We start from the raw sequence: 144,179 nt of genomic DNA on the forward strand, positions 1-144,179 counted from the left end.
GACTTATTGTTGGAAAAAGTTAAAATAATGGTTTACTGGTGTAATATAAAGCCTGTTGTACCACTCACCATAGAACGTATAAGTTTTGTTTACACATAATCTACTTTCAGAAATGAGTATCTCTGTAGAGTATATGGAAGGGCTCCTACATGAAGGTGCCCACCCTTCATGTAAAACTGCCTCACTGCACCAATTTCGGGGAGGATTGCACCCCCACCTACCAACCGCACCCCAATTGCCAACTTGTCACATTGCAGGAAGATAATGTGAGATCCAAGAGTTAATGATCTTTGTTCAGCCAGCCATCCAGGAACTAATATGACCGTGTTTACCCTGTCCAGTTGAGGGTAAGCTGTTCCCAAAAAGAAAGTCTTCTATCACTTACAAGGCAAGGATGGATATTCCCTTTCCTTCCTTGTCACTGATCCCTACCTCAAATGACCTGTTTATATGATGGAAGGACACCTCACCGCCCCTCCCTTAACTCTATATCTGCAATTATATACGAGGTATGTCCACAAAGTAAGTTTCGCTTGGTTATATAAAACAAACGTGTACAAATACAGAAAAAAATATTTATTGTACAAAAATCTACAATTGTTAAACTACTTTTCTACATAGCTTCCGAAATTTTGTAGACACTTGTCATAGTGTGGCACAAGTTTTTGTATGCCTTCTTCATAGCCTGTCTGGCTGGTAACATGTCCTTTCAGCTCGTCATCATCGTTGTGTTGACCACCAAGGACATACTTTAGGTGTAGTAAGAGATGCAAGTCGCTAGGAGCAAGATCCGGGCTGTGCGAAGGATGATCAAACGCGTCCCAGTGAAATTACTGTAAGAGTTGTTTGGTCACACTCATCGTGTGAAGTTGGGTATTAGCGTGGAAAAACCACCTTTTGACAGTAATCCTTGGTGCTAGTTCTGTATGGCGCAATTTCTTAATGGTCTCGCAGTAACCATGTGCATTGATTGTTTGGCCTCACGGTAAGAAATGAGCTGCTCGGGGGAACAAAATGGTAAGCGCCAAAATCACAGTTTCGAGATGCAGCGCATCTAATGTTTCAATTGGTCTGCAAATCTGAATAATTTTTTTTGAACAGTCCCTTTATTCTGTAGTGATTCTAACATCTATCTTCTACTATACAGACATAAATGAAACTCAGAACTGACTAAAACTAATGAAATATACAAAAATTATTACATTACCATACACCATTAACAACACACAGCGATGGAACATTACATATTAAATTTTACAGTAAGTCTTCAACACTTTACTGAAACTGCAAAATCACTCATTACTAATGTCTTTTTCATCCAAAACTGTTGGCTTTAGTGACAGGATAAATCCATGGTGGACAGGAGGTATGTAATTTAGGAGCGACAGGACGTCAGCAACTTTCTTCTTTTCAATAAGCCTTGGCCCATTGTATTTAAGTCGAAGCATAGGAACTCTAACATACTTTCCTTAGGTTGACATCACCACCATCAACTGTCTTCTTTCTGAAGACAAACGCTTCTTTAGAGTATCGTATTTGATAGAAATCCTCCCTTTTCATATTATATACAAGCAATGGATTCTTCTTAGCCAATTTCTTGATGATCTCGCACCACTGATCTGGACTGTACACATCTTGTACTTGTCGGCGAACGTAATTTTCAATTGTCGCGAAATCTCTATCGGATGGCAAAATTTTGTACCCGCTCACGGGGAAGTGGTTTTCAATCACACTAAATCTACCAGTTGAAATTACATATTTCCAAAATAGTACCATGTTCCCATTCTTATTTTGGCCACAGCAGCACCTTTTCCAAGACGACCTCTTTGTCTGTTCCTGAATGGTTTCTGCAGGAACGATACACTGTTCGTTGTTTTGGGCAATATGATCTGATTCGCTATTAACCTGTATAACAACGAAAACTACTATTAGTTACCATTATTATTATTATTATTATTATTATTATTACATGTAACAATATAAATGAGAAATGCGCACTCATACAACTACTTAACCCAAAAAATGTAGCCTTTCTAAAATAACCTCAAAATTAATGTACTTCAGGAACATAATGGTATGTACATGCACTTACCATTATGTTCATGAAACATATTAAAGGTAGTATATTTACAAAATAACATAACCTCTGAGTCACATGAATCGTTAGGAATGCATTCTGGATCCCTCTCGAAGATGATAGTATCATTGGAAGTATATTCCTCGTCTTTTGCCATGTTCACTGTTGCCATAATCTCGGAGATGTTTTTACTTGCCGCCATTCTCTCTGTCACTTACCATTATGTTTCCGCAACAGACGGACAGTGGCGCTTACCATTAAGCTCGGCCCTGACATCTGTTGAGTGAATTTGGAACTACTAGTAAGTTTACTGCATTCTGCATCCCACAGGTGGTGTCATTAGCCATCTACCGCAACATACACTGCAATGGCGCTTACCATTGTGTTCCCCCGAGCAGCTCAAATCAATTGGCAAAATGCCTTGTGTGTTCCAAAAAAAGGGTGCACGTTACTTTTCGAGGTGTCAAGATTTGCTTAGGCTTAACCTTCGTTGGTGGGTGAAGTGTGCCTCCATTCCATTGATTGCCATTTTGTTTCAGGGGTGTCGTACGATACCCAAGTGTCATCCCCCGTGACTATCCGAGAAAGAAAACCATCACCTTCATTGTAGCATGTCAAAAACTGAAGTGCTCTGCCCATCTGTTGTTTTTTGTGTTGTTCAGTAATAGTTTTGGATACCCAGCATGAGCAAAGTATTCGAAATTTCAGTTTTTCAGTGACAATTTCGTGAATTAGTGAGCACGAGATTTGCAGAACCTCCTATAGCAACGGCACTAAGTGTAAACTTACGGTTGTGCTTAATCGTATCTTCAGTTGTGTGAACCAGTTCCTCAGTGACCACAGATGGGCATCCACTTCGTCCTTCATTGAACAGTCTGACCCATCTCCTAACCATTGAATCACTCATAGCATTTTGTCCATAAACCTTGCAGATTTGCCAATGAATTTCCTTTGGTTTAACTTTCTTTGCATTTAGAAAGTGAATCACATATCTGATTTCACACACGATGGCATTTTCAATTACGACAGACATTATAAAGAAGAACTACAAACCACGTGTCGGCAGCATCAATCTGGAAATGGCGTACATTTCTTCTCCTCTAGTCAGAGTAACTGCCGCACATGCTCGGAACTGCGATCGTAATGCTGCCACAAATGGAAATAGAAATGGAACTTACTTTGTGGATGACCCTCGTAATAAAGGTCTCTACCCAACTGACACCTCCAAGTGAATAGTTCTTTCTTCCTGATCCTGTTACCAGTAACTACCACACCCCTGTGCCCTTATTGCAGTAAGCAGCTGCAAGAGCCACAAAACAGTGCACTCCTTATCTGCACCAGATGTGTTTCTGGGTACTACGATTGAATCCTAATCTCAGAAGGAGAAACCAAAAATAAAGGCTGATCTGAAGGCCCTGTATCTGTCCCTCTTTCACCACTATGTTAGTTGTTCAGGTAGGTGACAAATCGCCCAAACCAAATTGTGAAGAGTTTGGCAGAAGATAGTGCCAACCCTCAATATATAGTAAGGCATAGTCTGATTATGTTATCTGATGTGTTGTTGAATGTATCACATGCTGAGAACAAAAATTTATATATGGGCTGTTAGAAAGTGAGGTCTTCTATATAAATTGTTTTGTCATATTGTATTTATATTCTTGTCTTTGGAACTGAAACACAGGTACCGAAAAGAGGGGATGGAAAGGATTAGTTTGTTATAGTGTGTGTCTAATTAAGAGGTGCTGGAAGAAGACTGTTGGAAGTCAGAAGTAAAGGAAAGAATTGGCATACAAGAAGACCATATAGCAATCTGATTTTTATATTTTCTGATACTTATGCTACGTGAAGTTCAGAACTCAAATAACCAAAGCAGTTTGATACAACTTTAAAAAATTCCCCAGAAAATTGATTTTGAAGTTTTCCATGCATCTTAAATAACTAAAGTAAGGACGTTTCTTCAACAGGCAGTGCAGCTCTGTGGTAGGGTACTCGCCTGTCGTAGGCAATGTTAGATTCCCAACTGGTGCAAATTTTTTAGCAAAGATGCATGTTCTAGCAGCATTTCCAAGAAAGGTAAAGTACATAAAATTAATTTGCAATTTTTTTGTTTAAAACAATTCAAATAATCCTAACAATCATTTATAAAAGATGGGTAACTAAGAATTTACATGCACAATGAAAATTATTTTTTTGTGCGATATGTAATTACAAATAAGACAACATGCATTTTTCATAATAATAAGGTAATTAGCACATGCTTGATGAAATTTGTTTTTAAATGATGTAGGTAATTGAACTTACTGAGAAATAAATGGAAAAAATGACTGAAATGTGACTCGAACCAGCAATCAGTCTGGAGCACTGCCATGGACTTTTTCTTTCTTTCTTTTCCTCAAAATATTTGCACTAGGCAATTGAAATCAGGCGGGCTCACATGGAAGGCGAATACTGTACCACAAAGCAACACAGCCAGTCAAAAACTGGATCTTACTTTCATGTATTAAAGACTTGCAGAAAACTTCAAAACTCTATTTTCTCAGAAATTGTTCTTGAGTTGCATGAACACCTCTTGGGAATTGATATTTAAGTTCTGATAGTCTTGAGGAGAGGTTGGTGGATGCTGACGTGATACAACCCATCCTCTGTAGGGATCCCAGACATGCTCTGTGGGATTCAAATCAGAAGAGCAAGCAAGCCTCATCATGCATGCAATATCTTTTGTTTCTGAGAAAACATCAACCATGCGTATTCTGAGGGTGAGTATTATTGTCCTTCAATATGAAGTCTGGGCCGACGGCAACTCACAACAACTGCACATGAAGTGTTGAGATACTGTCAATATACATGACAGCATTAAACGTTGGCAGTTTTCATGAAGAGCTGTTCGAGTGGTCAGCATAATACCTCCCCACACCGTTAGGGATGTTCCTCAAGATCAGTCTCTCTCCGCAATGTTTGAGTCCTGAAATCATGTGAATCTGCTGAGACTTGCTCCCCAGACCAATTTGTGGCTCATCTGTGAGAATAATACTGGCCCACGGTTCATGATCTAGGTGACATGTTGACTCCACTCTAGATGTTTCCTTGTGTAAAGACGCATCAGAGGTATACATATAGCAAGTCTCCGACGGCAAATGCCACTCTGCTGAAGCTGTCTGTATACCGTTTGCCTCAATGCAACACATCCAGTGGATACTATTAGGTCAGATGCCAGTTGCTGTGCAGGACTAAGGCGGTTCTGTTGTGCCCTTACTGCCAAATAATGGTCTCCTGATTTCACACATGGTCGGCCCTGCCCCGGTATTTGAGATACAGTTTTGGTCTGTACGAACTGTTGCCACAGCCGAGAAACAATGATTCACTCTAAGCCATCGTGTCACATCAGTTTGCAACTGTCCTGCATCTGTTTTTACTTTGGCTCTTCATTGCAGTGTCTGATAGTTGTCTTCTGTGTACCATATTGCATCTGTGACTGTGTACACAGCAAGTGTGGATGTGGGACTACCTGACAAATATTAGCTCTTTTGATGGGTGTCGTGACGTAATCACTGGCTTGGTTATCCTTTAACCAGAATGCCACCTTCTGTGTGAAACACGATCGTATGGACATCTGTTGACAGTTTATATGAATATTTCGGTACTTAGACACAGGATGAGAAAATAGCGGTTTGTTGCTTTAATTATGGACGCCAGAGTAATTCTAAATACACTCTTGTATGTTAGCCCTTCCTTCTGCTGCTCCCTTCAGTTCCTTCCCTTTCACACTGACACTGGACTAAATGTAATCTGTATTTTCATTACCTTGCTGGTCAGTATGTGCTCACACTTTACTCACTGGCTTGCCTTGCGTAGCTCCTCAGGAAACCTAATTCCCTACAACATACCGATATTAATCCATTTTCCTTGGTTATTAAGCTAATTAGAAGAACCAAATTGACCTCAAAAGAGTCTGGAGGTGAGAACATCAGTCATCAGGACCACGTCTAGTCATGAAATACCAGATTGGAAATTATGGCAGCATGCATCCAAACAAATAGAGATTCGCCCTTTGCGACATCTCTCCCCTTGTTGAGAAAGAGATGACATTTTGAGATATCATCAGTTGGACCTCCCAGTAACCTCCACCCTTCCTCTTACTGGGAGACTTTAATGCTCAGAACCCTTTATGGGACAGTCTAAGGCTAAGCACATGGTAACTTCTTGAATTAAGTGTTCTTAATCTTGATTCTGTATAGTGAGTAATGGCTGTCACACTCACATAATTACAGCACAGGTATCCTTTTCAGATATCAACCTAATGATTTGTAGCCCTAGTTTTTACCCTTTTATTCAATGGAGGGTTCACTACCTGGTTGTTTTAGCCTTCCCATGTCAGTACTCATATAGATGTGTCGCCCCCCCCCCCTCCCCCCCCTCCTCCTCCTCCTCCTCCTCCATGTACTATTCTTAAGAGAGCTGACTGGTGCATTTTGAGCACTTCTCCAACACTTGGTACAGCTCCCCTGGCACTACTGAAGAGACTTTCAGATACACAACCACCAAAATCTTATACACTCACTAGAACAAATAATGCCACTGATCATACAATCAAAGGTCAGTTCCATGGCGGGTGCCATGGTCATTAAATGCCACAGGATGGATTTTTATCCATCATAACAACTTCTACCTCTTTCTTCACCCAATGTTTGAAAGTCTATAACACCTTCTTTCTGAGCAGGAACTTCTCAGCACACTGACAATGTGTCGTCTGGCCCTGATTGAAGACATAATCAAGTGTTACACTGTCTGTCTGTAAAATGCAAGTGCAAAGAAGAGTCCCCCTTTCCCCCAAAAAAGGGAAAGTAGAGATGTAGAGGCTTACTGAAGTTATCTGACAACTTGTCTGTGCTCTTGAAGCCCGACTATGGGCTGTTATCCTTGTTGATATTATATTGTTGCTATTTTTAAGTGTGTGTCAGAGAGAGAGAGAGAGAGAGAGAGCACTAGGTAGCTCTGACCAGACTGTAACTGGTAAAGACATGTCACTTGAATCATTAAATATACTTTACTCCCATTTGAATAGGATAGAAAGTTTTGTCAGATAAGAGCGTTAAAAATTCATTAAATAGGAGTTTGGAAAAGGAGATTTTTTTCCCCATCAGCATTCTATATGGCAGACTAGGAGATGAGGGATAAGTACAGTACACGGTTAACACTGAAAAGTCTGAGAAGCAAGTAGTATGCTATAAAAGTAGTACAGGAAAGACATGACAACTAAAGATCTGAAAGTATTTTGAGTATTACATGAGACAAATAGTGTACGGGAATTTGGTTACCCTGGTAACAGTCATTAATCCATACATATTATAGAAATGGAAGTATGTTAGCTCCACACCTCCTGAACCCTATCAGAGGGGTGAGGGTGAAAAATCAGTGTAGCCCATGACACGTGAATACCATTATTTTATTCCTCCAGTATTTGAGAATGAGAGCACTTTGCAACAAACTTTACACGTAATTTCAAACCTTCATGAAATTTTTTTTCTTGGTGACAACAATCACAAAATGATGAAAGGAAGAATAGTGTATCCCATTTTTTATGTTCATGCAGTAAAAGTGCCACATGAAGCCTGACATTTTAATTTGTTACTTCTTTACTACAAATTGTATTCATATATATCACTGAATGTAATAGTAAAATTATATCATTGTATGACATGTTGTTCAGGAGATTGAGTTCATAAATACGGAGATGCAAGAAAAACTGCATGATGTTTAAATTTATTATTTCTTTGCTATAAACTCTGTTTGCAGCACATTTCGCAGGCAATGCCCATGTATCTGCTGAATGTACCTACAATAATATATGATTGTGTGATATACAGTTCAGGAAATATGTCATAAACATTGAGTAGCTAGGGACAGTGGTGGATACATATGGGGGGCGCCCCCCACCAGTCAGCCTGCACACTATTCGCTTGTTTCTTTCGTCAGTCAACTCAACTGAATCGAGTTACTGAGTAGTAGTACTTCCCTATGCAGCACACATATTTTAGATGTTTCTGTCTGGCACATAGCTAGCTAACACATACCTATGAGAAAAGTTCGCAGCCATTCTAGTGATCTCGATATGTTATTCTGTCTGGCATTTGTTCGAGAAAAGTTTCGAATATTCTACTGTTTATTGTACAGAGAACCTTCGATACATAGCATCATAAATATGGACTATCATATTACAGGAAGCTAGTTTACATTCAGAAGCAGAAAGATTAAGACTGAAGAATGAATAAGTAAAAAGTCCTAGTTGTAGCAAATGCAAGTGTGAAGATTAGTCAAGAATGAGACTCGATGATGTAATAATCAATTTGCCAGAAAGTATAGGTGCATAGAATTCATCATTTAAGAAAGAGAACCACAATTGTAAATTTTTTATATCATAAGAAGCCAATGTCTTGTATATCTGTATAATCAGTTTAAATAAAATTTTCTTAAACTTTGTATGTGACTTGATTGTTTTTTATTACTGTAAAATAAAAGGTAGCTCAAGATATCTTTAGTGCCCCCTCCTTGAGGTTTTTCTGTATCTGCCACTGGCTAAAGGTACAGATGAAACATATGTAACATGTTCATTTATGGCCAAAACTGTGGGTAAAAATCTGCTTCTAAACCCATCAATTGATTTCAGTTGAACATGGTACATTATTACTTACTATCTGGAAGGAAATACTGTAAGGGTAATAACCAACAACCTCATATTGGGAAGGGGATGATAACATGCCTAGAGAATGGGAGAGGAAGAGGTGGTCAGATGGAGGGGGGTGGGGGAAGGGATGGATATGGATATGGGATAGTGTGAATATCCAGGGTAACGAGGGACAGTTACAACATTTGTGGATCAGGAGAGGATGCAACATCTCTATTACATCCTTCCCCCACCAAGTCAGTGCATACATCGAGGTGAGAAGGAGTGCAACATCATACTAATAAGCGCACTCATACTCCCAAGATCTTTGTAAATTTGACTCAGTTTTGTAATCACTGAAATAACATCACACCCCCTCGGAACTTGCAAAATAGTTTCTCTCCTCCTCTTCCTCCTCCTGCCCCCACCCCTACCCCTACCCCTACCCCTCCCCTTCTGAGTGCTTCACATCTTTTTCAGCCAGTAGAGTTGGTTACTGTAGCTAATCTTATACATACACGCGGGATAGGCAAAATAATGTGAAAAATGGTAGTATTTGGATAATTGTGTTTGACAGTCAATAATGTAGATAAGTCACGTGTTGCACTGGACTGTGTGTGTTCAGTGCAACTAGGCATCAGCACAGGTTGTTTACGAGTAGTGCACACTTCGTATTTCCATTCAGAGGCCGAGGTCGACGTTCAATGAAAGACGTAACAGAGTTCAAAAAAGAGCAGAATGTGGTGGCACTGTTCACCAAAGACTCCATAAAGGGAATATTCATGGACGAGCTACTCTACTGAAACCATCAGTGATGACAACCAATGCAAAGATGTGTAAATCATAGTGTCAGGAGCATAAATCCGGTACTGCTGGTCAGTGGAAATGCGCCATATGGTCCAACAAGTCAACATTTTCGTTATTTCCAACATTGGGCTGGATTTACGTCTGGAGAACTCCAAAATAAGCCTACAATCCTGATTGTTTGATTCTAATGATTAAGCATGGAGGTGTAAGTGTGATAGTGTGGGCAGCCATATCATGGTATTATGCTGGTCCCATCATTACTTTCAAAGGCCTTGTTACAGCCAACGATTGTGTGAACATTTTAGATGATCAAGTGCACCCCATGATTCAAATGTTGTTCCCCAACAATGATGCCATATTTCAGGACAATAAAGCACCCATTCATATAGCCAGGACTGTACAATCGTGGTATGAAGAGCATGCAACTGAGCTGCTGCGTCTTCCATGGCCATTACTGTCCCAGGACTTGAAAATTATCGAACCATTGTGGGTGGGATTGGAGTGCAGACCCTGGAGCAGATTTCCACCTCCCTCGTCACTGCAGGAGTTAGAAGAGATTCTAGTCGAAGAGTAGCAAAACATTCCACTGGAGACTATACAGTCATTATATACCAGTATTCCACGAAGAATTGCAGCTGTATATTGTGCAAATGAGGTCCAATGCCTTATTAATAAACCATTCCCAAGTGAGTACAGGTGTTCATTTTATTCTGCCTTTCCCATGTATATGGTGCACAGGTCTGATGCTAAAGCCAGTGATTGTACTCAGGTATGCTATCAGATGAGAGTTTAAAATGGATGTTCAAGTACTTCTGAGTTATTTTTCAGAAAGAGGTTTCTCCAGGTTTGCTACTGAGTAGAAAACTGTATTGCAGAATAGGTCAGTGGAGCAGTATACATAAGAAATGCTATGGCAGTTGCACAGCTATAGCTGACTAGGCCCACAAGAACTATGGACCTTGCCGAGATTGTATGGAAGCTTCAATTGTTAGAGAAAAATTCTTCCTTTCAGGTTGGGTGGCTTGCAACTCTCAGTTACACAGCATAATTTTAAGTGCAACCACAATGGAGGGGTACTTGTGAAGAGGTGAGGTTAACATGTGATTTCTGAAAAGAGACAGCAGCCTTTCAAAGCAGTTCTAGGGGCAACAGTCTAGATAACTGATTGACCTAGCATTATAACATTAGCTGACATGGCCTTGCTATGTTGGTACTGTGAATAACTGACACCAAAAGGAGACTACAGCCATTATTTTGCATGAGGACATGCTACACTATGGTTTGGGTAAAATATTCCAGAGGCAGAATACGCCCCCAATACTGATCTCCAGGTGGGGCTACTCAGAAGAATATTGTCATCAGGAAAAACAAAACTGGCATTCCACCTGTTGGGGTGTGGAACATTGGACCCCTTCACTGGCTAAATAAATTAAGAGAATTTAAAAAAGGAAATGAATGAGTTCGAAGTAGGTATGGTGGAATTAGTGGAGTTCTCTGGCAGGAAGAATAGAACCTCTGGTCAGGTGAGTACAGCATTATAGCTACGAAGTCAAATAGAGGTAACACGAGTAGGTTGAATAATAAATAAGTAAATAGGAAGAGGGGTAAGCTGCTATGTCAGGCATAGTGCATGTATTATTGTAGCAGAGATAAACATGAAGTGAACACCTGTCACACTGTTACAAGCTTATATGCCTACTAGCTCCACACATGATGAAGTGATTGAAAGAATGAATGACAAGATAAAGAAGTTACTCTGATAGGTAAGGCAGACAAGTATTAAATCAGAACTAGGTGTACTCATCACTATGGTTTGTCTGTGATCCTTATTTATATGACATTGGCCAAGTACGCTGAAACTGGACAGTTTTGTACAATTATTACATATTTGATTGTACGGGGACTGGAATTTGATAGTAGGAAGGAAAACAGCAGGAGAACATGAACGGGGGGAAAAGAATGTGAGAGGAAGTTGCCTGTAGAATTTTCCAGATAGTGCTATTTGATCATAAAAGACAGTTGCAAACATGGAAGACATCTGAAGACACAAGATTTCAGACATCATATTATGTTGAGACTGAGACTTCAAAAACCATAATTTTAAAGTGTAAAACATTTCCAGATGCAGATGTTGTCTCTGCCCATAATTTATTGGTTATGAACTGAGATTAAAACTGAAGAAATTGCATAAAGACAAGAAATTATGACAATGGACTCTGGACAAACTGAAAGATTTGGGCAACAATTTGTGAAATGCGAAAGAAGACAATAGAAGATGAACGGATAGCTTCGGGTGATGAAATATTGAAGGCAACAGAGGATGAATGAGGCGAAAAAAGGCACTTTAGAAATCCTTGGATAATATGGGAGATAATGAATTGACAAAAGCAGTAAATGTGTGAAATGAAGCAGGCAATAGGAAATAAATACGTCTAAAATATGAAACTGACAAAGTGCAAACAAGGTTGTTGAAGCACGCGTGACTAGGGGGACAGGTAGATACCACCTACAGGAAAATTAAAGGTACCTTATGAGAAAAGGTAATTAGCTGTATGAATGTAAATAGTTGTGGTGGAAAGGCAGAAATAAACAAAGAAAGGAGAGGTTTGAGGAATATATAGAAGGGGAAAAAGATTGAAAAAAATACTATAGAAAGTGAAGAGGAAGTGGATGAGATGGGATACATGATACTGCAAGAAGATTTTACAGACCACAAACACCTGAGATGAAACAAAGTCACTGTAGTAGACAACATTCCCTCATAATTGTGAGATTTTTCAAAGAGCCAGCCATGACAATACTATTCTATCTAATGTGCCAGATATAAAGAATGGCAATGTATCTTTACAGCCTTCTGCATGCCAGGAATGTCTCTTAACCACTACATTATGCCACCGCTCTGCATAGCACTATTATATTGTATGCTCCAGTACAGTGCTCTATAACCTTTTATTACTCAGTAAGCCCAGATGGGCCTAGACTTAACACCACACACCAAATGTCTGCCCCCTCAAAATCATGTGAATCTTAGTATATTTAAAAATTATTACATCATTATGTAAGACACATGCTTCTATTAACAGCTTATTAATTTTAATTCGCTGTAGAAAAGAGAGATATCCGATATGAATTTTAAGGTAAATAACTCCTCTTGTACTTTTAATGCGATAACTGAGCCTGCTTAGCTGCAAACGGTTGATTTGTGGCAGAATCATTGACAAAAGAAGCTTCATTTCTTCAACAATGGATTTGAGTGTCTCTCTCTCTCTCTCTCTCTCTCTCTCTCTCTCTCTCTCTCTCTCTCTCTGATGCTTTAATTTCAGGAAATGTCAAGAAGCCCAGTTCACACAATTGTGTAGCTGAAAATGGTAATAACACATTAATTGCCATCTCTCAGATAGATGGGTATCTGCTGCTTATTGACAACCAAAATGTATCCAAAGATTTCATTTTTTTTTTCAAATACGCCAGTTTCTCTTGTAAGACTAAACCTAAATTATTTGGTAGATGCTTCAAATCAATGAATGGATCATGAACACGTCAAAATCTTCAACACACTTCCCAGAACATATTTAGAAAGTCTACTGCAAGAGCACTAATTCTTCTTTAATTAAGTCCATTAACACCTTATTACCATCAGTAAGTGGCCATATAGTTGGGAACATCTTGCAAGATCCATTTTCAATTGTCTGTATCCACAAAATTAACTTATTAATAAATCCTTGAATATTATCAATATTACTCAGAATATCTTCATTTCTGTCTTGCATTTTTCTGTTTAGTTCATTTATGTGTACAAAAACATTGGAAATATATACTAACTATACATAGTATATACATATATACTATGGTACCAAACTGCTAGGGTTATCAGTCCCTAGGCTAACACACTACTTAATCTAACTTGAACTAACTTAGGCTAGAGACCCGCCCCCCCCCCCCCGCCCCCCCCCCCCCCCACACACACACACACAACGAACTGTGGCAAGGCGCAATAGACCACACGGCTACCCCGTGTGGCTGGAAAAATGTCAGGACCTTTCACAATTTACCAAAACATTAAAATATGATTATAAACAACTTAATTAATTAAAAACGCTTGATATGATTCCCTTCTTTAAAAAAGAAGGAAACTTTATTTTTAATAACAAGGCTTTTCAGTTTCGTTGTCTCATTTCAGGTAAATTGTGCTAAACAGTGTGAGTCTTACTTTGTGTATCTTCATCTCATTACTTCACATCCTGTGTGATGTAAGACATTGTCCTGTAATGACCAGTATTTCTATATAGCAAGATATCCCTTTATTATATATGTTCACTGTGATCCAACTTAAATAAACTTCAACTTACTTGTGGTTTTTATATTTATTTATTTAATGATGCTTTGCTTTGCCTGCAGACTCAAAAGTTTCTTGTTTACTTCTCGTATATGTACACAATTAGTTACTATTTACTCTTTCCCACATTATTACTATCTGAGGAATTGCTTGGCACGTATATGCTTGCTATTCAGTCTCTAGAGTCAAATCTTAGTACAGCCTCCAGTCAATGAGTGTGGAACATTCCTGCTCCAACCATTGTTGTCTCTACTACCAGGTAAGTCTATTCTATTATAGAACTAGTTTGGAGAAAACTTTCATATCATGACCACCAGACATTATACAGCTTCATACTTCTGTATTCCTGGAATTTCACTCCTCCTAAGGGCAGTAACTGTGTCAAACCTTTATACCATGATACATGTGGGGTGAACCTTTATTTCCCTAAATAATAAAAAAAAAAAAAAAAAAAAAAAAAAAAAAAAAAAAAAAAAAAAAAGGTACAGGTCACTCCTTCAATAGATTCACCTGAGCATGATATAGATTACGACTTCTGGGGGGTCTGTCTAATCGGATCCACCTACCCTTTTCCTCTCCTACACATCATCCGCTATTTGGATATGCGTCATCTTAACTTCATTGGAAAATGGAGCTACTAGTCCCCTCTTACCGTCTTTTATCACTCTGAAAGATAAGTTTTTCCCATAATTACTTTTTGCTGTCATTACCTGATTCTTCTTTATCTAATTACCACAAGTTCATCAAGACACTGTTGGTCCTGATTGTCCAACTCCTCAACGACACTTCAGTGTAGATCCCTCAGAGTGGTTGGTGGGCCACGTCATCCATAAACAGCCCTTTCCAATCTATTCCAGGCATGTTCAATAGGGTTCCTGCCTGAAGAACTTCCTGGCCACTCTAGTCCATCAATGTCATTATCCTGAAGGAAGTCATTCACAATGTGGGCACAAATTGTCATCCATGAAGACAAATGCCTTGCCAATATGTTGCCATTATGGTTGCACTGTAAGTCAGAGGATGGGATTCATGTATCATACAGACATTATAGCGCATTTCATAACCACCAGTGGCATACATATGACCCCACATAATGCCACCCCAAAACAGCAGGGAACGTCCACTTTGCTGCACTCGCTGGACAGAGTGTCTAAGGAATTCAGCCTGGCCGCGTTGCTTCCAAACATGTCTCCGAAGATTCTCTGGTTGAAGGCATATGCGACACTCATTGGTGAAGAGAACGTGATGCCAGTCCTGAGCTGTTAATTCGGCATGTCGTTGGGCCCATCTGTAGCATGCTGCATGGTGTCGTGGTTGCAAAGATGGACCTCACTGTGGATGTCGGGAGTGAAGTTGTGCATCACTCAGCCTATTGTGCACAGTTTGAGTCTTTAACACAACGTCCTGTGGCTGCACGAAAAGCATTCAACATGGTGGCATTGCTGTCATGGTTCCTCCGAGCCATAATCCGTAGATAGCAGTCATCCACTGCAATAGTAGACCTTGGGCAGCCTGAGCGAGGCATGTCATTGACAGTTTTGTCTCTCTGTATCTCCTCCCATGTTCGAACAACATCGCTTTGGTTCACTCCAAGATGCCCGGTCACTTCCCTTGTTGAGAGTCCTTCCTGGCACAAAGTAACAATGCGGACACGATCAAACTGCGGTGTTGACCATCTAGGCATGGTTGAACTACAGACAATACAAGCTGTGTACCTTCTTCCCGGTGGAATGACTGGAACTGATTGGCTTTTAGACTCCCTCTGTCTAATAGGCACTGCTCATGCATGGTTATTTACATCTTTGGGTGGGCTTAGTGAAATCTCTTAACAGTCAAAGGGACTGTCTCTTTGATACAGTATCCACAGCCAGCGTCTATCTTCAGGAATTCTGGGAGCTGGGGTGATGCACAACTTTTTTTTATGTTTGTAATTACTAGGTTTGTTGTTGTTGCTGTTGTTGTTGTCTTCAGTCCTGAGACTGGTTTGATGCAGCTCTCCATGCTAATCTATCCTGTGCAAGCTCCTTCATCTCCCAGTACCTACTGCAACCTACATCCTTCTGAACCTGCTTAGTGTATTTGTGATCCCTTGATGCCTCAGGACATGTCCTACCAGCCGATCCCTTCTTCTAGTCAAGTTGTGCCACAAACTTCTCTTCTCCCCAGTCCCATTCAATACCTCCTCATTAGTTACGTGATCTACCCACCTAATCTTCAACATTCTTCTGTAGCACCACTTTTCGAAAGCTTCTATTCTCTTCTTGTCCAAACTATTTATCGTCCATGTTTCACTTCCAAACATGGCTACACTCCATACAAATGCTTTCAGAGACAACTTCCTGACACTTCAATCTATACTCGATGTTAACAAATTTCTCTTTTTCAGAAACGCTTTCCTTGCCATTGCCAGTCTACATTTTACATCCTCTCTACTTCGATCATCATCAGTTATTTTGCTCCCCAAATAGCAAAACTCCTTTACTACTTTAAGCCTCTCATTTTCTAATCTAATTCCCTCAGCATCACCCGACTTAATTTGACTGCATTCCATTATCCTTGTTTTGCTTTTGCTGATGTTCATCTTATATCCTCCTTTCAAGACACTGTCCATTCCATTTAACGGCTCTTCCAAGTCCTTTGCTGTCTCTGACAGAATTACAATGTCATCGGCGAACCTCAAAGTTTTTATTTCTTCTCCCTGGATTTTAATACCCACTCCAAATTTTTCTTTTGTTTCATTTAGTGCTTGCTCAATATTCAGATTGAATAACATCGGGGAGAGGCTACAACCCTGTCTCACTCCTTTCCCAACCACTGCTTCCATTTCATGCCTCTCTACTCTTATAACTGACATCTGGTTTCTGTACAAATTGTAAACAGCCTTTCGCTCCCTGTATTTTACCCCTGCCACCTTTAGAATTTGAAAGAGAGTATTCCAGTCAACACTGTCAAAAGCTTTCTCTAAGTCTACAAATTCTATAAACGTAGGTTTGCCTTTCCTTCATCTTTCTTCTAAGATAAGTCGTAAGGTCAGTATCGCCTCACGTGTTCCAACATTTCTACGGAATCCAAACTGATGTTCCCCGAGGTCGGCTTCTATCAGTTTTTCCATTCGTCTGTAAAGAATTCGTGGTAGTAGTTTGCAGCTGTGACTTATTAAACTGATAGTTCGGTAATTTTCACATCTGTCAACACCTGCTTTCTTTGGGATTGGAATTATTATATTCTTCTTGAAGTCTGAGGGTATTTCGCCTGTCTCGTACATCTTGCTCACCAGATGGAAGAGTTTTGTCAGGACTGGCTCTCCCAAGGCTGTCAGTAGTTCTAATGGAATGTTGTCTACTCCTGGGGCCTTGTTTCGACTCAGGTCTTTCAGTGCTCTGTCAAACTCTTCACGCAGTATTGTATCTCCCATTTCATCTTCATCTACATCCTCTTCCATTTCCATAATATTGTCCTCAAGTACATCGCCCTTGTATGGACCCTCTATATACTCCTTCCACCTTTCTGCTTTTCCCTCTTTGCTTAGAACTGGGTTTCAATCTGAGCTCTTGATGTTCATACAAGTAGCTCTCTTTTCTCCAAAGGTCTCTTTAATTTTCCTGTAGGCTGTATCTATCAGACCCCTAGTGAGATAAGCCTCTACAACCTTTGTCCTCTAGCCATCCCTGCTTAGCCATTTTGCACTTCCTGTCGATCTTATTTTTGAGTGTTTGTAATCCTTTTGGCCTGCTTCATTTACTGCATTTTTATATTTTCTCCTTTCATCAATTAAATTTAATATTTCTTCTGTTACCCAAGGATTTCTACTAGCCCTCGTCTTTTTACCTACTTGATTCTCTGCTGCCCTCACTACTTCATCTCTCAGAGCTACCCATTCATCTTCTACTGTATTTCTTTCCCCCATTCCTGTCAATTGTTCCCTCATGCTTTCCCTGAAACTCTGTACAACCTCTGGTTCTTCCAGTTTATCCAGGTCCCATCTCCTTAAATTCCCACCTTTTTGCAGTTTCTTCAGTTTTAATCTACAGTTCATAACCAATAGATTGTGGTCAGAGTCCACATCTGCCCCTGGAAATGTCCTACAATTTAAAACCTGGTTCCTAAATCTCTGTCTTACCATGATATAATCTATCTGATACCTTTTAGTATCTCCAGGATTCTTCCATGTATACAACCTTCTTTCATGATTCTTAAACCAAGTGTTAGCTATGACTAAGTTATGCTCTGTGCAAAATTCTACCAGGTGGCTTCCTCTTTCATTTCTTAGCCCCAATCCATATCCACCTACTACATTTTCTTCTCTCCCTTTTCCTACACTCGAATTCCAGTCACCCATGACTATTAAATTTTCATCTCCCTTCACTATCTGAATAATTTCTTTTATTTCATCATACATTTCTTCCATTTCTTCGTCATCTGCAGAGCTAGTTGGCATATAAACTTGTACTACTGTAGTAGGCATGGGCTTTGTATATATCTTGACCACAATAATGCATTCACTATGCTGTTTGTAGTAGCTTACCCGCATTCCTGTTTTCCTATTCATTATTAAACCTACTCCTGCATTACCCCTATTTGATTTTGTGTTTATAACCCTGTAGTCACCTGACCAGAAGTCTTGTTCCTCCTGCCACCGCACTTCACTAATTCCCACTACATCTAACTTTAACCTATCCATTTCCCTTTTTAAATTTTCTAACCTACCTGCCCGATTAAGGGATCTGACATTCCACGCTCCGATCCGTAGAACGCCAGCTTTCTTTCTACTGATAACGACATCCTCTTGAGTAGTCCCCGCCTGGAGATCCGAATGGGGGACTATTTTACCTCCGGAATATTTTACCCAAGAGGACGCCATCATTTAACCATACAGTAAAGCTGCATGCCCTCGGGAAAAATTACGGTCGTAGTTTCCCCTTGCTTTCAGCCGTTCGCAGTACCAGCACGGCAAGGCCGTTTTGGTTATTGTCACAACGCCAGATCAGTCAATCATCCAGACTGTTGCCCTTCTTCAGGAACCACACATTTGTCTGGCCTCTCAACAGATTCCCCTCCATTGTGGTTGCACCTACGGTACAGCTATCTGTATCGTTGAGGCACGTAAGCCTCCCCACCAATGGCAAGGTCCATGGTTCATGGTGGGCTTCTAGGTTTAGACAATACAAAATATTTTATTCCTAGTATTTCTTGTTAGCTCTTTGTATCTTGTTATTAAAATTTATTCCTCATGGAGCTACTCCTTGTTAGATTCTAATTAGCAAACCCTCTCATTCGCTTGTTAACTCTTAACATCTTGCCTCTTATTTGACTACACATGTTAGCATGCCATCAATTTGTCTTGCCTTCGATCTCCTACCTGGACTCTTCTCCCCTACAGCGTGTGGCACGATTAATATGTTTCACTTACCTAACATAACAAAAATCCTGTTTACCTATTGCCATTGTCATTCAAAAAATACTCACCACTGCAATCCCACCATTGTAGGTTGTAAAGTCTTCTGTATACAATATAAAAAGAAGAGATCCTGTGATCCAAACTTAGCATGTGGCCAAAGGAAAGACAGATTTGGTACACCCAACGGAGAAGTAAGAAAGGAAAGAGAGAGACAGGTGTGTTAGGATTGAAGAAGAAAAGAAGACAGTACCCCACAGACAGTTTCCCTTACCACCCCATACCCCAGGGACCACATCTGCTGAGGTACTTTGGCACTGTTGTTCAGCATTTCCTACAGAACTGACTTGCCGTGGCTTCCCCATTGCAGAGACCCTGAAAGCTGATCCTAACAAACCTGTATAAAATGCCATGGAATGGGCAAGCATATGCACATAAGTCATTGTCTATGATCAGTATAATTTCTGTGGTTGTTCCATTTGTCAGTAAATATTTGGTAGTGGTGCTATCACTACCTATGATTAATCTCCCCTAAAGAAAAAATTCAAATGTAACTCCAACCAGTCTATTCTTCTTTCTTTTAAGTTTGAAAATGTACAAAACTAGTAACTTATTATTCTAAACTCCAGAATATTTAACTTATTGTATTTGTAGCCTATGCAAAGACCTAGTCAGTTAAAGCTTTCTCCACAAGTGTCATAGTGATATAACGTTCACATGATAATAAAGCTAAAATTTTTCTTATTCTTATCTTCAGAATTTTCCTTAAAATGTTAATCTATATTTAAGTTTATTAACTAAGCTCATGGCTGTCTTCATGAACATACCAATGCAATTATTATTGAATAAACATTAGACACTATGCGTACAGGTGTTGGGGTATTTAATTCTGTTTCTGGAAGAAGCGGTAGTAGAAGGTATAATATCAATAAAAGATAATGGAAGAGTCCCCAGTTGTCATCAATCCACCAAACATGCAAAGGATGCAAACACTCCTGGGGCCTCAAATCTTTCAGTCATATCTATATTATATAATCCTTTATCTTTCCCTGTATAAGGGTCTTTTAGATATACTGCTTTTGGGTTTGGTATATTCTAAAATTTACGACAACCACCATAGCAGTGAAAAAAATTTGCTCCTTTCCTTCTTTAAGCTCAAGCTACAATGAAAGTAATGCGCTAATATCAAATCATTTATTTCAAAGTTTGGTACAACAGTAACATCATTTAAAGTTCTGACTTTTTTTGGCTATGTAATCAGATTCACTTGTACCTTCTCTTGCAACTTTTCCAAGTCAATCTCTGGGGAATTTGGCCACGTAAGCAATTTTAACAAGGGCTCTCCTATACAGGTTTTATTCACAATTTCTACAGGAGCTAATCCTGTTGACATATGCAATTGTGCCAAGATAGCGTGCCTCCTAGAACAGCACATTTTACACAATTGTCCTAATCTCTTTATAAAATGTTCACAAAGATTAGTTTGTAGACTATTTTTGGACAAAGTGACGTGCCATCCACTTTCTAAGCCAAGAATTTCTTAAAATTGTGGCTAATAAAGTATGAATGATTATCAATTAATAGATGATGTGATTTACCCACATCTTGAAAAGGTCTCATTAATTTTTTTTTTCGGTTTCTTCAGAAACAGAGTTAGTGTTAAGTGAGTGTACTTTCTTTTGTATGGTAGAATTTACAAATTCATGTAATCATTCCTCCAAATTAGATAGCATTTCAGGTGTGTTAACTATTTCTCTAAGTATTTTACATTATTCTAAAACAGTTAACGTGCTCTTTCATCTCCAGATTTGTTCTTTAACTTGTTTGAACTCTCTAATGGTAAATTGACCTACTTTGTTACAATTACCATGTAATTCTTGGAATTGCTCTTTCACTTCCTCATGAACTAAATTGCATTGGTTATTGATCTCAACCTTCAACTCCTGAGGCAACTGTGTCAAAGTATTTGCACTATTAGTTACTTTCACTTCTATTTCCTGTTTGACATGTTCTGTTATCTCTAATTTTAGTTGTTCTTTTGTATTTTCTACCATGACAGACAGCTCATTACTTTTAGACTCAACTTTGTCAGGTAGTTCCTTCCTAGTGCCAGATAACTCATACCTAGTATCACACAGTTTCTTATTTGTTGAATCCACTTTGTCAGACAATTTCTTAAAATTAGAATTCATTTCATCAGACATCTCTTGTAATAAACCATTAAACAATTCTGGAGCCTCTGCGACCATTTTTCTACTAATGACTGCCAAAGAGCACAAATATTCTCTATTTGTGACGCGTATTACACTAATAAATGTTTACTGTAGTTTTCTTAAAATGTGATAACACTGACATGCTGTGTCACTGTCTAGACAAAATAGGTTCCAAAATGGATTTCTGTATTTTCTGAACATCTCATCCTTTCCAATGAACTGCACACTCTTGTCACATAGCGCACGCAACTGTGTGTACATGGTGACATACCACGATGATCTGCCCTGCTAGGCACAGCTGATGTCTCGAACATAACAATAGGTGGACTGCAATGTGTCGTACATCAGCAACCCTGCAGTGTTGATCAGCTACTACTGCATCCCAGCCGATGTCAGGATTCGAAATCTTCTCCAGACCCCCTGTGAAAATACTGTCATATTTAAAATAATCTTTTATTTTTATGTCAACAAACATAAACTTAATTGAAGTTGCCGTAATACTTATACAACTGTATGTGTATGGTTTTTCTTCAGATTTCATGACTTTTTCTGATACTTCCTTTTGCTTTCTTCTTAACGTATTGGTAGTGAGGTAAGACAATATAGTTATGTCTGTATTCTTATAGTTTCTCCTTTTCTTTAATCCTTGTTCCTCTTCATTTAATTTCAGGATTTTGTAAATTTATAGCTCTTTATGTTCTTCATTTTGCTCCAATGATCCACATCCTGTCGCTGTCGCCAAATGAAGTGTTTTTCTTGTTGGTTTAGGGTTTTATGTAGCTGCTGGCTCGCTCCTTGTAGTTGAAGCTGAGTCAGAACACTTCTTGAGATGTGTCACCTGACATAATATCCGACGTATTTATCTTTTTCTTTTAATCCGGTCACCTTAGTTGATTCTCTTGAAGTAGAGGTCCTGTTAATCAGTGCCTCTGAAATCCAGTGTGTAGCCAAGGAAAAGGATTGATGTCTTCACATTCTGCAGCAGAGAAAAACGAGATAACTTCTTATATCACAAAAAAATGCATCCACCAATTTCGTTTTACACACACATATTTCCTTGAATGGGTGTAGAGATCATTAGAGTGACTCATGAATTAGAACAGAACACAACTTCTCATACTACACACACCCCGAAGGCTCAACATGATATTCCAGATTACAATATATTTTATCTATCACAAAACCATCTTGTCTTTTGTTTTCATTCTTGAAGAGTGTGGTTGCTCTTTGATGGCCGAGCCACCACCAAAACATAAAAGACCTCACCAACAGCAAGTGAAGCTATTTATTTGTTATCACACCTTGTCTTTTCCTAGTACTCCACACCTCCCATTTAATGTCCACACACACACACACACACACACACACACACACACAAAAAAACACCTGTGCACAGCATATGTTCTGCATCTTACTCCCTAGTTAATATTATTCTGTCATGGTCATCTTTTGATGTACTAAAGAAAAAGTGTGGAATGTTGTTTGCCTGAAGTAGGTACATGTAGACCACATCGAAGATAAGTTTATGTTTTGGAGAAATGTCTGAAATCTCAAAGCAATAATGTCCTTACATGTTAGACTGCAGAAAGGCAAACCTACATCTATAGCATTTGTAGATTGAGAGAAAGCTTTTGATGAAGCTTACTGAAATAATTTATTCAAAATTCTGAATGTATAACGGGTAAAATAACGAGATCGAAAGGTTATCTACACCTTGCGCAGAAACCAAACTGCAGTTATAAGAGCCGATGTACATGAAAACGAAGCAGTAACTGAAAAAGGAGTGGAACAGGCTTGTAGCCTATCCTCAATGTTACCCAGTCTATATTAGAATAGATACTAAATTTTAGGGAGAAGTAGTAAAAACTGAGGTTTGCTTAAGTCATTGTAATTCTGTCAGCGATGGAAAGGTCTCGGAAATGCAGATGAATGAAATGCACTGTTCTTAAAAAGAGTTTATAAGATGAATAACAATAAGATTAAAACAAGGATATTGGAATGTAGTCAAATCTGGCAATCCTGAGTAAATTTGATTAGGAAATATGACAGTAAAAGTAGTAAGCGAGTTTTACTGTTTGTCCAACAATGAGACTGGATGTGGGTTTTAGGCAGTTCCCCACACATGGCTCTAGTAGTGGTGGTGGTGGTGGTAGTAGTAGTAGTAGTAGTAGTAGGAGGAGGAGGAGGAGGAGATTAGTGTTTAACATCTCGTTGACAACAAGGTCATTAGAGACAGAGCACAAGCTCAAATTAGGGAAGGAAATCTGCCATGCCTTTTTAAAAGACCCATCCCAGAATTTTCCAGGTGTAATTTAAGGAAATCATGGAAAACCTAAATCAGGATGGCCAGAGACAGGTTTGAACAATCGTCATCCCGAATGCAAGTCCAGTCTGATAACCACTGCGCCACCTCGCTTGGTTACGATTAGGCGAGTACTGGGTTGCTACTCAAATCCCCCCTTAGTTACGGGATATGATTCCACAATGGAGGGAAGGAAATTGGGGTCTGGAAGCCATCATCCAGTGGATACTAACATTGCCAAATCCAATACAGGTTGACAAATTTTGTCTTTTTGTCTGGGGTTTGCATGAAAATATGAAGTTCTGACTAAATAGACTCCATTGATCACGAATCTGAAGCCTGCTTCTCTACAGCACATCAGTTTTTTGCCCCCGCCCCCCCCCCCTTCCTGCCGCTACTGTCATTGTCAAAAAATGTACCCAGTGAAATTGGAAAGCACTTACAGGACAGTGGAGGCAAAATAAAACAGCAAAATGGTCAAAAAAAGAATTGTGAAAGGCATATGAATTACAAGAAGCAAATATTATGGTGGTCACTTTCCAGGTATTACTTCTGTTGACATTTGCCCGTGAGTGAACACTTGATATCTGTTCCTTTGTGTGTCACTACAGGCAGTAGTCAGACATCATGTTTATTCCCTGCTGACCTTGATAAGAATGCTTCAGAGTTTTAAGTTCCTCTGATGTGTGTGTCAGCCAAATTTTCTTGGAAACTGTTTAAGTGTGACATTCAAATATGTAGTTTTAGAGAGACCTTGCATCCTAACTGTTTAAATAGCGGTAGCAAATCTTCCACTATTTCCTTGTAATTAGGCTGCTTATCCCGGCCAAGGGAATGATTAACAACATTTTTTAATCTTCTCCAAAGTTACTGTTCTATTTCTGTCACTGTATTTGCAAAGTGCTCATCAGACATCAACTTACATATATCTGATCCAACAAATATCTCTTCTTTACATTTTGCAGCCAACAGCTTTGGGAGTCAGCTATGCAGGTACTGGAAACAGTTTCCTGTATTATCCTGTGCTTTCACACACTGCTTCAACAATCCCAGTTTGATGTGCAGTGGAGGCAGTAAAATGTGATCTGGATTTACCATCCCCAAACTGAAAGTTAGATACTGGCATATTCCAACAACAACAACAACAACAACAACAACTCAGGCTAGTTGCAATGATCAGAAGTCAACAACATTAAGTTTTGACAGGTACACCAGTTAAGTATAAACTAAGAATGCGACATTACTAATTCCCATAATAGTAACATCAATTGCAACATACTTCTTACAGAAGCCGAAGCAAACACAGTGTACAAAAATTGAAAATTTCGGATTTAAATAATTTATTACCACAACATGTTTAAGAACAGGGTATGTTACAGTGGTAAAGACAATTAAATTTTTTCTAGGAATTTAAAACATGGGCAGCAAATAGAGTTGCTGTGTACATTAAGCTATTAGACTAGATACTGGCACCGAGCATTAGATTTGTGTGTCCTATAGTCCAGAACAGAATGACACAGTGGAAAGGACTAATGTATCAGTTTGCGAGACGGTACAGTGCACATTTGGTGTACCTGAGCAGTACTGAGCAGAGGCATGCAGTACAGCCATTTATATAAATAATCATGTTACTGACACTGACTCCACAGGAGCTTCGGAAGGCTAAAGTATTGTTTTCAAACCATTTTAAAGTGTTTGGTTGTTAAGGCTTTGTCCATATACCAGATCAAAATAGAACAAAGTGAGATTCCAAAGATAAGGAACTTATTTGTGGGTTACAATAAAATGACAAAAGGTTGCTGACTAATTGATTCACAAAACTCAAGAAAATTTTTAAAGGCAGGAATCTTATTTCTGGAGGATGAGTGCATGCAGGACTGACAATATCAGAACACCGCCTGTAACTGTAGATTACTGTGTGTTCTGACCAAGTGAACAGCATGCTGGATGGGACAAGGCAGCGGAAGTAGTGGTTGTCAACAGTGCTATGAGCGACAGTGCAGGCATAGATCAAGACACAGACTGCATCCTGTATGCTGAGTCGGTGGTAAACATGAAAAGCTTCTGATGGACACTTGTGCTCTAGAAGATAACCAGTCAGTAAGGAGGTCAGCATGTGTACCCAAACCCAAGAAGTACCTGCATTATGTCATCTATTTGGTAAGCGATTTTTTTTTTGTTTTGTTTTGTTTTGGAGAAGATAATATGAACCTGGAGGATGCCATGATGAATAGTGAGAGAAGACCGGATAATGGCAACTAAAGGTGAAATAAAGTCTTTCCAGAAGAATGGTGTATGGGAACTTGTCGACTCGCCAGAGAGCAAAAGCATCATAGTTTACAAAATGAGTATTTAAAAGGATGGTGCAGCACCCTATCATGTTAGACTTATTGCTATGGTATTCACTTTTATGTCTTTCATAATTACAGTGTAATGAAAGACAAGTTATATCTATTTTTTATTTATTTTGGTCTCAAGAATTTTATGTTATTCTATGTACAAGAGATGTAGGACAAGAAATATACATAGACATTCAAAACTGTGACACAAAATATGGTAGGGTAATAATAATAAAATTAAATAGCAAAGCTCAACAAAAATTATGTAACTTACGTGTCAGGCTTATATATTACAATTTAGTACCACTGTCACATTCAAAGTAATATAAATTGTAATACTAACAATAAGTGAAATAAATTTGAGCACATCTTGGATACTAAATGTTACCATAGATTTACATCTCTTTTTCATAATTTACATGCTTAATTTAGTAATGGACAAAATGTTTCTTAAAATTAATGTGAATGGTAATAATAATATAACTTGTTGCTCATTTCTAGCTTTTCTCAATGTTCCCTCAAATCTGCAAATGCAAATGAATTTCTGGTTTTTCAAATGTAGTGTTTAAAATGTTTCACAGATGAATGTAGACAGTGAGGTACTGTCTGAGCATCTTGAAGTTAAATATCTAGGAGAAACAAAGTCATGTCTAGGCATGTGTATAACTATAAGTGGCGTTCAAAAAGAAACGAGACGGAGTCTGGAATGTGCAAACCAGTGACAGGAGAGTAATATCGCGGTGTGTGTAATGAGGTGTGGTTCCAACCAGAACGTTGAAGTTCACAGCCCATCGCTAGAGGGCATACGTGCGCTTCACTTGACTATACACAGCTAGCAGCAGCATGCATCAATCGTCCAACGCTGCCAGTCACATTGCAAAAAGTGACATGGAGGCGTCAAAGAGCAAATGGGTGGTGTTCGTTTTCTGACAGCCAAGGGTCAAGGTGTGGCACAAGCACTTCTGGGAACGGAGGGTGTTGTTAGCCGATGATGCATGGTCTGGAGCACCAAACTGAATTACCAATGACATTGTTCAGCTGGTAGATGCATTCATTACCCAGGACCGCCGAGTGACAGTGAAAGCCACAGCCACTGTGGTCTGATTGAGTGTCAGAAGCGTTCACACCATCATGAAGAAACGATTGCACATGCGCAAAGTGTGTGCCCAATGGGTACCTCACTGTCTTCAACTACACCAGCACCAGGAAGCATGTCAAATGGCCCAATGTCTTGCTCATCTGCGGCGCTATGCTCAGGAAGGGAATGCGTTCCTAGGAATCAAAACGACAAAGTCTCTAGTGGAAGCATCCAGGGTCACCAGTGCCAAAAATAGCCAAGGCCATCGACACGAGTGCAAGGAATGTCATGCTGACATCATCCTTTGACCAAGATGGGCCCCTTGTGATTCACTTCCTGCACAACAGTGAATGCCCAACATTACTCGCAAACCTTGACCACCCATCACCTAGCGATCAAATCAAAGTGACCAGGCAGTCAGACTCGTGGGGTCATTCTGCGCCATGACAATGCAAAGCCTCATGCGGCCAACACAGTCATGGCACTCCTGCAAAAATTCAAATGGGAGTGTCTCGATCACCCTCCAGGCAGTATGGACCTCTCTTCCTGTGATTACACCACTTTTGGTCCCCTTAAAAAGGCTACGAAGGACAAGCAATTCACCTCTGACGACGACGTCCAGCTGTACGTGCGTAACTAAACTATTTAACATTGCAGCCCTGTGAATTTGATGAGACAGCCATTCACTGCCTTGTGTCACAATGGGACAACGGTCAATACTTCTAACATATGGGTACTGGTTTCTGTAATTATGCCTCCGGCTCGTTTCTTTTTTAACACCCCTTGTACAAACTGGGAGGGAAATAACAAAACTCTACCAAAATAGTTATATTTCAGATGTGCTGAATGCTTTAACATGTTTGACTGTACTCCTGTAGGAAAATCAGTGGAGACTGGATTAGAGCTGTGGGATGTGCGGTGTGATTAGGCTCAAGTGGCATAGAAATGACTTGTGGGATGTTCACCATCTATCACTGCTAACACAAAACTACACATAAATTAAGCAGCAAGTATTTTAAGCCAATATAATGGCAAGACCCACCCTATGCAAACCAGGAACCTTGACAAAGTGGTATGGCTTATATGCCCCAAGGATACATATAGCCATAACACAGGCATGGCCACGATAGAGGGTTAACTGTGGAGAAGTCAGACTAACCTATGATTCCTGAAGAGAGTCAGCTATCTTTTCAGTAGTTGTAATGGTAGGGTTGTAAAACTACAATAGACTATCATAAGTAAGCATAGACTACAGTAGTTTCTCTAGTAGCTTCGGTCACTTTATGTGCTACTCGCATTGCCTGTACATTAGATATGTTTCATTCTAATCGGGCATTAATTCATAATGATCACTTTCTTTATGTGTGCGAGCAATAGCTTACTAAAGCCCCTAGAAACCAAAAGTGATGAACCATTTAGAAACTGAGTGAGGACATATAAAGGGCTGTGTAACTCAGTTGTCCTCCAACAATGGAAATTATCCAGGATGGAATGTAACAATACGAGAGAAAGAAAGTTGCTACTCACCATAGAGCGGAGATGCCAAGCAGCGATAGGCACAATAAAAAGATTCACACAGTGATAGCTTTCAGCCATTACGGCCTTCGTCAGCAGTACACACACACACACACACACACACACACACACACACACACACACACTCTCTGCAAGTGCAACTTTCACACACATCTGCAGTATCAGAGAGCTGAAACTGCACAGAGAGAGAGAGAGAGAGAGAGAGAGAGAGAGAGAGAGAGAGAGAGAGAGAGAGAGAGAGAGAGAGTGTGTGTGTGTGTGTGTGTGTGTGTGTGTGTGTGTGTGTGTGTGTGTGTGTGTGTCTACTGCTGACAAAGGCCTTAATGGCCTATGATTGTGTGAATCTTTTTATTGTGACTATTGCAGCTCAGCGTCTCTGCTATATGGTGAGTAGCAACTTTCCTTCTCTCGTATTTTTAGTTATCCTCCAGTCTGTTATATAAAAATAAACAGTGTTTGGAGCAAGATCAAAACTGCTGTTGTTTAGTTCAGGTTTTATTTGAAATGGTTGATTTGTAAAGTGCAGCAGAGGGATGTTGTACCAAGAATAAAGAAATCAATACAGATTGATCATATACCGCTAGAAAATACAATTTCCTCAAAAATAGGTAAAACAGAAAAAATGCAAAATTTATCAAACATCACTTCAGAACTTTTTTGAAGGATCTAAAAATACACAGTGAACTAACACTGAATGACATGCAGCTCTAATTACGCGCAAAAAAAAAAAAAAAGAGAAGAAGAAGATTGGTGAGGAAAGAAACGTAAATGTACGTGTAAAAGAGAAACTAGGAGCTGATAACTCACCAGCACTACCAGTAATCTTACCACTCACTACATCATTTATGTACTGTACCAAAACCACCAAACCATAGTTTTGGTAGAGCGAGACTCTATATGGGGTCAATAATCCAGATAATTGACCCGTGTGGCCTTGTAGCATCAGCCAAACATGGCCTTGTTGTGCTGGTACTGTGAACAGTTGAAAGCAAGAGGAAACAACAAAGGCCTTACTGGCCAAAAGCATTATTTGTGATAGTCTTTTTGTTGTGTACCTGCGACTCGGCATCTCCACTATATGGTGAGTAGCAACTCTTGTTTTCATAATATCGTTACATTCCATCCTGGATTTTCCATTTTTTAATATAGTGTGGATGATTTGAGTTTCTTAAGCTAAGGTGCCACAAGAAATACAAGGTTTCTGACTGTGATACTTGCCATACTGTGCAAACCTTTAACTGAAAATAATAGCTCTTAATGAGTAGATTATAAGGGCATTTTAATTTGTTTGATTTAGTTAATTACATGAATTATTCAAAATCAAATTATTGTTGCCCCTGGAAAGCAGTACATACATAATCTGCAACTAATGCTGGTTGACTGTGTCCCGGTTAAACATTAAAGTAATCTACATCATTTGGTATGAAAGTACATTTTCGACCGGTTTTGTTAACAAAAAATGGAACTTCACAACCACGTCCTGCAAAGCAAATAAATCTCTATTGACAATATGGTGGCACTAATGTTTAGATATGCACATAAAATCAGATCGTGGGCAGCGGTGCAAGGGAGTGGGTGGAGTGGCAAATTCATAATTTTTAACACCAAAAGAGACTTGAAGAATTCAGTCACGATGCTACTACTACACTGTGTTCCAAAGTTCCTGCAGTTTTATGTCAATGATCTTTTATTGCCAGTACTTTAAAAAACTGTACTCTACCATGTCAATATAATCTTAAACATAATAATTATTATTTTTATTAAAATTGCTGACAGTTAACACACAAAAAAGATTAAAAAATGGGCAGTGAATCTGCTTGGCAGGACAGGGCCTAGACCATAGCAGGTGCTACTTGAGTAAACTTCTACCACTTTATACCGTGAAAGGAAAATTTGTGGCACCGATGATTGTTTAAAAAGGTCCAAAAGCATAATTACTGAAAGCTATAGCAACATTATTTCATTACAGTATCAGCACAAAGCACAATGCAAGTGCCAAGTTCTGCACCCTAATGATTAAATAACTATAATAATTGAGCAGTTCTCAAAGTTTAAGACTCAATGCTTCTACACTTTAGTGAATTATCTCCTTTACTCGTAATTATTTAAAATTTCATTTCATTTTTCTGTAGCTTCGAATCCAAGTTTTCACAATAACTACAACTAATGTAACAAGAATGAAATAAGTAACATACACTGATCAGCCAGAACATTAATACCATTGATATTGTATCAATATAAATCCGTCCAGGCAACAGCAATGTCAACTCACGAGGAATGACTGCTAGTCAAACAAGTGCATTGCACATATATTGTCAGTGTGCATGCTGCCCATGTGTAGAATGGGGAAGGTGTGTGGGTATCTGAATTTGATCGAGAGCAAACTGTGATGACCTGGAGGCTCGGCATGAGCTTTTCGGAAGCTGCATGACTTTTCAGGTGTTCGAGGATTGCTGTAGTGAGTGTCTTCAACACATGGTAAAATCATGTCCAGATGATGATGATGTTGGATTGGTTGGTCAGCCATTATTACAGATGTCAGACATCCTAGGCTGGGCAGACTGGTAAAACACGTCAGGCAGCAAACTATGGTGGCTAACACCAGTTTAATGCTGGGAAGAGTAAAAGGATGTGTGAACAAACACTGCACTTAACATTCCTAATGATGGCCCCCACAGCCAATGAACCATGCATTTGCCAATGTTAACACCACTACATTGTCAACTATGACAAATGGGCACATGACCATTAGCAGTGGACATTGGCACAGTGTTTGAGCACTGCATGGTCTGATAAATCCCAATACCTTCTTTATCACGTTGATGGGTAAGAGGAATCCGTCTTCCAGGGGAATAGCTCCTTGACAACTGTACTGTGGGACAGATGCAAGCTGGCAGTAGCTCCATTACACTCAGGGGAACATTCACATGGGCATTCCTGGATCCAGAGGAGGTTGTGCAAGGTACCAGGATGTCCGAGGACTATTGTACACTGGTAGCAGACTACACACACCTCTTTATGATGATCATGTTTCCTAAAGGCAGTGGCATCTTCAGCAAGATAATGCACCATGTCACAAGGCCACAAGAGTGATCGAGTGGTTAGAGGAACACAGTGGTGAGTTCCAATCGATGTGCTTGCCCCCACCCAACTTGCCCAATCGAACACATCTGTGACGCAATTGAGCATGGTTTCAGGAGCTCATCGCCTTCCCCCCGCCCTCCCCTCCTGATTTTACAGGAATTAGCTGACTTGCATGTGCAGATGTGGGGTGGCCTCTGCTTCTGTTTCCATACTACAATGCGTTATCACTGTTATCCGTGTCAAAATTGGACATAACAACTGTTATGAAGGTGGTCATAATGTTCTGGCAGATCAGTGTATTTTATTGCTTTCACAAGAAGAGTGTCCATAGTTCTACATATCTTGGAAAATATAAAATTGTTAAATGGAATAACAATTAAAGCCAATACTTACCTAAGCACTCCATGCAGGCATGATGAAGATATACTGCATACCTTTTAATTCACTGAATGTTCAAAAATGTACATTTTCACATCTCTCAAAAAAAATTAACAAATGAAAACAATAAATAAATAAATAAATGTTAATTTAAGCAACCATGGTTTTACTTATTCCCTGGTAAAGCAAAAATAAGTTTGAGAAAGGAAAAGGTGAAATATTTCTGGAAAGTTTCACATTTTCATTTTTAAAATTATTCATTTTATTACAAATTACATGTTATTTTTATGGCATGTTTTCTTTCTCTCAGGGTACATTAACAGACTATTAATCACTTTGACATTCAGTTTTACAATCTGCTCTTCTTATTTACAACTCAGTTACACATGAAATAAAACTTTTTGCACTCAGTTTTTGTACATTTATACACAGGCCGACCAGAAGTTATCGCACCCATTTGGCATTGTTAAGATAAATAATGAGATACAAATAAATTTTAACTGACCTTACAAAAATGCCTCTGGTTTCTACCTGGGCAAACCATGATACATAGTTTTTTATAATAAAAAAATAAACAAAAATAAAAAACTAGGAAGACTGATTCCATACTAAATTACACTGGTCTTCCCTCTATTAAAGGAATTATAACCAAACAAACTTTCCATCATTTGCTGCAAGGGACACACTCCAATTCATATATAAAAATAATCAAATTAAAGCTCTTGCACCATATGCAAAAATAACAGGACTAATTTGTTTCCTATATTAACCCTCTACTGCACAGTGTTGCCATATGGCAACGAACTATAAATTTACGTATAATGTTACAGAAACTGCTTGTATATGTATGGCGTTGCCTTATAGCAGCACACAGTCTGACTGAGTCAAAGTAGACTGTGTTTAGCAGTGTTATATTGGCAGAAAATGCTGATGGTCTATAGTCATTGCTGGAGGTCCACTATATGTAAACACATGCTACAACAGCAGAAAAAGTAAATTATTTCTGCCATTTAGATAACACTTAAAAAAATTATATTTTTAAGGTATGTAAAATGACGCTTAATAATAGCACAGATAATGATTCAATGCCTATTTAACTGAATGATAAATAATTACTCAATATTTTCAGTTTGTTGCAATATGTGAGCACTATTATCTTGCCAATGTAAACATAACCTTTTTCAACATGGGTGGATTCAGTACAATGCTGTTAATTACTTTTATTTTGTAGACATGGCATCAATTCCAGCTTCATGCTTTTACGGTGGCAGACATTCAGCGGCAATTAGGAATATTCCTGAAGAAAGTGACGATTCAAAATTGGGTAACACCAACAGTGAAGAAGTATTTGCAGATGATTCAGAGGATGAAAGTGCTGGACGTGGTATAGCCATTTCTGAGACTATGACAGTGAAGGAGAACAAGAGTAAGAGGAAACGGAACAAGAAGAGGAAGAACATGACGAAAACAATGTGCTACATCAAAACGACATTGTAGCAGCAGAAGAAAATAGTGCTCCAAAAGCAAAGGCCTAAACATGAAAATAGTGCTCCAAAAGCAAAGGCCTAAACATGTGTGTAGTTGGAAGAAATGCCGGAAAGTACTAGTCATGCTAGAATGGACTGGTACACTTGACATCCCCTTTCATATATGCAGCACAAAAGAATAGTTTCATATTTCTTGGAAGCAAAATGTTGGACATTATTGTTGAGGAGTCACTATCCACCAAAAATAAAAAAAATAAAATATGCAGAAGGGCTGAAACATGACACACAAAAATTAGAAATTTGGATAGGAATAGTGTTCTCTATGTCTGTGATTAGACTCCCTTCTACTAGAAATTACTGGAATCCTGAGACTAGAGTTCCCATTGTTGCTGACAATGCGTATAACTCACTTTGAGCAAATAAAAAGTGACATACATTTTGCTAATAATTTGAGTACAATACCTAAAGGAGAGCCTTATTGACCATACTCTTTCTTAGTGTAAAGTGCTACTGAAACTGGAAAAATTCAGCCTTGACGGGCAGATTATGCCATTCAAAGGGCATCATTCAATGAAACAGTACAATCCAAAAAATCCAAAGAAATGGGGCTACAAAATGTTTGTACTACCTGGTGTGAATGGTTTAGTATACAACTTTGAACTGTATACTGGCAGAACAAACCAAAATGAATATCTTCCTGTTACAGGAGCCAGCTGAAATGTTGTGCTAAGGCTAGCTAGTGTAATACCTGAACACAAAAATTGTATTTTTTTTTTTTTTTTTTTTTTTTTTTTTTTTTTTGACATCTGGTTCTGTAGATGTGTAAGTGAAACTGGCAGAAAGAGGAATCTACAGCCTAGGCACCGTTTGTTCCAATCGTCTAAAAAGATGTGTGTTCAACTCTGATAAGAAAATGAAGAGACCTGGAAGAAATGCAATGGATGAAAGCAGTGTTCCATAGGAAATATGCAGTATTCTGCTGCAAAGAAGTGGCATGACAACAGATTTGTGACATTACTCAGCAATTTTGTGGGAGCAAATCCAATGATTGAAGAAGAAAAATTTGACAAGAAGTTGAAGAAGTCAGTCTAGGTGCCTTGCCCCAGGGCAGTAGTAGAGTATAATCAGATCATGTGGATTCACTTCTAGCATTGTACAGGATCCAGATACATTCCAAAAAATGGTACCACAGAATATTTTTTCATATTCTAGACCTGATGGTAGAGAATGCTTGGTTTCTTTACAGAAGAAGTGAACTATCAAGTGGATTGCATTGAAAAAGCAAACTCACTTTAGCAGATTTCAAGAAGGCCATAGATAGAGGTTTGTTGTTCCGTGGAAAAAGTGAGGCAAGAAGGCAAGGAAGACCTGTAAGTAATTCCATTGAGAGAGCCTACAAGGCAAAGAAGAAGAAGAAAGGACCAACAGCTGCGCTGCCTGAAAAAGATATGGGACTAGGTGGCATAGGACTTTTGCTTATTATAGATATCAAAGCAAGGTACAAAGTTCCATCTTGCAATGGAATTGTTAAAGTGAAGTGTTTGAATTCCGAGATGCATTTATATTTCACTGCAAATAAGAACTGTTTTTTAAAATTTCACTCTGAGTGATGAAATGAGTTATCAAACTGTTGAATACGTGACAAAATATTTTTTTAAAAAACAGGAAAGTAACAGTTTTTCACCAAAAAATATTCATAAATGTACATAGAAGCACATTTGTGTACCTTTCCTAAGTAATTTTACACATATATGTAAATAACAGTGTTGAGAGTCTTCTGGGAAGTGTGTTGACATAAGCATGGTGTTGCCATATGGCAACAATCATAAAATATTGAATAAATCAAAATTTCTCTGTTTTACCTGTTACGCAGTATTTTGTGTGTCAGACCCTACCCCCAGATATGGTTTTCATTGAAATTGGATCCCTAAAAAAAAGTCATGCAATAGAGGGTTAACAACACTTGATTTTCCATATCACCACAGATGTACCAAGCCAGATACATTGCTCTATTTTTAAATGGCATGTTTCCAGTAGGCAATAAACTATATGAAAAACACACACACACACACACACACACACACACACACACACTAACTAGCTCTGACAGTACGTGTGATCAAAACCAACATGCACAGTCTTAACTTCACTATTTGGTTTCTCCTTCACAATTACACTATTTGGCTTCTCAATATGGGCCGGAACCACAAAAATGCTCCTTGGAAATGTCTTAGGCTTGATAGGTATTGGTAGGACTTCCAGCTTTTCTTTGTTGAAGCAGTGTGGAACTTTCCTATGGATGTTGGGCTTATCTGGTGTCTGTAACACTTTCAACTTTTCGTTTCTGAGGGAATGCGGAACTTCACTGTTGATATTAGACTTCTCAGATATTCGTAGCACTTTCAATTTTTTACTATTGTGGGAATGCGGAACTTCCCTGCTGAAGTCCGACTGAGTAAGTGAAAGCAAACGATCGACTTCTTTTTCCACTTTACACTTTGTTTCTCTGGACATCATACCTGAGCTGATACGGCGTCTCAAAAGCTGTAATTTGTATTCCAGTCTCCTCAACTGAGAAGAATTTGTGTCCGGTCTTTCATTTTGTCCATTCACTTCATCAATGTCCTGTTGCCGAGTGCCACCAATCCCAAAATCTCTCTTTATGTTATGGAGGTCGCGACGAGTAATAAGGTGCAGCCTCTCCGGTTCTCCGGAATGGATGGAGCTCTTCACATCATCCAAAATTTTTTCGAAATGCACGCCCTTAGCAATTTGACCTGCAACAAATTTTAACTATTAATCCAAATACAAACCTATCATACAAAACAAATACTAATGTGTTATGAAGCCTTAGTACAACTGTATCATAATATAATGATGGAGAATATGACAATAGTTGCTCAGACATCTGATTAATTTAAAAAAAACACAATCCCATTATCAAGTTCTTAAAACCTTTATGCCATTAGGCACAGTCAAAAATAAGAAAGGAGTAAATAAGGATTTTCAAACTTAAGATTCTCAACTATCCTTTTAATGGTACAACACATGAATTACCATTGGCACTTAACACTTGTCACAGGCCTCCGTTTACTGTTCTTTAAATTAAATAGATCACAAATCTTAATAATTTGTGTGTCATTTTCTCTGCTCTGAAATATTACAAACTACTCTGATATTTCACTGTTTATTCTGAGTGACAGGAATGGCCTGAACTGTTAATATAGGGTATCACAGGTACTAAATGTAAGGACTCTTAAATTTCAGTGAAGCAAAGACAATGAAAACAGACACATTTGGCTTAATTTAAACATAATGAATGAAATCTTTAAACAACAGTTAAAAGTGACTAACAACTGAAGAACTGACCTATATGAATGGGGTGTTAGGTTACTTGCATTGAATTTTTACTTTACATTTTTGTAACAGAAGAGGACAGGACATCGGTAGTCTGTGAATATATGAAAAGTTCCATATGGCTTGGGATGATATACAGAGCCAAACCATAATGCTGTGATGTACTGGATGGAGTAAATCAAAATGACATTAGACTGGAGCAATATACTTAGAACTGATTGTATTATGTAGTGCACCTTAGTTTAACACAGAAAATAAACTTTCAAACCTGTTGTATAAATGTTAATCTCAGATTACATTGTTGAGAACTAGGGTCATTTTGACTGCCAAAATTTCACAAATCTAGTCAAATACAGTTCACGACCTGCAGACATTACAAAACTGTGTTTCTGCTTTGCAAAAATATGAGTTAAAAAAAAAGTAAATAATAAAGAAGTTATTAAGTGAAGAAGATATTAGGTAAATATGTGAATATGCCATTCCCCATTGCTGAAGCTCAAAATATTTTTTTCAGATTGTAAGGGTAAGTTATGGGAAGTTCGGCTTCATAGGAAATGAGTGCAGTTAGTGTATCTCATAACAGTTTGTGGAGACAACTTTTAATTAATGTGATTAGCTTATAGCAGCATAGTTAGAAAGGGAAATTCAAAATTTTTGCACAGAATGTTAAATATACAAAGTTCAACAGCAGAAAATCATTTTGGTGGCACAGTGGTTGCATTCTGGAGTACTGTCCAGAGTGTCTCAGTTTCAATCTGAGTCAGTTCTTGGATTTTCTCCACTTTCCTACAAAGAAGATTCTATTCAATTTTTTCTCTAGGGTAAATAGTTTCTGCTTTGCAGGGGATGGAAAAATTGCAGATTATTAAAATTAATGTTTCAGTGGTATAAAACTATTGTTTCCTGTGTTCTAGGGGTGCAACAGCATGGAGGGGTGGGGATGGAGGGTAGAAGCATGAGCAAAGTTAGGTCACCTTCTTCGTAGGACTGCAAACTGAAGGACGAGCAGATGATGACCCCTGCTATCTCATATCATCACAAGAATCAACTACAGGATGTTCCACAAATTTATACATTATACTGATCCTCCCCAATACACCTTATGAATCACTGGCAATGCAGCGTGCATACACGCAAGGAACTGTCTACAGGGTGAAAAGTATTTAAAATGACAAACTCTGGGAGATTGTAGGGGACATCAAAACAAATATTTTTCCCTAATGTCATTTTTTCCTAATAGGAGCATTTAAACCGGTAGATGAAGATTTCTCTGGCAGCAAATTAATTAAACCAACAAACACTTTTCCATTTTTTTTTTTATTACCAAGAGACAACACATCAATACGACCCAATTTCAATTACAGTAGATTTTCAAAAATGCCTCCATTGACATGTAAACAAAGGTTACATTGTCGAATCATGTTCTGTCTGACACGGGCAAAAACCCCAGGAGTATCCTGAATTGTTCCTGCTGCTGCTGCTACTATCTGGGCAACCAGATCCTCTTCTGATGCAACAGTGGTTGAGTGAACAAGGTCGCGCAACTCACCCCCACACAAAAACGTCAAGTCCAGAGGGGACATATCTGGGTATCGAGCAGGCCGTGGTACAGGACCAATTCTGCCAATCCATGTTTCTGGGAAACATCGGTCCAGGAATCAATGATCACAATGACTGACATGTGCCGGCACCCTGTCATGTTGGAACCACATGCGTTGTCTTGTAGGCAGAGGGAAGTCTTCTAGCAATTCAGGCAACGCTCTGGTGAGAAAATTGTAATAGTGCCTGCCATTTAATGGCCTAGGTAGTAGATACAGCCCAACTAAACAGTCCCCAACACCACCGATCCACACATTAACGAAGAACTGCACTTGATGAGCACTAATAACTGTGGCATGTGGGTTATCCTCACTCCAAACATGCGAATTGTGCATGTTGAAGACTCCACCATGTCTGAACGTTGTTTCATCGGTAAACAACACAGAGGATGGAAATGTAGGATGCATTTCACACTGTTCCAGGTACCACTCCTAAAACTGTGCTCTGGGTGGATAATCAACTGGTTCCACGTTGTGGACACACTATAAGTGAAATGGACGTAACAATTGCTCTCAAAGGACTGTTCTTAAATTCGTCCCCATGTTACGTGCAATTGCACAAGTGCTGACCGAAGGAGCCCGCTCCACATGCTGCAAGACAACTTCCTCAAATTGCAGCGTTCTTACCGTGCGACAGCACATCCCTGTCCAGGTAATCTGCTAAATGACCTGGTCTCACTCAGACATTGGTACACAGCAGCAAAGGTCGTATGATGCGGGATACGGCGATTAGGATATTATTGTTGATAAACCTGCTGTGCACCTCGCCCGTTGTGGTGCACTATGTAGTACACGCCAACTATATCAGTGTATTCACTCCAGGTGTATCACTCTATTACAGGGTGTATACATGGACAAGGAAAAATAATTCCCAGATTTCCCGGTTGAAAATACACTTTTTCCGTGTTAAGTGACAGTATTCATTTCCTTGGCACTGTAAAACTTATCAATACTTTGATTGTTTATGGTTTTATATACTGACATAGAATTATCCGGCACTTCAGAAGATGAAACTCGAGGGAAAAAACACATTTCGTAAAGATCTTTGATGTGCACCAACATGTACGCCGCATATTTTCGTGTTACGAAAGTATAAATTCGAATTCCACCAAACACCACATGTTACTTTCCGAAACATTGAAATCGAGATTGCGACGCGCTTTCGTAAGCCAGTCACAGTTCATGTCACGTGATCTTGCCAGCTGCTGACAGCATAGGACATATGATGTAGTCAGCCAATAGCAACATCACTTTTAAGTAGCGCGAACACACAAATAAAGAAAGTTAATGGTTTAAATTAATATACATATTGTTGCTACAAGAAAAGCAAAGCTTTCACATATAATATTGATCTAAGCTAAGCTTCCACATATAATGTTGATCTCTTTACCGTGTGTACACTTTAAGATACATCACATAAAAGTGCCAGTAAAATTTTTAATAACAACGTAAATGTCTGATCTTCTGGTATAGAAATTCTTCTAGATGGTCATCCCCAAAGAGTTGATTTTTAAATTAGAGTCAAACACTCTGTGATTTAAGAAGTTCGCCATACATTGTTGCACACAGTTCATCTTGCATAAAAGGAAATTAACTTTCGAAGAAACGCTTTTCAAACCACCATTCGCAATATTTTCCTGTGACCTATTAGAAATAGGTTCGGTTCAGCAGTTGCCAGAGAGCGCCAGATAATAGGTGTCACTGCACTTGCGCAGCTACGATGACGCAGGAAGGCCGTATTTTCGTACGTGTAAAACATTAAAAGATCTTGCATTAAAACGAATCTAATGTAAACAGCAGTCACGTCACGCTCATCGGAGGCAATTTTTTGTGTTAAGAAGTATTACATAGTCTTCCTACACACTTTGACAAACTTTACTGTTGGCAGAGGCTTGTATGATCATGGTGTTCTGTTGTATACAGCGCATTTCCTTTGCGGCTTAAGTTTTATTTCCGTTTTCTTTTTTTTTTCTTCTTCCCCTCTCATTCATTTTTTGTTCCTGCAGATACAGTACTATTCTTTGTTAGAGTATTGGTTCTTACCAGTCAAAATCCCTAAAATTTAACTGAAAAATAAAAACAATAAAAAATCCCCGGAATTCCAAAAGAATTCCCAGGTTTCTCCCGGTTTTCTGATGGATGAAAAAATTCCCGGATCTCCCGGGTTGTATACACCCTGTATTACTAAACAGAGACAATGCACTACTACACTGGTGGACAGCAGTTGCCTACAACTGAAGAGCGTAATACGCCATCTAACAACTGAAGATCGTAATACGGCCTCTAACAACTGAAGAGCATAATACAATCTCCACCAATTTAAGTAATCCTCATAGGAAAAAATGACATTAGGGAAAAATATTAGTTTTGATGTCCCCTACAACCTCCCAGAGTTTGTCTGTTTAAATACTCTTCACCCTGTATATTCCACACAGCGCGTTAACAATAAATGGAGCATACATGAGTTACTAGTCATACTAACACAAGAAAATGCATTTGAACAAAATCTACGTAAGTCTCTGCACTCTGTTTTAGACAGCTGGAGGAGAAATTGATTTTTAGTCGCCCTTTATGGAAGATGTAGTGTTTATCTTTGAATGGGAAGTTCCCCCCACCACAAGTGCTGATCATCTTTAATTTTGCACACAAGTATACCTCCTCGCATTTCCTGTCCAGTTCTCTCCTGTGAATAAACAAACTAACCTCAAGGAGCTCTTGTTTATATAGTGGAGTTATTTTCAGTTAACTGAGTGTTTATTTGCAGTTTTTAAGAGAGCTAATGTATAAAAAAAAAGTTCAACATCTGGAGCTGTCAACCATCTACCACAATGGAGAGCTTGTCACAAGTGTAACATGCTGTCAATACATATTCAACAATGTTGATTTCATTGTCTCCACTAACATTACCTGGAATACTTTTCACAATGTGAGTTACTCATTTTTAAAGAAGAACCATCACCCTATCCTCAGCTCTCTGAATATCTGTAGGAGCCCAGATGCTTAAACTGTCTCTCTCTACAGCAGAAGCAGCTCACCTAGGTGTTACGTGATAGTAAAATTGCAAACTGGTTAGAAAGAATTTTTGGCAATGACACAAGAGCATCTAGTGGATTTTGTTGTAGTGCTTTGTAAGCATCTTATGCCAACTTACAAGCCATAGTGGGACAAAAAACACAAGATAGCTGCAGCACCCTAAACGAAAATACCTTTCAGAGCCATGAAAGAATATTTAGACGTGAATCAAACTAAAGGTTCCCTTGCATTTTTTGCCATTGAGCAATCATATGTGACTACTTAAATGAGTTGTATGTGAGTAAATTCAGACAATGATGTTGCTAGAAAAGTTTAGATACATAGAACGAAGTGTAGTGGAATTATAAAACATGTACTAAGGCCCTATTTTGCAGAAAATTTGCGGCAAGGTATCAACAGACATTAACGTGATCAAATTTTTAGAAATAACAATAATATATTACAATGCTGCAACCAGTGCAATAATTTGATTTTTGAAATCAGCCGATCTCAAACATCTCCGCAATATCATTTCTTTCAGGAGTGCTAGTTCTGCAAGGTTCGCAGGAGAGCTTCTGTAAAGTTTGGAAGGTAGGAGACGAGGTACTGGCAGAAGTAAAGCTGTGAGGACGGGGCATGAGTCGTGCTTGGGTAGCTCAGTTGGTAGAGCACTTGCCCGTGAAAGGCAAAGGTCCCAAGTTCGAGTCTCAGTCCAGCACACAGTTTTAATCTGCCAGGAAGTTTCATTTTCATTCTGTTTCCCTGGGGCAATATTGCAACTATTTCCATGCATTACTATGTCAAGGAAAGATCCATTGTTTACATTTTGTAATTTTTATCTACATGACTAGCATGCAATTCACACTTAGATGCCTGGCAGAGGATTCATGGCACCATTTGCAGATTATTTTTTTACCGTTCGGCCTTGAATAGTGCACAGGAAAAATGAACACTAAATCTATACAAAACGAGCTGCCTTCTTTGAACTTTTTCAATGTCCTCCATCAATCCTATCTGGTAAGAGTCCCATACCATGCAGCAGTAGGCAGTCTCTAGTGGATTTGCTGCATCTTCTAAGTGTTCTGCCAACAAAGTGCTGTCTTTGCTTTGCCTCCCCCCCCCCACATCACAACATCACACATTATCTATATGATCTTTTCAATTAAAGTAGTTCGTAATTGTAATTCCTAGATATTTAGCTGAATTGACAGCCTTGAGATTCATGCAATTTATCTTCTAACCAAAATTTGATGGCTTTCTTTTAGTACTCGTGTGGATGACCATACTTTCCTTTATTTAGGGTCAATTGCCACTTTTCGCACGAGAAAGATATCTTGCCTTTGCTAATGTGACATTTGTGTATTACATGGGGTAAAAACAGATTTTTCGAATTACAGAGAAAATGTTAAATGTTAGAATGTTGGTGTTAGAATTACTTACATCATTATTTACCTCATTTACAATTTGCCGATTAACTGCACCAACCTCATACCACAGTTGAAATATGCTACAAATAACAGGTATGGAATTGATGCTTTGGTTAGTTCCAGTATTTTTATAGCCATCAGATAGTTTTTTGACATCACAAGCAAAGGCTCAGATCATTTGTCTCAGAACTGGGAGCTGTGAGTTTTGATCATTCGTACCTCCTGATTTTTTAAAAACTGCATCTCCTGATGTTTGGATTTTAGAAGTTGACAGGTAAATAGTATCACACCAGTCATGTCATCATCTTATTTAGGTATTTGATTGTTTTCAGGGTGCTAATACTTCCAGATCATATCCCGTCATATGGCAAGACAACTAGGCATATGGAGATGCTCTGTTGACACTTGATAAGATCATGGTAACTGGTGAACTCAGAAGCTTGCAGTTGATGGTCGGTTTGTCAACATCCCAGCTATTGCAGCCCAACCTCACCTCCACCACTGCCACTAACGCTGCACCAACTAACAGTTGTATTTCGAAGTACCTGAGTCAGCCTGATGATACAAGAGTGGAAATATAACAGACTTTGCAGGCTGCTTTGTTTCCAAACGTTTCCTAACGATAGCGTAGCTAGTAAGATGTAGCTTTGGTGAACCAAGACAATGTACAGTATTGTTGATGGGTTAGTTCCGTACTTTAGGAAAAATATTCTTGAATATCTTGAAGAGGGTGTTACTTTTGTAATCTTATTTGATGAAAGCCTTAACAGGATGGCTCGGTTGCAACAAATGGATATTGCCACAAAGATAACAATCAAGTTGAAATGCACTATTTTTCACCTGCACTTTTAGGCCGTACCACTGTTACTGATACACTGGATGATTTTAAGACAGAAATAAACTGTCCTCTTGGAGTTTTACTGCGATGATTTTTTCCACCTCGATAAGAACACTGAAGACGCCTCTCGATGGGTATCTTTCCTGTAGAAGAGCCATAATCTCTAATAGACATCAGTAAAGAGAGTGGCATGTTAAACAAATTCTTATTTAGAAGGCAAACACCTTGGGCATTTTGTGAATCTTCTTGCTTGATGTACCACATAACATGTCTAATGATAAACTAAATCTTTGGCCGAGGAGCTTCCAGGAATCTCCTGCATGTGTTGTAGATTACATTAAGCCTGTCTCAAGTTATGTTGAACACATGGCGTGTTTTTAATTATGTCTTCCAGTTCTAGAACTGTGCCTCTGTTCTTCGGCTGCAATTCTCTAGCTAACGTCTACATCTGGCTTATATATGATGTCAGGGAAAATTCGCATTTATGTTCAGTTTCCACCAACAGATATGAAAGTTTAGCAGGAATGTATACATGCTGTAACATGTGCAAGCCCAGGAAGTCTTTTACTGACAGATGATCATTACAACTTTGAGATCTTACGATACAGAAATGACGTTCAAGTGGATCCTGATTAAATTTTGCTGTCAAGACACAGCTGAAACCTCTTTGCCACAAGAATTCAGATATTTGCAAGATTTTTTCAATTGTTGCTCTTGGAGACTGGAGAGTTCTTTTGGAAGCAAAGCTGTTAATTCTATTGGTGAGAATGCTTTTCAGTTTCATTAATGTTTTGTGAGCCTCCAAATTGTTGTACAAGGCATCCTTAGAAAACAGAGTTAAGTGTGTCCACTAAGTTGTTCATACACGTAGTGAATGATTCCGTTGATTCACTGCCTTTGAATACTGCCCCTTCAATTTCCTTGAAGAATTTTATTCCATTGGCTGTTGAGTTACTGAATAACTGTGGAACTAATAATAATTTCCTTCATTGACATGGCAACGGATCAAAGTGTGTGAAAGTTAACTTGTGGCAAACTTTGTCCTGCAAATTCTGGGGTATTATCTTGTTCACAAACACTTCCATAAAAATTGTAGTTGATTATCTCATCATTGAAAAGTACCTTGGATTTATCAAAAAAAAATTATTCCTTGCACATTTTATTACACAAATAGCATCTGAAAATGCATAAATTCTTCTCATTTAATCTGCTAGATTTTATAAAGAGCAGGTAACTTTATTTTTTATGCTCTAATTCCTAGGACTGGTGCACCTTTTTATTCGGTTGATTGTCATCAGCAGTGAATCCAATAATTGTTGTTTCGGCTTGCTCTTGCTGGATAATTATTTGAGTCTAATATCTGTGAGATGACGTCACGAGGAGTTGCACTGGGTCTAGCATACACAGCAACAGGATGGATCCAGTAATGCAGTAGAGGTACAAATATAAACACCAGAGCATGATTTGCAAGTTTATTCTTACAGTGTTCTGAAGTATATGCCCCTAAATTGACCGACTCATCAACTTTGAACAAAGTGCTATTGAAATGCAGTTCTTCATGGAGCTTAACTACATCAAAAAACGGCACACCTAAACATTCGTTTTCACCTCATCCTTCCCAAAACTAATTCTGAATTGATTCCACAGCATGCGTATGGATTCTTTATGAGCATTTGAGACCCTTTACTAAATTTTGTAGATGTATTTCAGAAGGAAGTGGCAACAGTCAGTGATGCCTGTGTTCTTTGGGCGACTTAATTTTTAAGAGCACACTGTCCAGAAGAAACTCATTATCGTACCATATACCCTTATTGTTTCCCAACTATCTTTTGTTTATCTTAGTGTCTACTACAATTTTCTGTTTCTTACTTAAAAGGGGAGGGCACAATGTTGGCATCTTGGATTTACTTCAGGCATTGTACACCCTTAGTAGGCCATTAAAGCATCATAATGTGAAAGTAGTAAGGTGCACTACTCTAAAAATTTGAGAAAATTGCAAGAGAAATTTTATGCATCTTTTACGTATATCATGTTATTTGCACAAATTTGCTGGACGGATGAATTAATTGTGGTTAGTGTTCCGCGTGGCAAGGTCGTCATGAATGAGGCGACAGTTCGAATCCAGCTTGTACTTGCTGTTTAATCTTCATTTCTTCATCACTGGTCTCATTATTTAATTTATATGTCATTTGAGAGGTAATATAACGAAAAACACTCACATGCATTTTCATGAAACTTTAGTGAATTTCTTATGTTATTTGACTATTTACTATTTGTAATTAAATTTTCAATGATGAGGAACAGGCTTGGAAAGCCCAAGTGAAACCTCCAGAAATAATGATGTGAATGATGTTATTCACAATCAGTAACAGAAGTCACTGTGTGCCAGAGTAATGTAGAATTACTTGTCGGATGTGCTCCCAACATCACACATTGTAGGATGTTATTTGTCGTACAGACACTTCCGTGACATGATGGAGGGGACTGAAAATGTTTAGTTTCCACAATGCATATGAACACTACACTGAATACAGGTGATGTTGTTGTGGTCTTCAGTCCAGAGAAAGGTTTGATGCAGCTCTCCATGCTACTCTATCCTGTTCAAGCTGCTTCATCTCCCAGTACCTACTGCAACCTACATCCTTCTGAATCTGCTTATTGTATTCACCTCTTGGTCTCTCTCTACGATTTTTACCCTCCATGCTGTCCTCCAATACTAAATTGGTGATCCCTTGACACCTCAGAATATGCCCTACCAACCGATCCCTTCTTCTAGTCAAGTTGTGCCACAAACTCCTCCCCAATTCTATTCAATTCAATACCTCCTCATTAGTTATGTGATCTGCCCATCTAATCTTCAGCATTCTTCTGTAGAACCACATTTCGAAAGCTTCTACTCTCTTCTTGTCCAAACAATTTATTGTCGATGTTTCACTTTCATATATTGCTACACTTGATACAAATACTTTCAGAAATGACTTCCTGACATTTAAATCTATACTCGATGTAAACAAAATCCTATTATTCAGTAACACTTTCCTTGCCATTCCCAGTCTACATTTTATATCCTCTCTACTTCAACCATTATGAGTTATTTTGGTCCCCAAATAACAAAACTCATTTACTACTTTAAGTGGTTCATTTCCTAATCTAATTCCCACAGTATCACCTGATTTAATTTGACTACATTTCATTATCCTCGTTTTGCTTTTGTTGATGTTCATCTTATACCCTCTTTTCAAGATACTGTCCATTCTGTTCATTTGCTCTTCCAGGTCCTGTGCTGTCTCTGACAGAATTACAATGTCATAACCTCAAAGTTTTTATTTCTTCTCCATGGATTTTAATACCTACTCCGAATTTTTCCTTTGTTTTCTTTACTGCTTGCTCAATATACAGATTGAATACCATAGGGGATATGCTACAACCCTTTCTCACTCCCTTCCCAACCACTGCCTCCCTTTCATGTCCCTCGACTCTTACAACTGCCATCTGGTTTCTGTACAAATTGAAAATAGCCTTTTGCTCCCTGTATTTTAACCCTGCCACCTACAGAATTTGAAAGAGAGTATTCCCTTTAATCTATTTTCTAAGATAAGTCACAGAATCAGTACTGCCTCATGTGTTCCAACATTTCTACGGAAACCAAACTGATCTTCCCCGAGGTCAGTTTCTACTAGTTTTTCCATTCGTCTGTTAAGAATTTGTGTTAGTATTTTGCAACCGTGGCTTATTAAACTGATAGTTTGATAATTTTCACATCTGTCAAAACCTGCTTTCTTTGGGATTGGAATAATTATATTCTTTTTGAAGTCTGAGGGTATTTCGCCTGTCTCATACATCTTGCTCACCAGATGGTAGAGTTTTGTCAGGGCTGGGTCTCACAAGGCTATTAGTAGTTCTAATGGAATGTTGCCTACTCCCGGGGCCTTGTTTCGACTTAGATCTTTCAGTGATCTGTCAAACTCTTCACACAGTATCATGTCTCCTATTTCATCTTCATCTACATTCTGTTCCATTTCTATAATATTGTCCTCAAGAACATCACCCTTGTATAGCCCCTCTATATACCCCTTCCACCTTTCTGCTGTCCTTTCTTTACTTAGAACTGGGTTTCCATCTGAACTCTTGATATTTATGTAAATGGTTCTCTTTTCTCCAAAGGTCTCTCTAATTTTCCTGTATACAGTATATCTTACCCCTAGTGATATGCGCCTCTACATCCTTACATGTCCTCTAGCCATCCCTGCTTAGCCATTTTGCAGTTCATGTCGACCTCATTTTTGAGACATTTGTATTCCTTTTTGTCTGGTTCATTTACTGCATTTTTATATTTTCTCCTTTCATAAATTAAATTCAATCTCTCTTCTGTTACCCAAGGATTTCTATTAGCCCTCCTCTTTTTACCTACTCTATCCTCTGCTACCTTCACTATTTCATCTCTCAAAGCTACCCATTCTTCTTCTACTGCATTTCTTTCCCCCATTTTTGTCAATCGTTCCCTAATGCTATCCCTGAAGCTCTCTACAACCTCTGGTTCTTTCAGTTTATTCAGGTCCCATCTCCTTAAATTCCCACATTTTTGCAGTTTCTTCAGTTTTAATCTACAGTTCATAACCAACAAATTGTCGTCAGAGTCCACATCTGCCCCTGGAAATGTCTTACAATTTAAAACATGGTTCCTGAACCATTATATAATCTATCTGATACAGATATGAGTTACTAATAATACAAGTTAATGACGTCTTTGCACACTATTCTAAATGGCTAGAGGGAAATTTAGTCACATTGCACGGCAGTTTTAGTATTCTTCTAGGAAAGGCAACTTCCTTCACCACAAGTACTGCTTGCTTTTTAGTTTACATACAGATTGTACATCCCCAGCAAATCCTGTCCAGTTCTCTGATGTGAATAGATAAAATAACTTCACTGAGCTCGTGTTCATAGAGTGGAGTTATTTTTGGTTAACTGAGTATTTATTTGCAGTTGTTGATGAGCTATTAGGTAAAAAAGCTTAACAGCTGGAGCTGTCAACTGTCTACCACACTGAGGAGCCCATCAAGTGTAACATGTGGTCAATATGTATTCAACAATGTCTATTTTACTGTCTTCACTATCAATGGATGGAATATTTTTCACAACTTGAGGATATTAAATTATGCATCACCCCGGCCTAAGCTTTCCAAACATCTGAAGATGCTTAGAGGCTGAAATTGGCTCCCACTGCAAAACAAGTAGGTCACCTAAGTGTTACAGAACTTCACGTATTTCAATGTTAAGACAAACAATGCATTATAGAAGATTACTATTCTAGACTTAAATATAATCAATCCTATTCCACTGGACCTACTGACACCCACACAAGATGCTGTGTACGTGTGATAAGCAGCTCCACCTAACGCAGCCCACTCTGCAACTACCAGTAATTCCTTAATGGAAGAGATTTATGCAGCCTACAAGGAAGGCAGTTAATGATCAGAAGTTCGGTAACTTTCTGGTCATTCATCATCAAGTGCCTACACCAAGGTTTCATGGCACATTTACCAGTCCAATCCCTTATAAATTAAGCACTTCTCAATCTTTGTTTATAAGAATGTATTTTACATAAAAGCTCACTTAATGACTGCAAATGAGTACTCTTCCGATAAAGTGAAAATAACTCATCCCATTCCATTATCACAAATACAGCAACAGTAGATAAATTATCCAAATGAGTGAACAGTCTCTGCTGCAATTATGTAATTGTCTTATTAATTCAAATTACAAAGTTCATGTGGTTAGTGCAGCCCCATACTGGAACAATATAGAAACAATTACAGCTCAAGCACATGGAACTAGCCAGCAGCTGATCTAATATTGCTAAAACGTGAGTGAATTTAATAAAACTGTAAAAACTTACTTGGTTGCAAGTGAAAAGAGTTAAGTATGGGTCCTGGCTGTCATATAAAATAGTGGTGGAAACACCTGTCTTTAACTACGAGTTAATACTGGAAAACCCTAAGTACAGTTAAAAAGATGTGTGTGTGTGTGTGAGGGGGGGATGTTATATAAACGTAATAAGAAAGAACTGTCACATAATTAAACGAACCACAGCAGAAGGAAGAGCCAGAGCACTGGTAGGTACGCATTTACAACCATTAAAATGAAAGAGGTGGAACTGCAGTGCACTCGCCAACTGTAAACAATAGAACAGGTGCAGCGAATTTGCGGACTGCGTGAGCTGCCGGCCAGCTAGCTGGCGGCACTGGAGCAGTGGGAATACAGAGGAGGTGATCAGAGATGGAGGACGGAAAAGCCGGGAGGTCAAATAAATAGGGAATCTTGATCATTAATATGAATAGGACAAGGTATTCATGTAAGACAGAGGGTAATGTTAAGATAAAGAGAAACTTGGTGTGCTGGTATAGGAATATCTTGATCTGGAAACGAGTGGGGAAAAAGGTGCCATAAATGTTGAAAAGAAAGACACAGAGGGAAGAAATTTGTTTAATAAGGAAATAGGATAAGAGGGAAAGGGATGGTAGTGGAACAGGGACAGAAAGATTTCACTTTGAAAGAAATACAAAGTACTTTGTGATTGAGACAGTACTCTGCAAGACTATCTTACAAACTTGGAAATTTCGAATTCTTCCAAAAGTGAAAGGTGTTTTTTATTTATTTATTTATTTTTGATTTTTTTTTGGGGGGGGGGGGGGGGGTTGGGAGGATAGTGGAAGATTTGCAGCTTATCTAGAGGAGGCTGGTCCTCCTGAGATGACTGGAAGTGGCTGAACTGTTTTGATGGCATCCTTCTAGTTAAAAGGGTTGTTGAACTCTATTCGGGCTCTTCCAGTTTGGCCAATGTGCAATATTGAGCCCCGTAGCACACGATTTTGTAGATCCTGGAGCTGGAATGTGTGTCTTTCAACAATTGTTTGCTGTGATAGCTACCTTCATGTGATGGTAAGGAGACATAGACGGAATGAGGAGAAATTTTGTTATTGTATGTTTGGTCTACAGACTAGAATGGTATCCACTGGTTCTAGCAATGTGTCAGGTTGGCATGTTCTGTTGAACAGTTTCTGAATCTAAGGGGATGTCGCATAAACAGTCAACGATACAAGAAAAGAAGCTTATTTTGGGAATGAAAGAAAAAAAAATGCAGAATGTCGAGTGGATGACGACGACAATGGCTGTGGGGTTTCTATAAATCCCAAACATTACATAACTATTGCAGAAAGCAAGTGTTAGCCCAGATGTCTATGAGGTGTACATCATCCATGGATGCATTAATTATAATAAAATGTCACCCATATAACTGCAACAAAAAAGGTTTTTCTTGCAAAAGGCACAGACTTGCACAAAATAACAGTTTTCAATGGCGTTAAGATATATGTCTGCTAAACATCTCATGAGGCAGTTGCCAATTGCAATGCTGTCTACTTGTTTATACATGCCGCTATTGAAAGAAAAATAACTGTATGAGGTAATGAGGCAGAGGAGACACAGAGAGAGAGAGAGAGAGAGAGAGAGAGAGAGAGAGAGAGAGAGAGAGAGAGAGACACTCATCAATATCATCTGGATTTACTTTGCCACTTTTGGACATGTTGTCAAAAATAGATGTTAATTGCTTGAATGGGAACATTCGTATATAGATTTTATTATGTCGGGGGAAGCCAAATAAGAAGAGGATGGGAAAAAGTTCCCTTGTAGTTGCTCATCTAATACTTTCCAGTTAATGATATAGTAGGAGGTTTTAAAGATATAAAATTCTTTAAACATTTTTAATATGAATTAGCAACAGATTCAGGAGCAAAAGTTTGGGATCCTTGGATTCACAGCGTTTTGTTTGTAGTGGTTATCAAGCGAAATTATATTAATATAGTCACAAATGCAAGCTCGTATCTCTGTAACATAAATCTGTGTTTGATCATGATCAATGGAGTGGGTGGCATTCTCATAAAAAAAGTTAACTTTTTCTAATATAATCAGCCCTATACACGGCAACAGCTGTGTTGCCTTTTTATGTGATGATGGCATCATGTTCTCCGAGTTTCTTACTTGCAAATACTACTGTGCTATGATCACTGGAAACAGTTTTAGACCTTTGTTAAGCAGATCGCACTGTAGTACCAAACTGAATAGAGCTGAGGTTGATCACTCTTTATGCAAATGAGAAAACCCTTGGTATTTATGGCTCTGATTTAGACCATAACCTGATGCACAGTGTGTTTTCATTAGCTGGGAGATCTTTTAAAATTGCCAATCCTTAACAGGTATGCTGATTTCCTGTATGAGGGAGGTAACGTCTTTCATAAATTTGTCTAGTTCAGAATGGTCAAGCTCATAAACAAGAGAAAAATATGCATCATATATGACAAGATTAAACTTTTCTTTATGGGAGTACAGGCGATCAATTTCAGAATTTCTTTGAGATACAAAAAATGCTTCCTCTGCTAAAGCATTTCTTAAATGTGCCAAAATTCTGTTAAATTTTGAGATCAAGCACCTCAAAGAGTGCACATGATTACTAAATATCAAACTTTTTATGATACTATTTTATCTACCTTCTGCCTAAAATGAAATCCCCCGTTATCACCCATCCCCCTTCTCTTCCTTCTTACCCTCTTTCCTTATTAAAATCAATTCCCCCCTCCCTTTCAACATTTACGGCACCAAGTTCAAAATTTTCCTGTAACAGCACAAGTTTCCCTTTCCTTTGTCATTACATTTCTTGACTTGGTGCTTCTCACAGTACTACTCAAGTCCGAGAGAATGGGGTCCCGCAGGCCTCTGTTTTAAATGTCCCTCTTATTAGTGGCCATCAGTGGTCTAGCAGCAGCTGTAGAGTCTTCAATATCACCCTCTTTGCATGGCAACGATTTTTACTTTTACTGTTGCTACTCTAGTGTGTATGTTGCTGAACACCAACTGCAGGGTGCCATTTAAAAGTGGCAGTCATGGACCTTCACTCACAGCTTTCAATTTTGCACCGCAAAGACTCATGTCGTGCAGTTCTGTCACCATCGTACTGTTCATTCACTACCAGAACCTTACCTCCATGGACAAAATACTCAATGTAGTGGAGACTTACTACTTTTTGGGACTGGTCTTTGATGCCCGGCTGAACTGGCTTCCCCACGTTTGCCAGTTTGAGCAGAGCTACTGGGCTACCATTTAATGCACTTCGCTGCCTCAGTAACACCAGCTAGGTGCAACCACACTACCCTTCTGCAGTTTTATGAAGTCTTGTCCGGTCTTGATTATGAGAGTCTGGCATATCTTTAGGTGTGGCCCTCAGCATTGCGGTCACTGGACCTGTACCATCACTGCGAGGCCCAACAGGAGCCTTTCAAACGAGCCCTTTGAACAGCCTACTCACAGAGACTGGGATCCCGCCACTATGGATGAGGCACCAAAGCAGCTACTCAATTATGCTATACACATTCGCATCTTCCCTAAGCATCTAAACTAACATGTCCTTTTTCCTAGTAGGGAGGTCCCCCTCCCACAACTGAGACCCAGAACTGGGTCACAATTAGTGATCTGAGCCAGTCAAATGCCCAGTGGGCAAGACGTTTATAAATGGGCATTTCCCTGAGAATTTGTGCAAAGCAATTTTAAATGTCCAGAAACTGAGCATTATATAAAAAAAATTCTTTAAATGTTTTACTTCTACAATGTATAATTTACCAACTAAAATAAAGGATGGGATGATAATCCCAATATTAGAAGCAGATAAATGTTTACACTTAAACATACATGTTATTCATTACCTTTATTACTAAGAATGCTGCCCCCCCCCCCCCCCAACACACACACACACACACACACACACACACACACACACACACACACACACACACACACACACACACCACAACCCCAAACCACACAAAACGATCACATAAAAAACACAAAATTCTCCACATACACCCACAATATCTAAGGGAATCAGTCACTTCCCTTCACCTACATAACTCAATCGTAATTGTCGCTACCACAAAATAAAAACCAACACCCAAAAATTATACTCAAACCGCAACTATCGATACCACAAAACAAACACTGAAAACAACAAAAATTGGACTCTGACACTTCCCATGACCTATGTAGGTCAACTACGGAAGTATGGAAGCGTCCGATCCCGCCCGTCTGCTTTGACCCATGACGTCACAAATATGGCAGAAACGACCATAAACCACGATTCCAATATGGCGAATATAAAGTCGGTATGTACATATTATGAGGACGAAAATATATCCAAAAACAAACATGCACACTTTCCACAAAAAGGCTAATGACATTAACGGGATCAGACACTTCCCTTGACCTATATAGCTCAACAGCAGCTCCTGATCCCATAAATTAGGATCTAACACTTCCCTTGGCCTACATAGCACAAAAACATCTCCCGATACCAATGTCAACCTACACAGCCACACATTGGGATCGAACACTTCCCTTGACTTGCATACTGTTAATTTTATCCGTCATATCCATTCCTCAACAAAAACAACAACCGACTAATTTTACTCACACAATCTACAGTGAACACTAAATTAACCTTCACACAAAATCATTAACTCACTGAAATGAATTGCAATACAAACACTCTCGAACAATTCTGAATAATGAGCAAAAGCAAACTGAGCCCATTACACCACACAAACGAAAACCCTGAACATACCATCAGAGAGCACAACAAACCACAACACGACATCTACAAACACGCCGCACTCACAAGCCAAACTCGACGCCGTCATGACGTCACACATGACAACACCTGTACATCACGGATCAAAGCCGACACGTGGGATCAGACGCTTCTGTCGACCCTCAACTACAACTGACGATCTTGAAACCCATTGAGCAACAACACATTGGAATCTGACACTTCTCTAGACCTATATAGGACAATTACAACTGATGATACCAAAAACATACAGAGCTATGATGACACATTGGATCGGATGCCTCCGTTGACCCTTTCTTGAGTATTTTTCAAAACAAATGTGAAAACTTTCTGAAATAATGTTTTACTGATCACTCAGTGCATGCATAACAATTACTAAATAGCCCAGAACCTGTGCTCACCACCAAGTAAAAAAAACTATCACTATAAATTTGCATATCTCTTAATACAACCTAACAAGAAAACACTTAGTAGTTACTCAGGAACTTGAAAACAACTTCAGATTTCTCTTCCACCTAAACCACAGCTCCCCACACACAATTAACCACAACTTCTTTACTGATTTCATAGTTGACTCATTCAAACTGACTTGTCTACAGCCACATGAGCACTCCAATCTTCCCACTTACATAAAGACTATTTTATAAAGTTAATTCAAAACTTACGTGCAATGGCTTCCCTATCAGATCTACTAAGCTGCAGTAAGCCTATATGCTGTTCATGGCCAAAGTGCGTTTTGAAATAAACAACAGTACAATCACCACTTTCTTCTCTGTGGAGCTCAATAGCAGCAGTACAGTGGCTTCCTAACTTGATACTGCCTTGTGATTTCAGCAACCTTTTGCCTGTGGATGAAGACTGAAACTTCCCACTTCTGTGACAAACAAAAGTGATCCTTTCAGTGCCACCTTTTGTGCGCTTAGCACCACAGTGTTGTACAAAGCTGCTTTTGGTTTCCTTCTCTTCTTTGGTCTTCCACTCCTGAAACTCTGAGACAACCAATACACAAAGAGGTTAACAGGAGTCTCTCATACCCTATAATGTCATTAGTCAAAGTGAATAGGTGGTATTAAAGGCTATAGTTTACTCAAAAGAGACTAGAGTTACTGTTATTTTAAGCTCTGTAAGTATGGTTTTAATCACTGTAAATCATATTTCACATACGGAAATCAACATTCATAGACGGATTGTACAATCTGATAGCCAAATTACTGATACCAAACTGTTACTGAACTCCCACAGCCTCTGCTGGAATGTTTCTGAAAGCAAATGTTAGTGTTAAGTACATTTGGTTGGAGTAAGATCAGTTTCCATGTCAGTTAATGACACTTGGTTCCTTATTAACATATCTCCTTATCAATACCAATGGACATGCTAAATAACAGATTTACTGCAAATCAAACTGTAAATGGTTTCGAAAGATAACACAACTACCCTAAAAGCGTTCACCATTAAGACGTCAACATATAACTCTGAACGGGAATGATGCTGTCAATAACAACGTCAAAACATTAGGAGCCGCAATCAAATGAAGGCTCCTAGCATGTTTCAACGCAGCTTTCTGTCGTGTGATTTTTACAGATTACTGGTAATGGCTAGACTGCCAAAACCACTAAAGCCAATACATAATTTTCTCAACATTGACACACTTTATAAAAGTTTACTAACGCTTTCAGCCAACAGCATGGCAAATATGAACAAAATTAAAAAGTTGACTACGACTATCAACTTGCAAATACTCCGCACAACGATTTCACTACACTGGGTTGCAAACTAATTACAATACAAAGTTGTGTATGCAAGAGAAAGCTTACCTTCCGGTGATTCGAACAGAAGTACTTCTTTCACCATCGGAGTATTGTGCTCTTGCTCTACATGTATTCTCAAATTAGCCAAAAAGTTACAGGAAAACCTGCAGCCTTCCTTGGGACATCGAATCGTAGCCCTCGTATGTGGCTGTAATTTATGTACCCCTCTATAGTGTGCAAACAAATTCTTTCTAGCTGTAAATTTTCTGCCACACAGTATACACAAATTTGAATCTGCCATCATATCTCAACAACAATCCACCCACATATCTTCGCTGCTTCACGTCAAGACTCCGCTGCGATCGTGATTGGCTGAAGAAAGAGACGCCATCAAACGCAATTTTATCCAATCAGACACGCACCCAGTCTGTCGTGAACAGTCTGTCACCCGCATTTATGTAGGGCTCAAATCTGGCGCGAAACAGCTGTTTGTTCAGTCTAGTGTTTGTACTTGTGCGCAGAGGGCATTAAAATGGCTGATACTCGTCAGTGTTCTCGAGAGTTTGTAAGTGACCCATGTTTGTGGAAGATTAAAGTAAAGAATATAGTGACTGAGACAAAAAGACAGCAGCATACAATGCTCTAATTGAAAAATTGCGGGTATTACTTCACTCAACTCTTGTTTCGATATTTCAGTTGAAAATTCCAAAGCCTTGTAGCTCCTTCCTGTTGCTAGGAATCTTAATGTTACCGCCAGCCGTTCATGAGGAGAAATTGCCCTTCTCTATACAAGTATTTTTTCTCATAATATGAGGGGTTATAAGCTTTAAGAGATAATTATAAGTTTCGACATCCATCCGCAAATAATTTCGCCAGCCGTTAGGTTCGCCCTGCAACTCTCGCAGTAAATTTACGTGAGAAAACTGCTTTCGCTTTAGCAGCCACTGTCTACACCATTTTGACCGCTTTCTCTGTTTCCTGCGGTTGGTCTGAATGTTTTTTGCAACACAAGTTGCGAATACAGACCACAACAGAACTTCCTCCATTTATATATTTCAAAATAACTGAATTAAATTTTTGACGTTTACGGGGAGCGTAGTCGCTTGCTGCTGATTTCTTTTCTACACCGACAGATGGCGGGCGAGTAGTCGATTGGGGTTTGTGTCGTGTGAACACACCACATTTGCAGAGATCTTTTGCATGTACAGACATCTGCGCCGATGCCTGTGCAGACAGAACGTTGCGTGTGGACCGGGCTTAAACCGATTTCCCAAAACCGCTTCTGGGTGGTCATGAAAAACATTTTGAAATCGGTTCTGGAAACCCGCTTCTGGTTGCTGGTTTTCCATTTCCGCAATCGATTTTCGATACCATGTAAACACAGCCGGTTTTAAAAAGTGCTTGGGCTGTCAGGTTTGTGTTGGTGTTTTTTTTTTCAAAATTTCCAGCTAATAAACATGGAGTGCCTTTATGTACGGTGAAAGATAAGAAGAAATATTACACTGGAGCTGTCTACACCTCGTCTAATTTCAGATAAATAGCGATTGTGGTGACGAAATCATAAACTCTATCAGCTGTTTTCCAGGCACCATATTTAACTGGGCTAGCAAATGTGATGCAGACCTTCACGTGTAAACACGACATAACGGTTTCCGAAACTCAGTTTTCGTGTTTCGGAAGATGTGACGCATGTAAAGCTACACCCGTTCTGTAGAGATTAGACTGCGGGAGGAACATGGACATAGAACGTAAATAATATCTATGGTCTACGAACACGAAGGAATTAATTTTTTATTCCAGAGATAGTTAGACGCTAATGTCTTTAATTGTGGAATGTATATCTTTGGACTTATGGGCGTGTTGTTGTTCTTCGTAACCGCAATTATTGTCGCAATCATTAATAAACACAGTGCGGAGTGCAATTTTCTTTTTAATCGCTTTGCTTGTACAGTGGCAACATTCACCAGATAATTCACTTTATGATTTAAATCGGCTAAATGTTCTTCAGTGGCTAATTATTTACTGGATTGGATTGTTTATTTGGTTTTCTGAATTAGGCATTGTATTGACGTTTGTTTGAGTGCAGGCTTATTTGCAAACAACAAACGTAAGTATTTATGGGACAAGTTGTATTTTAAACACTGAGCAATGAGTGAAACTTGTTTCGAATAAATTATTTGTTGTCAGTTAGTTGATTAATCTACGATCCAAATTTTGTGCATTATTCATATTTTTGTGCCGTATCCTTGTTGTCATTTATTGCCGGCAGATGCTATTAACTGACAATTTTCACTCGTATGTGTGCCCTCAGTTATAGCCCATTTAAGAATAAGAATACAGCCTAATAACCAACTAAGAAAAAAATGCCCTCCCAATCTTCTGTTTCTTGTAGTTTATGTGTGATATATGTACATAATATACAGCAAAATACATAGAGGCTTGTCCATTATCGAACGAAGGTTTCCTGAATCTACCTTGTAGTTTTAGTTTTTATAAATGAAAAAAATGTGTTAAATGTGGCATGAATGTAGATATCGTGCTACACTACAGATTAATATCTTACCACAACCTTATTTCAGATACACTAACTTCTCCAACTGTCAACCAGATTGGCAGCTTCGAACCTAACACAGACCTTTGGCTATGCTACAAATTGGTCTGTGGGCCCCAACAGTGTTTTTAATTTGAGGGTGGTGGGAGCAGTCCCGTCACATACTAGCCTCCTGAACCTTCATGTTAATGGATACTATGTTAAGCAGCTGTTTGAATGCTGTGCCACAATAATGGATATGGAAACACCCAAGCTTATAATACTGACAGTTTACAGTTCATCAGCATGAAAATCCTAAGCTACGTAAACGCACTTACTTACCAAGATGTACATAGACAGTCATTGTTTGTGGAGACTTCATCTTTATTTTGTTGTCAGATGGTATTGATAGAAGGCTCCTAGAGTTGACAATGTCGAGATTTTTGGTTATTTTTCAAAGCAGAATACTGTACGAGGACATCTGGATATAGTCCAGTCTGATTCCAGCTCTCTGCTGTGATACAAGTGCGTCTTCAGAGCGGCAAGTTAAATGTTTATCCTTTTCTGTGTTTTTCACGTACTATAGTTATTAAATTTTGTGGGTGTTTCTCTAAGAGGGTTAATATTGCATTTTTGTAAATGTAAATTCATTCAGTCTGTAGCGCATTTGTTGCTCATTTGTTTCGTTTTGAAAGCAACTGTCCAATCATTTAGTAAGCCAGCCAGTCAGGCTCCAGCTCTTGACAGTGATAAGAGTGCATGTACAGAGCGACAGGTTAAGTGTTCATCCTTTCCTTTGTTTTCCATGTAGTACATTTATTAAATTTCGTGCACATTTCTCTATTTGAGAGTACTAATCTTGTTTTTGTAAGTGTAAATTCATTTAATCTTTAGTGAAACAGTTACTGAACAGCTCACTACATAGTTCTTTAATACATCATGTCTATTGGTGATACATCAGGAGGTTAGCAAGTTGCATATCGAGCATTGTCTGCTTTTATAGTCCACTTATTCAGTTAGTTTTGCTCAAATGGATAGGATGTGTGCTTGCTATGTGCACACACAAGAGCAGCTGGCTGCAGTTCGCAAACAGCTGAACATGCTATTGGTTGTGGTCAGTCATTCTACAAGCTGCTGTCTCGGGGTGTAGTGGTGGTGGAGAATCTGACACGTCGCTTGGGACAACTCAGATGTCACTTGTTTTATCTATGGGCTCTGCCTCCAAGGCACCACAAATTGTACATGACGCAGTGGATCCGCCCTCGCAGCAGGATGAGTGGTGGGTAGTAATGCGTTCGTGTCACTTGAGGTGGAGGCCCAATGTGGAGACTGGCCTCCTAGCCTTGCCCATTCGTCCTGTGAGTAGTCAGATGGTCGCTCCTTCAGCAGGGTCCAAGCAGACACACGGGGAGAGCAGTTCACTGGTTATTGGGAGTTCCAGTGTTAAGCGCGTTATGCAGCACCTTAGCCAGATAGCATTTGGGGCTGGATTGCTTGGTATGTCTGCCGGAGCTGGGGGGGGGGGGGGGAGGCTATCCGATATATGGAGGCATCCTTGCTGGTGGCTATCAAACATGCTGGCCTCGCTCGAGGGGTGCAAGCAGAGTGGGAAGAGGAGTGGCTGGCAGTCGGTGAAAATAAGCTGCGCCTGGTCAAGGCCACCATGCGGCCATGGCGTACGTCCCACCAGTCATGCAGGCGGGATGTGGTTCTCCTGACTCGTCTCCGCATCGGGCAGAGTCCCTTAACGTATGGTTTTTTACTCCGGCGGGAGGACCCCCCAATCTGCAGTGTTTGTGGCGTCCAGATTACTGTCCGCCACGTTTTACTTGACTGTCTTTTACTCTCTGACCAGAGGGCGGTGGTTTTTTTGCCACCAGATTTGCCATCTATTTTGCAAGACGACGCAACGACTGTGGTTAAGGTCTTACGGTTTTGTGTCCTGTCCAATTTCTTGCCTCGTATTTTAGGGAGAGGGTTTTAATGTGCTGCTGTGTGACTGGCTCACCCAGGTTTTAGGTAAGAGGTCCGTCAGTCGCGATTACCTCCTTGTTTCCCTTCGATTTCTGTTCTCCTTTCCTTGTGTTTCCTTTCCTTTTTAGGTGTGTTCCTTCTCCTCTTGTTTTGCCTGCGTATGTGAGGATTTGGAACTGTGTCAGGTCTGTGTCTTTTAGCTGTTCTCTTTGTTCGCTGTTCGTCTTAGTCCTTTCAAAGCATGTGTTCCTGTTTTTATGCGTTTGGGCGCTGATGACCAATACAGTAAATTGGATGTAGAGGAATTATTGGCAAACTTTAAGCAGATTGTAAATAGTAGTCTTGATAGTTATATGCCTAGTAAGTGAATAAAGGACCGAAAAGATCCACCATGGTTTAATAACGAAATTCGTAAGATGCTGAGGAAGCAGAGGCTATTGCACTCTAGGTTCAAAAAGGGACACACAAACAACGGCAAGTGAATGTCAGTAGAGATTCGTGCATTTGTGAAAAGATCTATGCACGAAGCATACAAAAACTGCCACCATCACACCTTAGCAAAATATCTAGCAGAGAACCCAAGAAAATTCTGGTTGTATGTAAAATCTCTAAGTGGATCTAAGGCTTCCATTCAGGCCCTTTTTGGCCAGTCTGGTGTGCCGGTTGAAGGTAGCAAAACAAAAGCCAAAGTTTTAAATTTCACATTCAAGAAATTGTTCACACTGGAGAATCATATAAACATACCGTCTTTTGACCATCGGACAGACTCCCATGTGGATAGCATAGACGTAAGCATACCTGGCATGGAGAAGCAACTTGAAGATTTGAAAACAAATAAATCACCAGGTCTGGATGGAATCTCTGTTGAATTTTACAAAGAATACTCTACAACACTGGCCCCTTATCTAGCTTGCAGTTATCGTTAATCTCTCACCCAGCACAAAGTCCCAAGAAAAACAGTGCAGGCAAAAGAATGGAATCACAAAATTACAGACCAATATCTCTAAATTCTCTTTGCTACAGAATCCTTGATGACATTCTCAGTTTGAATATAATAAACTTGAAACTTCCTGGCAGATTAAAACTGTGTGCCAGACTGAGTCTCGAACTTGGCACCTTCAGCTTTCCTGGGCAAGTGCTCTACTCTGAGCTACCCAAGCATGACTGAAAACCTATCCTCTCACCTTCAATTCTGCCAGTACCTCGTCTCCATTGTTCCAGACTTCACAGAAGCTCTCCTGCGATTTACGGAACTAGCACCCCAGGAGGAAAGGATATTGTGGAGACATGGCTCAGCCACAGCCTGGGGATGTTTCCAGAACGAAATTTTCACTCTGCAGCGGAGTGTGCATTGATATGAAACTTTGTGGCAGATTAAAACTGTGTGCCTGACCATAATTTGAGCTTGGGACCTTTGCCTTTGGCAGGCAAGTCCTCTGCCGACTGAGCTATGCGAGCACAATTCATGACCCATCCTCACAGCTTCAATTTTGCCAGAATATTCTTGCTTCTAGTAGTTCTGTGAGGTTTGCAGGCGAGCTTCTGTGAAGTTTGGAAGGTAGGAGATGAGATACTGGCAGAATGAAGCTGTTTGGACAGGTCGTGAGTTGTGCCTGCATAACTCAAGTCAGTAGAGTTGTTGCCCTCGAAAGGCAAAGGTCCTGAGTTCGTGTCTTGATCGGGCACACAGTTTTAATCTACAAGGAAGTTTCATATCAGTGCACACTCCGCTGCAGAGTGAGAATTTCATTCTGGTATAATAAACTTTCCTGAGGCTAAGTAGCTTGTGTCCACGAATCGGCATGTTCTTAGAAAGCGTCGTTCATGCAACACTCGGCTTACCCTTTTTTCACATGTTATTATGAGAACTTTGGATGAAGGCATATTCCATATTTCTAGATTTCCAGAAAGCATTTAACACGCTGCCCCATGCAGGTTTTTAACGAAGGTACAAGCATATGCAATAAGTTCACAGATATGTGGGTGGCTCGAAGACTTCTTAAATAATAGAACCCAGTATGTTGTCTGTGATGGTGAGTGTTCATCAGAGACAAGGGTATTGTCAGGAGTGCACCAGGAAAGTGTGATAGGACCTCTGTTGCTCTCTATGTACATAAATGATTTGGCAGACAGGAAGAGCAGCAGACTGCGGTTGTTTGCTGATCATGCCATGGTGTACAGTAAGGTGTCAAAGTTGAGTGATTGTAGGAAGATACAAGATGACTTAAACAAAATTTCCAGTTGGTGTGATGAATGGCAGCTATGTAGATGTAGATAGTGCAACAGCCTTTGTAAAGGAACATTAGAAAATTGAGTTCTGCATTTGCGTTTGGGAGAATGACTGTTCAGAACCACAGCCAGCCATCCAGATTTAGGTTTTCTGTGATTTCCTTAAACCACTTCAGGCAAATGCCAGTACAGTTCTTTTAAAGGGCACAGCCTATTTCCTTCCCCATCCTTCCCTAATCCGAGCTTGCGCTCCATCTCTAATGACCTCATTGTTGATGGGTCGTTAAACACTAATCTCCTCCTCCTCCTCCTTTCTCCTCCTCTGCATTTGCTTTGTTATCCCTCATTTTGGTTCCTCTTGTCATATTTGAATGTCTGGACTTTCACTTTGATGTCAGTGATAGTCTTCACGTAAGACTTCAGTTGCTTTTGATTTTGCAAGGGGTCTTTTTATACGATCCAGCCACAGTAATAGTTAAAGGTTCCAGGCATTGTTCTTTGAACCACTAAATGCGTTTCATTCAGTACCTTTGTATGTGTACCCACATGCTTTATTTTACACCTACTGTTTAGTAGCTGCTGTTTCTTTGCAGTGGCTGTATACCATTTAGAGTTTCTTCCTCCATGAATTGTTCTGATATACTGAGGAGGAAAATGGCACAGTGGTTAGCACACTAGACTTGCATTCGGGAAGGCATCAATTCAAATCATTGTCTGGGCATCGAGATTTAGGTTTTCAGTGGTTTCTCGTAGTTGGTCCAGGCAAATGTCAGAATAATTCCTTTGGAAGGGTACAACTGATTTCCATCCTCATCCTTGAAATATTCTGATCTGTTGCTACGTCTCTAATGACCTGGATGTGGACAGGATGTTAAATGCTAATCTGTTTTAATAAATACATATGTATCCAGAGTTTGATCAACTTGCACAGCTGTTCTCTTCATGCTCCAGCATAACGTTAAAACATTTTCTGCTCCTTTATATGATTCACTGAAGATGTAAGCCTTGCTACTTGCTTTAGTTAGTTTGCTTGGACATGTGAAGCTGTCTACAGTAAGATTCTGTTGCTGCCAGTGTACAATTTCCATTAGGACCTTGGAGATAATGTAAGAAAAGTTAGGGCTCATATGGAGATTTATACACAGTCATTTTATCCCCGCTCTATTTGCAAGTGCAACAGGAAATGAAATGACAAGTAATGGTACAAGGTACCCCTCACCATGCACTGTATGTATTTAGATGTAGTTCAACATTTTTATTCAGCAATAATTGCTGCTACAACTGTCTTATGGCCACCGACACCAGTTTCAGTGTGGACATACCTCGAAAGGTCAATTCTATTTTGTTTATCTCCATTTTTTGTGAGATATGTTTTATGGGCATTAGGCCGTGGTGCAAGGTGTAATACTCTGCCTAACATTTTGTCGCCGGAGACATTGTGAGATACTGTGACAACCCAGAAAGCAGTTACAGTCTCAACAAGCCTAAGTTTTTGTATGTATCCACATAACAGTTGGTTCATGATGATATCAGACCACTGTCTAAAATCGCAGACCAACATGTGTTATGAAGCTTTATTAAGTACTAAGGCCCATAACTTACCCAATTTCAATCCTTCTACTTTTCTGTTAAAGCTGTTTTTGTGTTTTTAAATGTGTGGCCCCTTTGTACATGCTAGCATAATACTGATTAGATCTTGATAAAACCTTGTTATCAGAAAAAGAATTTAGTGTTTCCTGGTTCCAGTGCAGGGTTTGCTGCTGCCAGTAAATGTGTTGACCAGATGACAGTTATTATTGTGTTCTTCAAGATGAGTGTTAATGCTTATTTTTGTAGTTCCTCTGTACACTTGACTGCATATGCAAGGGATTTTATATAATCCTGCTGTGGCAAGCAACAGGTGTAGTCCTTTACATTTTTTAAGTATTCACATACCTTTGTTGTTGGTTAAACATCTTGTCAGTATGTGTGCTCTGAGTATTCTGCTGATGCAATCTGTGACCATTTTTATGGATGAGAGGAAAACTTTGCCCTTAGTTGGTTCTTTTTCATTAGAAGCTGCATATCTTGTAGGGTGTAGTGCCCTATTTGTCTAGTTGCCAGAGTATTTTTCTATGCCAGGATGTACAGAAAGACGATAGAAAGTCAAAAACACAGGAACAACCTTAGCAGAAAAGTAGAAGTATTAAAATTAGACAAGTTGTGAGTGTTACTACTAAATAAAGCTCCATAACACATGTCAGTGCTATTCCACAATCTTGGGGAGCAGTCTGAGAATGTCATGAGCTAAGCATTGCATGGATACATTTGAGCATTTCAACTTGCTGAGCTTATTTGAAATTTTAACTGCTTTGTGCCTTGTTATGGCCCCAACATAAGAAGGTGAAACATTATCGAGAGAAATATGCCTTGGATCATTGCCTAATGCCAGTAAAACGAACATCACCAAAAACAGAAGTATCTGCCATGAAGGTAAAAAACAGAAGTATCTGCCATGAAGGTACGCTGTCTTTGTGTATCAGTTCTAACATTTCCTCAGAGGAAGCATTTAGTATTGTTTCATGTGATTTCTTGGCATGCCCACCATTTACAAAATTGTAATTAACACAGTCACTTGGACAATTTGAGTCTTTTTCCAGTGCTGACTATATGATTTCGAAACAAATTTTAGCAAGCTGAGGTTTTCTGTAAAGTGTTGGTTCACATCTATGTGCAAATATATCGCACTAAATGTATGTCAGAGCACTGCAGAATGAAGTATTCAATTTGGGAACAATCATCTTGGCTTTGGCTGAGGTATTTCTTCGCAGTCTCTTTGTTCCAAGGATGCTATTCCAGCAAGGCATGCAGGAGAGCTTATAAGGCAACTCGTGTGTTGTGCCTGGATAACTCAATTGGTAACAGCATTGCCTGCGAAAGGCAAGGTTCTGGGTTCAAATCCCAGTCCAGCGTCCAGTTTGCTCTCACAGAAAGTTTCAAATCGGTGCACATGAAATGTATAAAAGAATAGCAGAAATAATCAAAACTACTGTTATGGGAAAAAACTCACACAGTTCCATTTGAAGAAACAAATTTGATATCTTCCATTTTCCTCTATTACTCTTCCCAAGCACTTGACACTTTCCACCTCGCTCAGTTGTTCATCTCCAATCCTTATCTTCCTTTGTAGTTGTAACTATGATCTCACATTTGTTTACATTAAATTTCATTCCTTACTCCCAGTTTCTTCCCAAGCACCCAGCTGTTCCTGAATCTCCTCCATGTTCACCCATATCGTCAAGTCATCCCCGAACACTATTGCTTTCATCTTGTCTTCTCCATTTTTTTCTGCCTCCTTAGTCATTATCTCAACCACGGCCATGATGTAGAGGAGAGTGACAATGCAATGCCCTGATTCACACTGCTAGTTTCTGGAAGTAATTTGTCCTTCTATTTTCCACTTTCACACACTCGGTTTTCCACACTACAATTCTTCCACTTTGCTTGTTGTCTCTTTTTCTACTCCCTTTTTTTTTTCTAGCATTTCCTATGCCTTTTCTAGATTGAGGAAGCCCATCACAAGTTCCTTCCCCAATTCATTGTGGTGCTCGTGGAGCTGCCTCACTTCAAATAAGGGGTCAAAATTTGACCTTGCAGGTCTGTTCCTCTCTCGAGTTGTTCTTGGCTCTTGTTTGGCTTCTGCTCTCCAGGATATTTACATACATGCTATGTCATCAAAAGTATCTGGACAGCCCCAAAAACATAAGTTTTTCATATTAGGTACATTGTGCTGCCACCTACTGCAGGTACTCCATATTAGTAACCTCAGTAGTCATTAGACATCATGAGAGAGCAGAATGGGGCACTCCACGGAAGTCACAAACTTCGAAGCGAAGCGAAATGTAGTGTGAGGAGGGCTATGCGAGAGGCTTTCACTGAATTCAAAAGTAAAGTTCTATGTACTGACTTGGCGGAAAATCGTAAGAAATTTTGGTCTTATGTCAAAGCGGTAGGTGGATCAAAACAAAATGTGCAGACACTCTGTGACCAAAATGGTACTGAAACAGAGGATGACAGACTAAAGGCCGAAATACTAAATGTCTTCTTCCAAAGCTGTTTCACAGAGGAAGACTGCACTGTAGTTCCTTCTCTAGATTGTCGCACAGATGACAAAATGGTAGATATCAAAATAGATCACAGAGGGATAGAGAAACAATTAAAATCACTCAAAAGAGGAAAAGCCGCTGGACCTGATGTATACCAGTTCGATTTTACACAGAGTACGCGAAGGAACTTGCCCCCTTCTTGCAGCGGTGTACCGTAGGTCTCTAGAAGAGCGAAGCGTTCCAAAGGATTGGAAAAGGGCACAGGTCATCCCCGTTTTCAAGAAGGGAAATCGAACAGATGTGCAGAACTATAGACCTATATCTCTAACGTCGATCAGTTGTAGAATTTTGGAACACGTATTATGTTAGAGTATAATGACTTTTCTGGAGACTAGAAATCTACTCTGTAGGAATTGGCATGGGTTTCGAAAAAGATTGTCGTGTGAAACCCAGCTCGCGCTATTCGTCCACGAGACTCAGAGGGCCATAGACACGGGTTCACAGGTAGATGCCGTGTTTCTCGACTTCCGCAAGGCCCGTGTTTCTCGACTTCTGCAAGGCGTTTGATACAATTCCCCACAGTCGTTTAATGAACAAAGTAAGAGCATATGGACTATCAGACCAATTGTGTGATTGGATTGAGGAGTCCCTAGATAACAGTCATGTCATTCTCAATGGACAGAAGTCTTCCGAAGTAAGAGTGATTTCAGGTGTGCCGCAGGGGAGTGTCATAGGACTGTTGCTATTCACAATATACATAAATGACCTGGTGGATGACATCGGAAGTTCACTGAGGCTTTTTGCAGATGATGCTGTGGTGTATCGAGAGGTTGTAACAATGGAAAATTGTAATGAAATGCAGGAGGATCTGCAGCGAATTGACACATGGTGCAGGGAATGGCAATTGAATCTCAATGTAGACAAGTGTAATGTGCTGCGAATACGTAGAAAGATTTGTCGGTAAAGCAGATGCCAGACTGAGATTCATTGGAAGAATCCTAAGGAAATGCAATCCGAAAACAAAGGAAGTAGGTTACAGTACGAAACTTCCTGGCAGATTAAAACTGTGTGCCCGACCGAGACTCGAACTCGGGACCTTGGCCTTTCGCGGGCAAGTGCTCTACCAACTGAGCTACCGAAGCACGACTCACGACCGGTACTCACATCTTTACTTCTGCCAGTATCCGTCTCCTACCTTCCAAACTTGGTAGAGCACTTGCCCGCGAAAGGCAAAGGTCCCGAGTTCGAGTCTCGGTCGGGCACACAGTTTTAATCTGCCAGGAAGTTTCATATCAGCGCACACTCCGCCGCAGAGTGAAAATCTCATTCTGGAGGTTACAGTACGTTTGTTCGTCCACTGCTTGAATACTGCTGAGCAGTGTGGGATCCCTACCAGATAAGGTTGATAGAAGAGATAGAGAAGATCCCACGGAGAGCAGCGCGCTTCGTTACAGGATCATTTAGTAATCGCGAAAGCGTTACGGAGATGATAGATAAACTCCAGTGGAAGACTCTGCAGGAGAGACGCTCAGTAGCAGTATATTGCTCCCTCCTACATATATCTCACGAAGAGACCATGAGGATAAAATCAGAGAGATTAGAGCCCACACAGAATCATACCGACAATCCTTCTTTTCACGAACAATACGAGACTGGAATAGAAGGGAGAACCGATAGAGGTACTCAGGGTACCCTCCGCCACACACCGTCAGGTGGCTTGCAGAGTATGGATGTAGATGTAGATGTAGAACGTCATCAGGTGATTAGGGGTCACTTGTGTCGTTCGTCTGTATGCGAGATTTCCACCCTCCTAAACATCCCTAGGTCCACTTTTTCCAATGTGATTGTGAAGTGAAAACATGAAAGGACATGTACAGCACAAAAGCGTATGGGCCGCCCTCGTCTTTTGGCTGACAGAGACCGCCGACAATTTAAGGGGTCGTAATTTGTAATAAGCCATCCAGACCAGCACACAGGAATTCCAAACTGCATCAGGATCCACTGAAAATACTATGACAGTTAGGCGGGAGGTGAGAAAACTTGGATTTCATGGTTGAGCGGCTGCTCATAAGCCACACATCACGCTGGTAAATGCCAAACAACACCTCGGTGTAAGGAGCATAAATGTCGGACGGTTGAACAGTGGAAAAATGTTGTGTGGAGTGACGAATCTAGGTACACAATGCAGTGATCTGATAACAGGGCGTGGGTATGGCGAATGCCCGGTGAACATCATCTGCCAGCGTGTGTAGTGCCAATAGTTAAGTTCGGAGGTGGTGATGTTATGGTGTGGTTGCATTTTTTGTGGAGGTGGGCTTGCACCCCATGTTGTTTTGCATGGCACTATCACAGGACAGGCCTACATGGGTGTTTTAAGGCCTTCTTGCTTCCCACTGTTGAAGAGCAATTCGGGGATGGTGATTGCATCTTTCAACATGATCGAGCACCTGTTCTGTGGCGGAATGGTTACATGACAATAACATCCCTGTAATGGACTGGCCTGCACAGAGTCCTGACATATCTGGATGTTTTGGAACACCAACTTAGTGCCAGCCTTCACTGTGCAGCACTGTGTGAAGAATGGGCTACCATTCCCCAAGAAACCCTCCAGCACCTGATTGAACATTTGCCTGTGAGAGTGGAAGCTGTCACCAAGGCTAAGGGAGGGCCAATACCATATTGAATTACAGCATTACCGATGGAGGGTGCCACAAACTTGTAAGTCATTTTCAGCCAGGTGTCCGGATACTTTTTATCACATAGTGTATCTTGGCACATTGCAGTACCAGTGTGACTCACCTGCAGTTTCTGCAGTCCTTCCTACTCCCTGTCTGAATATAGGGGCAATTTGTGCCCTCTTCCAGTCTTCTGATACCTTCGTCTCACTTCACACCATCCTCATCATTCGATATGGCCGCTCTTTCCGAACTTCCCCTCCTGTCTTCACCATTTTGACATTTACTTTGCCCATACCCCTGCCTTTCCTCCTTTCAATCTTGTCGAGTGCCATTTCAATTTCTTTCCATGACAGAGTTTTTAATTCTACCTCCTTCAGTCTATCATCCTTACCTCCTAGTCCATTCACCTGCAGCCCCCCCCCCCCCCAACCCCACCCCTAGAGTTTTTGCTTCTATCTCCTTTAGTCTGTCATCTTCATCTCAAAGTCCATTCAGATTTAGATTTATCAAATGCTCACAGTACTCCTTCCACACCATATTCAGTATCTTTTTGTTGTTAACTTCTCTCCCCATTTCTGTCATTATTGCATCCTCTCGCAAACCTCTCCTCTTACTTTTGACAATTCCACGTAGTACTTTCTTATTTCCTCTGCTCTCTTCCTGCATAATATTTGTTCATTCTTCCATCTAGTTTCTTCTCTCCTCAGTCACTTTTGAATTTTGCTCTTTCTTCTTTTCCTTATACCTCTCTCTTGCTCATTCAGTCTTTTCTTGGAACCATAGTCTGAAGGCCTTGTTCTCCCTTCCCACTAACTCCTTGACACTTTTATTCCACCATAGTGTCTCCTTCTACCATTTTCTGCGATTTGTCCTTACACATACACCTACTGCAGCTTCTACTATATCACTTTTAAATTGCCCCAATTCCTCTTCTCCTGTTTTTTGTGCATACTTTGATAACTTTTCCTTATAATATCTTGTTATTCTTTCTTGACTTCCTTGTTGTTCAGTTTTCATACACTAATTCTCATTTCCTTGTTGTCTGTCTTCCATTCTGTCATGAGTCTCATTGTCCATCATAAGAAGCCAGTGGTCATTATCCATTGCCGCAGATAGTAGTACCTTTATATCTGTTAATTCCTCTTTGTTTCCCAGTCAGAGAGCATGTAATCCACCAAAGATTTATGCACTAGATTCCTGCCATACCACATTATTTTGTGGCTCTCTTTCTTCTGAAACCAGAAGTTACCTACCACAAAGCCATTTCTCATGCAAAATTCCAGCAATCTCTTTCCATTTCTACTTTTCCCACCCTTCTGCTCCCAATACATTTTCGTACTCCTATCTTTCTTTACATATGTGCATGTTCAAGCCGCTCATGACTATTACCTTGTATCTATTCAATTGCTTTTGTAGTTCTTCCTTAAACTCTTTCTCTTGAGATGAGCAGCCCATGTGAGGGGCTTACACCTGAACCTGAACCATCTTCATATTTCTTCTCTTTGTTCTTATTCTGACCTTCATTATTCAGTTGCTTATCCTCTGTACCTCTTCTTTCACACTATCCATCACAACCACCACTCCCTTTTTTCTTCCTTCATTTCCACTCCAGTACAATCTGTAACATTTCCTTGATTGCAGTAATGATTTAAATGCAGGTTACACTATTTTCTGTTTTGCAACCCTTTCTATAAATGAGTTCTTGACTAGCAATAAATAGTGGTTTGTGAACTTACAAATTGCCAAAATGTATCCATACACATATAGTGTTTCACAATTGTATTTAATTCAAAAATGGTTCAAATGGCTCGAAGCACTATGGGACTTAATATCTGAGGTCATCAGTCCGCTAGACTTAGAAACTACTTAAAGCTAACTAACCTAAGGACATCACACACACCCATGCCCGAGGCAGTATTCGAACCTGCGACCGCATCAGCAGGGCGGTTCCGGACTGAAGTGCCTAGAACCGCTCAACCACAACGGCCAGCGTATGTAATTCATGTTTGTATGAGACATCATAGCATCTACCATAAATGTGATGTATGGTACATATAACTTACCAATTACAGCAGAGACTCACTAGTCTGTTGTTAAACTCTTTGACTAGTTTTTCAATGTGCATGTCTTCCCTTCATTCAAATTTGTGTGTACTATCCTGTCTAGAAATAATTTTTCTGTCTAATATATTCTTTGAGCATTGCATTACACACACTGATAATGTATCTTTTAATTTAATATATCAAAACATGAGCTGCTTGTTGCAGGTTCCACAATGAACTATGGACGGAAGACCCCAAGTATGGGGACACCATCTGTCTATTCTCATATGACAAACAGGTCCTCTGCAGGTTTAAAATCTTCTCGGTCACTTCGATCATTAAAAACACCATGGTATCAGAAACCAATATTACAAGATGCCATTATCCTTGATTTACAAAGAGGAGCTCTTGTGGTAGCTGTTTATTCACTGGTAAGCGTATACTTTAATTGTTGGGCTCACACTTAGAATTTGTGTTACTATGCACGTGTTTTTCAATAATATTGATGTGAAACTATAGTCTTTGTCACAACTTGTGAAGTACTGCATAAGGCTTACTAGTATAAGACAAGTTTATTATTATTGACATCTGATTAATTTTAATTCCACAGGTTCTCAGTCTGTTTACAATCAGCACGGCTGTATTTGATATTTACTGCCTTGCAATGGCAACTCCTGGATCGACTCATTACGGATATTACATTATCAGCTTTGAATTTGTTTATGTTGGCAGTTTGCATGGTAAGATTCAACTAGTCACACAGTAACTTTCAAAATCTTATTATTCTGCAGCTTAGATGCGTGTAAAGCTATAGGTTTCCATAAATGAGGCAAATATTGGTAACAAAATAAGAAGACAAATAGAGAAGCTATACTCACCAATTGGAGACACTGCAATAAGACAAAACTCTAATGAAGGATGTGGTATCGTTTACATAAACTTAACTGGACCACTAGGTCCAACTTCCTTTGAAATTGATTTGGTCCCATGTTCAAATGAGTTAAACCATCTGCACTGTTGCAGTAGGTGATACTGATTGTGAGTATGTCTCACTCACAGGTGGGAACAGACTGCCAACATTGAAATTTGTATGGTGTGTTTGTTACACAAAAAGCTGACAGGAGACCATAATATTTCATTCTAGTGTGAGAAATTATGACCATAAAAAATTATGATCATTCATTATTGAATGACGTTCTTCTGTTGCATGTATCAGTATACTTTAGGATGCTGTCGAACATGAAACATAAACAATATATGTCAGCTTGTTGCACAACAGTTGAAATTAATAATGATAAACACTATTCTGTGATATAAAAAATAACAGTTAAACTATTATTTGAACCAGTTTTGTGTATGTCTAATGCCACAATATTTCCATACTCTGATTAGTTACTTGTTAGTTGATACTTCATACCTCAAATCTGAGTTCCTCTGTTCAGAACTCTTAGTGTCCTGAGCAAATTGTGCACAGTTGTCTTTGTGCCACAACAAAGCATCAGTTAGTTTGCTGTGTTTGAATAGTGTTGTGTACATGTTAAGTCTGCTAACAGTACGAGTTACTATTGTGACATAGTGGATATCACTTGATATGCCCGTTTTGGCAGCCAACTTTCTTTTCTCACACCTTAACCTAGGTGCAGCTGACAGTTGTTGTCAGCATTGTAACAGCATGTGGCACAAATCAGTTATCAAGTAATTGTAATTAGGCTGTGGTATTGTTACTTTCAGTAGAGTAATTAATGATGTTTCTAATAATACTATTTGTTAAGACTCACAGTAGTAAAACATACAGAGATAGAATGGTATTGTGCTCCTTAATTACTATGTTGTCTTGAAATGTTTCATTCGTTTTGAGAATTGTTAAGTTCACTCACATGGTTTTCTTATTTTATTTTAAGCAAATACTGTGTTTTTATATCAATAAAAATTTCAAAGACCAATTTTTTTCTAATCACTGTTTGATTTTTTTTTCCAGTTCGAAACGCACTTGTTGTGTTTGCATTGTTTTCATTAATTGGAGGAATGGCTCTATTCGTGACAAGCATCATGCTAATTATTGCTCTTCGAAAGGTGACTTGAACTTATTATTTGTAATTATGAAGTTCCAAATGTTAAGCAGCAGTACATGGTTGTCATTCTGTTGTTATCTTGTCTTGAAAAGCTATTATTTGTTTAAATAGTTTAAGAAGTATTTCTGTTCTTTGCTCGATGAAGGGGATTATATATTATATTGGATTATTTCATATTTACACAGTATTGCATTCATTTCATTCCCTACAATTTATAATCATAACTCGTCCATATGCAGTATAATTTAGTGTGTAATTTAGATGAAAGATAGGAAATATAAGGCTATGCTGAATGATGGAAAATCGAAAGGGAGAATTTTATGCTTTTATAATGTAAACATGATCATAAAAAAATGTGCTAAAGTGCTCAACATCATAAATAGTGAGGGAAAAGGACATTTAGTATCTTAAAATAGAAAGGAAAGATAGGGCACACTCATAAATATTCAAGTCACAGGAAATTATAGTGAATATATTGAGTTGGCATTTCAGCTTGTTGCATGTAAGACTGAACCTTTATCTTCTCGAAATTTATTTCTTGTCATTAATCTATTGAATTTTCTTGCTTTGGAGTTGTATTAGCCCTTGAAATGTGACATTGTGTGTGTATACCAATATGAAGTAGATAAGTTGAATTAAAAGAATGGTGCTCGAAGGTTGTGCTGTTGTGGAGCTTCTAAAAACTAAAAAATATCCCATTAATAATCCATGCCTTAGCAGTATAACAGTATATTGCTGATATTATGTGGTGGAAGATGAACAAAAGTGCTGTAAAATTTGTCTTTCAGGTTTTGTGGCTTTTTAGGTTATATGAAGGAAAACTAATACCAAATAGTTCTCCAAGCCTAATTATTATTATTATTTTCCTTTGTTGACAGATGTAATGTGATTATTTGGATCGCGTTTTGAACTTTTAAATAGCCTGAAGCTTACATATTGGGGTAAATGATGCTGGTTGATACAGTCTGTGATAATGAACTCTGTTTAGAACATTGGTTCGAACCTTTCTGAGACCATGTGCCATTGTTGTAATCAAATGTTTGCTAGTACTCCTCCCAACCCCCATCATCGTCGTCAGCATCTAACTAAACTGAAACTAATTTTCTTTGAACACTTTCATGTTTAACGTGACAAAAGATAAATGATATTAATTTGTTGTAGATGTTTTACTAACTCTGATAATAATAATAATAATAATAATAATAATAATAATAATAATAATACAGTTCTTGCAGCAGTGTAATGCCCTTTACATAGTTAACTGTTGTTTTGCTGTCCATTAGTTTATTGGTGTGAAGTGAATAATGATGCATTCTGGTCTGTTGCGGGAACTATGTACATCTTGGAGAAGGCACCTTCATGAGATATTAAAGCACATGTTATGTGTATGTCTCGATTTTACTGTGTTAAATGCATGGTGTAAAGTAGAAATTATGTGTGTAGGGGGTGAACTGTATGAGGAAGATGTTGCTCTTACATCTGTTTCACAAACCGTAGCCCCCACCACATTGTGTCAGTGTTAATGCTATCATTTGGAAAGAAAATTAATTATTGGTAACTTTTGTAATGTGTGATAATCTTTTGCTTTTTGCATGCAGTTTTGTCCTGCTTGTTTCATCATCACTATATGATCACTTTGTCTCAACTTTGGTTTTGTAGTAGTCACTATCACATCCTCAACTCCTGCCCTTTATCCATCTGTTTATTTTTCTATCCAATATGTACCTTTCTATTGCTTGTTACATAACATGCAGTTTTTGAACTGTTTGCACATTTTAACATCCATGTTGAAAAATGTTATCTGTGATATGACACCATTCATTGTGGGCTATCATTCTGTTGTTTCTCAAGTCATTCTGTTGTTTGTTGCAGGAATATGAGAAGAAGATGGTACCATGGATTTATTGCTTTGCAGCATTTACACTGTTCCGATTATTTGCCTTCGTATTTGCATCTATTGTGAATGACATGATATTTTCGTACAATATTGCCATGTGCTTTTTGTGGATTATGTTTTCGGCTGCTAATGTGTATGGCTTTCTCTTGGTATATTCCCTGTACCTGGAACTTTGTGATTTGACAAAGCTAGAAGATCTGGCACATTTAAGAGTAAGTGTGAAAATCATGTGTGGCAACTTTTATACCTATAGTTAGCATAGTCTAGTTACACTTCTTTGCATGATGTAAATAGTAAAATAGTGCTTTCTGCAATTGTGCTATTCATTTTTGCAGAGTGAGTGTATGTATATATATATATATTGGCATTTAGTTTATAAACAAGTATTACATATCATTGATTACTTCTTTTGGGAGGACGACGGTTCAATCCCGTCTCCGGCCATCCTGATTTAGGTTTTCCATGATTTCCCTAAATCATTTCAGGCAAATGCCGGGATGGTTCCTTTGAAAGGGCACGGCCGATATCCTTCCCTAACCCGAGCTTCTGCTCCGTCTCTAATGACCTCGTTGTCGGCGGGACGTTAAACACTAACCACCACCACCACTTCTTTTGGCTGCACTCAGTTAATGCAGTTAGCAGTGGCAGTTGTTTTTGTGGTTTATCGTTTATAAATTACTTAGGTCGTATTTTTTGGTAATTGCTTTTTATGTAGTATAATATATGAAAGTGTTTCAAGATTTTGGCTTACTTTTCTTTCAGTGACCATTGAAATTATTTAAGGTACAAAAGTTATTTGATGTAGTACCTTTTCTTTCAAATAAGCATAAGTATTTGTGAGAAAATATTTGCCCAAATAGGTGCTAATGGAGCAGGAGAGAAACACAATTTCAAAAGTGTTGTTAAATCTCACTTTCAAATTTTACGTAAATTCCTTCTTCAAGATTAAAACGGGAGCTGGAAAGGGCATGTGCTCAAATGCTTGAGGGAAGGGAAGTCAATATAAACTATGCAGGAGAACACACACAACACAAGATATCTTTCAGCAATTACTTCTCTGTAAGAATGTGTGCATGTCTCTTTTTTTTTTCTTATTCCCAGTCTTCAAATCGATGAAAAAATATTCAGAAAATTCGTGAGCTGGATGAATCAGAACAGAACCGACAAACGCGCTGAGGCACATCTTCTGAGTAGTGTGGTATGAGGGGCCTGTTACAGAGTTATTGCGTTTTGTTTGATTTCTTGCCCCAGTTAGCTTTGTATCTGTATTGTACTGCAAATAGTGCAGAACTGTGCATATGAGAATGTTAAGCACTGTATGTTTGGCTTGGAAGCGAACTTGTTTCATTCATTGTACTTGCTGTTGACAGTAGTAATGCCCACTATAGATTTCATCCTTAATTTTGCGTTCAGTACTGCTCAGTTGTATCTTGGCAGTTATGCACTGACAGTGATACACAGCAGTATGGATAAGTTTACTGAGTTAGGTGATTTGCACTTCATATGTGACTTCACTGAATGATACAACACTAAGCCGTTCCTGCTGCCAATGTATCATAGGATTAAATTTTTGCTGGGGATATTGCACTACTCTGTTTTGTGTGGTACATTCTAAATGTAGTGTATTCCAGCTTTTATCACTGTTGTGATATCTTTTCATGGGAACAAAGTTGACCACAGTAAAAAATCAAATAAATTATAATTACATTATTTCTCTGTAACGAGACACTGGAGAGAGTGGGCGCATTATGCCAAAATACCTTGAAGGTAACCCTGAATGAACTCTGAAATTTTGCCAATGAAGTTTTGGTTCACCCTGAATATTTTTAAAGATGTACATTTGTCAACTTTGCTCACTTTCATTTCTGTTTCGGTAATTGGCAAGTTGACACTCCCCTTGCTTAATATTGCTAGTATTTGTCCTTCGCATTCATTTTGCTTACAAAATGAGGGTATTGGTAATGGGTTGCAAATAATGTCTATTTCATAATGTTGTTGAACATTTACAATATATTTGACACCATTTATGAAAATGAAAACCTCAATTTGTTATACTTGATGTTTACTGTCATTATTATGCAGACTGAAGTCCAGCCAACCTTTCGCACTTTTCCTTATTTGTTGTGTTTCTTTTTTCCATTACTGGAAGTCTGTTCTAAAATCATATATTTCATCTGAAATTGAGACTCATTGTTTTACATTATTGGCTTAATGTTTTCTTGACTTGGAATCACAGGCAGAATATGTGTTTATGGGTTGCATCCAATCATTATGGCATACGTTGTAACAGCGATCAGAATGGTTGCGGGGTGGAAGTGACGGAAAACCCAGCGGGATCCGCGGAGCAGCCCGTGAACAACACCACGATGGAAGAGGACACACACGACCATGAAGGATAAAACGAACAATAACAAGATGAACAACGGAGTCACAAGAAAACCTAACAACCACGTCCACTCCTAACACAGAACAAGAAAGTAAATAAGGTTTCTAAGATGAGGCGATGTGTCCAGAGACTTACGCAAGGTTAGACTGGCTGGCTGAGCGAGAGACAGGCACTAAAGTACTCTGTCGGGGAGTGCCACTATTGGCCGCCGGAACCATGTGTTCCACTGTGGCCCCCTCACACTAAATGCGGGCCAGCAGGTGCACACCACCACAGCTTGAGGCGCGATGGTGCAGAGACCTCTAGGGATCTTTGACATCCATGACGTCAGGTGGGGATTCAAATTCCGCGGTGCACGGTACCAGATCACTCCCCTCTGAAACTTGCGCATAGGGGCGGAAGCGCCCCGGACTGTGCCGAGATGGGTGGCAGTGGGAAGAGGAGCCAGGCTCATCAATCGCTATTGGTGGGGAGGAAGGAATGCCTGAGGCATATATGACAACCGATCCAGAGTCCAGGGCAGGGGAAGGAGCCGTCGATCCACCCGGAGGCGGAGAGGGCCAGTGGCAGGCCCGTGGGGAGACGGCAATCGGGGATAGGGACAATGACTCGAGGACCACGTCCGTACCTGATGGAGGTAGGGAAAGAGGCGACAGTGCGAGTCCTGTGGTGGCATGCGGGCGGAACTGATTATGATGGCGGCGCTCTAACCCTTTTGACGTCGGCACCGACATCACACACCGCACATGGGCCACGACGACCGTGGCGGGTGTCCAACCCACCTTGCGCCCATACTTGCGGGCCCACATGACCATGCCAGGGGCATATTGCTGTGATGGGGGAGGAGGAGGAGGATGCCATCAGCAAATGGAGCAGGGTCGGCCCATGAAGGAGCTCTGCCGGACTGCATATGTGAATTAGTGCAGTGCGATAGGTGCTCAAAAACAGGGTGAGGGCCGACGTGGTTGGAGATTTGTCGACCGCGTTAGTCAACTGGTGTTTAAAAGTGCTCTCCACTGTGCCATTGGACAAATGGTGGAAAGGGGGACTACGAATATGTTTGATACTGTTGGTCTCACAGAAGTCGTGGAAGGAGGAGACCGTGAATTGGGAACCATTATCGGAGACCAACTTGTGTGACAGGCCTCAGTGGTGAGAACCTGGGCCAGGGATGTGAGTGTAGCCTCCGTGGTGGTGGATGCCATGCGGACAACATATGGGTATTTAGAGTAGGCATCAACAATGAGTAACCACACGGACCCCAAAAACGGGCCCGCAAAATCGATATGGATGTGATCCCAGGGCCGGCGAGGCACAGGCCAGGGTGCAAATGACTGAGGGGGGTGGCTCACCTGGTGATGCATGCGCACAGACAGTGCACCCACAGACCAGGCGCTCAATATTACCATCGATGCCACATGCCGGCGAGCCAAAACTTTCATACGGGACGTACCCCAGTGCCTGCGGTGTAACAAACCAACCACCCAATGGGCATCCAACTCTGTGGCCAACAGAAGGACATCATTGACCACAGAGAGCCTGTGGGACAGGTGGTGCCAGGGGCTGAAATCGGACTGCATCCAATGAGTAACATAGGATGGCCACCTGTGGACCACGTAGTTGAGAACCTGCCGAAAGATAGGGTCGCGGCGGGTAGCCGCAGCAATGTGAGCAGCCATAAGAGGCAGACCATCCAGCGCATCCCGGTGGGCGGAATCAGTGTGAAAGAAGAGGACCTTCTCTTGGTCAAAGGCAGGATTGGGGCCTGCTGGGAGACATGACAGTGTCTGCGGTAGCATGGTGGGCGGTGGGCTTACACTGAATGGTGTAAGCGTAATTACGTAAAAACAATGCCCAGCGCTGGAGACATTGATCCATCCACTCTGGAAGGTGAGAGTAGGGTCTGAAAAGTGTGACCAAGGGTTTATGGTCTGTCAGGAGGCTGAACTTTGCCCCAAACAGATAGGTGTGAAATTTTTGGATAGCGAACATGATCGCCAGAGTCTCATTTTCAATCTGGGAGTAGTTCCATTGTGCTGGGGTCAACATCTTAGAGGTATAAGCAATAGGCTGTTCGGAGCCATCGGCATCCTGGTGGCAAGGATGGCCCCAATGTCGTATGCTGACACATCAGCTGCCATAACCAATGGGCGGTCCAGGGAAAAGGGAGTAAGGCAAGGGGTAGACTTTAAAGAGAGAAAAGCGTGGTCACAGGCAGGAGTCCAATCAAAAGGTACCCCTTTGAGATGCAAGTGATTGAGGGATTGAGCAACGGAGGCAGCTTGGGGCAAGAACTTTAAGTAATAAGTCACCTTGCCCAAAAACACCTGGAGTTCAGATAAGTCCTTGGGACGAGGAAGGGCCTCCATGGCCGCGACATCATTACCCAAAGGGCGAATGCCATCTCTGCTGCGCCAGTGGCCTAAGTATTCCACTTCCAGTTGAAAAAAAACAACACTTGCCCAGCCAACAGCATGAACCAGCAGACTGTAGAGTGTGAAATAAGGCGCTGAGGTTTTGGAAATGTTCCTGGCGGGAACGCCCGGTGACCAAGATGTCATTCAGATAATTCTCACAGACAGGGATAGGCTGTGTAAGATGCTCCAGGAATCACTGGAAAATGGCCAGTGCCGAAGTGACACCAAAGGGAAGGCGCTTGTACTTACACAATCCAAAAGACGTGTTGAGAACCAAGATGTTCTGAGATTCAGTATCCAAGGGCAATGTGGTATGTTTCAGCCAGGTCGATCTTGGAAAAATACTCTCCCCTGGCAAGCTTCACAAGGTCTTTGGGTAAGTGTCAACGAGGAACTGAGCATTGACTGTAGCGCTGAAGTCCCCACACAGCCGAAGGGACCCATTGGGTTTTCGTATGACCACCAGTGATGTTGCCCACGCACTGTAAGTTACAGGCTCCAGCATGCCAGTGGCCTGGATCCGATCAGGTTCCTGCTTGACCACTGGCCGTAAGGCCACTGGAAGGGACCGGGCCCGGAAAAAGCGAGACTGTGCATCCGGCTGTAGGGTAATGTGCGCCTGAACGCTGGAAGCATATCCGAGATCTGATGCAAACAACGACGCAAAAGCAGAGCACAGATCTTCCAAGTCCTGAAAGGGAACAGCCATGGAAATGACCTTAACTTCATCGGAAATTGAAAAGTCAAACAACTGAAACGCATCCAGGCCAAAAATATTCGAAGCCAATGGATGGTCGACAAAGAGGGTTAGGAGCCGGGGAACGCTTGTATGTCGCCTAGACGATGAACTGCCCACGAAGGGGAATGGAACCATCTCCGTAGGTGACCAGATGGCAAGAGGAAGGTGAAACACAGGAGAGCCAAATGCAGGAGTGCCCAGCCGGGTATATGTCACCATATTAATAAGGGAGACGGTGGCCCCTTTGTTGTCCTGAAAACTGACATCCTCAATGAAAATGCGGAGCATGAGGAAAAGCTTCCGCACTGTCATCCTGTGGGACGACCGATTGCAGAGCATGGACTGTATCTTGAGGGGGCTGGAAAGAGCGAGTTGAGCAACTACGACAAACCGATCAGATGTGGCCCTTCTTGTTACATGGCGTCCACGTTTTCCAGCGGTGGGGACAGTCAGCCCGCGAATGGGCAGTAAAGCACTGTGGACAAGATGGAAGTGGACCGGCGACTAGGGGCGACCGAAGCCGCCGATGCCATAGAGACGTCGAACAACGAGGAGTCCCGATGGCATTGACCTCCGTCGGCCGGGCAATGTCGCCGCTGCGAGGGTGGAACCCGCCGCGATCGCCGCCACCTGTGCACACGCCATAAGAAGCTCGTTAGCTGCTTGAGCAATTTCAAAGGAGTGGGCAATGCGGAGAATCTCTTCCAAGGAGGGGTTTTAGAGTTTCAATGCTGCAGTACAGACCTCAGGATTGGGACCCAGCTGAACCACCACATCCCGGATCAGGGAGTCCGCATATGAAGCCTTACCCTGCTGATTGGTGCACGAAAAATTGCATCGACGGCTGACACCCTGCAAGTCCGTGACCCAGGAACGATAAGATTGACTAGGCTGTTTATGGTACTATTGGAACTCCAGCCAAGAGGCGACAACATTGTAACATTGGGAATAATAGTTTGTCAACAAAAGCCAGATCTCCTGGAAAAAGAGAGCCACAGGATTGGACAACAGTGCCAACTTGCGGAGAACAAAGAACGTGTCCGGGGAGGCCCAAGACAAAACAGCGACCGCTGCAAGGAGTCTTCCATGACCTAGAAAGCTGTGAAATGTTGTTTCAGCCAATGTAAGTAGGTTTCCCAGTCCTCTTTAGCGTCATTAAAGGGTGGAAATGACGGCAGACGCGGGAAAGCATCAGACACCCGAGGACTCTGAAGCTGTTGTGGTAACGTGTCCCGAGCATCGACTTTGTCCGTTAGCAACTGCAGCGACTTTTGTAAGATGTCTATTTGGAGCTGCTGCTTCTGCATGAGCTGCTGCTGTTGCTCCAGCAGGTAGACCAACTTTGCCTCCATACCAACAACGACCGCCGTTTACCTCGTCGCCAAAAAGTTGTAATGCCGACTGGAATATTCGGGGGGGGGGGGGGGGGGGGGATTGAAGTGACGGAAAATGTGGCAGGACCCGCGGAGCGGCCCATGAACAACAACACAATGGAAGAGGATGGACACGACCAACAAAGGACAGAACGAACAACAAGATCGAAACAACGGAGTTACAAGAAAACCTAACAACCACGTCCACCCGTAACACAGAACAAGAAAGTAAATAAGCTGTCTAAGGTGAGGCGATGTGTCCAGAGACGTACGCAAGGTTAGACTGGCTGTCTGAACGAGAGACAGGCACTTAAGTACTCTATCAGGAGCGCCACTATTGGCCGCCGGAACCACGTGTTCCACTGTGGCGCCCTCACACTAAATGCGGGCCAGGAGGCGCGCGCCGCCACAGCTTATGGTGCGATGGTGCAGAGACCTCTAGGAGTCTTTGACGTCCATGACGTCTGGTGGGGATTAAAATTCCATGGCACGCGGCACTTTATCATTATTGATGTCATTAGGTGTGTATACTTCAACTCCAGTACTTGTATAATGACTGCATATGTCAGCTGTAACTTCTTTACCGTTAGGAAAAAGTTATAGTTCTTTATCGTGCTTCTTGGTTTTTGTTGCTACGGAGATTATTATGTCAAGAACAGTGACCAAATTTAACTTTGGCATTCCAGATGAAACATATCACTTAACAGACATCGATTTTACAGGTGAAAATATCATAACATGATAAATGGAAGTATATCTCCATAAAATGGCTGCAAACTTGGATAGAAAGATCTGGAAAGTTTATTTATGTGTAGTATGTGTAAGTGCTGAAAAGTTCAAGTTCCTGGAGATTGGAAGTACATGCTGTATCAATTTGTCGCTTTCTGTAGAGGACCTGAGTAAAATGTCACCTGTGAAATTGGAATGGCAGCAACCCCATTTCAGTAATGACCTCTATTTTTTCAACAGTGGGTATGATTATCTCCACAAAAATTAACTTTTCAATAAAATTTTATGCCACCACATGTATTTGGAATCCCCAAATTCACAGCTAAAGTGATGATAGTTTTGCGTTAATATAATCCCTACAAGACAGGGTACAGATCACTAGATGCTTTGTATGTGTAAAAGAATACCAATTTGCAAGTCAATCTATATTGGATGGCACTTGATTAGGAAGGAAAATAACTAATCAATAAAATAGCATAATTCACCTATAATCTCAATAAATGTTGATATCTGATGGGTTGAAGCGGATGCTGAGAGTAACAGAATGGGGTGACGACTTGCTGATTTTGACACTGAGATGCAACATGTATATCAAAGAAACCTGAAAACCTATAATCAGCTCTGAAAATGTGGTCAGCTAGCTCAGAATTGGGAAGGGGGGGAATAACTACAGATCGGTAGACCAAAAAATGAAAACAAATGAAATACTGATTAACAAAGCAGCTCTTAGGTGGTAACAGATAGAATGTTGCTTAAATTAGAGTTCTCAGGAGTTATTGAAATGGTTGTTCTTGTGTAAAGTCAATGCACTGTGTTAGCCTCCAGATTACACTGCAGAAGTATAATGATGTTGGTGTGGTGTCAGATAATGTAGTGAAAGATATTACTAGTTGTCTCTTTCCACACTTAAAAAAGATTTATGTGAATGAATGCTTCTAGTGACAGCCACACAATTTAGCTTCTTGACTAACATTCTAGTTAGTTGCATCTGATTGTTTATTTCAAAATTTGGGATTTCGGCTGTGGTCCATTTCAAGCAAAATTTCTTCTGCTTGCTACAATGGATATTAAATGTTAATCATTTGTTATTCTTCTTGTATTCTCTCTGTTGCCATTTCAAAATTCAAAGTCAACATTATACTTACAAAATGGAATTCTGTGAAAGACGGGACGGACGATGTATTCGTTGAATTAATGAAAGCATTCACATTGTAGCAAAATAATTTGAACCATTGAGTGATGTCGCTGATACATCTCATCACCAGTCTACCAATGGCCTTGCAGTGCTACATCCTTTGGTGAGAAAAGTGTGATTAGTGTATTTTGGAGTGAGGAGATGTGCTCTACTTGGGATGAATCTTTTTTATTTATATTGTTATGGTTGTTTGACAGTCACTTAGAAGTCCTACATATCTTGATTTCACATCAAAAAATGCCACCATCTTTGCACATCTGCTTTTCATGGCTGCTTCATAGTTACAGCACCAAGGCATACAGCTTAGCATGTGACTTAGAGTTCATCAATGAACTGCATAAACTGTGGGAGCACTTGTTATTCTTAAGTGACTACATGAAACCTGCAATGCATGTCCTGTTTATCCAGAGAAACCAACAGAGAAATTTTCAATTGTCTATTCTCTTTTCCATATTAATATGTGTGTTTTATGAAAAGAGCTTAAAAAATTCCAGTTCATTATTTTACGATTATTATGAGAGAAGTTTGAGATGTGAATTACTGTTTGTACTATTGTGATGTGCCAACCTGTGGTATAAGTTATTAAAGCATGCAATAAAATCAGTTTCCTGGCATTTTGACAGGTCAGTTGAACAGTGTTTGGCCACTCTCTCACCGTCAAGGGGCACCATACAAAAAGAAATAAAAATCACTGCTAAACAGATTTAGGTAACACATGACAAATTAATCTCCAATAAGACAGCCTATTTCCACAAAACAAAAAAGTGCACCATTACCGATAGCACTTTATTATGGGCTCAGTGACCAATAATTTCTAGTTTGATTGCATGGTTAGGCAGAAGTTATGCTCCTAAACATACCATCACAATTGCCAAGTTAACAGTTAATTTTCTCCTTTTTTGGGTCCGCAGCTGCAAAATCAGAAAAATAGAGACCTTACATGTGATATAATAGAAACTTCATGTACAACTTTCTTTTTTCTTTTGTAATACAACAATTCTCGAAATACACATATTCTCATCTGGATAGCCGAACATATTATTGCACCACTTCTGGGATTCAGATAGGCAAACCTACATCCAATTGAATCGACCTCATGTATTAGTAATGAGGGCTGGTGAGCTGATCAGCTTGTACAGGGTGTTTCAAAAATGACCGGTATATTTGAAACGGCAATAAAAACTAAACGAGCAGCGATAGAAATACACCGTTTGTTGCAATATGCTTGGGACAACAGTACATTTTCAGGCAGACAAACTTTCGAAATTACAGTACTTACAATTTTCAACAACAGATGACGCTGCAAGTGATGTGAAAGATATATAAGACAACGCAGTCTGTGGGTGCGCCATTCTGTACGTCGTCTTTCTGCTGTAAGCGTGTGCTGTTCACAACGTGCAAGTGTGCTGTGGACAACATGGTTTATTCCTTAGAACAGAGGATTTTTCTGGTGTTGGAATTCCACCGCCTAGAACACAGTGTTGTTGCAACAAGACGAAGTTTTCAACGGAGGTTTAATGTAACCAAAGGACCGAAAAGCGATACAATAAAGGATCTGTTTGAAAAATTTCAATGGACTGGGAACGTGACGGATGAACGTGCTGGAAAGGTAGGGCGACCGTGTACGGCAACCACAGAGGGCAACGCGCAACTAGTGCAGCAGGTGATCCAACAGCGGCCTCGGGTTTCCGTTCGCTGTGTTGCAGCTGCGATCCAAATGACACCAACGACCACGTATCGTCTCATGCGCCAGAGTTTACACCTCTATCCATACAAAATTCAAACGTGGCAACCCCTCTGTGCCGCTACCATTGCTGCACGAGAGACATTCGCTAACGATATAGTGCACAGGATTGATGACGGCGATATGCATGTGGGCAGCATTTGGTTTACTGACGAAGCTTATTTTTACCTGGACGGCTTCGTCAATAAACAGAACTGGCGCATATGGGGAACCGAAAAGCCCCATGTTGCAGTCCCATCGTCCCTGCATCCTCAAAAAGTACTGGTCTGGGGCGCCATTTCTTTCAAAGGAATCATTGGCCCATTTTTCAGATCGCACGGCCGACGTCTTTAATTTCCTGAATGAATATTTCGATGATCGTGTGATTACTTTGGGCTATCCGAAACATACAGGAGGCGGCGTGGATTGGCCTCCCTATTCGCCAGACATGAACCCCTGTGACTTCTTTCTGTGGGGACACTTGAAAGACCAGGTGTACCGCCAGAATCCAGAAACAATTGAACAGCTGAAGCAGTACATCTCATCTGCATGTGAAGCCATTCCGCCAGACACGTTGTCAAAGGTTTCGGGTAATTTCATTCAGAGACTACGCTATATTATTGCTACGCATGGTAGATAGGTGGAAAATATCGTACTATAGTGTTTCCCAGACCGCAGCGCCATCTGTTGTTGACAATTGTAAGTATTGTAATTTCGAAAGTTTGTCTGCCTGAAAATGTACTGTTGTCCCAAGCATATTGCAACAAATGGTGTATTTCTATTGCTGCTCGTTTAGTTTGTATTGCCGTGTCAAATATACCGGTCATTTTTGAAACACCCTGTATATGATTTTTAGATAGTTTCCCGCATCCAGCTAGGTAAATATCGGGCTGGTACTCATGTCTTACCTCAGATATACACTACACAAACATTTAGAAAATGTTCTGACACTTCAGCACGAGATGTATCCTAAATGCAGACAGATGAGGTACGGTACACAAACTCCATCCCGAAGGAGTGGTGGCATCAGAATTGGCATCTGGTTTCAAACTGTCATTAACATTTGTCGAACCTCGTGTAACAATGCTGACTCCATAGAAACAGGAACAGCCAAGGAAAGTGAAGAAGGAGAACAATTTTCAAAATATCAAAATTTCAGTTTCAAATGCACTTGTATATGTCAATGTCTCATGCAATATCACAGTGCGATCTGACCATGTGTTCACAATATCTGTAAATATATGCTGCCAAAACAAAAATTGCAACAGGTTTCTACAGACATTATCTTGTGCAAATACTATTCAGGCAGTAATATAAAACTTGCAATGCTCTCAATGGTTGCATAGAGATTATTTCAATGTGGTTGTGCTACAATTTTCATTGTCCATTTATACTGCAGTATTTCCTTCTAATCTATCAATGCGTATTGTACAGCTACTACCTACAGCTTTTTCAGCTAAAAGAACACAAATGGATGGAATCATTATGCTTTCGAACAGTTTTGGGTACTATCTTGTAGGGCACTTGAAAAGTAAGTCTGTTAGCTAAACGCATTTATGTAGCAGTGCAATTAGTTGTTTTTAGATATAGAAATTTACTCATTGTGCAGGAAGTAGCTGGTAGCGAAAGTATGCCACAAGTTTCATGATATTTGATCAGAAATAGTTCACAAGTTAGGTCAGTATGTTCTCCACTGGCGTTTCGGCAATTAACTTGGTATGCATTTCAAGTTATTACACTCGAGTAGTCATGGTAAGTCAACATTAGTCTGTCTGTTTGAAATGTGTAAGGTTTGGTGTAATTGTTGATCAGCACAACAATCAAGCAAATACTAGTAGCTGTGATGCATTTCCAGAGATGTTATGGTGTATAGTCAGAAGTGTAGAATATTCCAAATGTTTAAGAAATAATTATGTTATTTCACACCTTCATTTTGCTTTGATGGTGACATCTAGTATTTGGTATTTAAACCGAGGACTGCGGCATATTTTTGTGACAGATGTTTCACTTCCTACTGGTGTCATACTAAAAAATAAATTGGTTTTTAATATTCTGTACACATTTTTAGCCTGTAATGCTGCTTTTCGTGTATGTTAAAAATTCAAGGGTTGGTGCATGTAATAATGACCTGCTGCATTTAATCTCTTCTTCAATTTTGCACTATTCTGCATGGATGTTTTTATGCACTGTTTTGTGTGCAAATGTGAAAAATAATACCTCAATTTTATTGTGATATTTGTTGTAAATGTAATTGTACTATGGCTGAAGAATGTTTCATTTTCTTTTTTTAGATGGGCACAATGACATCTTTGAATGCGTCTACTACCCACTCCATAGCAGGATCTCGACCAACGACACCCCATAGCACAGTCTCAACAGCTCCGGCAACAGGATTTTGAAATATGTAGACAGGACTTGACATAAAATGACAAAGAATTGAAATTAGCAATGTGGATGGTCCCACTTTTCTACAAAATAATTCACACGTGATGAGCGCTGCTAATAAACAAACATTATTTTTACAAATATTATTTTTTGCGTGATGCCATTTGTCAGTAGTTTAAGATTTTTGCATTTAGAACATAACTTGGTCATATTTACCCATCAGTTTTGAAGAATAAGTGCAGTTTTTGGTGTCATGCCAGCATTTTGCACTACTTGTCATAAAACATGTGCAGCTGTAAACCACAAATGCACTTGAAAGATTTTGTCTATGAATTCAGTTTAAAAAAAAAGGCAGGCTTTAATGTTTCTGTTATTTCACCTGTTGTCATGAGATTCTTTTCCTCTGTGAGAAGTACTTAATTTGACAGCATTGTAATGTATGTATACTCGCAAAGAAAAAGTTCTTGAATCTCATTTGTGTTTTGGAAGAATGTATCGTGATTGCGAGTCTTCACTTTACAGTATAATACTAGAAATGTTATTGTCTTCTCTATTGCCGTCGAACAGTTCATTGTCATAAGAAAAACTGTGTTCACAGATTATTCATATATTTCACATACAAACAGTGATTTTAAAAGTGATAGTTGTCTTATCTATAAGTCACTTACGGCTTCACTGTAGCTGGACAGTGTATATTTTTGATAGATACTATAAAAGTGAGATTAATTGGATCAAAAGGAAAGTTCGCTTGAAAAAACTGTTAAATTTCAGGCAGACAGAACGACTGACCAACACTTACACTTAAGATGGGAAAGTTAAAATACTGCTGATACATAAATTTGAATGTAGGAAGTAAAAATAACATTTAGCCACCATAACTGTTGTCCTTTTCTGTGGGAGAAAAGACGGGTAGCTTGGGGAAGGTTGGAAGGAGGAGCATGTAACTTTGACAGATGTCCCAGTTTGGGGGCTGTGTAACCTGCACCTCTTTCTCGTCAGCGTCCAAGGTATTCCTCTTTTCTCCTTGACGAAGTACTAGCAGTTCTGAAAACTAGACATTATTGTTTCTATTTTTAAATTTGCATTTTTGGTACACATATAATACTGCCTCACGATGTCAAATACTGGTCAGCAATGCCATCTACTTGTATACTGATTTGTCATACAGAGACTTTGTGCATTTATACTAATTTCAGTCCAATCAGTAAAAATGTGGTATATTACAGAATTTAAACTTTTGCACTATAATTAATGATTTCCAAGTTCCTGGCTTTGCAACAGAGTTAATGTTATCATTCTCCTTCAACAAGATTTTGACAACCTCCCTAAATGTCTTTGTCAGGTGTCAGTTGCAGCCTCTGAAGTGGCCTTAAATTCTGTAAGATTTTTATTCTTTGACAGTGCTTGTAAATATCACTAGAGTGGTGGTGTCCTGTCCACAGTTTTGTTGGAGTCCAGATGGTAAGCATTGAACTCTGCACATGACACCTCATGAAGACAACGAGAGAAGTTGTGAGAATATCATGGAAGGACGAACCTTTCAGTTTGTTTTGACACATCCCACTGAATGAAAACTGTGTGCCAGCCTTGGTCCAAACCCAGAACAGCTGTCGGGGCACAACTTGTGATTCACCCTCACAACTTACTGGCAGAAGTAATGTTGTGAGTTGCGCCTGGATGGCTGTCATTAAGAGCATTGCCTGCTAAAGGCACTGTTCTGTGTTAGAGTTTGAATCTGGCACACAATGTTCATCTGTCAGGAAGTATCATAGAAGAAAAGTGACAACTAATCTGGTAGCAAAACCCAGAAACTTGGAAAGGTAGCTGTGTGGACTTCGGCAGTATTAAAGAAAGAAAAAAAATATTTTTGTTGTGGAAGACTATTAATCTTTACTTCCTGCTATGAGGAGCTCCTTCTATTTTAATAAATATTATATTGTGAGGTACCAAAAGATTCATTTCAGTATTAAAACAGAGTTTTTTTAGTACAGTGTATTTAGTTATCATCAGTATTCTTGGTTATTTCGTAATAATTGGGGATGGAACATGTATCAAATAATATTGTTGTGTGTAAAAGGTCATGTGGAGTTATTTGCTGTGCAGCATTTAAAGTAATTGTCATGTCAGTCATGTAGCTGGCACAATAACTGTATAGCATTGTTTGAATCTGTTTGTTTTTATTGAACTGGAGAATCTGCACTTTTTATTGTGTTTTATGTGCTACTATGTCCCTATTTTTTAACTAATTCATTATTATGACTGGTCAGAGTATATCTAAGTGACAAGTTTACATGTCCAGTAAAATATTGATGTGTTATATCACATTTGTGTATATCATGAGCTTGCAAATCCGTCCAACTTTTTATTATATTTCTTAAATATTTTTTGATTATACAGATTACAATAAATATTTTAATGAATTTGAGTTTTGTATAATGTGATTATGCCAACTGTTTTCCTTTCAATACTTGAAATACCTGAGGCTAAAAAACTAATCAAAGAATCTTAGGAATCAATGAAAAGTGAATGAGGTAAGGTACTGGCAGAAGTAAAGCTGTGAGGATGGAACGTGGCTCGTGCTTTGGTAGCCCAGATGATAGAGCACTTACCCACAAAAGACAAAGGTCCCGAGTTCGAGATTCAGTCGGCACACAGTTTTAATCAGCCAGGAAGTTTCTGTCTCATTGTTTGTGGACCCCTAATACAGCTGACTTGATTCTCATCTCACTGGGGTTTTGAGTGTACTGGCATTTAAGATAACCAAGAGACAACTGTAGTCATGGCAGCTGAATGATGCAACACAGCATGAGATTTCAAGAGAAGTAGTTTCAGTCGACTTCAAGTTTTCTTTTTTAACGCCATGTGTTTTCTGAACAATGTGCTCTGTAGCAATAAATCAGCTGCAGTGTAAACTTGAGGATGAAAATTTACTGTTGCATTCAAACAGGGGAATATGTGGTGATGCGACATTCTCTCTTCCAGCTGACACATAAAGCCATGCAGTATGCAGTAAACCATCGTACTTGCACAGTAGAATTTACGAAACAACCAGTTTAAAATTTTAAACATTCATTTTCCAGACAAAACTCAAGATTACTGACATTAGTGTACAAATTCTACTTGTAATGTTCTTATATAATCAAACTGTAAGAATATTTACAGTCCGCAGCCATGGGAAACTTGAATTTGGATGCTTGACAATTGAAAATGGTTTCTCAGTCATTTTTCCTGAACAAGTGAGATGTAATATTGTATTCTGGCCACTCATTGCTCCACCATGGCAGGATGACACACTCAACTGTTTCAGTATGCCTTCAGTAATAGATGAAAGTTTAGTTTGATCACCTGTTTCAGATTCATAGTATGATGGGTGGTCACACTTTCACATTGCACGTTGGAAAGACAAGTTGTCCACTTGGGACTCCCAGATATATCTAGTCTCAAAGATTATCTACCCACACTCCATATGTCATGCAAAACTGTTATCTACCTCTGATCAATGCAGTAATTTCATCAGTGTGTTGTTGACCAATTAATCTAGTTTTCCCACCACTTGCTGATTAGTAGAACAGTTTGAGGTACTGGACACAATGAGATCAAATTTTTTGAGAAATTGGGCTCAGAAGATATTTTGGAACATTCACTTATGCTTGGAACTTGGGAAGTGGGCTGGTATTGTAACATACAGTTTCATTCTTTATCAGACTGTCAACACCTATGTGCTCTCATAGACTACCATGTGAGAAATGTTTAAGAAATGCCGAAATTTTTTAAGAAAACTATCTGGAGGTTTGTAGAACCAAAAGAAATCATGGTGTACGTATGCCAGTGATCATCAAAACTTTTTTGGAAACCAATACTGACATTGTGGGGCAAACCTCAGACCATTTGTATACTGAACTTATTATTTGGTAACCTTCACAAATTAGCATGTTATGAGTCACAGATTAGCATGTTATGAGCCCACAATAGACTAGCAATACTTAAGATGCGATAAGTTGGATGTTGGCCTCATCCTGAAAACTTATTGTTGGCTGTTCTGTTTCAGATTGCTGCCAACTTCAGAGATCACAAAACTGCGACATTGTAATTGCCTGACACAGTATTGTGTTGGTGAGAATATAATCGATAACAGTAATTGTTAAAGATATGTCCTATCAACTGATGCCTTCTTTTAGTCAAGTTATGCTATAATTTTCAATTTGCCCCAATTTGATACAGCACCATCTCAACCTAACAATATAATCTTCTGCATTTGTCTGTAGTGCCACATTTCAAAAGCTTCTATTCTCCTCTTGTCTGAACTGCTTTCTGTGTATGTTTCTCTACCATATAAGGTTACACTCCAGCAAATACCTCCAGAAAAGACTTCCTAACACTTAAATTGATATTAGATTTAACAAATTCCTCTTTTTCTTAAATAATGACCGACTTATTATTGTCAGGCTGTGTTTTATATCGACTCTTATGTACCATTGTTACTTTTCAGCCCAAATAGCAATACTCATTGTTTACTTTTAGTGTCTCACTCCCTAAACTAATTCCCTCAGCATCACCTGATTTAATATGATCATATTCCAATACCCATATTTTACTTTTTATGCTGTTCATCTTAAAATCTCTTTTCAAGGCACTGCCCACGTTGCCATCTTTGACCAGAATTACAGTATCATCAGATGACCTTAAAAGCTTTTATTTTTCTCTTTTTCAAATTTCTCTTTCATTTCCTTCACAGCTTGCTCAAAGTACACATTGAATTACATCGGGGATAAGTGGCAACACTATCTCATTGCCTCCTCAGCTACTCCTTTCATTTTATATCTTGTCGATACTAATAACTGCGGTCTGGTTTCTGTACAAATTGTAAATAACCTTTCACTCCCTTAGTTTATACCTGCTACAGGTTTAAATCCGGAGCTATTTCTAAAACGTCATTCCAAATTGTGCTAAATGAATTATCTGAAAATTATTTCAAGCATCTAATTCATGAGCCCATGTGAATAGTTAATGGTTGTGAAAGCACACTATGTCTTAGCAATAAATAATCCTGAGCTAATAATGAGCATCAAAACAGATACTGGGATTAGTGAACACACAGTAGTTGTAGTGAGACTGAATACTGTAAATCCCACGTCTTCCAAAGATAAACGAAAAATATACCTATACAAAAAAGCAGATAAAAATTCACTTGACATGTTCCTAAGAGACAATCTTCACTCCCATCAAATTAGTAATGTAAGTGTAGACCAGATGCGGCTTGAATTCAAAGAAATAGTATCAACAGCAATTGAGAGATTTATAACAAATAAATTAACAGATGATGGAGCTAATCTCCTTTGGTACGCAAAGTAGGTTAGAACACATTTGCAGAAACAACGAAAAAAGTATGCCAAATTTAAACGAACCAAAATCTCCAAGATGTGCTATCTTTCACAGAAGCTTGAAATTCAGCGCAGATTTCAGTGTGAGTATAATAGTTTCCAAGGCAAAACTTTGTGTTGAAACCTGGCAAAAAAATCCAGAGAGATTCTAGTCATATGTGAAGTATGTTAGTGGCAAGACACAATCAATGCCTTCTCTGTGTGATAGCAATGGAAATACTATTGACGACAGTGCTGCCAAAGCAGTTACTAAACACAGCCCTCCAAAATTTATTTCCCAAAGAAACTGAAGTAAATATTCCCGAATTCAAATCAAGAATTGAGCCTCTACTGGCTCCTCTCACCATGCGGAAGGAGTCTACCTACAGGTAGAACGACAACACTTATCATTTGCTCCACGTCAGCCTGGGCCATGTAATGTTAAGTGAGTGAGAATTTCTCCGTTTTCTTGCTGACTGTCCTGACACATCCCCTGGCCCAGACCGTATCCATTCCAAATGATTAAGCATCTGTCAGTGGATTAGCAGTGCCATCGCCTTGCTGTCTTCAATCTCATCTGGAGTAATGGCAAATTCCCATTGCAATGGTGGGAAAGTATCATCGTTGCAGTGCTAATCCGCTAGATGTAGATAGCTATTGTCCTATCACCCTCACCAACATTTTGTGCAAGCTGCTTGAATGTATGGTGAGCCATTGGTTGTGTTGGCTCCTAGAGTCTTGGGGCCTTCTGGCTCTGTCCGAGTTTTTGCCAAGGACGTTCCACCACTGACAACTTGGCCCTCCTGGAGTCTGCCATTCAATCAGTCTTTTTCCCAGTGACTACACCACATTGTCATCCTTTCTGATCCGGCAAATGCCTATGATACCACTTGGTGACGCCACATCCTCACTAATCAGCATGAGTGGGGACTCTGGGGTCTGCTTTCAATTTTTATATGAAACTTCTTGTTGCTCCACACTTTCCGAGTTTGCTTTAGTGCTTCCTACAGTTTGCTCCTTATCCAAGAGAATGTGGTCCCACAGGACTGTCCTGAGTGGCCCACTCTTTAATTGCTGTTAACAGTCTTTCACTAGCAGTAGGATCCTCAGTATCTTCCCTCCTATATGCTGATTATTTTTATATTTCCTTCTGCTCCTCTTCTATTGGTGCAGCTGAAGGCCTGTTACAGGGAGCCATAGAAAAGGCACAGATGTAGCCTTCACTCATGGCTTTCAGTTTTCAGCTGCCAAGACTTGCGTCACGCACTCTTATCGTCGTCGTAATGTCAACCCCCATTCAGAACTTTATCTTGATGACCAACTACTCGTAGTGGAGACTTACCACATTTTGGGACTGGTCTTCGATGCCCAGTTAACTTGGTTTTCCTCATCTTCGTCAGCTTAAGGAAAAGAGCTGGCGGCATCTTAATAGTATTTGATGTCTGAGCCACACGAACTTCATTACTCTTTCTTTGCTCTTTCTTTGCCTTGTTATTCTTCTTGTCCCTATTCATGTTCATCTCGCGTTCCCTTTTAGGCTGGATATTTTAGGGCATTGCAAAGTGTCTGGCTCATCCCTTTTTATTCTTGTGATGAGCCAGCCTCAGCCACCTGCTATATTATTTTAATACCTTCCACTACTTTTCCTTTTAATGTATGTTTTCCCCTTTTAGTTAGCTTCTTTCGCTTCATCTTTCCATGTGGTTCCCTGTTAGTTGTTCGCCCTTTTCCTTTCCCCCACTCCTTTTGTGAATTGTTGTAACTTGAGTCTTCTTTGCATGAGTAAAAATGGACTGATGACATTGTAGTTTGGTCCCTTTATAACCCAAACCAACCAACCTTAACGTACAAGTAGATATTCTCAGAATAGTGAAGCAACCTAAATCACGTAATAAAAGCAGTTCTTCTGGCCCGGGCTGTATACCAGTTAGGTTCATTTCAGAGTATGCTGATGCAATAGGTCCATACTTAACAATTATAGACAACCAATCACTCAACCAAAGAGCTGTACCCAAAGACTGGAAATTTGCTCAGTTAACATCAACATTCAAGAAAGGTAGTAGGAATAATCCACTAAATTACAGGCCCGTATCATTAACAATGATACTTAGTAGGATCTGGGAACATGTATATCGTGTTCAAATATTATGAGAAACCTCAAAGAGAACGGACTGTTGACACATAGTCAACACAGGAAAACCTCCTTCTTCTTCTTCTTCTTCTTCTGTGGCACTACAGTCCAGGATGAACCTTGGCCTTCCCAACGAGCTTCCGCCATCCATCATGATCACATGATTCCCTCCTACAGTTTCTGCGTCTGAGCTTCCGTAGGTCTTCTTCTACTCCATCCAGTCATCTTTGTCCTCCCGGATTACCAATGAGAACCTTCTTTATCACCAGACTCCTCAAATCTTGCCACATGACCTCCTCATCTTATCCTTCCTGATTGTATGATTTCTGTTACAGGAGCATTTGCACATATAGTGTAAAATTCTGCATTGTACCTTTTTCTTCATTGTTTTCTCTCATACACAGGGCCAATTATTCCCCCAAAACTTTCCTTTCAAATCCGTCAAGGGCCATGTTTCCAAAGCATAAGTGAGAACTGGTCAAACAAGGGTTTTATAAATACTGAATTTTGTTGGATAGCTGAGGAGTCTTGACCGGAATAAATTGCTTAAGGTGAAATATGCCTTATTTGTTGATATTACCCTACTCCTAATTTCAGTTAAAATGTCATTAAAGCAAGTGACTGTGGAACCAATATACTTGAAGCTATCAACTCTTTCAAATGTGTATCCATTCACTCTCAAAGTTGACAGTATATTGGGTTGATATTCCTTCCCACAGGCCATGTATTTAGTTTTATCTTCGTTTATCATAAGTCCCATATTCTTACTTGCTTGGCTTAAAGCTGTAAAAGCTTCTTTCAGTGCTGGTAGTATTCGTGCTATGATGTCTACGTCATCTGCATATGCTAAAATCTGACTTGTAAAAGATAGTGCCCCTGGTCTGTAGGCCTGCTTCCCTAATCACCTTCTCGAGTGCTACATTAAATAATAAACATGCTAATGCATATCCTTGATGTAGTCCATTTTTTATTTCCAGGGGGTCTGAGTAATTTTCTCTAACTCGAATGCAGCTTCTTACATAAGACATCATCATTTTAACCATTCTCAGGAGTTTTCCATGTATTCCCATCTCCTGTAAGGCATGAAACAACTAGTTTCTATTGATGCTGTCATATGCAGCCTTAAAGTCAAGAAAGAGGTGATGTGTTCCAATTCTATATTCAACAGTTTTCTCCAAAATATGGCACACATTGAAAATCTGGTCTATTGTTAACCTTCCTCGTTGAAATCCACTTTGGTATATTCCAATTTCTTTATCTACCTGTGGGAGCAGCCGATCAAAAATAATATTAGGTAACACCTCGTACCCCAGGTTCAGGAGGGTGATTGCATGGAGGTTTCTACGCTCCATTCGGTTACCTTTTTTATGTATGGGACATAATATTCCTTCATTCCGTTCATCTGGTATCCTTTCCTGTTCCAATATGAGAGTGATAAGTGCAAACAGAGACTTCTCTAATGTTGCTCCTCCACATTTTTAGCAGCTCTGCAGGAATGCTATCAATGCTGAGTGCCTTGTTATTCTTCTGTTTCCTTAAAGTTTTTTTTTTTTTTTTTAAACGTCCTCTAACCCTGGGCCATCCAGTGGCTGTTCATCATCCAATCCTTGCTCAGTCATTATAGATATCCTCTGCTTGCTCTATCTCTCGATTCAGCAGGCCATTAAAAATATCTCTGCCATCTTTCCAGAGTCTGTTTACTCTCACTTACTATGTTTCCTTTTTCATCCCTAATCAAGCTGGTTTTTGGAGCAAATTGTCTTGTTTACTTGTATAAAGAACTTCCTTGTTTCGTTCTTCTTGTTGGACAATTCCATACATTCTATTTCAGCCTTAGTCATTCCCTTTTCTTTCGGCGATGTGTCATCTTTTCGATCCTCCTCTTCTCTCGATAATCATCCAACAAGCTTCTTGTGCAGTTCTCCTGTAATGTCTTTTGGTATGCAGTGTTCTTTTCTTCAGTCACTCTCTTACACTCTTCATCAAACCATGTGGGTCTTATTGATTTTCTCTCCATACCTAGTGTTTCCTTAGCTGAAATGTCTCTAGCTTTTTTTATAGTCATGATGATGTAAATAAAACAGAAAGAAACTTCCACATGGGAAAAATATATTAAAAACAAAGATTCCAAGACTTACCAAGCGGGAAAGCGCCAGCAGACAGGCACATGAACAAAACACACAAACACACACACAGAATTACGAGCTTTCGCAACTGGCAGTTGCTTCGTCAGGAAGGAAGGTAGGAGAGGGAAAAATGAAAGGATGTGGGTTTTAAGGGAGAGGGTAAGGAGTCATTCCAATCCCGGGAGCGGAAAGACTTCCCTTAGGGGAAAAAAAGGACAGGTGTACACTCGCGCACACACACACACGCACACACACACACCCACACACACACACACACACACACACACCCATCCGCACATACACAGACACAAGCAGACATATTTAAAGGCAAAGAGTAAGGGCCCTTACTCTTTGCCTTTAAATATGTCTACTTGTGTCTGTGTATGTGCGGATGGATATGTGTGTGTGTGTGTGTGTGTGTGTGCGAGTGTACACCTGTCCTTTTTTTCCCCTAAGGGAAGTCTTTCCGCTCCCGGGATTGGAATGACTCCTTACCCTCTCCCTTAAAACCCACATCCTTTCATTTTTCCCTCTCCTTCCTTCCTTCCTTCCTGACGAAGCAACTGCCAGTTGCGAAAGCTCGTAATTCTGTGTGTGTGTTTGTGTGTTTTGTTCATGTGCCTGTCTGCCGGCGCTTTCCCGCTTGGTAAGTCTTGGAATCTTTGTTTTTAATATATTTTTTTATAGTCAGCCATTTTTGTTTTATGTCATTACTTGCTGTTTGTTTGCCTTGTTATTCTTCTTGTCCCTATGCGTGTTCATCTCGCCTTCTCTTTTGAGCTGGAGGTTTTAGTGTATCACAGAGTGACTGGCTCATCCTTTTTTATACTTGTGAACAGCCAGCCTCGGCCACCTGCTATATTATTTTAATACATTCCACTACTTTTCCTTTTAGTGTTCATTTTCCCCTTTTGGTTAGCTTCTATTGGTTTTTCTTTCCATGTGGCTCCCTGTTAGTTTTTCGCCCTTTTTCTTTCCCCTACTCCTTTTGGGAATTGTTTTAACTTGAGTCTTGTTTGAATGTGGATAAAGGGACTGATGACACTGTAGTTTGGTCCCTTTAAACCCCAAACCAACCAACCTGTAGCTTACAAGTAGATATTCTCAGAATAATGAAGAAACCTAAATCACTTAATAAAAGCAACTCTTCTAGCCTGGGCTGTGTTAGGTTTATTTAAGAGTATGCTGATGCAATAGCTCCATACTTACTAGTCATAGACAACGAAACACTCAACAAAAGATCTGTACCCAACGACTGGAAACTTACTCAGTTAACATCAATATTCAAGAAAGGTAATAGGAATAATCCACTAAATTACAGGCCCATATCATTAATGTTGATACTTAGCAGGATCTGGGAACATATATTGAGTTCAAGCATTATGAAAAACCTTCAAGAGAGCGGTCTGCTGACACACAATCAACACGGGTTTGCAAAACATTGTTCTTGTGAAACACAACTATCTCTACACACGCAAAGTGTTTACTGCTATTGACAAGCGATTTCAAATTGACTTCGTATTTCTAGATTTCCAGAAGGCTTTCAATATTGTACCACACACACGGCTTATGGTGAAATTGCATGCATATGGAATATTGTCTCAGTTATGTGACTGGATTTGTGAGTTCCTGTTAGAGGTGTGACAGTTTGTAGTAATTGATGGTAAATTATCGATTAAAACAGAAATGATTTCTGGTGTTACCCACGGTAGTGTTATAGGCTCTCACCTGTTCCTTGTCTATATAAACAATTTAGAAGACATTCTGAGCAGCTGTTTTAAGTTGTTTCCAGATGATGCTGTCATTTATCATCTAGTAAAGTCATCAGAAGATTAAACCAAATTGCAAAATGGTTTAGAAACGAGATCTGTATGAGTTGAAAATTGGCAAGTGATCCTAAATAATGAGAAGTGCGACATCATCCACGAGTGCTTAAAGGATTCGGTTAAACTTTGGTTACAAGATAGATCAATCAAATCTAAAGGCCATAAATTAAACTAAATACCTATAAATTACAATTACAAACAACTTAAATAAGGCAAAACAAAGATTGTACTTTATTGGCAGAACATTTAGAAAATGTAACAGAGACTGCTTACACTACACTTGCCCGTCCTCATTTGGAATACTGCTACATGTTGTGGGATCCTTACCAGCAAGAATTAATGGAGTTTATTGAGAAAGTTCAAATGAGAGCAGCATGTCTTATTATCGCAAAGTCGGAGTGTCACTGACATAATCAAGTATTTGGGGTGAACATCATTAACACAAAGGTATTTTTTGTTGTGGCAGAATCTTCTCACTAAATTTCAATTGCCAACTTTGTCCTCTGAATGCAAAAATATTTTGTTGATGCCAATCTACATAGGGAGAAATGATCATCATAATAAAATAAGGAAATCAGAGCTCACACAGAAAAATGTAGGTATTGGTGTTTTCCACACGCTTTTCGAGATTGAAATAATTGAGAATTATTGTGAAGGTAGTTTGATTAACCATCTACCAGGCACTTAAGTGTGATTTGCACAGTATCCATGTAGATATACCCCTTCAAAATTTGGCAACATTGTCAAAAGCTTTTTTTATCAATCTATAAATGTTATAGGTTATACTTTATTTGATGTATCTTCTCAGACAGGTTGTAGAGTCAGTATTACCTTGTGTATTCGTAAACAACCTTAGGTCCAAAGTGATCTTCCAGTGTTCAAACGCTACCAGTTTTTCCAGTCTTCTGTAGATAATTTGTGTCAATATTTTTCAACGGAGACTTATTACACTGATGCATCTTCCGAGGATCTCCATTATTCGGAAGGAATTTTGTCTGCTCTAGGGGCCTTGTTTTCCCTTACATATTTCAATGTTGTGTCAAATTCTTCTCCAGTATCATAAATCCCATTACATCTTCACCTTCTTTCTCTTCTCTGTCTACAACAGGGGTCTTCAAATTACGGCCCGCGGGCCGAAACCGGCCGGCAATTCGGCCCGCGTTAGCTGGCCGGACATCCCCGTACCCGGTCCGCCAAATATTACAGGTGGTACCTACACTGCCAAAAATTGAGTTTCGAGACCTATCGCAACCAATAAACCGCGACATTGTCGGAGTTCTATCTTCACAAAGCGAAAGGTCATGATTAAACTTGTGGTTATCCGCAATTAACAGACAGATCATTCTCTGTGCGATAGTGAAAAAAAAAAAGAAAGACCGGTTGACAGACTAGTTTGGCGAAAAAAATTCTTTGCATTTTATTCTACTCACGAGTCTGGTGCAAGTCTTTCAAATGGACGCCACTTCGGCGACTAGCCTCAGTAATCAATCATTGTGAAAGATGCTTCTTAAGCAAGGTTTCACTTTCTTGTGATTAGGTTGTAAAATATTTTTATTTAAAGGCAATTTAAAGAAAATACAATACCTGGTGCCCATAATGATATTGGATATTTTAGTTGTAGCTGATGTATAAAAAATAACTGTAATTAATTTATATCTTGAAAACTCACAGGTTAAAGTATTCACGTAAAGAAATTTAACATCTTAGTGATAATTAGTGACTTTCATGTAGCTGTAACTTTCCTTTCATAATTACCTCCAGTTGTGGATCAAGTTTAGTGGTAGAGATACTCATCAGCGACTTCAAGTGCTCATCACTTAATTTTGATCTGTAAATACTTTTCGCATGTTTCATTTTGGAGAAAGTTTTTTCACACAATTTCTTTAAAAAAAAGTCGCTACATTGAAAATCAATAATTTCAAACTGAAGTTCTGCTGGTAACGCTTCTATATCGACGTCAACGGAATTTTGAAATATCTTGATATCGTTTGAATTTGCATCGATATCTGATAAACGTGATTCAAAATTAATTTTTAAAGCACTCAAAGCTTCAATTGCGAAAGTTACAGGAAACATACTGGGATAAAGATTTTCTGTAGTTTTAAGGCTGAAGTAAAGGCATATTTAATTGATCATTGCTTTTACAGTCTGACATAATATATAAAAGCCAAACAACAAAAATAAAGATGCATTATTAATATTCTACTTTGTATATTGCCTGTAATGTTTGTTGTATATATATGAATCTTTCCTAAATTACTTCAATATCTAGTCCTTACTATTGCAATACAAACTGTATTTTATCTTGTAAATACCTAACCATGTCCAATATCCTTGTATATATTCTATACATATAGGATTTGAAGGACTAAAATAAATAAACTGAATGTTTGGCATGTATTAAAATGCGTGAAGCATACTTTGACTGGATGTTTGGCATGTATTAAAATGCGTGAAGCATACTTTGTTCAACTGAAATTGAAACAAAACAATATTTTGTCGAAAGGACTTAACATGCGTGTATAAATCAGACAGAAGCTGGTTTTCACCTTACAATTTTAAATTAAGGTCATTCATATGTTTACTTAAGTCTATAAAATGCTAGTTTCCATAACCACTCACTGTTCCGTAACTCAGTCAGAGGGCGATTCCTTTCGTTCAAAAAAATTTCAATTACTATTCAGAATTCAAAAAAACTGGTCAGAACTTTACCGCAGCTAAGCCAGCGCACTGCAGTATAATATGGCAAGTCACTTTCCTCAATATCGTCAAGAAACTCGGGGAACTGACGATGACTGAGTGCATGGGATCTGATATAATTAACAACTGAAACAACTGGCTTTAAAACTTCTGACATATCTAAATGTTTTCCGCACAAAGACTGTTGGTGAATAATACAGTGCACTACTAACGGTTTTGAGCCACCGTCATTTTCTATGGCCTTGGAAAGGAGAGCAACGACACCTTTATTTTTCCCACACATGTTATAGCCACCATCAGTTGTAATACATTTTAATTTCTTCCACTGAAGATTGTTTTTCCGAACTGCCCTTTCAACTCCTTTAAAAATATCTTCGCCAGTGGTCGTCCCATGAATACTGTGACCATCAAGGAGCTCTTCATACACTTCATAACATTTGTCAATCCCTCGAATAAAAAGTAGTACTTGAGCAGTATCTGATATATCTGTTGACTCATCCACGGCCAAAGAGAATAAGTCTAAGTCTTGATTTTTGTCATGCAGTTGTGCTGATATATTTTGTGCAATGTCATGTATTCTTAGAGCCACAGTGTTTGCCGACAAAATGATGTTTTTAAGTAAATTAATTTTTCTGGACACATTTCTTCTGCTGTTGCAATAATGTAGTTCTTAATTACTTCACCGTCGGTATATGGCCTTCATTGTTTCGCTACTAAATGGGCCGCATGGAAACTAGCACCAGTTGCTGCATGTTGTTCAGTATTTACTTTCTTAAACAGCGACTGCTGGGTTTTTAGCTGGCGTTTCAGAGACTCATATATTTCTAATCGTTCGCATCCTCTAAACTTGGAGTAATTCTGAAACTGCTTAGTCTCTTAATGAGGTTTTATATTGTATTCTTTGAAGACTGATATTGCTTCATTGCAAACAATACACATAGGTTTGTTGCTTGACTCCACCACTAAATATTGATATCCTCACTGCTCTTTAAAAATTCTACATTCACTGTCAACCTTTCGTTTCTTTTCCATATTTGTACAGAACTTCACAAAGACTGTAACCTGAAAAAAATTGTGATACTTAATACCGATAAAACTAGGGAGTAGTCTGCCTAAACAAAATCCAATGAATTTATTTTTAAGGTACTTTAATTATTAAATTAAATACTCACAATTACACTGTAGTTGCACTAAAAAGTACAGTGAAAAAATACTCAAGTCGTGCTATATGTATACGATTTTTAGATTTTCCTCGTCTCTTCGAATTCAAACTTTGAATTGACCCACACTTCGTCGTGTCACCTACTAGTACAGCGCATAAAACACTAAAAAACTTCGTGACACACTCGTAACATAGACACAATCACGCAACAGAACTCTCAAATATATGCTCTGGCTCTGCTTCTCGCTACAGGACTACATCACTAAACCTAATGTTGCACCGTTTGAAATAACAATGCGTTGACATACTATACCTCTGTTACGTCTTGCAGTAATAGTGTTGCTAACAATGATTTTGAGATTTCGTTGATTTTGCAGGACGCTTTCGTGAAGAATGTGCAGTGACACTTTTTTGTCGGTGAAATTCGCCAGAATAAAATACGCCAGAATTTCGGTGAGATATGTCTACCAATCAAAATTATGTAATTAAATAAAAATCGTAGTTCGTTTCAGTGCTAGCTATGCCCACAACCTTAGATTTTTGCGATTTCGTCTTTCCTTTAGCCTAGGGTGTCCATTTCATTTTCATTGAAAAAGGAGACATTTAAAATAAATTAGAGAAAACCTGGGACAATGCAGAAAAAAAACGGGACATAAACATTGTATTGACTAAATTTAGTACACATACAAGTTTACCTTCACAATGTGCACTCAGATGGTCCCAAATCACTTTTTACAATTATTCTGCCACACTATCGCCGTACTCTTCACTTTTATGTACTTTATCAAGAAGTGAATTTTCGTTTGAAATTGTATCATAAAAGTCAGTACATGATACACTATTAAAGTATGTTTTGACAGTGAGCAAGGCCCTCACTGTTTCAACTTTCATTCTGTTTTTTTTTCATCTGACCACAAAGAGTTCACTAACGGAAACACACGTTCCACAGCAGCATTTGACCCAGGAAATGCTAGACAAAACTCCACCAAATGAATCATGTTTTTCATGTTAATGTTTTTATTTTTGAAATAAGCAAATGTTTTACACCACGTTGCACTAACACGTTCTGTGTCTTCTTCACTTTTTATGAAGTTCTGTGCATGTGAAAATTCATCGAACAGTTTGTCTTCATTAACAGGAAAATTTGGTACAATACTTTTAATAAAAACACATCAGTCTTGAATATCCTTCCACTGTAGCTGCTCCTTTTCCGTATTAACCCACTCAAATGCTTTAAAAGGTGTGAGAAATGGTAAACACCACTCTTTAATATACTCAATGCAAGAGTCATGGAAGATGTCAGCATAAATATTAGAGTCTCATATACAAAGGATGTGAGAAATCTTTTAGGTTTTCTACATTGTAATTTGCCCAATAATTCGTTTATTTCTTGATAAATTTCCACTATTGTGATTTCTTGTTTCTCAACACATTTAATTGTTGTGGAGAAAGGTTTTAGCTGGCTACCAAGAAAATGTAGAAGAACAATAGACACAGGGTTGTCAAAACATTGTTTAAGGATAACAGGACACTTATAAAGGGAATATGATTTCAAAGCAGGAAATATCACTACAATTCTTTCCAATGCTGGTAGCAGAGATAGCGACCTTGTCTTGCTGTGCTCTAGTACAGTTTTGTATTCTGTTTCAGTAAACTTACAGAAGGACTTCAGAGATTCAACCCTTGCTGTATATATGTGGAAATGCTGGTAGATTTTGTTTACAATTAACTGGCAGTCGATGGGTAGGCAATCTGAGCCAGTTTGTAAGGAACTGTACACCACATGTGCTGGACACCCAACACCTACTATGTTATTCACTGTGTTCTGCTGCAGTTTCCTCTGCTTATCACCATAATTGGTGTTAGTGTTGTATGCAGAAACTGCAATCACCTTTCCCTCAATATCATATTTCTTTAAAACCTCCAGCAAAATTCTGAAGTAAATCTGAAATTTTTTCAGCTAAATTAACCATTTCGAGCACTTTCACCATGATGCCATTTTCAGGGTGAAAATACCTGATAAGGAGAGGAACCAACTTCAAATCTAGATGGTTCAATGTATCAATAATTACAGAAATGAATCGAGCACTTTTCAATTAATTTAAAACCTGCTGAGCTGCATACGGTGCAATAACATTTGAAATGATTGCATTACACTTTGTGTGTCCACATGTGAATTTAGCATTGAAAAGTTTTTTACCAACTGCTGTAATACAGTCCATTGACTTAAAGCTATGATTATGCATCGCACTGTGGTATGCAAATGTAGCTTCTTGTGCTGCCAACTGCCTATCCATTTCTGTTACTGATTTTAAGTTTACATAGTAATCACTCACGCATTTATTTGCTCTTTTCGTTTGATCACTAATGTGATGTTTCTTCGTCTTAATGTGATTCACAATGTCAGACCTTCCACCATGACCAATAGCAAATTTTGATCTGCACAACGTACATTCTACAGTTTCTCCACTACCAGTGATAAAAGGAAACTCGCTTTTTATATTGCTGTTAAAATTACACTTTCGTTTAGGCGTAATGAAACGGCGATTGCACAGTGCAAATCATTAACAATGCGGTGACGAAAGCCAGAGAGCAAGTATCAGTGGTATAGAGTATCTCTGGACCGAAAGGGCGGATTCAGTGGATCGATTTAGAAGAATCTTCGTTGTTATTCGTAACCTATAGTGCGTTTAAAATTACTTGCAATTTTTGACAGTTCAGTACATGTTTGGGGTATGCTGAAAGCCATCACACGCTTCCTAACGTAAATAATTGCGCAGTTAATAGCAAGTCAAACAAGCAATACTGTAAAATACTTTAGCCAAGCGGAATAAAAAAAAGGGACATTTGAGCGTCCCCTAAAAAAACTTTGGGGACAGCGAGACATTTTGGTACAAAATGGGACTGTCCTGGGAAATCAGGACGAATGGACACCCTACTTTAGCCTTACATTACGGTGATCATGGAGTGCTAGGGTTCTTTAATCCCACTAGTAGATCTTGGCACCGTATGACTTTGTGGAGGAGTCAATGTGGCCCATGGACTACAAAGTGTGAAGACCCCTGACCTAAAGTATGTGGTACTTGTCTCCAACTTTTATGGATGAAGCCACTCCTCTCGGAATCATCAGGAATGGAAATTCCTGTGGGAAGGTGTTGGGCATTTATGAAGATGCAGTGATTTTTGCTACCACTACATAGTACTGGAAAAAGAGGAAATATTATAGAAATCTGAAGATGATTTGACACTAACACAATAATAGTTAGCACAATTTCAAAGTGCAGTATACAGCAATAATATATGGGCTCGACCACAAAATCAGTTAACGTTGAAGCGTTCTAAATCAGAATGTTGCCATTCAGGGGCTACTTTCGCATCAAATTGCCAGAAGCATACAGTGTCTTCCTGGGCACACTCAGTCCAATTCCTTTGATTTACATTAAGCCTTTTTTGGGGCAAATGTTCTGCCAAGTAACTATAGACACAATTGCAACAACTATTGCAGAAATGAAAATGAATTCTTGAGCAGCACAAAGGCGGCAATCATATTACAGTTTGACGTTTCTGCCAAAACATATTAAGCATGTTACTAAGAAAAATAAGCCTTCTGTATCACTACAGGAAACTGAAAAATTTAAAAGCATTCCTACAGATGTACTGTATATAACAAAGTATCACTTGAAAGTCATAGAAATTTAACAGACACACCTAGATGGATACGAGTTAGTATCACATTACAGTAGGTGTGATATGAGGAAAAGAGCAGTAGGTATATTCACAAAAACTGGAGTAAAGTTCCAGATTTTACTCTTTCGTGAATTCTGCATTGAAAAACTCTGAGGACTGTGTGTAATGACTAACCTTGCTGAACATACAAGCCAGCAGTTCTGACAGTGTATATGACTCCCACAGCAAATCTTTTAAACTTCATTTCTCAATCAAAGAGGGTAGTAATAAGATTTGGTTGCAATAACTAGTTAATGTTGTGTTGGATAGTTGTGAATCAAGGGTAACTGACAGCCAGTTACAGTTTGACCCGCACAGTAACATTCTGAACAGGAACAGAAGGGCACTGTTAAGGGCAATTGATAATTTCAACAGACTTGTTAGTACGGGTCTACATCTACATTTATGTCTTTACCCTGAAAATCATTGTGAAGCACATAGCAGAAGGTACATCTCATTGTACAAGTTATTAAGATTTCTTCCCGTTCTGTTTATATATTGAGTGTGAGAAGAATGAGTCTTTGAATGCCTTTGTGCATGCTGTAGTTATACTAATCTTGCCCTCACAGTCCCTATATGTGCAATACATTCTGGGTTGCAGTACATTCCTGGAGTCATCAATTACAGCTGGTTCTTGATACCTTGTTAATAGACTTTGATGGGGTAGTTTACATCCATCTTCAAGAATGTTCCAGTTCAGTCCCTTTAGTATCTCTGTGACTTACTCTCACAGATCAAACAAATCTGTGCCCACTCATGCTGCCCTTCTCAGTATACTGGGTGATCAAAAACTCAGTATAAATTTGAAAACTTAATAAATCGCGGAATAATGTAGATAGAGAGGTACAAATTGACACACATGATTGGAATGAAATAAGGTTTTATTAGAATCAAACAAAAAACAAAGTTCACAAAATGTCCGACAGATGGCGCTTCATCTGATCAGAATAGCAATAATTAGCATAACAAAGTAAGACAAAGTAAAGATGATGTTATTTACAGGGAATGCTCAATATGTCCATCATCATTCCCCGACAATAGCTGTAGTCAAGGAATAATGTTGTAAACAGCACTGTAAAGCATGTCCAGAGTTATGGTGAGGCATTAGTGTCAGATGTCTTTCAGCATCCCTAGAGATGTCGGTCTATCACGATACACTTGCGACTTCGGGTAACCCCAAAGTCAATAATCGCACGGACTGAGGTCTGGGGACCTGGGAGACCAAGCATGACGACAGTGGCGGCTGACCATACGATCATCACCAAACGACGCGCGCAGGAGATCTTTCACGCGTCTAGCAATATGGGGCGGAGCGCCATCCTGCATAAACATCATACGTTCCAACAGATGTTTATCAGCCAGGCTGGAGATGATGCGATTCTGTAACATATCGGCGTACCTCACACCCGTCACGGTAGCAGTTACAAAACCAGAATCACGCATTTACTCGAAGAAAAAAGAACCGATAACGTTAGATATGGTAAATCCAACCCATACCGTGACTTTCTCGTTGTGTAATTGAGTTTCCATGACAGTTCTAGGATTTTCGGTAGCCCAAATTCTGCAGTTGTGGGCGTTGACAGACCCTTGGAGCGTGAAATGAGCTTCGTCGGTGCACAACACGTTACTCAACCAATCGTCATCTTCCGCCGTCTTTTGAAACGTCCACACTGCAAATGCCCTCCGCTTCGCTAAATCGCCAGGTAACAGTTCATGATGCCAATGGATTTTGCTCAGATAGCATCGGAGGGTGTGGCTAAGTGCCCACCAAGCAGTAGTGAATGGAATGCTGATGTGAAGTGCGACTGCACGAGCACTGACTTCCCTGTGCATAGACGAACCCGCTAGTCTGCATTTCTTTCTGAACTCTCAGCAGCATTATGCCTTGTGCTCGACGGGCACTATGGGATCTATCGTCTAAACAACCTGTGGTTTCGACCTTCGAAATCATTCTCGCCACAGCTGCATTTGCCAATGGACCTTCACCCGTTCGAATCCCCTTCCGATGGCGATAGGATCGTAATGCTGAACTAACACATTCCCTATTCTGATAATACAGCTTCACTAAAAGCACCTTTTCAGGTAACGTCAACATGCTGTGAATGCTGACGCATCTGTTTTCTCTGTCTCTCATTACAGCTCCTTTTATACACGATTGTCATGCGCCCTCACTGACGTTTTGCTGTCCAGCGCCATCTGTCGGACATTTTGTGAACTTTGTTTTTTGTTTGGTTCTAATAAAACCCCATGTCATTCCAAGCATGTGTGTCAATTTTTACCTCTCTATCTACATTATTCCGTGGTTTATTAAGTTTTCAAATTTTGATCACCCGGTACATTCAACATCCCGTGTTAGTCCTATTTGATATGGATTCCATACAATTGAGCAATCTTCTAGAATGGATTGCACAAGTGAGTTGTAAGCAAACTGCATTTCTCCAGTATTCTACCAATAAACACCACATTCTACCATTAAACACCACAACTGACATAGTCATGAAATGTATACAACAATGGTTTAATGCTAATGAGTTAACACTTCATCTAAGTAAAACAAATTATATACAGTATGGCAAAGCAACCCAAGATACGAACCTCCAGTTAAAATTAATTGATAAGGAGATAAAGAGTGTGCAGTCCACAAAGTTTTTGGGTATGCACATTGATCAAAACTTAAACTGGAAAAACAATCTGGAATATTTATCCCACAGGCTCAAATCGGCATGTTCTCCATTGAGGAGATTATCTAGTGCATGCAGCACAGACTGTACTAGAATAGCATATTTTACTTACTTTCAGTCCAATGTGTCTGGGGTAAAGCTAAATCAAGTGTAATAGATATCTTCAAATTGCAGAAGAGAGCTATACGAAGCATGACACAGAATTCTCCAAGAACTCACTTTAGGTCTCTTATCAAACAACTACAAATATTTGACAAAGGAATGTAGACTTCATCATTAACTAAATTAACTAACTAACTAACTATTAACTACAAATATTCACAATACCATCGCTGTATATATTTAAAAGCATTCTGTTTACAAAAGCACATATGAAAAATCTACGTACAAATGCGAACTGCCACAATTATAATACTAGAAGTCATAAGAATTTGTGTGTAGAAAGGGTAAGGACAACACAAACCCAAAAGCATGAAGCTATTTTGGAATAAAACTTTACAATGCTTTGCCATTGTACATGGAGGAAATAAAAGATGAAGTAAAATTTAAGACTGAGCTTAAAAATTACCTTTTGAGCAAAATTTTATATTATGTAGATGAGTACTTTGATTGTGTGTAAATTTATTGCCAAATATTTTAATTTACATTACTAAACTTATACTTTTAAAAATGCCTTGAAAGTGATATTCCATTATTACGTTTGTAGTACTTGTATGATAACTTTGTTGTTGCAATTGCTACATCATGTAAATGATTTACAGGAAGACAATAAAATGAAATGAAATGATGTGATATGGCTTAGCCACAGCCTCGGGGATGTTCCCAGAATGAGATTTTTTCTCTGCAGCAGAGTGTGCTCTGATATGAAACTTGAAAAAGGATGCTGAAATCACTCTGCTGACATTCCCTCCACATTGTTCCCACAGGATGCACCCACTAGATATCACTGTGTATGGGCCATTTAAGGGATGTCTAAGAATAGCAATGGCTGACTGGATGAGAATGCACCCTGACCGCTACGTCACTATTTCAGAGATCGCTATGTTTTGTGGGATAGCATTCCCACTTTCATTTACCAAAAAATCGCATCTGGCTTCAAGGCGCCTGGATTGTGGCACTTAATAGGTCGGCATTCACTGAAGATGATTTTAGGCCATTGTAAATAACTGGCTAGCAAGCAGCCTCTATGTCAAGTTGTGGCACACGTTCTCCTGTGGAACCTGCAAGTTTCTGCGATGCTTCACCTCCCAATTCGAGTGCAGTCCTAACTGATATTCCAGCTCTTGAAGATTGTCGACCTTTCCCAAAAGCCGCAAGGCGAGAATGAAAATCGAGGCAAAAGAAATCCGCAATTTACGCTAGTACTACACCAGCCGCAGTGGCCCAGCGGTTCTAGGCGCTTCAGTCAGGAACCGCGACAGCTATGGTTGCAGGTTCGAATCCTGCCTTGGGCATGGATATGTTTGATGTCCTTAGGTTAGTTAGGTTTAAGTAGTTCTAAGTTCTAGGGGACTGATGACTTGAGATGTTAAGTCCCATAGAAACCCTTTCCTCTCTATGCTGGAATCTGAGGGTGGGGGATATTGTAAAAGAGATGACGATGAAGCCCAAACCTTACAAATGCTGACAGATGATAAAGAAATGAGGCCTGGTGATTTTGTTTTGGTTTGTTTTGGCAGCAAGAAGTCTTTTATATATTATGTTGGGCAAGTTGTGAATACTGTAGGAAAAGACGAAATGTATGTTCCCTATCTGCGGAAAAAAGGATCTGGATTTGTATTCCCTTTTGTTCCAGATGAGTAAATAATGGAGAGGTCTGATGTTATTTGTCTCCTGCCTTTTTCAAAAGCAACCAGGTCACAAAGGCACAGGAGGATGCTGAAGTTTAATGTTAATTTTGAAAAGTACAATATTTGTTTAAAAAAAGCAAAACAAATTCTTTAGGTTAATATTGACGTTTCACATTTATCAAGGGATAAATAAAACTTTTTTTCGGAAACTTAGCGTTGTTTTTATCAAACACATACTTTTACCACATGCAGTTTCAGTCAATGACAACATTTGCCCCACCATGGGGAAAATGTGGACAGATCGCAGACATCTTTTTTTCTGGTGGTCAGAATGTTGAAGATACAAAGAATTGCTTTAATGATTCTGGCAGTGTGAAATATGAATCCAAAGATACCGAATTTAAAAAATTTGTCTCAGATGTTTTCAGAATAAAGCACGAAACATAAAAAATGTCCACTCTGTCCATTCGAGCTACATAATCACTTTTTTGGCTTTTTTTGTATTCCTTTCGATGCGAGCTTTCCTCTGACTTGTCTTCTGTATTATAATTCCGAGTATGTTTAGAGTCATATGAGACATCTTTAGTTACTTTTGTAACTTTCATTTCGATACGGATTTTCTCTTACATTCTTGCAAACATTTTTGTTGTCTCGCTCTAGACCCTAGTCATTCTCTGCATCTCTTCACGATGACACTTTAATCTATGTTTTCGCTCTATATAAATTTATAACGAAGCAAATTCTTAACCGCAGAACTCCATAATGTCAGAAGTGCTGGGACAATTTAAGGACCCCCTAAACGAGCAAACCCGTTTGACAAATTTATAGCCGCGGATTTGTCTAAGAAGCCGCACATGTGCAAAGTTTGACAGTTTAATCTCATTTTGAGGCAGACGCTGTTCATCTTCGTGACTGCTTTGACCGTAGTGAGAATGATCACATACGCAGATGAGGCAGTCCTGGCAGTGACTTTGGTATTGTGTTTAAAGAAGAAGAAGAAGAAAACGAGGAATTGGTCCACGGAATGGTGCCCTTGAAAACCTAATAAAGAAAATATGACAGTAATCTCAAGCCGCGTTCCGTCGGAATATAGTTCCCTGTAGTGTTTCGCATCTTTTTTCCAACTTAGTTTCTTTTCTCAGTTTCTCCAGTCTGGCAGCAAACATTTCTGAGTATTCACACCGTCTGCAACGCTATTTGTTGTATTGTTTTAGTATTGTCTGTCTCAGTGGCGCCGACTTAGCGGGGGGGGGGGAGGGGGCAAGGTACTTTGTGCCCCCCCCCCTCCAATTTTCAAAATTTCCATTTCTCATCGCTCTCTCCCCCTTCCTCATCCTTTACTGGAAAATTTGTTAAAACTTGCACATTCGTTTTTGTATAATAGTATGTAATGATTATGTAGGAAAAAAATACCGATTTTACTAGCTATTGCGTATTCTTTTCTCCTGCTCCTCCAACCTATGCATATGACGAACTGTCGTGATAGGGTTTGTCCCCTGCATTTGTAATATTCGCACATTTTTACTATACGAAGGTATGCGGGGAACGAAAGCTCACTATGAGCTTGCAACGTTTTGGCTGCTAGGACGAGCTCCACTTCCTCCCCCAGCCGCCTGCTGCCAGCTTGTAAGAGAAACTAAGGAGCTATAGAAACACCGAATTTGATGGCGATCGGTAGAAGGACTAGGTAACGTTAAAGACTCTTCATTCATTTTTTGTAAATTATATTGACAATCACTAGGTACAAAACCACAGAAATCAGCACCGGCTCCAGAATTTTGCCGCCTTGCGAGAACACGTGAAGCGCCCCCCCCCCTTTTTTCGACATAGTCAACTTTTCTCACAATATATTTCATACATGACGCCTTATTTTCACATATCACACTCATTCGTCTCTTTGTTGTGAATTTGTCTTTAAGATCAAAGCCGCAGTCAGTGATACATTTACAGTGAAATACATTTTAAGCCATTTTTGTTGGAGGAAACGTTTCTTTCGTAAATCGGAATATACTGTTTCTGTACCATAGATAATTTTCAATAAGACCCTTGATTTTATGAATAATTTGTATTTCCAATTTTTTCTCACATTCCTTCATTTACGCAAGATGGATTTGCCGCCCCCAAAAATCTGCCATCCTGGGTGATGGCACGGTTCACCCCTCCCCCTCCATAGAGCCGGCCCTGACAATAATCAACACTATTGTTACATGGCTACTTTTTGTTAGGCGCACAGTACTGTTACACAGACCACAGATGATGTTAGCAGCGAACATAAATATCCCGGAGCTGGGCATCGCCAGTATTCAGATAGACTTACTGTGACTCGGCTCAGTTGTTGATCTTTCGTCCCTTACTGTCCAGTTTAAAATGGACAAGTTTATAATTAGGAATAAATGTGACAATGTGGCAAATGTTAGCGATGGTGAAGCTAGACCCAGTGTTAGTGGTGCTGTGTGTGACAACAAGGACACAGATAGTGACGGAACTGTGGCAGTGACAAAAAACACTTTACCTGAAGAAAAAAAACGCTGTTATCAGCCCTCTTGGTCACAGCAGTTTGTATGGATCGATTACAATGAGGTAAAAGATGTTTTTTTTTGCAAAATTTGCAGACAAATGTTTGAAGAAAATCGTTTTCAGTTTTCTCACAAAATGGAAAAAACTTTCGTGGAAACTGGTTTTTCGAACTGGAAGAAAGGGGTAGAAAAGTTGAAAGTGCATGAAGCATCGGGCTGCCACAGAGAAGCTGTACTGAAATTCAAATCCTTAAAATCGAATGTCAATGTATTTAGCCAGATTTCCAAAGAAAATCTGACGCAAATGAAAGAAAACCGAGCTTTTTTACTAAAAATCATATCTTCCCTCCATCTTTAGCAGTGCAGGGGCTTGCAATACGTGGGCATACTGATGAAACAAGTAACTTTGACAATTTATTACGCCTCCGATGTGAAGATGACCAGCTGCTTTTAATATGGCTACAGCGCGAAACTTACAAATGGACATCCCATGAAGTGCAAAACAAAATTTTGGCCAAGTCATACTCGTCTTAGAAAATTATTGGAGGATATCAAGAATGCAGAGTATTTTGCAATAATAGCAGACGAAGCAACAGACATAGTCACGAAAGAGCAATTTAGTATCTGTATAATATTTGTTGATGCTTCGCTAGAGATAGAAGAATATTTTTTAGGGCTATACTCAATACAAAGTACCACAGCTAAGGCTCTGTTTGATATAAAGGACTTAATACATTTTGTGAGAGATTCATGTAAAAGATTACATCTTTTTGCTCACCTGAAGGCAGATGCCTCTACAAATTTGAAACCACTCTGTCCTACAAGGTGGGCCGTAAGATACTCGGCAATGTCTTCAGTTTTGTCCAACTATATAGAACTTCAGGAATTTTTTCTAAATGTTTCAATAAATAACAATTCAGACACTGGGGCCAAAGCAAACGGCTTTTTGATTAATATGCAGACATATGATTTCTTTTTCATACTATCACTTTTGGTAAAACTGTTTGGTCACATTGGTACCGTAAACAAAGCACTACGGAGGAAATCCCTACACTTAGAGGAGGCCAACAAGATGATTTCCACTCTTGTAAACATCTATTAAATTTATGAGAAACAATTTTGAAGCATTCTGGGGTGAAGTAACTTCAGAATGTTAAGATATCGATGTTGATTCCCCAAAATTACCCCATAGAAGAAAAGTCCCTAAGAAATACGATGACTCCATCAATTAATCTGTATAAACATTCACTGCTTCTTGGAACCACGTTCAAAACTCAATCATTCATGTTTGTCAATCAAATTGAACAATTTCTTCTTGATGATAACAAACATTCATTCCATATTTTATCTTTCTACGGATCAGATATAGACAAAGAATGCTTGCTTCTCCACCGAAGCATGTTTCATGAGATTATCCAAAGTAGTGATTCTGGGAATATTAATCCGTTGGATGACATACTGAAATACCTAAAACAGGAAAACTATCTGTTTGTCCTACTGCCTGAACTACTGAAATTCATAGGTCTAGTGCTGACGATTCCGGTAACGTCCTGCACCGCTGAGCGATGATCGTTTTCTTATCTGTGGAGGGTGAAATTGTATCTTCTTTCTATAATGAGGCAGGATCGTCTTAATGCCATTGCTCTTCTCAATGCACATAGAGATGAATCGCTGAAACTCGACCTTGATGCCATATGTGACGAGTTCATATGCAGGAATGATCTGAGGAGGAGTACATTTCCCATCAAAAATTAAGATATGTTTCTTCAACTTTATTTATGTATTTGTTTTGTACCACTGCTGACCTATAATCCGACTGAAATGACATTGTGATTGACGTTTCAGCGAGTCTAGGAGTAGAGGCTAGTCGCCAGCCAATCGTAGTTTGCATGATTTTCAGAAGACTGCATTTTTCATTATCCTCACAATCTTTTTTTGTTTCTTGAAATGTGTTATGCTGTGAGGGGTATTTCGCAAGAATATGATGTCATAACTCAAAAGAGAAAGTATGTGTGCATAATACACCCCTCTCCTTCAGCACTTGTGTTGTTCCATATAATTCTCATTGTATAGGTCATTTTGTTTCAGTGATACTTAATTTCTTGGTTTTCCAAAGAAATATTTGGTTTTAATGGATGTTTAATTTTGATATGTGTAGAATTGTATAGTGGCGTTTTTTTTTTTTTTTTTTTAAAGGGTTAATCAGTAGCTTATTCTTCACAAGCCATTCTGAAATCTATTCATTTGTGACTTCAGCATACAGCCTAAGAGCCTTTCTATTTCCACTTTCAATCAATACATTGGTGTCATCTGCAAATAGGACTTGTTTAGAGTGTCGAACATGTAGATGGAAACGCAAAGTTATCTGTCAAATGTAGTACCTAATAAAATGATTCTTGCTGCCCCCCCCCCCCCCCCCCAAAAAAAAATATTTGCAAGTCTGCGCCTCTGATCTGTCTTCATGTCTAGAAGGAAAACTGTAATATGTGCTGCTGGAAGGTTCACGCAAACAAGATGGAAGGCGTTGTCGCCGTTTGTTCTTCGTTTTTTACTTATTTATCGTGGCTTTTGGCCTAAAGACCATAGAGCCATCTGTCAGCGTTTTGGAATTTAACAGAAGAAAGTTGCGTTTTCAAAGAATTTGTAATTGGTTTTAAAGCTACGACATTACGTTGATGTAGTTAGTAAGGTTTGATAATATAGGATTAGCTGTATGAAATAGATCTGCTTGTTTGTATTCAGTCGTCGTCATTTGTGAGCGGAAACGTACTATAAAAGAACTGTTGGGAAAATCTTGGTATATGAGGAAACTGAATATGGAAGACAGCTCTAGTTTTCGTAATTTTACTCAGGTATCCAACAGACTTTATTTTATTTTCTGCGCTGGCTTGGTCAGTATTCTACCAAATGTAGAAGATCTTTTGTTTTATTGCTATTCTTTTATTGCTTGCTTCATACAAACCACAAGTGGCCCTCAGCCAGTTACAAAAATAACAACCCGACAGTCTGCTTCCACTTCCACTGCATTTTTTTCAGAAAAACTACATACACCAAGGCAAAACAAAAATCCTAACTACACTCTACAGCATACGACACAGTGCGTAACTGCAGCGGCGACATGAGGCAGCTGGCCTGAAACATTGTGTCCTTTGATGTGTATCGATACTACTAAGGAACGTGTTTCGAAAAAGATTTCCAGACTGTGTCCGCATGACGTAGCCGGAGACGTGTTTCGAAAACTTGTTTCAAGCTCAGTCTGGATGCAGCTTCAGAACACACATCAACTTCATTCGAATGAACATTAAAATTTTTAAAAGTTATTAAGATCCTCGTAAAGAAGGAAACCTGTCTGTCAAATTGGCTCTTATCTAGCCACAGATGTGTCAAACAAGCCCCTACACGTATCAAGAAAATAATGTCAATTTAATCTAAGATCTGAAGCAAACGTTTTTGATGTACATACAGTACTGTACAGCAAATGGCATAACACCATTGACTTGTCCTACATCATTACGAAAGATCGTATTCATGAGGTATGGAACGAGCATTACTATAATACAATTATGTTTTATTGGCACTAGTTGGAACGGCTACAGATGCAGATAAATCATTTCTAACAACTGTGTTTAAAGAAGAAGAAAACAAGACGCTGGCCCAGGATATTGTTTAAAATGAGAGGGAAATATTGACATGGAAACCTTTTGATGGAAATATTACACTCAGAATGATTGATGCTGAGGGAATTAGATTAGGAAATGAGTCACTTAAAGTAGTAAAGGAGTTTTGCTATTCGGGGAGCAAAATAACTGATGATGGTCGAAGTAGAGAAGATATAAAATGTAGACTGGCAATGGCTACGAAAGAGTTTCTGAAGAAGAGAAATTTGTTAACATCTAGTATAGATTTAAGCGTCAGGAAGTCGTTTCTGAAAGTATTTGTATGGAGTGTAGCCATGTATGGAAGTGAAACATGGACGATAAATAGTTTAGACAAGAAGAGAATAGAAGCTTTCGAAGTGTGGTGCTACAGAAGAATGCTGACGATTAGATGGGTAGATCACATAACTAATAATGAAGTATTGAACAGAATATGGGGGGAGGGGGATTTGTGGCACAATTTGACTAGAAGAAGGGACCGGTTGGTAGGAGATGTTCTGAGGCATCAATGGATTACAAATTTAGCACTGGAGGGCAGCATTGAGGGTAAAAATCGTAGAGGGAGACCAAGAGATGATTACACTAAGCAGATTGAGAAGGATGTGTGTTGCAGTAAGTACTGGGAAATGAAGACGATTGTACAGGATAGCGTAGCATGGAGAGCTGCATCAAACCAGTCTCAGGACTGAAGACCACAATAGCAACAACAACACTCAGAACGTATTGATAAAATCAACTGTCTGCAGATGGACAGTGAAACGATACTTCACCTCACATTGAAAAAGAAGACACAATATGGGAAAATTTATTCTTGGTCCTGCAATGAAATTTCATTTTAATACCACAACGCAGGCACATATATACTATGTGATCAAAAGTATCCGGACACCTGGCTGAAAATGACTCAAGTTCGTGGCGCCCTCCATCTATAATGCCGGAATTCAATGTGGTGCTGGCCCACCCTCAGTCTTGATGACAGCTTCCACTCTCGCAGGCATACGTTCAGCCAGGTGCACGAAGGTTTCTTGGGGGATGGCAGCCCATTCTTCACGGACTGCTGCACTGAGGAGAGGCATCGATGTCGGTCGGTGAGGCCTGGTACGAAATCGGTGTTCCAAAACATCCCAAAGGGGTTAAATAGGATTCAGGTGACGACTTTGTGCAAGCCAATCCATTACAGGGATGTTATTGTCGTGTAACCACTCCGCCACAGACCGTGCATTATTAATAGGTGCTCGATCGTGTTGAAAGATGCAGTCGCCATCCCCCAATTGCTCTTCAACAGTGGGAAGCAAGAAGGTGCTTAAAACATCAATGTAAGCCTGTGTTAAGATAGTGCAACAAAGTGTGCAAGCCGCTCCATGAATAACACGACCACACCATACCCACACCCTGCCATCGGATCGCCACATTGTTTACCGCGATTGGTCATTCCATACAACATTTTTCCACTGTTTAGTCTTTTAATATTGATACTCACACCAAGCTAGGCGTCGTTTGGCATTTAACAGCTTGATGTGTGGCTTGTGAGCAGCTGCTCGACCATCTCGACAATGAAATCCAAGTTTTCTCAACTCCCTCCTAACTGTCGTAGTACTTGCAGTGGATCCTGATGCAGTTTGGAATTCTTGCGTGATAGTCTGGATAGACGTCTGCCTACTACACATTATGACCCTCTTCAACTACTGGTTGCCTCTGTCAGTCAACAGACAAGGTCAGTTCGTATGTTTATGTGCTGTGTTTCCCATCACGTTTCCACTTCACTATCATCTCGGAAGCAGTGAACCTAGGGATGTTTAGGAGTGTGAAACTCTCGCATCGGACGTATGACACAAGTGACAGCCAATCACCTGACCACGTTCGAAGTGAGTGAATTCCGTGGAGCGTCCCATTCTGCTCTTTCACGATGTCTAGTGACTACTGAGGTCCCAGAAATGGAGTACCTGGCAGTAGGTGGCGAGACAATGCACCTAATATGAAAAACGTATGTTTTTGGGGGGTTCCGGACACTTTTGATCACATAGTGTAGCACCACATCGACCGTGGAAGAATGAGAGAATTTTATTTGTTTTATTTCATTGCACTCCTGCTTGAAACAGTGATTTTGTTCGTAACCTCTTCTTGCGTGACGGGAATGATAAGAAACCTCTCACATTTTGGTAATCATAAGTGCTATTTTATTTTTATCCCTGGTCGTAGTTTTCAAAATTGTGGAAACTCGCTATGCAGTGAGATAAGTTGTAATAAAACAATTTTTCAGCAAACATATGCAACGAATCATCGACACCAACAATGTCCGCAATCGTGTCAAACGTTTCGTCAATCAAAATTTCTGACAAACGCGCTCTATGCGTTAAAATCACGCCAAACTGCAGTGTACGTAGTCAAATATTTGGTAAGCATTGTAAAGTCTGACAAAATATTTGATCATTTACGTGGGCCTTTATATTTGGTCATTGCTCGAATAGCTTCCGTCCAGGCAGGAACGACTGGAACTGATATAACATCATGCCCGAACGCATTCGCATGATCACGACTGGTTCTCATCGTTAGTCGAACGAACGTATTATTTGAAACTCGGACAGGAACATTTTCTACGAGCTGATTGAGTGAAAGACGTGACGTCAGAACTCAAGAAACCACGACCGCCGAGAACGGCCGCATCGACAAACTTTACAGAGTTGGAACAGATGACGTCACATCTTCCAACCCATCTGCTCATAGGGCATTACTCTACCTAGGTTCTCTGTAGTTGGCAGTTTGCCTCTAGCGACAGTAAAGCATCCCCGACGACACTAGGTTGAAGGCAGCTGCGCTACCGGCTACTGCGCATGCGCACCACGCGTTTGCGCAACTCGTCGGTGAACTAAACACTATCGGCGTGTTCGAACTTTGGCGACACTAGCTGCATGAGTTTTGTCGTTATGTGTGTTTGTAGAGCGTAGACAAATTGAAATATGCAGTGAGGAACGGAGAATAATGCTCCCTTTTTGGATATCTATGCTTTGCATAGGTGTTTGTGGGATTCCAGTGATGTTGATTAGAAACATAAGTAATATATTGCTGCTCATGAGACTTTCACGTGCAATCAGAACACAAAGTTTGAACATATCTGAACTGGAGGGCAAAATTTATTTAATTAGAAGCACATATACAAAAGAATTAAGAAAAATACAAGCGAATGTAATTCTAGCTGTGGAAATGCCCTCGTCTACAAGACGAAAAACCCATCATTCGAGTTAGCAGACGTTTTAAGAAATATTGTTGACAGGAGGGAAGGCTACACAATCAAGAAACTGCGTCTTTATTCAATGTTCACCTATTTAAAACGTTGCAGCAGTGCTCCCCATTCACACATTTTGAAGTTTGAAATATTACCACTGTACAGATCAACCTTCAAGACAGTAGTTTGCAAACATTCTCTTCTTAATGCAGCCTGTTCGAATAATTACTGCTGTTAATGTTAATAATTATTGCTATTAATATCAATAATTATCAGTGTTAATTAAAAAGTGTCATCGCCAACTAAATCCGCATCTTATGGCATGTCGAGTGTTCTCGATTGTAATGCACGCAATGTGATATGTTATTTCAGTTGTGGCGAAGTGCTTCATGCATTACAGTATCTTTATTCGTTATCACAAAATTAACTCTATTTAGAAGAAACATGAACAGGTCTGGTGACATTCTAAGATAATTAAAAGAACTTCTTGGGTCTTCCATTACAAATGATTTCAGCAAGAATGCTGAGCAACCGTGCTGACGTCTTTTCTTCATCCGGCCTTTGTGGCCAAGAGATTCTAGGTGCTTCAGTCTGGAACCGCGCTGCTGCTACGGTTGCAGTTTCGAACACTGCCTCGGGCATGGATGTGTGTGATGTCCTTAGGTTCATTAGGTTTAATTAGGTCTAAGCCTAGGGGACTGATGACCTTAAATGTTAAGTCCCATAGTCATTAGAACCATTTGAACCGTGTTTTCTTCATCCAGTCACGAATCAAAACACTTTTCTTATGCAGTTTTAACTCCATCACAGCTCGTGTAACGTGCACCTGCCAAAACTTTCATTTCAGACACGACTCAGGAACCCGCAAAACGACGAAACTGAAGTGTATACTGGTTCCGCCGTGTCGACACTCAAATGTGAAGCCATTTGCGTACAACTCATTCCACGCAACAAGTGGCGCAACCCACTGTCGTCGTGTGAACTAGGCTTAAATCTTTAAAACGGTCGGGTGAGCCGTTGCGCTCGGCTGAGTGCGTGTTTTACAGGTCTTACGGGTCTGCAGCCCGTACTTTTATTTTTTTTTTTTTACTCTGCATTTCAGCTCTCATTTTAAAAATGGAAAAATATAGTTGCAGTCTGTGCACTGCAGAATACGGCATGGCATAAGGTAGTAATGAAAGCTAATATCGGTAAATTGTCCAAGATACAGGGATGAGAATCAAAATTTTCGTAATGAATATTAATCTTGCCAACCCAGTAAATTATGGAAAGAACGATGTTGCCGCAACGATCTTCTACTCTCATACTAAATATTAGACTTCTCATTTGTGTGAAGTACACCAAATTTCATCAAATCCGAACCGGTTAAATAAAAATACTGTCTGTATATTTATTCGAACAGTGTGATACAGAATGTCCAATTGCTATATGCACATTTTAAAATCTCACTTCTGAGACATTTATAAGTTTACAAATTGTACCAAAGAAACATACTGTCACTTACTCTGTTATGGTTCTCACCATAGAAAATGTGCTTTCACAGTTTGCTTTACTTTTTTAACTCATTGTCATTAGCAGGGACCGTTTCCTTTGTTTATTATTTATCAACAAAAACATTAATGGGAATCAGACAGCACAGGCAGTTTCTATTCGAAACTCACACTGCTGTACAGTACCAAATTAGTCTTCATAAGCAATAATCATGAATTCCTGCAACACAATTAGCACTTCACTAGTAATTTCTTAATCCAAAACGTCTATAGCAAGAAAATTTAAAAGTTCAATACTATTATTACTTTATTACTATATCTTCGTCGTTTACCAGCTGTGGCTGGACAGACTGCGTCACAAATACAATGTTTCTCAACTAACATTTATACAACACCATATACAAAATTTATATTACAAATAAAAGAAAATATTTATGCAGATCACAAAAACACATAGAACATAGAGAAAATGAAGTATAACTAAACAGGAAAGTAAAACTTCATAGAAGCAAATGAAAATTGAGGGCATCATGAAACAGTTCCTCGATTTTCAAAATGTTTCATGGTCTGACAAAAGCTACATAAACAATGTTATTGCATAGATAGTCCTCTAGTAACAGAGTCCAGCTAACTAGCTTACATCACAATGCCTAACATCTGTTTCTGATTCTCAACTCCAGTGTAATACATTAATAAATACTTTTACACCATCAGGATTGTGAAATATAATTAGAAGCCTTTGTGTTAGTGGCACATTCAATCTGCTGAAAGGAATGTTACATAACTATACAAAGCTGTTCGTAAACTGGTGTATCTTGATAAGAACCTCTCGAGAGAAGTTACTTAAAGGTCAAAGACAGCTCAAGGTTAATGAAGGAAACGCGTGTCCATGACGTTTATGCAGCCATCGGCTATAAACATGGGATTGGGATCAATCTATCTGCGTAGTCCTCTGTAGTCTGAAATTTACAGTGTTGACCAGTTAACATAATAAGAAATCGAACACTTGACTCATGAAAACTGCTTGTAGGTTGTAGAGAACGTTCCTATGAATTAGTTGCGAGTATTGAGAATATTTTTTGTGTAGTCCTTCATTACCGTAAACTGTAGGTCCTGTAAACAGCCTAGACACTTCGACTCGTAGTGGAATGAAGACTGTGACAACGTGCATTAGATTATGAAAACTTCAGTGAAGGTTTTATTTAAGGTCAATATTAAATTTCAGTATCAACAGACTCTCATATTATAGATGACACGCTGCGAGAGGGAACAATACGTGTTTATTAATTTTGTAACATTTATAGAATATAACAAGAGAAGAGAATGTATTGAACGGAACCATGAAAATTATGTACATTTAAAACTGACTAAATTTCACTGGTGAACCGACAAATTCCCTATTGTGAAACACAGCTGTACAGAAACTGTAACTAAGAAGCACGTTAGTAATAGCACGATTTAGTGAATAAAGTATGAGGTAACGTGAAGGATTTGGCAGGCTGTGGAACGAAAGAAGAATGACAGCGTGTTTTGTGTGGCAGAAGTTGAATAGCCTGTGACGATTAAGTGACTGTCAGTTGTCAGGCTTGATCGGGTAAGTACTACGTTACTTCGTCACGCAGAGTTTAGTTGCAAAGTCAATGACGTGAATTCGCTCTGAGGTGAATGAATTAGACGGTGTGCTTGATATTTCCTGTTAGCCTCATCGGAGGCATTAATTTGTAGTTGTGTGGATTTAATCAGTCCAGAATGGCAAACGCTGAAATTGATGCGAAGAAAATCCAGCACCTTTATCGTTCGCTTGATTCGACTCTATCTGTTCTACGAAAGGAGGAGGTTAGTTCTAACTTCTTTCCACTTATTTTTATTGGTGTTTCACATCTAACAGGTGAAAGATATTCTTACAGTTTGCTACTCTCCAAGAAGTGAAAGATTTGTTGTCAACATTCGATACCTGTTATCAGAGAAGCAAAAAGACAGATTCGTATCAAAACAAGACTTTTATCGTACTCGAAGGTCTGGATGGATCAGGTACGTACGAAATTGCCAAACTGAAATTGTAGATTTTAATACACTAAGAGGTCGATGATATATAATGAAATGAATTTTGTAGGTAAAACAACGATAGCGAAGAAACTTGCGACAGCCCTTAATGGAGTAAGGCGTAAAACACCACCAACAGTATTGCAGACACTGAGGGCCAAATTTGATACACATCCACCCATTCTCCGAAGAGCGTATTATTCCATTGGAAACTATGTAGCAGCAAAAGAGATTGAAGAGACACTAAAATACAGTTCAGTGATTCTAGACAGGTATGTTCCATTTATGTGCACATTTGCTTAGTAAACTGTTGTTGGTGGACTATTTATTATTGGTTGTTTCATATTATGAACCTGTAGATCAGTCCATGCCTTAAGAGCATTTTTACTGCAATATACTTATGCGTGAGATAGCCCATTGTGGGTCATTTGTAAAATGCCAGACTTAGTCTAGAGGTTTGATATCTGATTAGTCCTAGGATTTTTATGTACAACTTCCTTCACATATGTCAGTGTTTGTTAATGTGCAAAATGCCACGTTCCACCTTGGTTCATGGCCCACATTAGACTGTGCTGGATGAGTAAATGAGTTCAAAACTCATAGGCAGACAACAGCACACCACCTCCAGCAGGACTGTGCCTAATAAAATACTGGTGTTCAAAAACCACCTCCAATATGACAATGCCCAGTGAAGCACACTGGTGTTCAAATTAACCTTCGAGTTGATGAGAACATTACTGATACGGCTGTAATAATATCACATTTAAGAACTGTGCATTGAAATTACGAGTACTTTGAATATAGTTCGAGAATGCTTTTAGACAATAGCAGCTAGATAGAAACATGTTTCAATGAGAGAAATTGGCAGATACACTAATCAAGTTACTAAATAAGTAGGGGAGAGCGGGGCACATTGAACCATAAAAAATATTTCCTCATGTTACTCATGCAATAATGTTATTACAGAGTTGTGATCTACAGATGTTACAGTTTACTCATTCAAGTATCAAATGGCCTTATGACTGCATTGTCATTAATTGTTTTTTAGCTGCACACCTTTGAAGAAAATTTGGTAAATGGTTCATTGTGCCCCACATGTGGTGTATAATGAACCACTTTAAACACATTCATTGAAAGAACCTATTTAGCATACAAAGTAAGTGTAAATGTACTTTAAACATAATGTTTACATATATTCCATGTATGAACCATATAATTAAATCTGTAGGCACACAGTCATGTTACTTATGTTTGGAATTATCGAACATCCATGGACTTGAACCTGAGTTAGGATAACCACCCTATTGGCTTTTGCTACATCTATTACCTCAATTGACAGATGGGTTTCATGATTGTCTACAATTAGAAGTGCAGGATTGTCTTTGCTACTACTGAAATTGTGGATGAAATGTTTCATGACATCCACAAAAAGTTCGCTGTTCAGCGAGTCACTCTTTATTGCTAACCACAGGGTGCCTGTTGGTGCATTACTTATCATATGTTGTTTAAAATGTACTGGAGGAAATATCATTGCTGGGGGCAGGGGAAAGTACCACCTGCACTGATTATGCAACAGGTCATCACTAAGACACCACATTCTCCACTAGTAGCTTGAAAAATCTGTTTACTTCCCTTTTGTGTCACTACCTTTGGAAGCCTATCTGGTACAGTTGAGGTACTTGCTTCATCCAGATTGAAAACCGTTGTACCATCAGTGAAAGTAGGGTATCTCTGGTAAAGGTCTTTCAAGTTTTTGAAGATATTCGAAACAGTATACCGATTAATGGATGTTGATGTGGATAAGCTGCAGCCCTCTGGAGTTCAGATACTGGGATTTTGTTTCATGAACCCATAGAACCAGTCTACACCAGCCATTCCTTCCATCCAGTTCTCAGGATATTTCAGACCATTTTTCACAGCCAGCTCACTTGCTAAGTGCCTGCATGTTTTAGTGTCAACACCAAAGCAACAAAGAATGCAACAAATACTCCACTAATTCTTTCTCCTGCTCCACAGAAAATACCTTTAGATTTTCATAGTTTGGTGTCAATTTTTCACTGGAACCACATTTAATGTTTTGAACATAGTAGGGTAAGGTATTGAATGAGATTTAGCTGCTTGGCGAACTGCCATACCCTTATTAAGAACATTCTGTACAGCTTCTTGCATAACATCGTGGTCAGTTTTACCTCTATCCATCTTCCTGCAGTACAAATGAACCATCTTCAAACATGATAATATAAAACAGGACTGCTGGATGTCTGTAAATTCTGTATTTACCCATGCTAAGCAAACAAAGTACAGAGTGCTTGTATTGGACAATTATAATATTCCTGGGGCAAAATGGACCACCCTGGGGTACAGCGAACAATGGCTCATTGTGCCCCAGAAGAGCTTGGTTCAGTGTGCCCCAACAGTACATATTTCAAACAAAGCTCACGTGAGGTTATGTATTAACATTGTTAATATTTTAAGATCTATATCATTAAAATACAGTATTGATATTGTTACAATGAACTGCTTTCTCTTAAATTTGGTGACAAAGGATTGAACAAAATTCAATGTATCTACGTCTCCAAAAATTACTTCACTGTCATGAAACTAACATAACACCAGTACAACACTAATGGCAGGAACTAGATCCGGCAGAAAACAAATGACAGTCAATAGAGCAGTACTGACAACATATGCACAGAGGAAAAAAATAATTTACCACTTTATACTAAAATTATGCTACCTGATTCATTGTGCCCCGTGGTTCAGAGTGCCCCACTCTCCCCTATTTTGGTTTATACTGCTTGGATATTGGGGTTTAATATAAATTGTTTCCAGCAAAGTTGTAACAGGATATAACTCTGAGAATAACAGTATTTGAGGCAGAGATTTGAAGCAGTTTATGTTGTTAAAAAAATTACTGGAATGGTGCAATAAATAAATCATGTAAGACATAAAACACCTATTTTACTCTTGTTTGTCAGGTTCTATCATAGCACAGCAGTTTTTACAATTGCAACAGACATGTACGAAGCTGGATTAGCTAAGGATGGGCTACCTCCACATGGAGATCCAGTATATCAATGGCCACAAGATCTCAAACCCATCCCTGATGTGATTTTCTATTTGGATGTGAAGGAACATGTACGATCACAAAGACTTTCCAAGAGGGTCCAAATTACGGCTGAGGAAGAGCAAATGGCATCAAGTACAGAGTTCAGAATTTTTTAAGTGGTTTCAATTTATAAATTATGCACTGTTCCTCTTACTAACTTACACTAACTTTGGCCACTGAAAATTCTTTGTGTTTCTTGTAAACTGCTCCCTGCAAGTTATTGAAAATGGCTGTTCCTGAATATTGGGCAGGATCAAAGTAAGTAATTACAAGTTTTAATGTAGATTTTTCTTATTCTTAATGTTAACTGTGCTGTTGGTTTGAAAAAAGTTATCTGTTCTTTATGATAAGTTTCAGTAAGAAATAGTTAGTATACCCTTTTCATTGAATAGGTTTCAGTAGTATTTTATTGAGTTCAACACACAAATAATTCACATTACTTATCTTGCAGCTTAGTAGTGTTTACAAAAATTATGTTAATAGCTCCTTCTAAAACTTTTAAGTGCTTCGAGATTTACTCCAATGTTCACACAGTCTATAAATGAAACAAGCTGAGCATCTGGTAATGTCACTGATGGAAGGTTATTTGCATTCATAGGAAGAAGTAAGGGTCTTGGGATGAACCCTAGTGGGACACCACTGTAAGTTGTTGTCAGTTGAATGAAGACCAATAGCTTAATTGAGAATGCTTTTCCTTCTTATATTGCACAGATATTATATGAACAGTTTCCCAGAATTTCCTATGGTAGCTAAATATCCTAATTTACTTAAAAGGTGATTCACTCAAAATCTTTTGCCATCACAGCATACACAGGTAGCCCATAATTTATCGTATTATGAATTAAATACATTCTCACTGTATGTGTAAATATTATTTTCAAAATTAAACTCCTTCAGATATTCATAGTGTCATATTGACAATATGTTATTGGCAAGCAAATGGTTTTTCTCAAAATTTGAAGAATACTACTGGAAATGAAAGTGCGTAGATAACTAACTTCTGCATACTTCAACCAATGATTAATGACTGATTGTATAAATAATACAAAGTATTTAAAAAATCAGAATTATAAATTTTAATGTGACAACGAATTTTTCATTTTGAAATAAACGTCAGCATGTTTTGTATTTAGCTTTGTTGACGTGTGAGACCAGGGATGTATCCTATTGTAGATATTTTTGCTCCTTGTAGTGTTATGAAATTATCTTCTGGAGCAATGCAGCAAATGAATTATTTATTCACGAAGGGAGGGAGGGGGGGGGGGGGGGGGGCAAGAATATTGTGTAAAGTAGATAACTGCATATTTCTGCATGGATCCCTTCAGCGGGCTTGGAATTCTTGCTCTCACTTCCCTATACCTTTACTCCTGATAAAATATGACCAGGATTAAAAATAATTTGTTGAAATGTGACTTACAAAACAACATACAGTAAAAGTCTGCTTCAGCTGAATACAAAAACAGTGTTTGTTTCTACTTTGCCTCCTTATCTAAGGAGATGCAAAGGTACTCAACAAATTTCCATCTAATATAAAGCAAGAAAACGAGAATCTCTACAAAAAATATAAACATATTTCATGGGCCACTCATTCTGCAACTCATCCAATTATCTAGATTCAAGGGGAGAACATTTCTGTTAGCTACATGGTAAGGTGAAGTATTCATTGTAGAGCTTCAGGGCAAATACCAAGAATCTACAATGTCTCTCCGCAGCAGCAAGCCTTGCGTGTCTCACCCTGCGGGGCGCATAAGGTTGCCAAGTTCATTGCACATGTGGCATGGACCTGCAGTGGTGGGGTAGGAATAGTAGCGTTGCATGTGTTTTGCAGCTGTTAGTTGTGTCATTGTCTAGTTCTTGTGTCAATACTATTGCAAGGGGAGCATTTTTAGTGGAAGAGGTTTTCTGTGCTGGAGGAAACTTTACTCAGCGCATGAGATGACAATTTAGATAACATTTTTCTGCTTCAAGATGTTCACCTCTTTACACTGTACATGATTTAATTTGCAAATTCCAGACAACAGGTTTAGTTCATTATGCACCACAATTTTAACAGAACAGAAGCTTGACAACATTTTGGACATCGTGTTGCAGAGTCAAACACAGTCAGTGAGGAGATTATCACAAGAGGCTAAAGTTTCTCATATGATGGCACATAAGGACATAATCAAAGAACTGGGGTTGTATCTGTATAAAATTACAGCTGTGCAACAATTACGTTGTATGGACAGTGCGAAACATATCGTGTATTGTGAATAGCTTCAGCAATTTGTTAACCACTAAGGAGCTGGTGTTTTAGATCAAGCCTTTTTCACTGTTGAGGCTTGGTTTCACCTATCTGGCTACATTAATTCCCAAAATTGTCAAATTTTGTCTTTGGAGAATCCACTTGTTGTAAGAACAACACCATTGCACATGGAGAAAGTCAGAGTTTGAGTTGCCATAACATAAGTGCAAATTATATGGTTGATCTTTTTTGATGCTACTATCACTTCTGATGCCTAATGCTCCCAGATAATTTATCCACTAATTGCCCTACTGTATGAAAATGAGAGCAATCATTAATTTTTCCAAGAAGACAATGCTACTGCCCATATGGCACACCAGTCCCTACAACTTTTAGATGTAATCTTTGGAGACAGAATAATTGTGAAAGGTAACCCCTCCACCAGTACTCCCCAGATCTGCCTCCACATGACTATTTTCTTTGGGATGTTGGTAAACATCTGTGTATCAAAACAAACAAAGTCAAAGATGAACTGAAGACAGTGATGATTGATTATCTGCATTCAATTACATGTGAAACATTGATAAAACTGTGTGCAAATAAATGTTAACGTGTTGAACTATGCCTTCAGGAAAGAGGAAAACATTTCCAGCACCTACTATGATATTGGTGAGTACAGTATATTTAATTGTAAGCAACATAATTAATTAATTTCATTGTTTTAATTGTAATAGTGTTGACTCCCATCTCTCAACATACTGCATCCATTAGCAGTGAGTCCCGGCCTCTAGCTTATGCAGCTACATGAATATGCTACTAACCTTACATGCCCCGTAAGGTGAGATGTGGAGCTCGCTGGTGCAAAGAGACTTTGTGGACATGCTGTAGTATCCTACTGTGAAAATCCCTGTGGTTTTACAGATGTTGTGGGCTATTTCTTTGAAAAAATATCAAAGCAAGTTACCAATGGGAGACAAAGAACAGGTATTAATACAGCTGTAGAAGGCAGCAGCTCTTTTGTAGTGATCACTTTACTTGCTATTTGTTTAAATGGCACACACAGGGAGAGTATTAATTAGTGCACTTGATTATTAATTGATGAAATGTGTAGATTATTTTTTTATAATGTACTTGTCATTTGTTAATGTGTACCTTGGCTCGTTCTGTATCATTGGAAGCTATACAGTGTTCCATAAATGTTTACCCTAATAACAAAATGATGTGAATATTTATTCGGTACAGTAAATGAAACATGCATTATACCACATATGCCAATACTCATTAAATTTTGAACCTTACGTAAACATTGGGGAGTCTGTGAAGAGAAGGACATTGTCTGAACCTCCTCCGCTCGCTTCCAATGGAGGAAGACAAGGTGACAGGTGAGCTCAAAATCTCCCCAAAATGGCAGTCCAAGGTGTTGGAGACAGGAATAAGGTCCACTATAGCACCATCTGCTCTTGTCAGGCCAGAAACTGAGGAATAGACCTTAGTCCCTGAGAGCCGTCTGAGGTTGGCCAACATGATGGAAGAGGGGATGGAGTGGAACTGTTAAAATAACTAGTAAATGAATACAGCTAGCTTTTTTGCTTCACTTCAACATGCTCGCTCCGGGTAATAAGCAAAATATCAAGCCAGTATTCCGTCTCTCGCCACACATTCTGCAACATGACTTGTATAATTGTCCCAAAGGCATCTCGGATGTTTTATCGCAATGTCACAGTATCAGGAACCGCTGTTTTGTACACAATATGTTTCTCATACGCACAAACAAAGTAATGTCAGGGGGTAATGTTTGGTGATCTCAGGGGCCATTTAACCGGGCCATCTCTACCAATCCACCTGTTGGGGAAGGTTTCATTATGAAAATCGTGGACTTCTAGGAACCAGTGAGGGGGAGTGCCATCTTGCTGAAAGATAAGTGTCATGCATATCCTGTAGCTGGGGAATGGCATAATTTATCAATATGCCTAGGTAAACATATCCACCTACATTGCTTTCAAGTAAGGAAGATGGGTCAATCACTCGGTCACACATTAACCCATACACACATATTAACCTTCGGACTGCCCGAAATGTGTTCTCGTATGACACGAGGATTTTATGATCCTTAGATCCAGACATTTTTGCAGTTAACTTAGCCACAAAGATGAAATGTAGCCTCATCAGAAAATCACACTCGCTACAAGAAATCATTGTCCTCATCCAAACAGTTCAGCATGTCCACTACAAATTGTTAATGTTTTGCGCAATCATCTGGTTGTAATGCCTGAACAATTTGGGCCTTTTTCGCATACAGTCTAAGGCATTTGCAAACCACTTTGTGCACTGTATTCTTTGGCACTTGAGTTGCTGTGAAAATTCTCTAATCGATTTCTGTGGTGACCTTGTGAATATGGTTTGAAATGCCTGCACAGTCTCCTCCGAAACAGGTGGTCTGCTTCTGCTTTTCCATTTCTGAACAGATCCCATTGCGGAGAAAGTTCCCATCAGTGCTCTGATTAACATGACATCAAGTGTTCTCTTTCCACAGTGGGATGCAAATGTTAGCTTCACAGTAATCGGTAATTTGGTTTCTGCTAGCCACACACCACATTGAACTTTTTCCGGGGGAGAAGCCATTTTTACGATATATCTCACACAATGCTCCGTGTGCAGAAGTATTGAATTAGACACAGCTTTATAGAGACTTCATGGGTTCCCTAGTAGATAACAAAGATCATATGTTAGCATCATAAATATAATTAATACGTAATCTTGAAATCATGATAAACATTTATTGGCACCCTGTATGTCTTGAGGGGACTGACAGAACTTGATGAGTGAATGAAATGAAATGACTGAATGATTCTCCTTCATAGGATTGACAGTGAAAGGTACTGTATGAAAAGAATTAATATAGTGACATTCAGGAAATGCAAGCTGCTATTACTGACAGAGATGTTGTTTTGTTTTAGAAGTTTACTAGATATTTGTCTATGTTATGAGTGGTGTTAAAGGAAATTTCTATAGTTTAAAATAGAATTTGAAGTTTAGTTGCCAGATTTTTTTTTATGTCTGCTCTGTTCACTCAGCTGCACTATTCTCGATACAGGCAGCAAGGAAAAAAAGAACAGTTTGTTGTTCAAGGTAAACACTGCTGTTTAAACTGACTATTTTTTAAAGTGGTAAAAAATAAATGTAGTTATTTTTATAATAATAAGTGTACAACCTGTTATAGTCTGCTTCTTGAAGATGACAGATGGAACTCCAAATGTAGTCTGCATACAGATCTCCTTTGCCATACATGCCACTAATCTTCCAAATATTCTCATGCACCAGCTGCAAAAGAGCACCTACTCCCATTACCCAGTGTTAGTCCAGTCTGGAACAATATAAGCACGTCATTTTTCCAGGCTTCAACTACCTGTTATAATGTCCAGAAAAGAAAAACATCCAATTCACAATCCTTCCCTTCTCCCTTAAAGTCGTACTTTGTCACTCGCCCAATCTACAAAGTGCCCTTGTCCATCTTTATGCCACACTACTCCAAAAACATTTTCACACCCGTGGAGTGCACAGTTGTAGATCAGTTGTATGCATCTCCCCCCCCCCTCCCCTCCAGCTTATTCAATTCCAGTTCTATCACAGCATATCCTATCTTGTCAGAGGTATTCTAACTATGAAGTCAGTCATGTAATATACCAGCTTTGAAGTAACTTTTGCACAGACCCTTTACATGGGCTTGAGTACCAATCAGCTGTCCAGCTGAGTAAATGTTCAGTGCCAAATTGTGGCCAATAGTAAGAGTTGATTATTCAGTGGTGGAACACACTATGAGCACATTGTAGTCAACATCAATGCCTGCTTCACAACCCGTGTCATTTGGATCACACCCCTCTCCCTAGCCCCACTCAACATCTGCTTCACAAAATTGCATATGTAGCAGTTGTCCTCAGAGCACGGCCTTTGATCCCCCCCGCCCTCCTCCCCAATCCTCTTGGATTCATTCTTCACCACTGTCTGAAATCCGCTCCCCACTCATGCTCTTCTTTCTGTTCAGTCTTCCTCTTCCGCAGCTCAGTTCTCAATATTATCTCATCTGTAGCTAATTCATAAGTAGGAATTTCCAGATTCTACTTTTTGTAGCACCTGCATCTCTTGTGTATGATATGGTTTGACTAGTTGTGTATATTAAGATTCACAAACCAGTTATTTGACATGTGCAACATGCTAACTGTTAGAGACTGCAGTGTCAGAAATTGAATTTTACAGATTCTCCACTTGATCATGAATTTTGACATACCTCACATTGTTCGTAACCTTGACCATAACACAAGAGGAGCTGGCTTCTAGTTCATATGTGCAGACACACATATGTAAAGTGATGAGGCTCTTTATAATGACATCGTATCACTCTTGTATAGCACACTGTGACCCTACATGCTGGGTATCAACCAACTACACATACATGAACTCATCTTTACTGTATCGCATCAAGTTTGTAATGAACAAACCTGAGGTGTGACTTAGCTGTAGACCAATGAAGCCTGTGGGCAAAGTGAGGGAGAAATTTAAGTGTGTTGTTAACATTATGCAGCATGAGTCAATGGCAACATTTTCTGTGACACCTCATGTATGTCATTTTGTATGAATTTGCAGTTGTGTGTTAATACAGACAAAAAAGATAAGTGGAGTAACAAATTATTCTGTTGTGAGCCACTAGAGATCAATGACTTATTATATTAAATTCATGAAATTTTGTTTTTGTTGTCTTTTCAGTAGTAGTGGTTGTGGTGTTGGTGGCACTGTTGTGATACTGGAAGATATAAACATTTGTATTATATTGTCTAAAAACAAAGATGATGGGACTTACCAAACAAAAGCGCTGGCAGGTCGATATACACATAAACAAATGCAAACACACACACAAAATTCTTCAGGAAAGAGGGAAGGAGAGGGAAAGACAAGAGGATGTGGGTTTTAAGGGAGAGGGTAAGGAGTCATTCCAATCCCGGGAGCGGAAAGACTTACCTTAGGGGAAAAAAGGACAGGTGTTTTTATTATATTGTTTGGATTGTTGCACTCTCTTTATGTAAAGCAACCAGTTTCTGTGACATACTGTGGTCTTCTGGAGGCCTAACAGAAAAGAAAGAGATAGAGAGAGAGAGAGAGAGAGAGAGAGAGAGAGAGAGAGAGAGAGAGAGAGAGAGAAGGTCAATGGGTTAAAATGCTGCAAAGAATATAATATATACAACATAATATATAATTGTAATTGTAATTGCAGTAAACCACCAGTTCACTAAACTGCAAATTACCATACTGAAAGCGTTACAAATCTCACATATTAATGTAGAACCATCCATCCACATGAATGCACACAGCCTCATCTTCCCAGTAACAAACAAAAGTATTTGACCTGCATGATACTGCCTAATTCAACTTTTTATTTATTTATTTATTTAAAAATGTGGGAACAGTGTCTACAAACCTTGCAACATAGATTGTCCTCTGTGACCAAGCCACATTTTACCAGAAATTATGATTCGTCTGTCTTCTGTAAATATTATACATTTCATTTAGTATCTCTTGCACTTTGTTTTCAATTACAAGTAACTTTCCATTTCATGAGCTTTCCTGTTGTGGCTTGCTGCACATTTTCTTCTGGACACATTCCTTTGCAAACCCACCCCTTTTCTCTCTTCATTTTTTTCTCATCTGTATTCCATTTGCTTTTGTCAGGCTTGCATTTTTCTATTTTTTATTGGAGGTTTCTTGCTTTTTCACCCAAAATATCATTTTCTTCTGAATTTTGATAACTGGGATCATTATTTGACTTATATGTCTCATTGTTCATGTTTTCATCTTCTTCAAAGGACTTATTTGGCACAACACATGGTACATTAATAACATCACTTTTGTTACCTACTTTATCAAATTTGTGATGCATCTGTGTGACTTACATCCATAGAAAAGACAGCATATGAAATATGAGCTTCATTAATCACCCTGCAACATTATTTTTCCTGATCAGCCATAACATCTTCAGACTTGTTCTGGTTTAAACCATGATCCAGTCATTTAATTTACTTGTGCCCTTGTTTTTGACTATGAAAGCAATATGTTGCCCTGTAGACATAAAGTTTGCCCGAAAAAAGCGACAAACCTATGTAAAAGAAAGTCTGTATCAAATTAAAATAAAGCTACAATATTAAGTAATAGTAATTACACTGTATACAAACCTTATCTATAACTATTTTTGTCACTAGTTCAATAAAAAACATTATAAAAATGTTATAGCTATTGTAAAGCTTTTATACCCTACAGAAAACACACCTATCCCTTCCATATTTATCATGAATTTGTCCATTTCCCTGTGTAACATAAATACCCACTACAATTTACAAAGAACACAGCATTGGAGCACAATGTCAGGTTTTAAGGTTCATGGATGTTGAAGGTTTCACAGTACTAAAATTCAGAGATATAAAGGTTTCAGTTAACTCTGATAGATGTCCTTACATTCATACACTGACTTTGAAGGTTTTACAGGGTTTCTAGAATGAAATTTTCACTCTACAGCGTAGTGTGCGCTGATATGAAACTTCCTGGCCAGGAAGTTTTACAGATTTGTTTGTCAATAAATTATGAACCTCAATCATCAAAAACACCAAAGTCTCAAAACTCAGCCTTGCGAGGTTTTGATAGTAACCTGATGATATGCAATTGTATCATAATCATCAACTTATCTAAGTAAATATGAGTCAGTTGCATCTACAAATTATTCATACTGTGATCCAAGAATGGCATGCCACTATGTGACAGTCTATATTGTACCTCTGTCTCTAATTTAAGTCTTCTGTTCAATGGCTTTGCACAACCACAACTACAGCCATCACATATCACAAGTAAATTCTGTGAAGCTAAAGAGGTTGGTGTTAATAGGCGTTAGTCAATGAAACCTTATTGGTCACAATCAAATGAATATATAAATTTTACCCGATGCATTTCATATTGTCTAGGTTCTAAAGTAATTGTTCCACAGTAAAGGTGTTGTCATTTGTGATTCTGTCCTTTTACTCTCATCATGTTTCCATTTGTTTTGCATAGCTGTGATCACATTGACATTATGCTGGAACTGTAGTTATATCCACTTCTACTGTTTGAACTCTTTGGGTTTTGTTAAATAGTTACCACCTGGCCTTCAATTCCTTGAACAGTTACTCAATTCCACTGTCTTTGATATCCTTAATGTATTATTTCGTTATACACTCCTGGAAATGGAAAAAAGAACACATTGACAGCGGTGTGTCAGACCCACCATACTTGCTCCGGACACTGTGAGAGGGCTGTACAAGCAATGATCACACGCACGGCACAGCGGACACACCAGGAACCGCGGTCTTGGCCATCGAATGGCTCTAGCTGCGCAGCATTTGTGCACCGCCGCCATCAGTGTCAGTCAGTTTGCCGTGGCATACGGAGCTCCATCGCAGTCTTTAACACTGGTAGCATGCCGCGACAGCGTGGACGTGAACCGTATGTGCAGTTGACGGACTTTGAGCCAGGGCATATAGTGGGCATGCGGGAGGCCGGGTGGACGTACCGCCGAATTGCTCAACACGTGGGACGTGAGGTCTCCACAGTACATCGATGTTGTCGCCAGTGGTCGGCGGAAGGTGCACGTGCCCGTCGACCTGGGACCGGACCGAAGCGACGCACGGATGCACGCAAAGACCGTAGGATCCTACGCGGTGCCGTAGGGGACCGCACCGCCACTTCCCAGCAAATTAGGGACACTGTTGCTCCTGGGGTATCGGCGAGGACCATTCGCAACCGTCTCCATGAAGCTGGGCTACAGTCCCGCACACCGTTAGGCCGTCTTCCGCTCACGCCCCAACATCGTGCAGCCCGCCTCCAGTGGTGTCGGGTGACAGGCGTGAATGGAGACGTGTCGTCTTCAGCGATGAGAGTCGCTTCTGCCTTGGTGTCAATGATGGTCGTATGCGTGTTTGGCGCCGTGCAGGTGAGCGCCACAATCAGGACTGCATACGACCGAGGCACACAGGGCCAACACCCGGCATCATGGTGTGGGGAGCGATCTCCTACACTGGCCGTACACCTCTGGTGATCGTCGAGGGGACACTGAATAGTGCACGGTACATCGAAACCGTCATCGAACCCATTGTTCTACCATTCCTAGACCAGCAAGGGAACTTGCTGTTCTAACAGGACAATGCACGTCCGCATGTATCCCGTGCCACCCAACGTGCTCTAGAAGGTGTAAGTCAACTACCCTGGCCAGCAAGATCTCCGGATCTGTCCCCCATTGAGCATGTTTGGGACTGGATGAAGTGTCGTCTCACGCGGTCTGCACGTCCAGCACGAACGCTGGTCCAACTGAGGCGCCAGGTGGAAATGGCATGGCAAGCCGTTCCACAGGACTACATCCAGCATCTCTACGATCGTCTCCATGGGAGAATAGCAGCCTGCATTGCTGCGAAAGGTGGATATACACTGTACTAGTGCCGACATTGTGCATGCTCTGTTGCCTGTGTCTATGTGCCTGTGGTTCTGTCAGTGTGATCATGTGATGTATCTGACCCCAGGAATGTGTCAATAAAGTTTCCCCTTCCTGGGACAATGAATTCACGGTGTTCTTATTTCAATTTCCAGGAGTGTAGTTGATAGTGTTCTTGTCATTTTTTAACTGCACGTTCCTGTCACTAACCATGTCAAAAGCTTGTTAATAAATGGTATTACATTTTAAGATGTATAAAATGGTAGCTACAGTACTACAATCCTCCTTTCATTTCACATATTTTTGAAACTGAAGCCCGTCATTCAAAACGATTTATGACTGATGTTGACAGGGTAATGTTCAACTTTAACAAATACTACAAAAATGTGTGACAGTTTCTTTACAAAAGTTTACTTTTAAACATGTTGCTTTTCTTACACTAATCCACAATTTTATTCTAAAATACTGTGGTACAGCCCCATTTAGCTGATTGGTAGTAGAAAACAAATTATGCCAGACATGTGGAAGTAAGATGAATGGATTCACACTTCAGGCAACTTTTGAGGAAGTTCATTAAGGCCATGCACCTCTGATTTCTGAACTTCACAGACCTTCCTTTGCATCTTCAAAAGCATGTACTACCTCTTCTTGCACTAATCACAGCATCCAACCATGCATGCATTTCATGTTGTGGTGACTTCTTGGGAAATCATCTACCATATTTTCAGAAGGGCTTGCTGTAAGGTCCATAGAATCTTTGAATAATGCTGACATGTTCTTTTCCCTAGCTAATCCTATACATGCTCAGTAAGATTCAGATTAGAGTTTCAAGCAGACCAAGTCACACCATCTCACTTCATCCAAGAACTCTCGCACAGTTCCCACAGCATGTGAGCATGGATTTTCATACATTAGACGAAAATCATCACCAGTAAATACAGCCGATGGACAACATGTTCCAAAAGGATTTCCTCTACATACTGATGTGCTTCAAGGCTCCCATGCTCCACGAAGACCAAATCTTTTCAGCCACACTGATTCCTTCCCTCACCATCAGAGAGAACCACCTTGAAAAAGCAGCCTGAATGAGTATGTGAAGGCAATATTTTTCCCCAGGGCCTCTCCACAAACTCCCTTTACGTCAGGTGATTGAAGGACAAATTGTGGCACGTCGGTGAATGACACTGATGTATTCTCCAGCCGCAATATTTCCTCGTGAAACATAGTTGACCTGTGTGATGCTTCTGGTGAGTTCTGGGCCTGTAGCAGGTCTTCTTGATTGAAGATTGGATTTTTCCAATCTTCTGTGGATGGTTTTCTCTCTAACATACATCCCTTAAACATCCCTTAAACTTGGCGGAATTGATTTCTTGCTTCAACAGTGGTAATGTCACTGTTGTTTACCTTCCATTCGGAAGGCTATTGCATGCAGCATTTGTAATATTGACTTGTAAACAATAGATTTCAGCTATCTGTCATCCTTTTTATTTTTTTTAATTGGTAGATCTAGAGTTCAGCTAGAAACTAGCCACTCTCAATGCACTATCATTCTTGATCAATGCCTGTAATGCCTCTTGGTCGGGCTTCATCCACAGTTCATTCAGTATTCAATGAACTGTTATGAAGCCCAACCAACAGGCATTACGTACTCAGATAAGAGAAGGATGGAGGAGGAAATTGGCCGTGCCATTTTGAAGGAACCATCTCAGTATTTGCCTTAAGCGATTTAGGGATATCACAGAAAACCCAAATCATGATGGTTGTACGCAAGTTTGAACTATCGTCCTCCTGTATGTGAGACCAGTGTGCTAACCACTGTTCTACCCCACTCAGTTGACCCGCCCCCTCACCCTCTCCGCCCCCCTGTGATTAAGAACCATCTGCATCTAGGTTTCATAGGTTTATCTATACTGCATTCAGCAAACACTGTCTGTATTTCCTGAGGTGGTTACCATTCATTACTTACAAGAGTAATCCATGTAGCACAAAGAATGCTTTTCTGTTTTTCATTGTAGTATGCTTTTTTGTGAATACCTTTTCTGTTCTCCTCCTCTTATGTTCATCTTTTGCATAAATCATATTCAATGATGATATTCTCGAGATCTGGGCAGGTGCCAGGAAAAGCCTTTTTTCCTTTTCTAATAATTTTAACACATATTTCAAAAATGTGTTTCCCTAGGGCTTAGTTCAATGAGCTACTTCTCTAGATATTGATGTCTATGCCTCATCATTTTTGACAGCCATTACCTGTTCCGTGCTAAAAAAATTGCTCCTCTACAACTTTGGCACCACTTATGTTGTAGAGATAAACTCTTATCATAACCTGAGTTGAAGGTTATTGTACACAGAATTCAACCCCATCCTCCAAAGCTATGTTCCAACACTTTTACTTTCAATTTGTCAAACACATAAACCTCTTGCCAAATTAAGACTAGCTCTGTCAAGTACGTTCTTTCACCATATCGATTATAGTATTCTTTGATGTCTGCTCTATTCTCACGCCCTTGACCAGACCATTTCCTCTCCTGTATTTCCCATCCCATTCCTGTGATTGTTAGCTTTTCATGCCCAATTGCTCTGCACATCCTCCCCCAATCCACCCAGCACTTACTAAATGACTTTCTTCTCCCCCCCCCCCCCCCCCCCCCCCCGCCCCACACAAATTTTTGTATGCAAACACACACACACACACACACACACACACACACACACACACACACACACAGGCTGTGGCATTCAGCTGTGGTTGAGTGAATGCATTGTCTCATTTGTGTTGTTGTGTAATACTTTTGGGTGATACAAAGGGGAAAGTTTTGTGACGTAGAAACAGCTCTTAGGGATAACAAAATACACTCCTGGAAATGGAAAAAAGAACACATTGACACCGGTGTGTCAGACCCATCATACTTGCTCCCGATACTGCGAGAGGGCTGTAAAAGCAATGATCACACGCACGGCACAGCGGACACACTAGGAACCGCGGTGTTGGCCGTTGAATGGCGCTAGCTGCGCAGCATTTGTGCACCGCTGCCGTCAGTGTCAGCCAGTTTGCCGTGGCATACGGAGCTCCATCCCAGTCTTTAACACTGGTAGCATGCCGCGACAGCGTGGACGTGGACCGTATGTGCAGTTGACGGACTTTGAGCGAGGGCGTATAGTGGGAATGCGGGAGGCCGGGTGGACGTACCGCCGAATTGCTCAACACGTGGGGCATGAGGTCTCCACAGTATATCGATTTTGTCGCCAGTGGTCGGCGGAAGGTGCACGTGCTCGTCGACCTGGGACCGGACCGCAGCGACGCATGGATGCACGCCAAGACCGTAGGACCCTACGCAGTGCCGTAGGGGACCGCATCACCACTTCCCAGCAAATTAGGGACACTGTTGCTCCTGGGGTATCGGCGAGGACCATTCACAACCGTCTCCATGAAGCTGGGATACGGTTCCGCACACTGTTAGGCCGTCTTCCGCTCACGCCCCAACATCGTGCAGCCCACCTCCAGTGGTGTCGCGACAGGCATGAATGGACGGACGAATGGAGACGTGTCGTCTTCAGTGATGAGAGTCGCTTCTGCCTTGGTGCCAATGATGGTCATATGCGTGTTTGGCGCCGTGCAGGTGAGCGCCACAATCAGGACTGCATACGACCGAGGCACACAGGGCCAACACCCGGCATCATGGTGTGGGGAGCGATCTCCTACACTGGCCGTACACCTCTGGTGATCGTCGAGGGGACACTGAATAGTGCACGGTACTTCCAAAGCGTCATCGAACCCATCGTTCTACCATTCCTAGACTGGCAAGGGAACTTGCTGTTCCAACACGACAATGCACGTCCGCATGTATCCCGTGCCACCCAACGTGCTCTAGAAGGTGTAAGTCAACTACCCTGGCCAGCAAGATCTCCGGATCTGTCCCCCATTGAGCATGTTTGGGACTGGATGAAGCGTCGTCTCACACGGTCTGCACGTCCAGCACGAACGCTGGTCCAACTGAGGCGCCAGGTGGAAATGGCATGGCAAGCCGTTCCACAGGACTACATCCAGCATCTCTACGATCGTCTCCATGGGAGAATAGCAGCCTGCATTGCTGCGAAAGGTGGATATACACTGTACTAGTGCCGACATTGTGCATGCTCTGTTGCCTGTGTCTATGTGCCTGTGGTTCTGTCAGTGTGATCATGTGATGTATCTGACCCCAGGAATGTGTCAATAAAGTTTCCCCTTCCTGGGACAATGAATTCACGGTGTTCTTATTTCAATTTCCAGGAGTGTAGATATTTCCATAAACTTCCATCAAACCAGTATTCAAGGAATTAAAAATATTGCCTGTTCCCTGCATTTATATATTAAATACTGTTGTCCTTATAAGCAAAACCTGCATTAGCTTGAGACCTAACGAGACAAAGACTGACTAGGAATTTAGTCGGTGTAAGGAATATAGGCAGCGTACTCTACAATAAATTACCCCAATCAGTTTGTGAAAACACACATTTAGGAATAAGTTAAGAACATTTAACGTACACACTGTTTTTATTCAATTGATTTTTTTTTTTTAATATGGCTGAGTTTCACAACGTAATACAGATCAGTTTGTATTAAATCTACTTCAGCCATAATTGTAATTATTGTTAATATTATGACTTTATTACTTTCATGTTTCAGTGTTACTTAATTGTAGTAGTAGTTGTTTGTTGAACTGTGCATTACATTTTTATATTTCTGTGTACATGACTCTTCCTAAATCTTTTGTTCATTGTGTAATATAAAATTCTTGGAACCAAAATAAATAAAAATGGAATATTTTTCAATGTGCTCCTTGTAGATGACCAGCATGTAATTGGAGTTTGGACAGATTAGTCTTTTTTCCATTATTTAAGTATTTGTTCTTAATTTGGTTTTGCTCATATCCATTTTCCACGAAACATTAATTACTTATTGAAATAATTTCCATTTAAAAAAATAATATTATTTCAATTTTCCAGGTTGAAGGAGACATACTTAAGAATGGCAGAACCTGCTGTGACCGTTATTAATTCTAATCAACCTGTAAAACTGGTTGTAAGTGACATTCTAGATTTTATGAAGGCAAAAATGATGATATAGCACATATTTC

At 39.6% G+C, this 144,179-nt stretch overlaps 3 protein-coding genes across 4 annotated transcripts in view; 2 read left to right on the top strand and 1 right to left on the bottom strand.

Moving 5' to 3' along the window:
• Positions 1-32,351: 32,351 nt before the first annotated feature.
• LOC126285389 (uncharacterized) lies at positions 32,352-56,772 on the bottom strand. Its single transcript, XM_049984734.1, has 3 exons — positions 56,415-56,772; positions 55,266-55,589; positions 32,352-36,470 (listed from the first exon to the last, which is right to left on the bottom strand). The coding sequence occupies exons 1-3, from the start codon at positions 56,650-56,652 to the stop codon at positions 35,791-35,793; spliced, it is 1,242 nt and encodes a 413-aa protein (XP_049840691.1). The 5' UTR covers positions 56,653-56,772; the 3' UTR covers positions 32,352-35,790.
• Positions 56,773-57,958: 1,186 nt separating this feature from the next.
• Positions 57,959-91,227, top strand: LOC126285391 (uncharacterized). 2 transcript variants are annotated; one of them, XR_007551637.1, is made up of 7 exons: positions 58,158-58,455; positions 72,112-72,317; positions 72,497-72,626; positions 73,865-73,959; positions 75,831-76,067; positions 88,709-89,561; positions 89,672-91,227. XR_007551637.1 is itself a non-coding variant. In XM_049984735.1 (6 exons), the coding sequence occupies exons 2-6, from the start codon at positions 72,120-72,122 to the stop codon at positions 88,814-88,816; spliced, it is 768 nt and encodes a 255-aa protein (XP_049840692.1). In that variant the 5' UTR covers positions 57,959-58,455; positions 72,112-72,119; the 3' UTR covers positions 88,817-91,227. The 2 variants fall into 2 exon arrangements, 1 of the variants encoding a protein (XP_049840692.1); XM_049984735.1 differs by having other exon boundaries at positions 57,959-58,455; positions 88,709-91,227.
• A 32,818-nt stretch (positions 91,228-124,045) lies between these two features.
• The window catches only part of LOC126285120 (UMP-CMP kinase 2, mitochondrial-like), a 20,754-nt gene continuing 620 nt past the window's right edge, over positions 124,046-144,179 (top strand). Inside the window, exons 1-6 of the mRNA XM_049984442.1 lie at positions 124,046-125,025; positions 125,097-125,220; positions 125,303-125,504; positions 128,211-128,454; positions 128,544-128,599; positions 144,049-144,179. The exon at positions 144,049-144,179 is cut by the window's right edge and continues 620 nt beyond it. Of these exons, the coding sequence (XP_049840399.1) occupies positions 124,939-125,025; positions 125,097-125,220; positions 125,303-125,504; positions 128,211-128,454; positions 128,544-128,599; positions 144,049-144,169 (834 nt within the window). The 5' untranslated portion in view covers positions 124,046-124,938 and the 3' untranslated portion in view covers positions 144,170-144,179. The remainder of the gene's footprint in view (positions 125,026-125,096; positions 125,221-125,302; positions 125,505-128,210; positions 128,455-128,543; positions 128,600-144,048) is intronic.

Source organism: Schistocerca gregaria, chromosome 8 (genome assembly GCF_023897955.1).
Source record: "Schistocerca gregaria isolate iqSchGreg1 chromosome 8, iqSchGreg1.2, whole genome shotgun sequence".
Lineage (NCBI taxonomy): Eukaryota > Metazoa > Arthropoda > Insecta > Orthoptera > Acrididae > Schistocerca > Schistocerca gregaria.

Bases quoted from the DNA above. Each gene is read 5' to 3' on its own strand.
- LOC126285391 (XM_049984735.1), top strand. From the start codon at position 72,120: ATGAACTATGGACGGAAGACCCCAAGTATGGGGACACCATCTGTCTAT. The intron at 72,318-72,496 runs GTAAGCGTATAC...TTAATTCCACAG, and splicing joins TGGTAGCTGTTTATTCACTG to GTTCTCAGTCTGTTTACAAT. The intron at 73,960-75,830 runs GTGACTTGAACT...TGTTTGTTGCAG, and splicing joins TAATTATTGCTCTTCGAAAG to GAATATGAGAAGAAGATGGT.
- LOC126285389 (XM_049984734.1), bottom strand. From the start codon at position 56,652: ATGATGGCAGATTCAAATTTGTGTATACTGTGTGGCAGAAAATTTACA. The intron at 55,590-56,414 runs GTAAGCTTTCTC...TGGTTGTCTCAG, and splicing joins TCTGTTCGAATCACCGGAAG to AGTTTCAGGAGTGGAAGACC. The intron at 36,471-55,265 runs GTAAGTTTTGAA...AATTTGTTGCAG, and splicing joins TGATAGGGAAGCCATTGCAC to GTCAAATTGCTAAGGGCGTG.